The sequence below is a fragment of the Peromyscus eremicus genome, chromosome 3 (genome assembly GCF_949786415.1).
Source record: "Peromyscus eremicus chromosome 3, PerEre_H2_v1, whole genome shotgun sequence".
Classification (NCBI taxonomy): Eukaryota; Metazoa; Chordata; class Mammalia; order Rodentia; family Cricetidae; genus Peromyscus; species Peromyscus eremicus.
Window position 1 is genome coordinate 141,527,466 of NC_081418.1, and position 127,036 is coordinate 141,654,501.

The 127,036-nt window shown below is 37.5% G+C and overlaps 5 protein-coding genes and 1 pseudogene across 5 annotated transcripts; all 6 read right to left on the bottom strand.

Annotated features, from left to right (window-relative positions):
- Positions 1 to 8,637: 8,637 nt before the first annotated feature.
- Positions 8,638 to 9,561, bottom strand: LOC131906553 (taste receptor type 2 member 103-like). The gene has a single exon (XM_059257166.1). It carries the CDS (start codon positions 9,559 to 9,561, stop codon positions 8,638 to 8,640), a length of 924 nt encoding a protein of 307 aa, XP_059113149.1.
- Positions 9,562 to 28,492: 18,931 nt separating this feature from the next.
- Positions 28,493 to 29,374, bottom strand: LOC131906554 (taste receptor type 2 member 140-like). The gene has a single exon (XM_059257167.1). It carries the CDS (start codon positions 29,372 to 29,374, stop codon positions 28,493 to 28,495), a length of 882 nt encoding a protein of 293 aa, XP_059113150.1.
- Positions 29,375 to 57,813: 28,439 nt separating this feature from the next.
- LOC131906555 (taste receptor type 2 member 140-like) lies at positions 57,814 to 58,767 on the bottom strand. Its single transcript, XM_059257168.1, has one exon. It carries the CDS (start codon positions 58,765 to 58,767, stop codon positions 57,814 to 57,816), a length of 954 nt encoding a protein of 317 aa, XP_059113151.1.
- A 966-nt stretch (positions 58,768 to 59,733) lies between these two features.
- Positions 59,734 to 94,486, bottom strand: LOC131906556 (taste receptor type 2 member 140-like; annotated as a pseudogene).
- Positions 94,487 to 112,778: 18,292 nt separating this feature from the next.
- LOC131906557 (taste receptor type 2 member 140-like) lies at positions 112,779 to 113,717 on the bottom strand. Its single transcript, XM_059257169.1, has one exon. It carries the CDS (start codon positions 113,715 to 113,717, stop codon positions 112,779 to 112,781), a length of 939 nt encoding a protein of 312 aa, XP_059113152.1.
- Positions 113,718 to 118,993: 5,276 nt separating this feature from the next.
- On the bottom strand, positions 118,994 to 120,258 carry LOC131906171 (taste receptor type 2 member 140-like). Its single transcript, XM_059256960.1, has one exon. The coding sequence runs from the start codon at positions 120,256 to 120,258 to the stop codon at positions 119,320 to 119,322; it is 939 nt and encodes a 312-aa protein (XP_059112943.1). The 3' UTR covers positions 118,994 to 119,319.
- Positions 120,259 to 127,036: the final 6,778 nt, after the last annotated feature.

Genomic DNA, 127,036 nt, shown 5'->3' on the forward strand with positions numbered 1-127,036 from the left:
ACATTTACTGACGTACCAGCTAGCTTATATGATCCTCGATGATGAATGGATAAAGAAAATGTGACAACATATACAATATGATTTTATTCAACCATAAAATAATAGAACTATTATATTTTCAGGGAAGTGGAAGAATTTGACTGGATTTAAATCTCCACGTGTCTTTTTCTTGCAGACTTTTCGTTTTTTTTTTGTTTGTTTGTTTGTTTTGTTTTGTTTTTGGCTTTTTCCCTATTACTAATCAAGGAGATGGGTCCTTTCCACAAGGGCCTTGTCTATCAAAGAGCCAACAGGTAGGCCTATGATAACACTGTTTTTTTTTTAAACCAGGACAGATAAATGGCTTGAAGATTAAATGGTACCAGTAGCCTGGCAACCTAAGTGGACTGGATCATTTGACATCCTATCAGAGTTCCAATCTGGTACGCAGACACACTAAGTAGATCACAGAGAGCAAGGAAAAGAGAGCATAGTTTGCACAGCCTTCCTGTGGGTCATGGTAATGACATCTAGGGACACTGCCATGCAGCCTCATCTCCCTGGGATGCTTGCTCACATAGTGAGTTAACAATGGGAAATGATCCCATCACTCAGAAGGCAGAACCAGGAAGATCTCTGTGAATTTGAGGCCTGGTCTACAGAGAGAGATCTAGGACAGGCACCAAAACAACACAGAGAAACACTGTCTCGAAACCACACACACACACACACAAAAAAAAGGGGGAAACAAAGAGGGATATAATGGTATGTAGAGTTTCCTAAAATAAATAGTCATTTTTGACCAACTAAAAAAAATGCCCCTCCTCTTAGTCCTCTATGTTACATTTCCTGTAACATATTTATTTACCTATTTTGGTTCATGTAAGTTTCATTGTCTAATAATGCTACCATGGCAACTTCAGAAAACAAAAGCATTGAAGTCCCCATAGCAGCAACAGAATGACACTCATCTCTTCATTTCAGGGGAAAAAATGAGAGACTGGATAATTTGACTATCTTTAGTAGATGAAACTTGCTAAGGCTGGAAATTAAGCAAGTGTATGAAGATTACTGCCATCACAGGCAGTAAAACCTTTCATCTTCTCTTGTCAATGCTATCAACTTCGATGGACTATGTGAACTGGGTGAATACCTGTGTCTTCACTTCTGCAAAGAAACCAGTTTGGGAGACAGCCAGATTAGTGAGAATTCCACCACCTGGTAGAACTTCTTTTTCTTTTCTCTTTCTTTTTCTTTCTTTCTTTTTTTTCTTTTTTGTTGACAAAGTCAGAATAGTTTATGATGCTACAAAAGCATTAACACAACTTCCAAAAGCAAATTCTGTCACTAACCAGGTGAAATATGTGCTCACTAGTAACTTTAAATTGAGAAAAATATGAAGCAAAGCCTACTTCACTGTTTGCAGTTTATAACCTACTGTACTAAAGTTTGAGCAATACCTGGTTTATGGTGGGCAGTAAAGTTCCTGCACTTTTACAGTCTGTAGCTAATGTTAATGGGAAATCAATTTTTAACTAATTCAAAGCACAAGTTCAATGCTGGTTATGTGAAACACTATTTACCCCAGAGTGCAAAATCACTTCAAATCTTGCACTGTACACTCTTACCACAAGCCATAATCTCCAGTTGCTGGTGTTAAAGCCAAGGCCTCATTTGGTAGCATGCAAATAAAGACATACTCTCTTTTACTGTTTTGCAACGTTTTGCCTTCTCTAGTCTCTGTAATGCAAATCACCAAGTACAGTTGTCACTAGTAAAACTTTAAAACCCAGTGGGGGTTACAGGGAATGACGCAAGTAGTGGATGAGCATCAGTCCTCAGAAGATGCCATAAGTATTCCTCAACAAGACATATTAGGAATAGACTTATAGGTTGCTTTTTTCCTAATGTTTCCTTGTTTTCTCTCGGTTCTGCTAGAAAAGTTTATTTTCCCTACAATTATCTGCAGATAGATTGTGCTGTAGTTGTGTTATTTACAAGCATAAACACACACACACACACACACACACACACACACACACACACACACACCGGCAGCAGCCCCAAAACCATCCACATATTTCAGTTGGTTTCTGAAAAAAAAAATCCTAGGGTACTATACAATATGAATGATTATCTATAATTGCAAATACAAATCTTATTAAGCTCTACATACCATGGTAGGCATGTGGAGTTCAGGGGGCAACTTGCAGAAGTTGCCTTTCTCCTGCTCTGTGGTTCTCAGTGTTAGAACTTAGGTCCTCAGAGAATGAGACAAATGTCTTTATCTGTTGAACTATGTTGCCTGTAATTTCTGTGGAGCATGTGACTTGTGATTGGATCTGTAGGATGGTTGCCCTCTTCATATACTTAATAGGTAAATAATAAGTTTTAATTTTTTTTTTTTTAGGAATTTTACACACAGTGATGAAATCCACTCCTGATCTTCCCTGCCTCAGCCTCTAGAGTAGTTGCAAATGGTGGCGTGAGCAACTTTCTCCTGTAGGTGTTTTGCTGAATCTCGAGACAGCTTCCCTCCATGGCAGACATTACTCTCTCTGATGATATCTTCATGCATGAAGGGTACATTTTATCTGAGAAACTCAGCTCTACACATGAGAAACAGTATCACACCTGTGTGGGTACCAAAATGCTATGAGGAACACAAATGACCACCCAATAAACACTATGACAGCCCCCTTTTAGTGGTTACCATTCCACATTTTATTGTAAATCATATATTTTTTTCATCAAATTAACTCAGAAAGATAAATGGAAAATAAGAACAATCATTTTCAATTAATAAAGAAATAAATTAACTATGTTAAAAAATAAAATGTGGGGAGGCTGGAGAAGTGGCTTAGCATTGAAAGCACCCATTGCTCTTGCAAAAGACCTAGTTTTCATTCTCAGTACCCACAAGGCAGCTGACAATCGTCTGTAATTCCAGCTCTAGGTGATCGGATGCCCTTTTCTGGCCCTGTTTCAAATCTAACAGCACTGAACAGGGCATGTGACCACATCACTATGCTCAGCTTTTAAGGCTTCCTTTTCTCAAATTAATTTAAACATTCATCTATTTGAGAAAATTTACACATTTTATTTACTGTTCCCCTACAGGAATTCCTATGCAGAGAAAAGATAGTAACTTAGAATGGATATTTTTTATCTCACAAACAGAGTAAAATATTGAAGACCTATGTAGAAAATATTTCTGAATTGATTCTGAAAGGAAAATTGAGACTTGTCAATTAACAGAAATAGACCCAAGGAAAATTGTAGTGCCTTTTACTAAGGCTGAAATTGCCTCATTATAGGAAGAAAATGAACATTGACAAAGAGCTTCTTGGGAAAGATTAGCAACAAATATCCCCAAGAAAGAGACTTCAGTTTATAAAAATAACTAGTTGGATCCTTCCTCACATTATGTGAGGCAGACCAATTTCTGGAGCCCTACATTTTATACTGATGCAAATAAATCAGAAAAGGCAGGTTATAAGTCAGAAATTTAAGTAATGTGGCTCCAAACCCTTATGATTCTGTTCAAATACAGAATTATATGTTATTCTCATAGTATTATCAAATTTTCGAGAGCGTCTTAATACAGTTACTGACTCTCAATATGCAGAAGGGGTTGTTTTACATATTGAAACTGCTTAACTTATCCAAATGATTCAGAATTAACATTGTTATTTATTCAATTACAAGAAATAATCAGAAATAGAAACCATCCCTTATATATAACACATATCAGATCCCATACTCGTCTACCAGTCCCTCTAGCACAAAGTAATGATGAAATTGATCAGTTATTGTTAGGAAATGAGCTAAAAGCCTCAGTATTTCAAGAGAAACACCGTGTTAATAGCAAGAATTTGAGGAAAGATTTTTCTATTACTTGGCAACACGTAAAGGAAATGTCCTATTTGTTCTTTATATAACCTAACTCCACTATCTGCAGGAAGTAATCCAAAGGGTACTCAGAGAAATGAAATTTGGCAAATGGTTGTGTTTCATTTTGTGGAGCTTGGAAAATTAAAGTATGTGCCTCACACCATATATATATATATATATATATATATATATATATATATATATATATATTCAGAATTTCAATGGGAAACTACTTTGAGTTCTGAAAGGGCTGATTCTGTAATCACACATTTATTAGAAGTTATGGCCATTGTGGAATTACCTGTCCAAATTAAGACTAACAATGCTCCAGCATATGTCTCTAGTAAAATGAAACAGTTTTTTGCATATTACAACATAAAGCATATTACAGGTATACCACACAATCCTACAAGACAAGAAATTATAAAAATATCTAATCACATTTTTAAAAGATATGCTTAATAAACAGAAAAGAATAATAAAACCCCAAAGACAGATGCTTTATTGACTTTAAATTTTTCAATGCTAATAACTAAGGAAAAAGAGCTGCAGAGAGGCATTGGATAGTAGAAAGAAAAAAAACACTGAATTAAATCAGCTTGTATACTTTAAGTATGTGTTGACCTTAGAATGCAAATTAAGATATGTGTTACATTAGTGAAGAGGTTTTGCTTTTGTTTCCACAGGAGAAAAAAAGCTATGGATACCATCAAAAAGATTAGATTGGAATAGGAGAGACTTCTTGGTTAAGAGAGGCAGTAGTTCATCAAACAGTGTGGCCATTCATTGTGCCAAGAAGGGAAATTCCCTAAATTAAGGCTAGTGCAGGGTTTTGTTTTTGTCTTTACAGGACAATAAAAACATCCAACTAAGGAATCTGAAGTCCACTGGACAAATGAGACATCTGAAAAAGAAGGACAAATCATACAGAGAAAATGTCCCAAGAAAAAGAGTAATTGGCCTAATGGTATAGCACACTTCCAACAGGATAATATCTCATAAATCTTCCCAAATGTTTGTTTCTACTGTTCTCTACAGACATATAAAGCAAGTGGTCTTTTTTTAATTCCTGATTCAATTAAAAATTAAAGCCAACTTTGGATTTGGAGCATAGTTCTCTCCTTCTCTAAACACAAGCATGCATGTTAAAGGAAAATCCAAAATCTCTGTCTCATTTCCAAAGAACCACCTGGTATGGAACAAAAAAAAACAAAATTGAGACTATTCTATTGCCACTAATCTCATAATCCTTTGGTTTTATATCGACTCTTTAAAACTTTTTTAATGTATAAATATTATCTCAAATTTTATGAGATATATATGTATACATACATATATATATATGTATAAACTGTTATGATATTAATGGTCATATAGAGTACTAACTAATTCTATAAATAGGCTTTATCTAGTTTCCTGTATGTGATTATGAGCTTGAGTCTGAAGCAGGTAATTAGTAACTAAGTTTTTGTAGCCCAGATGTATTTAATAGACTGTGGTCCTTTAACTTCTCCAATATCTGCTGCATATGACATTTAAAATGTTTAAATTTTCTGCAGTGAACCATGACCATTCCTAGCAGTGACCTTTGAAGTCTCCAAAAGGATGTTGGAGCCCCACAATGACTGTTCCACCTGGATTGTGGTAATGCCACTAGGCTACCCAAATATTAGCTTTGGACTACAGTCTTCTGAGGATAACTTCAAATAAGTTATCTAAGATAATCCAGCCTCTTAAACTCCTCCAGTCAGGACTTCAGATAAGCCTTGCACTCTCCCATCAAACAGAGACTAGACAAAAGCTGACTCTCACAGAACTTGATCTTTATCTCAATTTTTCTCAGAGTCCCCTAAAGATGCTATCACCCCTAGAAAGCAGAAAATAATTTTAAGAACATGACACCCACATCCCCAAGAGGTATAGTGGATGGTTTTTGGTTGTTTAATAGAGGTTTGTCATTATTTAAGGTGGCTGGTTGCAAGCTGTTATTGGTCATGGTTGAGGAAGAAACTAAGCAAAGAAAATTAGATTCTGGCATCTCATTCTGAAAAGAAAAAGGGGAGATATAGAAATGATAGAATAAAAGAGTAGATTATTGAATCCACTTTCAAACTAAAAAAGCAACTACTAGTCAAAAATATTTTACATTGGTATGGATTTTTATATATTGATGTAAATCTAAGGTTATTTTTGTTATACTGTATACATGTTTCTATGTTTGTTTAAGATACTTTTGTATATTAATACAAACATTTTTATTATACTGTATTATATGTTTCTATTCCTGTTTAAGGCATTGTACCTATGTGCTCATTTAAAATTGTAAAGTTCTAGTCCTTGAAAGCTATTTAGGTTAATAAAGAAATACAGGTTAGTAGTTAGTCATCTATAACAATCAAACATATAGTCATGTTAGGTATGCTTTCAAGGTCAATCAGAGACATATTTTAAATAGATTCACGGTCTTCAAATGCTTCAGAGTTCTGGCATTTTAATGTTTTAATAATATAAGACTTTTCATAACAGTGAGACACATGTGCTCCTGGCAGCGCCAATTTACTCCAAAAGAGGATGATGGACATCAAAGAACCTCCATATGGAGTTTGCTTTCATTTGTGGCAAAGTTAGACACTGGGCAAAGAAACTGCCCTTGCCTCAACTGCTGACAGTTGCTGTCCAAATTGGACAAGCAGGACACAAATGAAGGCAGCTGCTGAACTTTGCCAAGATAAGGTAGAACAGTCCTTCAAAATTACTGCTTCATGGAAAAGTCTGTCAGGTACTTTAGGCCTGTAGACTGAAGATGGATGCTCCAACATCACAGAGGGAACCTTGGGTGATTGTCCAGGCAGCCAGAAGTCTCCATCATTTCCTAATTTTAGAAGCTGCTTATTCTGCACTTTCTGTTTACTAGGTTAATATTATGTCCTTCTCAAGCATCTGATAGGGGTTAAAGATGAGGTAATTATAATTACAGTTTTCCTTAGTTATGATACAAAGTAAATTAGGTACAAAACTTTGAACTCACCAAGCTAGGATAGATAATAGGGTATTTTCTCTGATTTTGCCAAATACTAATGAACTGGACATTGTGAATGTATATCTTACTTGATAATTGTTCTTATTGTATGTAGTTTTTCTATTTTAGAATTGAAATATTTTGTTTTTATTTACACAGAAAGTGGGAAATGTTGTGGGAGAATTGTTCATATGGTCATTCCACTGTGTCAATAAAGCCAAGTTGAATCAACAGATGGAGTCAATGATTGGAGGACTGGGATTAGCCATAGAGTTGCTGGAGGACTGAGCTAGTTGGCTAGAGGGGGACAAGAAGAGAGAAGTGGGATTCCCAGGGGATTTCCAGGGCTGGTGGATTGGGGAAAAATGTGGAGAGAGGGTCAGCCATTCAACCCTCTGCTGTTCCTTGGACTTATCAGGTCTTTATCTCAATTTCTAACTCCCAAGTTTGCATTATACTGGAATAATATGGGTAACTTTTAGGTATGAAACTGGAAGAAACTGAAAATGTTTTTCTTTTTTAAGGAAATATTTACTATCAGTGTGTAGTGGATATCCTTCATGGTGGTGTGTGAATGTCAGAGGACAAGACAGTGACATTAGTTGCATCCCCCTAGACATCCTATGGAGAAAGGATCTAACTCAGCAGGTCAAGGCATTTGCTAGGTGGCCCAAAAGTTTTTTGTTTCTTTGTTTTAATTTTCTAAATTGATCTTATACTCAAACATTGGATAAGTTTATCTGATGTCCAAACCTCTATTATATATTCAATTTTTACTTTTTCTAGATTATGAATTCACTCTTTTGTCATAGAATGAAATAATTTTGTATTTTTCATGCCTCACTTGTATGTGTATAGACACATCTCATATATTACTCAATCATTTTTAAATCTTTAAAAATATAATTATTGATACTTAACTTATATCAATATCTGTTTTTAAATTTAAGCGGTCTTTATGTACATCTTTCTATGACAATATACATATTTGAACTATTTCTGCAAACCTGGACTGTGTTTGGATAGTGCTTAATCTACTTAGAATTTTCTAGATTTCATAAAGGTAGATACAATTGAAAAACATTTGATAAATAACGAATTTATACTTATAAACATCCCTTATCATTAGATTCACCCACACCCCTGAAATCTCTCTTCCCTCTAGATACCATCACATCATGGACTTGAACCCCTATTCTGCAGTCTTTCATTTCTCCAGAACTCATGGTACAACAGTACTTCTCACCTCCTGTGACATTTCCAGACAGCAGGACCCCAAAAAGAGAATGACTGAATACAGAAATACTATCCACCTGTTATATTATACACTAAGTAGTCCCTTTGTACTTGCAAAGGCCTCTTACCCAGGACTGTCCATCAACCCTTGGAATCACTCGCTGTAGCCAGACTATCAAAACACATACTGATTCCATCTCTGGTTAGATGATATCAGCTAACATGGGGTCCATTTCCTCATAGTACAACTTCTCCCCACCCCATCACTGTCCCCAAGAGACATTATAAAACAATCTGCTCTCCATGACAAACAGAAGCTTATCCTCATACCCTGCATTGCTACCTGCTCACAGACAGAAATATTCTCTATCTGCCTCTCTAATGAATTCTTTGCCTGAAGGCTTATGACCTCTGAGGTTCATAAACCTGATTCCTATCTAAAATCTACTTATTACAAGCTGAATTTTCTCTGTAATGTGAAAGAGAATACCTGACATATTTTAAGGACCTCAATTCTCTGTATATTTGTATTTACACCTCAGCCACCATAGCATCGAAAGAGAGGCCTGCCTCAGTTTACCATTTCCCAGAATCAAGACACATGAGTGGACTGAGGGAAAGGCTACTCCTGTACTCCGTAAAACCATAACAATAAGTTTTTTTTGTTGAAAGCTAATATTCCAAGTCTGTAAAAAAAGTGACATAACAAAAACGATATATAGTAAAAGGAAGGTGACTACGCTTTGCAGGGACTTTATGTGGGCCGCAGTGCTGACATCTTGGAATCCTTCAACGTTGTACTGCATGTTCCTCAGATGTCTCCACAGGGAGAAGATGAGCAGGAGGAAAGTAATCAGAGTCACAGTGAAAGGGATGAGTGTGAACATGGTATTGGTAAATAAAAAGAGCGCATAAACTTTTAAAGTGTCATTTGAGCTAGACCAGTAAGGTGTGTTTACTTTAGGTCTATCACAGAGTATGTTTATGACTATAATGTTTAAAAACAAGATCATCAGAGACACCACCAGTGTCATTGAAACAACTTTTTTTGCTTTCCGTTTGAGGGCAAGAAAAATGGAGTTTGAGAAATTGGCTATCTTGAGAAAATAAAAGATACTGAGGCATGTAGCAAGCCAGACACTGAAATGATTGGTCACTGTCCAGGAAGTGGTATGCATTATCATTCTCTTTTCCACTGATGCTGGGCTCAGTAATGTTTCTAACAAACTTGTAATTAATATAAACAAAAAAGCAGTTCTGGAGATGGCCAGACCAGTGAGGATTTGATCCACAGGAGAGATCTTTCCTCTCTTCACCCAGTCCACGATGTTCACCACTGCCATGAATGCATTTCCTAAGCTTCCCATGATGAATTCCACACTTACAATAGTTATCAATGTGACCTGTAGGACAGCGCTTGTTATCCCTGCCATAGTGCTGATTTCTTCTGCACAACCAAAGATGCACTAATGCAATCTTCTAGAATGTTGTGTCTGATTCCCAACATACTCACTTTCATGAACTCTCATAGTCAATGTCAATCAAATACCAAAATTCACTAATGAGCTGGTTTGTTTTCTCCACAAAAAAGCTTTTGTTGTTCAATACAGCCAAGCAGAACTTCATCCAGATACTCTGAGCCTGAAGTGTCCTCTGTAGTTGCTACTGAAGGAAACATTGACTTCCTACATGCTGCCATGAAAATAAAATTATAATTATTTGTTTTGTTTTGTCTTATCTACATATTTTAGTCTGGATACTTTTTTCTGAACTATTAACATTATAGAAACATAACTCAGTCAGAAAACAAAAATCTGGACTCACATATAAAATAAGTAGCTCATAGAGTACATTAAAATGCTATCTATAAAGGGCCCTATACATGTTTTCCAAAATCCTTCCTAAACATTGTCAGTTACCTAATAAATGATGGAAACTATTACTCCTAAAATACTTGGCACTGGGGATAGTAATGATTTTACTTTTTATAAGGGCATCATTCACACATATACTTGTACATATAAATATACTCTAATAAATAAACATGTTTATTTCTATCCAAATCTTCATTCTTAATTCAAACATTCATGCTTGACATTTATTGTGCATCTCCTTCATGTTAGATGCCGTGATAGCTGGTGAAGACATTGTGTAAAATGATTTTCAAGTATAACTGATGCAGAAGGAATATAAAAATTTGTAAACTTGTGACTATTGTATTCTATGAGAAAAAGAAATATAGAGATTTTCCTACAGTGCTATAAAATATACAAAGATAAAATTACTTTGTCTCCATAGCAAAAATCTTCATAACTGTTTCCTTTCATTAGCATCTGATCCCTACCAACACCAAGGAGTTTCAGACATTATCTGTTTCCTCCACTTTGCATCAAGAACTATGCCACTGGCCTAACTTGGGTATCATGGCAGATGAAGGATGACTGCCTAGATTGTGCCTAGAAAGTCTGGAAAACCACTCAAGCCATCATACCATTCTCCAAAATACAACAAAAGAATCAATGATAATAGGAAAATGTGTCATAAAGTTTCAGGAAGAGGAAGGATTGTGCACACGGATAAATACAGTCCAGCACCAAAGAAGCTGACATAGGAAGACAAGATCATAGCTAGTCTGGGCTGCATGAAGAGATATTAATAAAAACAACATTTAAAAAAACTATGCAGATTTCAGAAAAGATGTGGTATTCCAGTATGACCACAACCTCAGTTTCCTGGGGCCGGGGAAACTCAAGATTTAGAGGTAAGCCATGCTCAGGAGGTAAATTAGGACACCTATTGAAATATTTTGAGGGAACTTGCTAAGAATACAAAATAATAGAAAATATAACCTTACCATCAATGTAAAAGCAAGAAGGTCCTCCTAGTATGACTCCTTCCATGTGACAAAAATAAGGAAGAAGACAAAGAGAAATGCAAAACCCTCTCAGGGGTGGGGTTGTGTGCAGTGTGTGCTGCTACTGGAACTTCAAGGTCTTTTAAAAAGTGATAGAACTTGTGTCTACTGGGAGAGAGCGACAGAAATCCCAGGTGTTTCCCTGAGCCCACCCCAGCCCTGTACCTGTCACTATACATAGGAAACATTTGAGCTTCTACCTGAACAGCAATTCCTAGGAAAGGTGGTTCTTCCAGAAACAGTGAGAGTGGCCTTGAGAAGAAAACCCACATATTTCATCTACAGAGTAAACTGACACACCATTACCTCAGACGGGAGCTGTCTGTATGAATGTCTTTGTAAACATTGCATTTACATATATTTACAAACTAGTGCATTAATGTTGATTTTTATTTTATTATTGATACTTAATATGCTGTCTCTACAAAATACAAGCAATTTAAAAGGATTTAACTGAACAAAATGCTTTCACTGCATCTCTCTGTTTATATCGTTATATTTTAAGTAATAACCCACTAACTATTCATCTTCAATATTTATATTTAAAAAGAAGAAAACTACATCACATTCTGGATCACCATCACTACAATTTATTTAAAAACTCAAGTGAACAAATTACTGAGTCATGATTCTTAATAATTTTTATTGTTAGTTTAATTTTTTCTTTTATTTTTTTCAGGTCATAATTATATCATTTCCTTCTTCCATTTCCTCCATCCAAACCCTCCCATATATCCCTCCCTGCTGTCTCTCAAATTCATTTTTCCTCCTTTTTCATTAATTATTGTAATATGCATATGTAAATACAGCATGTTCAGTGTGTATACATATGTTTTCAGGGATGGCTATTTAGTATAAGATAACCAGTTGATATGCTCATCCCTGGAAAAGACTATTTTTCTGCTCAGAATTCCTTGGTGGCTACAGTTTATTAGTAGGGTCGAGGCCTCAAGGGGTTTTCTCTGCCCACTTTAGTATGTCTATTGTTGTTATCCTTATTCAACTAATGTATTATATTGCTTTTTAATATAAGCTTTACATTTTAGAAGAAAAGAGTGTTTTCTGTTTATAAGACATATGTAGATACATAGATTGAGAAATGATGATGGTAAGTGATTGATAAGTGGTTAATAGATGGTAGCTATATGATGAGAGATAGATGATTGATAGTTGATAGATGATGGATAGAAAGATACATGAATAGATACATTGATAGTTATATACACAGATATTATTACATGGATGGGTAGAAGATCGATAAATCTGGCCAACCTGGCTTATTCATCTATGGAACTGTATTCCATAAGTTATATTCTCAAAAAGGAGATGGTGTATAGTCTCAAGCAAGGTCAGCATAACTTCCTATAATTTGTAAAACTGAGCCTGTATTTTCCCTGATACTCACTTTTTAGGGAAAATAAGAACCATTAAGAAATTAATTGTTGTGCTCAGTGGACAAAATAATGAACCAGGAAAGGACAGTGTCCTGGAAATGAGTCTCCTTCATTACTGCTGAGAGTCCCTCAGAGTTAAGATTAAACAGAGGCAACATAGACTCACTGATGACCCTTCTATGGTCTGAGTCACGGAAGTAGAGATAGCAGCAGTTTATGGAGTCAGTTCATTAAGTATATAGTCAAAGAGACTTTGTAAGTCTGTAAAACATAAAAATAATGAGGTGGGCAACATGATCAGTTCAAGGACAGCCTCATCCACACTGAGAGTCAGTCTCTAAAAAAGAGTAGAGGTGGAAAAACTAATTCCTAAGGTTACTCTGTAAAGAAATCCAAAAGCCTAACTAACTAGTAGTTACTACTGAACAAATTGAAAGAAGCAGATGCCAGAGGTAGAGGAAGTCTCATTTTCCTTGTTGGAAATTAGTCAAGAATATGTCAGATATGGCTAATAAAATATCATGAAGTATCTGTGCAGTGTTCCCAGAAAGCTAAAGTCATTACCAGAAAGAATTTCCCTAGAGAAAAGATACACGTCCAGATACTATGGGAATTTATCAGGAACTGAGTCCAAAATGAACCTAATATTTGGGAACTGTAAAGATGTCAGGGATTGGAGTATCCATATTACAGATGCTCCTGGAATGTTTCATTCCTGTCCATTCTGATATTATCTAATAGGTTTGTAGTAATTTACCTAGTCATGAATATGTAGTTGAAATTTCACAGGTGTGGGACTAGCTAAAACTCAACATTGATCCCTGACCTGTGGTATGAAGATCATTATTGTTAGCAAGACCAATGGGAGACCTCTAAATCTCTCCACAACTGATAGACAGTGAATAAGTTATACTAAAATTATTCTCTGAAGAATGAAATTCATTATGACAGCAACAAACACCTTGTGTCCATCCTGTATCACATTCTTCAGTGAATATACTTGGGTTCTGCCAGAGCCAGGTGAAATATGGGTAATTGCAGATCATAATACATTAATTTTACACTGGCCAATGATCCCTAGGATCATTACTGGGCAGAATAGCACCTCCTCTGAATATTTTCTAAATGACTTGATATGGTGAAAGTTTTTCAACTCTATTATAGTCATTATCAGGGTAACTCAAATAACTGGACCTTTATTTGTTAAGAAATGTAACATACTTCACACATTCATGTCAGGACTCCATCACTTGCTAGTGGTTCATTAATAATGCCTAAACATTGCACTCATTAAATATAGTACATTAATTAGTAGTATGAAAATTGAAACATAAGAAAGAAGTACAAGTTCTTGAATTAATATAGAGAGCAATAGCATTCTATCATAGGCACACCATAGTTTTGATGGTTCTGATAGTGACTATGAACTCCCTTGAAAGTTCCCATTTTCAGTGAGAGTCTTGCCAGCCACTGAGAAAACAAGCTGGCATGCCTGTGCTTCTTTCCTAAACTAAAACAATCAGTGGTGTAGAATCAAAAGCACCAGTATCCTGACAACAAAATGGGCCAGTTTATTCTGTAACATCACAACTCTGACCTGATATGATTACACAAGAGACTATCTGACAAACAGCAAGAGGAGAAAGACCACAATTTGCAAGGACTTTTGTGAACCATAGTGCTGGGAGCTGGAGACCTTTTTCTATAAAAGAGTCTCTTCTTATTGGAATAGTGCACATGGAATAGGTTAACAGTGAGACACAGACCAGGATGTAATGAAGAGTATAGTTTGCTAGACTTAATGAAATCACATTTGACAAGTTTACAGTGTCTTCCATTTAGCTCTTCCATGTCGTATTTCCCACAGATTGTGATACCTACATTGTCTTATACATGTTCACCATGGGAAGATTGGAAATCACCAAAGTCAGACTAGGAGGATGGTTCAGTGGGCAACATGCTTACTCTGCAAGAATCGGGGCTTGAGTTTGCATCTTCCTATTTACACCCATGTAAATACTAGGTATAACAGTGCACCAACACATCCCTGCTCTCTCAGGTAGAGAAAGTCAAATGCTGAGGTCTTTCTGGCCAGTAATCTTTGGAAATTAATGAGTTTAATTTTCACTGAAACATGAACAAATAAAACATTTTGAAGTTAGTAACACAACAGGTACTGTAAAGATTACTTCCTGAATAGGCAGTAAGAACATTTTCACTCATCATTATACTAACTTGGATGAACTATTAGTTATATACCAGTATATTAACATTCTCAAAGAAAACCAATTCTGAATACAGCCAAGACAGTAAGAATTCCATCATCTTGGGGCATATAACTTCTCTTGCCAAAGTCAGGGCAGATAGACCACAGATTACAAGGAGACACTGGCAAATTTTCATAAAGCAAAAACTGCAATTTAGATGGAAAATACAATGATTACTACTTAAGTGAGGACAAAATAGAAGGCAAACCTAAATGGGTGAGATTTATAATCTTCTAGCAAAAATTTTACCAATACATGGTTTCTAGGTGGAAAGCAAGGTTCTTGCTGCTTTTAGACTCTGACCAATGTTAAAGAGGAAAGAAACATTAATTAAGGCAAAGATAAAGTTCAATGCTAGGTTTATTTATATACTGTAATGCCAAAGCAATGTAAAATAACTCTAACCCATAACTTTACTACAAGCCATAATTTCATGTGTTGATTTTTGAACTTAAAGTTGAATTTTCATTTACTCAAATGCAAATAAATACATATTCTCTTCCACTGCTTTGCAATATTTTGCCTTGTCTAGGCTCTATGTAATTTGAATTGATCAAGTTTAGATGACAGATAGTAAAATTTAAAACCTAGTATATGGTGGATGTGGGGAATGACTAATGAGATGCATAAGCCTCTGTCCTCAGGAGATGGCTTGAATGGTTCTTCAACATCAATAGCATGCAAATACACTGGATGCACGCAGAAGAGTTTAAAGGAACTGCTCTGTGAGGTTTTTTTCTTACTAATGGGTCCCTCTTTTCTCTGCTTTTGCCATGAAAAGCTCATCTTCCATACAATTGTCTGCTGATAATTATTATATATTACATTATATATGAATAATTAATGTGCACACACACACACACAATCCAAAGCTAAACGCAAGACACCATTGAAGACAATGCAACTGTGGGTAATTGAGCTTTAAACTCACTCTCAGTGTCTGTCCACAAACATGGAAGAAGGAGAAGCACTATTGTAAAGGCCCTAAAGAAAACTGCTGTGAGATTACATTGCCTAGAAATAACAGGGAAGCTATACTCAAAGCTTAGATCTTCACACAAAAACCCTGAAAGAAGAGAAGACAATGATGGTCCTGAGGACAAGTTGTTATTTCTTTTTAAATCAAAGACAGACTATTATATCACAGATACATGGAAAAACAGAAAACAATGGACAAAGATTTTTCTCCACATTTATCTATACATTATATAGTTGTAGGAAGGAACATTGAAAAGTAAGGAAACCATAAAAACTCAATCATTATCAGGGGAACCAGTGTTAGGGCACTTTTGAATTTTTAATCATATCCAGGGACCACTTATGAATGTGAGGCAGGCAAATGTTTATATATCATATCTTCATAGAGTTTTATGTCTAATCTTGGCATTCTTTTGTTCCTTGGTCATATGACACCACAGCGGCTCTGCACAAATAACTTTTCTAAGAAAGGTAAAAAAATTCTTTTACCATTTACACAATGAAGTATTTATTACTCAGCTGTTAAAAACAATGGTCATATGACACCACAGTGGCTCTGCACAAATAACTTTCCTAAGAAAGGCAAAAAATTCTTTTACCCTTTTTCTGAATCATTCTTAGCCTATCAATGTGAGCCTCTGTGTAGGCAGAGGTAACGCCAATGAATCTAACTTTATTGCTGTAGCTTCCTCTCCAGGGACATGACATATATATGGCCTTCAATCTTATCTGCCATGTAATTGCCTAAGCATATATTAAGAAGAGGCTGGTAATCTCTTGTCAACTTCTGATCTATTGTCAACTTCTCTAGCTGGACTTTGTTGATCTTTTAAAGTTTACTTTGATTACCTTGAGCAACACTAAACTAATTCATCAGCTTTTCTATATCCATATGTATATTTGTGTGTGTGTGTCTGTGTGTGTGCACTTGTATGAATGAGTAAAAATAATGAATATAGAACACATATTTGAAGAGAGTATGGGAGGTGTTAGAGAGAGGACAGGGAACAGAGAGAAGGGGAAATGACAAATTCTTTTTTTTTTTTTTTTTTTTTTTTTTTGGTTTTTCGAGACAGGGTTTCTCTGTGTAGCTTTGCGTCTTTCCTGGAACTCGCTTTGGAGACCAGGCTGGCCTCGAACTCACAGAGATCTGCCTGGCTCTGCCTCCCGAGTGCTGGGATTAAAGGCGTGCGCCACCACCGCCCGGCTGACAAATTCTTTTTAAAAGACATAAAAATGAACTAAAAATAAGAGCAAACTAAAGTTAGTATAAGGAACTCTAGAGATTGGTTTAGAAACCAAGAAGGATTTGATTATAACTAATGTAAAAAATTCCAATGCAAAATGCATGAGCATATAAGGAGTAATCAATACATGGCATAGGATATCAACACACCATTTTCACAAATTTAGTGAAAAGTAGAAATTGTCAAGATTATGGTGAACAAAGTCTTCTTACTAAAGGCCAATCTGAGAGAACAGTATCAAGTGCATTTGGAAGGCAAACCAGGAATGCAAGAGAATGGATCATTTAATGGATCAGACAAGATAATCAAGTATTGAATCTTGATCAGACTTTAATAGTGGCAGTGATAAAAGATGTATTTCCTAAAAGAGTTAAAGCCCAACCTAATGAATCATTCTGGAAAAGGAGAGGTTGCAAAAGTCTTAGGATTCAAAACAAAATAATTCATTTCAGGACTCTTGTGTCCTTGTTCCTCTACATTGGAAACACCATTGTGGATTCCTTGGCTACTTTTGCTTTAATAACCTTAACTCTATTAATGAGAACAAAATATGTTATACCATATATACCTCACCAGTGTATCTCTGATGAGAGCTACATATCCTCACTCTAAGATAATTTTTGTATCTGGGTAGACTGAACTTGTATTACTGTTTGGTCATGTGGCATCCTGATGCATTGAGCATTACTTAATTGATGAGATTGGTAGTTGAGCAGAAATTAGTTTCTGTCAAAGGAAATTAGCTTATATCTTATATGGAGGGTGTGAACATTATTGTTGGTGGAGAGAGGACTATAGTAATAAAATTACTTAACATGTTCATTTTTCGATACAGCAACAGAGCCATTTACAACCTCACTGTAAGCCTATATCATCACTGCTTGGAAAATACAGTCACACCCCTAAATATAAGCTCACAATACACAGTTACACTTAATTTCGCAGTTATGACAACCAGGAAAGAAATTTAAGTAGTGATGGAATTTAAATTCTTATATTTGTGTCAATTGCTTGGAGAGTGTTCCTTCAATACAGTAACAATATTATTCAAGTGCTGTATCCATTAGAAATACACTGACAACCTCCTCCATACAGTATCATGCTGGATCAAAATCCAAAAGAGAGTGACAGATATGAGGTCAGTGGAGTTGCAAAGCCGTCATTCTTCTGCCACTCATTAAAGGAGATTCCTCTCATTCTCCAGCACACACTTCAGAGAAACTCTAGAGTCTTCTCCAAGATTCTAGTCGTCCTGTTCACGGTGGTCTTGCCGGCCCTGAGCTCACCTCAGAGTGCAGATGAAGGTATGAGAATTTAGATATGGGTGTTTGTGACTGTGTTTGGGGGATAGAAAACAATGCTGCTTAGAGCAAAGGAGAAAGGAGGGAAGCAACTGTGAAGAACAACTAGATTTTGAGTTTGTTGGTTACATCCTCACCTTTTCAGCATTAGTATACATTTGAAACTGTATAAGAAGGACCAAAGCACTAAGGGTAAGAGTTTCATTCCTTAAGAGATCCAGTGATGCTGTCAGGTTGCACAGGAAACGGCAAGGCTGGTGGAAGGAGACCGACTGTGAAGACATTGTTTTATACCAAGCAACATTGCTCAAATGTTTTTCTCTTAGATTCACCTCCTGAGAGAACATGTGGGCAGAAACAAAGGGTTTAATGAAAGAAAGATGTAAACAGATACTAAAATAAACACTGAAATATGTAGAGTAAAACCAGGTATCAGGTGAGTCATGCCTTTAATCCCGTCACTGGTTAGGTGGATGCCGGAGGTCAGGAGTTCAATGTCATCCTCAGCTACAAACTGAGGTTTAAGGCATTCTGAGTTATAGGAGACTGTAGCACAAATGTTAACAGGTCTTATTAAATAAAAACAAACCTGAAGCTGGTTATTGGGGTGAATGCTGGAAGATCAGAGAGACAAAACAGCCCACAGCTAACCTCACCTTGCCAGTTCCTCAGCTGATCCTGTTTCCTCAAACTGGAAGCCTCTGAGTCTTCATCCAAATGTATCTCAGCTGAACTGCTGTTCAAAAGCCTGAAAGCTTAACCAGCTCTAGTTCCTCGTCCTCACGCCTTAAATACCTTTCTGCTCCCTGCCATCACTTCCGGGTATTAAAGGCTCTTGTTACCACACCTAGCTGTTTCCAGTGTGGCTTTGAACTCACAGAGATCCAGATGGATCTCTGCCTCCAGAAGTCTAGGATTAAAGGTGTGAGTGCCACCATTTTCTTGCCTCTATGTCTGTCTAGTGGTTGTTCTGTTCTCTGACCCCAGATAAATTTGTTAGGGTGCACGATACATTGGGGAACACAATATCACCACAGGAGACTGTCTCAAAAGAATAAACAACATGAAGTATATGGATTATTTAGCGAAAATAAGTAGGTAATTTGGGGACTGCCAGGGAGGTAAAAAAAGATGTTTGATTGTTTAATTTCACGTAGGTAGGTGACAGTTAAGAAAGCAAGAACTCACCAAGTCTCTCACATCTTCCCCCTCTTCCAGCAGAGTCAGTCTGACTGACCTCCTTTTTCATAGTACAGTGGGTAGAAATTGGGGGTTACTTTGCCCTGCAAAACATTTGTGATCTCTGGAGATCTGTGATTTAACTTTTCAAGTAATCTTGTGCTTTATTTCTTAGAGCTCCAAAGTGAATAATCCCCTCTGTGACAAAAGGGAAAACCCAATTTTCTCCTCCATCAACTATTTGTTTATTTCTTCAGTCTTTGATTCTCTAGAGCAGTGGTTCTCAAGCATCCTGATGTTTTGATGCTTTAATACAGTTCCTCAGGTTGTGGTGACCCCAACCATAAAGTTTTTTTCATACCTGTAATTTTGCTACTATTATGAACTGTGTTGTAAGTATTTTTGGAGACAGAGGTTTGCCAAATGGGTCACGACCCACAGGTTGAGAATTGCTGCTCAAGTGACTTCTTATCATCATTTTGATGGAAAGAAATGAATGAGTATGGGAGCCCACTAAAACTTCAGCAATCTGCCTCCTTCTTGAGCCTCAAGACTATGAGCCAGGCAATAAACTTCAGTAAGAGTCACAGTTTTGATGACAATTGAAGTTTGCCTGTCCACATTCAGAAAGGACTACTGTGATGAGGCCATGTGGGAAAGGTTTAATGCTAGTTCCTCAGTGACAGTAGAACTTCTATGGCTTCCTTCTTTGGGTCTTTTTCTTTCCAAAACTGTATAGTTTCATGAACAAATGTGCAGAAATAGAGATCTGTGTCTTTTTTTGGTGTATCTATACTCAACTGTGTCCCTCTTGTGATTAAAAAAAATAGGTGACCAGTTTTCTCAGCAAATGCTATCTGGACCAGCACTCTGTTTTTCTTTTCTCCCCTAGGATTCCACTGTGCTACTCTAGCACCTTCAGCCTCCAACTCTTATTTAAACACAGGACTCAAAAGAACTGATGTGAACACACAGGCCGCAAGTCAATACAATGTCCCAAACTATCACTGGCCATACCAACGCTACTAATAGTTTTTCTTCATTTACTTTCTAATTTTTAAACATCTTCTTGCTAAATTAAGGTAATTTAAACCTAATTTTGTCCATTTTAAGGACATACTTGTCCCAGGAACACATGTATGAGATTTTTTGTATTACTAGCTTATGAAAAGAGGAAGTGAGATAGATGTAAGGAAAGTGAGATGGATAGACAGACAGGTCATTAGAGAACAGATTAAGTGTTAAGTGTTAAGGTCAGAGAAAGAATATAAGAAAAGGGTCTTCTATCTGCTCTTTATCCATACAGAGGCTGATGAACAAACCCAAAACCCAGATTCTCAATCTCAGGTGAGCATTCCTGAATCATCTACTAGTTCAGGGAATGAAGGTGACAATTCAAAGCAGGAACAACTACAAGAAGGTGACCAACAGCAATCTTCACCTCCTCCTGGAAACCAACAAGAATATCCTCCATAAGGAAGCCAGCAGAAGGAATGTGTTTCTGCTGAGAACCAAAAACGATCACCTAAGTCTAAAGGTCATTACCCCTACACACACCTTCATTAGATTTCAGTTTTTTAAAACAAATAAAACCTCTCTTTTAGTCCTGAAACATGCAAGGCTATCTCTAAGGCCAACCTTTCTAGTAATATAGATAGCAGTTATGAATTTAATATACTCAACATAAATGACTTTCACTTCATTTCTCAAATAATACTGTAAAAATTAAATTTAAAACCATATTGAAATGACACAATACTAGACTCCAATTTTTATATTTGTATTTAGATATTCTGGGACAGCATAAGAAGACTCTAGTTTCTAACAAGCTCTCCAATGAAATTCTGATTTTGAGGAACATGGGCCTTCCCTCAATTGCCTTTTTTCCTCAATGATTACTACTTGGGTTGAGTTGTTTTTCTGATGTAAAACAGTGACCTCTCTTTGATCATCTGTCTTCTGTATTCAAGCTGACCTCCCACCACATGTCTTGCCTGTTCTTGTCTCACATCTTCTACAGAGATCTAATTTCCATGGTCAATGATACTTCAGCATCCTCTTATTCAACAGTGTATAACACAAATTGCTAAACAGTCTTATTAATAAAAAAAACAGAGCCAGATATTGGGGTAAAAGCTGAAAGATCAGAGAGGCAGAGCAGCAAGCCACTAGTTCTTACCCCTACAAAATCCTCTGCTGAAAGAGATCAAGTTCCTCTCTCCACTCTGCCTTATCACTTCCTCTCTCTGACCAGCTCTATCACTTCCTGTCTGTCTGTACAGACCTCCAGACTTCTATGGTTAACTAGTGGCTAGCTCCTCCTTCTGATTTTCAGGCAATCTTTAATTGTTAGAGCACAAATAAAATATCACCATAACAGTGTCTATATGTTTTATTTTTAAATTTGTCAGTGTTCAAATTATAGCAGAATCTACCTAGCTGGAAAGACACAGAATAGAATTTAAAAATCATGTCTCAATCTGTCTCTCTGATGTTGTCCCTATAACTCACCAACTTTAAGTCTTTTTGGACACCTTTTGAAATAAATAATTAATTTCTCCATGAACAAATCATACTTTATATGCAGATGTATAAAGTACTCATTTCAAAAAACATGTTCCTTGTAAATCTTACACATTACTTCAGAAAGAGATATAGGTCTCAAACATCAAAGTAGCAGCATTCAAAATTAACTTACAAAAATCGATAGCCTTCCTATATGCCCAAAAGAAACATGCTGAGAAAGAAACTAGGGAGTCCTATCATGGACTCACACCTTACTTCAGAGAGAGCCATAGGTCTCAGGTTTCATGCTACTGTTGCTATGGTTTCATTTTATTGACTGTATACTTCAGCCATAACTTTCCTGCTGTTTATATTTTAGAAAGTGACTGAGAAGATAGTGTCCTCAGAAACACACTTGTGGAGAGAACACTGTGATCTTATTGTTACCATTAATACCCCAGTAAAATAGTTAATATGATGCCTGACTCAGTTTCCTTTTCTCATGTGGGTGACACTGAAATTTAAGAACAGTGTGCACAATAAGAACTTTTGGGGGTTAGACAAACCCTTTCACAGGGGCCACATATCAGATATCCTGCATATCAGATATTTACCTTACTATTCAGTACATTAGCAAAATTACCTTTGTGAAGTAGCAAAGAAAATCATTTTACAGATGGGATCTGCACAATATGAGAAAATGTATTAAAGGATCATGGCATTAAGAAGGTTGAGAACACTGCTCTAAAATATGAAGAATTATGACCAGTATATTATATATTAAAACTGAGCATTTCTGTAACTTTGGGCCAGCACCTCAAGCACCACATCACAGAAAGAAAAGTCCATCTCAGCTTACTGTTTCAAGGAGTGAGAACACAGGTGTGGCCTGAGGGAAAAAGCAATCCCAGGGGCTTCAAAAAGCAACACAATTGGATTTTTCAGCCAAATGTCAGAGTCCCAAGACTGTGAAATAAGTGAAAGAGAGAAGACAGTATATAGAAACCATCAGCAGTGTGTTTATGTGGGCTGAGGTGCTGACATCTCTGGACCTTTGGCATTGTACTACATGGTCTTCAGATGTCTCCACAAGGAAAAGATGAGAAGATGAGAAGATAAGGGAATAATCAGGAACACAGTGAAGGATATGAGTAAAATGAAGCTTAGATTATCAGGTATGGTTATTTTAGCAGGGGCATCCATCTAGTCATCAATGTTTAAAAATGAAGTGAGTAAAACACTAGAAGTATCCTTGAAAGTATTTCTTTTTTAATTCTCCACATTAGGTAAAGCAAAAGAGAGTTTGAGAAATTTGCTATCTTGAAAAAAATAAAAGACATTGAGGCATGTAGCAAGCCAGATGTTGAAATGTTTCCTCATTGTCCAGAAAAATAGTAATTATTTTCAAAACTTTCCCAGTAATCATTAAAGCTGAGTACAGTGTAGATATCAATGAAGCTATGAGTAGTGACCACAGAAATTAATTCTGGAGAGGTCCAGAGCAGTAAAGATTTGATCCACTAAAGAGATTTCTTCTCTTGAGCCAGTCCATGGTGTTCATAAATGCATTTCCAAAATTTCCTATGATGAACTGTAATTGGAAATTTCTATGTCCCAATTGCATGGTCCCAAATAAACACACAGAGGCTTATATGAATTGTAAAGTCTTGGCTGGTAGCTCAGGCTTATTACTAACTAGCTCTTACACTTAACCTGTAATTCTTATCTGTGTTTAGCCACATGGCTTGGTACCTTTTCTCAGTAAAGAATTCTCATCTAGCTTCCTTGGCATCTTGCTGGTGGCTCCTGACTCTGCCCTTCTCCTTCCCATTATCCTTAATTTGGTCGCCCCACCTATCCTTCTTGCCTGGCTACTGGCCAATCAGCATTTTATTAAACCAATTTGAGAGACAACTCTTTAGAGTATACAAGAGGATTATTCCACAGCAATGAACTCTACACTTAAATGGTGAATGTGACCTGCAGGACAGCGCTCACTGTCAACAGAGGATGCTCCAGTTTCCACTGAGCTGCTGAAGATTTGCAAATGCAGTCTTCTAAAGTGTTATGTATGTCTACATGATTCTTGAAAATTTATAACATACCCATTTTTATAAACTCTCAGATAAAATGTCAAACATCGAGACTAACTAGTGAGTTGGTTCATAGTTTTATTTACAAACATCTGATATTATCCAAAACAGTCAGGCTGAGTTTAATCCACAAACCCAGGCATTATACATAGCAGCCTGGGGTTCTCTGTAGTTGATCCTGAAGGAGAACATGAGTTCCCTCTGCTGTCATCAGATTTGGGTGTCTATATACTTTTTCTTGACTGTTTGATTTCTAGACAAGTAAAGTAAAAAAAAAATTCTAACTCACACAGAAGGCAATAAAATCTATACTGACATATAGAAGAAGAATTTCATTAAACATAGCAAAATGATACCCTGTGAATGATCTATGCATGTTTTCCAAAGTTCTTCCCCAAAGCTATCAAAGCTAACTAATAATCTCATAGAGACCATCATCCCTCAGAAATTAGCACTGAAATACTAGTGAATTTTCTCTTTCACAGTCATGCACATACACGTGTACATAGACACAAACCAGAAACATACATTTATTTCTGGGAAACCACCCTTCATTTCCTCAACTTAGTAATCCATGTTTATCATTAATTAACATTTAGCATGCATCACACTCTTATTTAGCAATATAGTTGTTAAGATTGTATAAAATCAATCTGAAGTATATTTCACACAGTAGTAATGTAAACATTCCTAAAACTTGTAGCTATTTTACCTATGCAAGCAAAAAATTTCTGTTGTGAGAAAGAGCAGACAGAAGCTTGCATAAATGCATCTACACAAGTGTCTCCTTCATTCCCTATGTTTTGCTTGTTAATATCTCCTAGATCTTCAGATACTATCCATTTTCCTTCACTTTGTTCCAACATCTGCTCTATTATATCACTGTGTGCATCAAGGCAAATAAGGAATGATATACTGTCTAAGTAAGCCTAGAAATGAAGCCTGACATGGTAGGGCACAACTCCTTGTAGGTGGGGACACCTCTGGACTAGTGGTACTCTATTGTATAAGAAAGTATGCTGAGCAAGCCATGAGCAGCAAGCCAGGAAGAAGCAATCATCCATGGTTTCAGCATCAACTCCTACCTCCAGGTTCCTGCCCTGTTTGAATTCATGTCCCTACTTCCTTCAGTGATGGACTACAATGTGGAAGTGTAAGTCAAATAAACCTTTCCTGCTCCAACTTGATTTTGGTCATGGTGTTTCATCATAGCGATTGTTACACTAACACAATTTTTGATGTGACATCTGGGAATTTCAACTCAGGTCCTCATACTTTTTCATCATTTGACTGACTGGCTTCTGAGTTATTTACTTACTTGCTTGCTTACTTACTTACTTACTTACTTACTTACTTACTTACTTACTTACTTACTTACTTACTTACTTTCTAACTTACTTACTGAGGTGTCTTCCTTGGTCCCTCTGTTAGTATTTTAACTATAAGTTGTATGTGCCCTTGCCTTATGGAAATGCAGTGAAGTTCTTGTTTTGTTTTAATTCTATGATGAATTTCAGGCAGAATATCATGAAAGTATACTAGTATAATCATTCAATCATATTTATAGAGACACTATATTTGAACTATTTCACAATTTAGGTTTTCTTCATACAACTGCCTTCTCTGGCACTTCAGGGTATAGGACCTACCTTGTTTGAATTTACTACCTGGAAACATACAAAATAATATTGTGGTCAACTGTATGGAAAGGGAGTTTCCCAATATCAGTGTACTCCCTTACAGATTTGCTTCATGTCCATCTCAGTGTACATCAAATTGATTCATGGGTTGTTGTTTTTGGTTTCTTACAACCTAATCCTGAATATCTGATTGATATAAACCAATGTGGCAGCTAGAAAATTTGCCTACTGATTCTAATCTGAGGAATAAGGACATTATTATATATGAGATTAAAATATCTTGAAGGCTATGAAATATCATGGTACCGTAGCCAACAATATTTAATAGTGCTCCTAAAGGAATGAGACTGATTACCACAACAAATGTCTTAAAAATTATAGAACACAGTTTTGAATTCTTCTCATGTTAACATCACATTAACATTTTGGGCTCTGCCATAACCAGCTGGAATACATCACGTATGTAAATATTAGCATTTACTTTAGACTTGCATTGCTGGAATACATCACGTATGTAAATTAGCATTTACTTTAGACTTGCATTGCTGGAATACATCATGTATGTAAATTAGCATTTACTTTTTAGACTTGCATTGCTGGAATACATCACGTATGTAAATTAGCATTTACTTTAGACTTGCATTGCCCCTGCGATGCTCTCTAGCTAGTAGTATGTTCACTGAGCTGGCATCACCTCTGTCACTTTTTATGTCTATTAGTTGATGAATGTCTCCTGATAAATGTTCATTCCAAAAGACACCAACACAATTACTTTCTGTTTCTAAGATGAAGAAAATGCCTGCTTTGTGTCAGGGCTGTGTGTAGCTGGAGAATTTCTCTCCAGCTCCCTCCAAGTCCCGCCAGTCCCAGAACCCACTTATAAAATGAACACACAGACTCTTACATTATTTAAACTTCTTGGCCATTAGCTCAGGCCTATCATTGTCTAGCTCTTAGTCTTATATTTAGCCCATTTCTATTAATCTTTACTTTGCCACGTGGCTCATGGCTTACCGGTACTTTAAATCTTCCTTGTCCTGGAGGCGGCTCTAGGTGGTCACTCCTTTCCTTCTGCCTTCCTCAATTCTCCTCTCTGTTAGTCCCACCTATACTTCCTGTCTGGCTATTGGCCAATCAGTGTTTATTTATATAGAGTGATATCCACAGCAGCTGTGTTACTTCTGCTCTCTGGTAATTTGTTCATTTGCATTTGTGCAATTTTGTGCATAGGGATTGAAACCAGTACCTCATCCCCACTAAACATGTATTCCAATGGAACTATATCACTACCTCTAACTCTCAGCTTGACATTCTGTAAAATATAGTGCTAATTAGAAATATTAATAATGTGATCATTGTTGCCTATAAGCACAAAAGAAAGATTCACAAATGACAGAAAATATTCCCAACTAAATAAAAAACTTAAATTAATAAAAGTAGACATAAAAGGTAGAAAGATTCTGATGAAACCCAAAAAGATTTTAAGAAATATTTTCAAATCCAATATTTCAAAAAATAGTTGAGGTGTAGCTGAAGTTTTCCTGTGTCCCACCTGGCCCACGGTCAGGACCAAATCTCTCCTACTCACCAGTTCTTCAGCCGCTCAGAACCAAGTAAACACACAGAGGCTCATATTAATTATAACTGCTTGGCCATTAGCTCAGGCTAACTACTGACTAGCTCTTGCACTTAAACTCAGCCCATTTCTGTTCATCTATATGTCACCACATTTTCCATGGCTTTACCTGTGTGCCATTACATGCTGCTCCCTGGATGGCAAGCTGGTGTCTACTGACTCAGTCTTCCTGTTCCCAGAATTCTCCTTGTATGTTTACCCAGCCTATACTTCCTGCCTGGCTACTAGCTAATCAACATTTTATTTATCAACCAATCAGAGCAACACATATTCATAGCGTACAGAAAGACATCCATAGAAATTGAGGTATCTAGAGAAATTGATATTTCACACAGTTTTTATTAATCATTGTAAAATCTTAAAGAGTTAGTAAATGATGTAAAACTGTTACTCATATCAGTTCTTACACTTAGATGGTCCATATTCAAACCTCTCTTCATACAGCAATGTATATATTTGCATCTTTTCTGCCAAATCAGAATTGTTTGGCCAGTGCTTAATGTACATGTAATTTCCCCAGATTCATAAGGTTACATGCAACTGAAAAACATGTGGTGTGTACATGTTTGTACACACAAGATATTTTTATTGTTCTATCCTACAGCCCACAGCAATCTCTCCTCCCAACCTTTTTATATTGCCTCACAGACCTGACCACCGCTGCTGGCAGTCTATCTACCTCTCCTCATAATTATCACAAGAGCCAAACTCCCTCTATCTCTTGGCAACCAGCCTGTATGGATAGCAGAACTCTAAAATGAGAAGGGCTACAGACAGAACAGGTGACCACTATTCCATCACATTCTGACAAGGCCCATTCATCTTGCAGAGGCCCCTTTCAAAGGAATGGCTTTGGGCCATTTTAAACATCTGCTTCATTAAGAAATACAGGCACACGTGATGTCTCTAAGTTAGATAATGTTATCCTGCTTTGGGCTCATTTCATCCTGGCATAACACCTTTCCTCTTTTCCTACTTTCTCACAAGGATCTTACATAAACAAATTCTTCTCTCTCTTGCAGAAATGATATTTACATCCAGGCCCTCTGGGTACTTCCAGGAAGCTTAGTAGAATCCTGTCTGTCTTCATAATAAACTCTGTCTGAAGGCTGACACATTTCTGATTCTTTTCTGTATCTATTTCTCACTAAAAGCTAACACTTATGAACTGAATTTTCTATAAAATTTAGAAGCTGATTTCTGATATGTTTTAGGGACCCAAGCATTCCACATCTTCGAGTCTGCACCTCAGCCACCAGAGCACAGAAAAGGATGCCTGTCTCAGATGAGTGTTTCCCAGAATTAAGACATAGGAGTGGCCTGAGGGAAAAGTAATTGCTATACCTCGTAAAAACAAAATAATCAGATATTTCTGCTGAAAGTCATCATTCCAAAATTGTGAAAGAAGTGACAGGAAGAAAGCTGCATATAATAATAGGAAGATGATCACAGTTTGCAGGGTCTTTATGTGGGCTTTGGAACTGACATCTCTGGAACCTTTGGCATTGTGATGCATGTTCTTCAAATATCTCCATAGTGAGAAGATGAGCAGGAGGAAAGTTATCAGAGAAACAGTGAAAGGGATGAGTGTGAATATAGTGTTAGTGATTAATAGATTAGAAAACTGAGTAGAGTTACTGGAGATAATGCTGTAGGACATATTGGCTTCATATCCGTCAATCCAAACATCAATACATCTGTTTATGACCAAAATGTTTAAAAACAAGGGGAGAAAAGATGCTAGCAGCATCACTAAAACCACTTTTTTAACTCTCCACTTTAGGTATAGGAAAACAAAGTTTGAGAAATTGGCTATCTTGAGTAAATAAAAGATGCTGAGGCATGTAGCAAGCCAGATGCTGAAATGGTTGGTTATTGTCCAGTGTGTACTAGTTATTCTAATAAGATTTTTAGTTTTAATTGGAAATGGGAGCAGCACATATACCAATACATTTGTGACTATTGAGCACAGAAAAGCAAATCTAGAAATGGCAAGAGCCATAAGGATTCGATCCACTGTAGAAATCGTTCTTCTCTTGACCCAGTTCTTGATGTTCACCAGCACTATGAATATATTTCCTAAACTTCCCATTATGAGTTCAACACTTAAAGTTATTATGATTATGGCATATAGGATAACACTCATTGTAACCACTAAGATGCTCTGATTTCTCCTACACACCCGAGGATCTGTTAATGCAATCTTCCAAAATGTTACTTCTATATGGTTCTTGAAAATTCATGGCATCCATCATAAACTCCCATACACAATATGAAGCAAACATTCGATTTACCACTGAGTTGGTTCACACAGTTTTGTTCATAAAACATCTTGTGTTACCCTAGATAGTATAGATGAAGTTCATGAAGATAACAAGTGCCTTCGATACTGCATCCTGACGTCCTTGTAGTTGATGTTGAAGGAAACACTGAATTTTCATGTGCTGTCATCAAAATAAAGATATTTTTATTTGCATTGTTTTCTGTTATGTTTCTCTACATATTAAGTCTGTATACCTTTTTTCTTGACCAGTAATACTGCACACTTCTAACTCAAATAAAAAGCCATAAAAGCAAACAGATACAGAGAATATGAACTTCATTAAACACATCAAAATGATGTCTGTGTAGGGACTTACAGATGTTTTTTACAGTTCTTCTTACCAACTATAAGTTGGTAATAATCTCATTGATACTATTACTCCACCAAGAATACTGAAAATAGCAACCAATTTATTTTACAAGCTCATGCAAAAACACAGTAGTACCCACTAACACAGAAACATACATTTACTTAAATACAAACCCTCCTCACTCTTCATTTCAGTTATTCAAATTGCCATGTACTTATCATTTGTTTTGCACCCAACTCATGCTTAATACTGTTACAATTGACAAAACATTCAATAAAGTTGCTTCAAGAATAGTCAATCAAATATAACCACTTTGTAAAATTGTGATTCTTTTATCCCTCTACATGAACAAAACTGAAAATCACCCTACTGTGTGATAAAACAGACAAGAGCTCAAATTCATTCATCTGCACATCAAGCACCCTCCTCATCCCCTGTGTCTCTCTTGTTAGTACACCTGTCCCCCCTTACAAAGCAACAAGGAGCTTCATATGCTATATAGTTCTCTCTGCATTGCACTGGCATGTGCTCTATTACCTTCACTGTAGGTGTCAAGACAGACACAGGATGATGCAGTGCCTAGACTTGCAAGTAATGAAGCATGACATCAACATTCTCCAGGAGCTAAAGGGTAGTCAAAAGAACAATGACATAAATGCATCAGAGTGACCAAGATAACATAGAAAGCTACAGCAAAAGCTTCAGTGAAATTTATGGGTAGTGTACACTAGTAAACATGCCCAGATTAAGTTGATAATCCATCAAAAGCCAGCTTGAACTACATGATGAGATAGTCTGAAAACAACAACCTTTGAAGATTACAGAGAAAGACATGTAATATTACAATGTGAAGGATGGGCCACAGTCTAGAGCAAAGAATTAAAGAATACACATACTAGGAAACAAAATTAGCCCAGTTATTTAAAGTTTTGAGGGAAATGACTAAGAATAGAAGCATGACAATACCATCATTACAGAGAGCAGCCTGGCATGGCTCCTTCACTACACAACAAAGAAGAAGAAGACAGTAAAAAATGCAAAACACACATCTTGCCCCAGACTTCCCTTCTGGAGTACAGGTGAGTCCCCTAGCTTGCCCCGGACCCCATCCCTGGGCACCAGCCACTCCAGGGAAGACCTGCCCAACTAGGCCCCAGGTTCTGGCCACCGGGCAGGTTCCTTTCTAGCCCCACCGGGAAGGATCCCCTTCTCCAAGACCCCTGGCAGACCCTGCAGTCTCCACGCCCTGCCCCCACGCCCATCCACCGGAGCCCCAAGCCTCTTCCTGAGACTTAGAGGCTGGTCCCCAGCTCCTATCTTGCCCTGGACTTCCCTTCTGGAGCACAGCTCCCATCCTGCCCCAGACTTCCAATTTGGACAAGAGAGCTCCCATCTGCACAAGAGAGAGAGACTTCCTGAATCTGTCAGCTCTGTCTGAACCAAGTGTGCGGATAAGGCCAAGAACGAACCACAAGGAGATGGGCAGACGTCAAGGCAGAAACACATACAACAAAATGAATAGCAATACAGCATCACCAGGCCCTAGCCCTCCTCCAACACCTAGACCTGAACATCAGAAATTGGAAGAAGCAGAAGAAAATAGCCTTATGAATGACATCATGAAGAAGCTAGAGGCTTGTGTAGAGGAAAAGACAAAAAAATGTGAAGAACGCTGTAAACAACTAGAGGAAAGGGCAAACAAATTAGAAGAAATCAATAAAGTCCTGGAAGAAAACAATAAAGTACTGAAAGAAAATCAAGAAAAATAAATGAAACAAATGAAGGACACAGTCCAAGACCTGAAAAGGGAAATAGAAAAAATGAAGAAGACACAAACGGAGGGAATGCTGGAAATAGAAAATCTGAGAAAACGATTGGGAACTTCAGATGCAAGTATAATCAACAGAATGCAAGAGATGGAAGAGAGGATCTCTAGCATTGAAGATACAGTAGAAGAAATAGATTCATCAGTCAAAGAAAACACTAAAGCCAACAAAGTCATGAACCAAAATGTCCAAGAAATTTGAGACACCATGAAAAGACCAAACATAAGAATGATAGGGGTAGAAGAAGGAGAAGAATACCAACTCAAGGGCACAGAAAATATATTCAACAAGATCATAGAAGAAAACTTTCCCAACTTAAAGAAGGAAATGCCTATGAAGATACAAGAAGCCTATAGAACACCAAACAGACTAGACCCCCAAAAAAAGTCTCCTCGCAACATAATAATTAAACAACTAAACATACAGAATAAAGAAAGAATATTAAGAGCAGCAAAGGAAAAAGGCCAAGTGACATATAAAGGCAAACCTATCAGAATAACACCCGATTTCTCAATGGAGACTTTGAAAGCCAGAAGGACCTAGACAGATGTAATGCAGACACTAAGAGAACATGGATGTCAGCCTAGACTAATATACCCAGCAAAACTTTCAATCATCATAGATGGAGTGAACAAGACATTCCATGACAAAGCCAGATTTAAACAATATTTATCCACAAACCCAGCCTTACAGAAAGCCTTAGAAGGAAAATTCCAACCTAAGGAAGTCAGATACACCCTCGAAAACACAGGCAATAGATAAAGCCACAGCAGTAAACCCCAACGAAGAGAAGTACACACACATCACCACCAAAAAATAACAGGAATGAACAATCACTGGTCATTAATATCCCTCAATATCAATGGACTTAATTCACCTATAAAAAGACATAGGCTTACAGAATGGATACGAAAGCAGGACCCATCTTTCTGCTGCATACAAGAAACACATCTCAAATTCAAAGATAGACACTACCTAAAAATAAAAGGCTGGGAAAAGACTTTCCAATCAAACGGTCTTAAGAAACAAGCGGGTGTAGCCATCCTGATATCCAGCAAAATAGACTTCAAACTAAAATCAATCAAAAGAGATCAAGAAGGGCATTACATACTCATCACAGGAAAGATCCACCAAGATGAAGTCTCAATTCTGAACATTTATGCCCCAAACACAAGGGCACCCACATATGTAAAAGAAACATTACTAAAGCTTAAATCACATATAAAACCCCACACATTAATAGTGGGAGACCTCAACACCCCACTTTCACCACTGGACAGATCTTCCAAATTGAAACTTAACAGAGAAATAAAGGACTTAACTGATGTCATGACTCAAATGGACTTAACCGATATCTACAGAACATTCCATCCTAACAAAAAAGAATATACCTTCTTCTCAGCACCCCATGGAACCTTCTCTAAAATTGACCACATACTTGGCCACAAAACAAATCTAAACAGATACAAAACAATTGGAATAACCTCCTGTGTTCTATCAGACCACCATGGTCTAAAGTTGGATTTCAACAACAACAAAAACTACAGAAAACCTACAATCTCATGGAAACTGAACAATACCCAACTGAATCACCAATGGGTTAAGGAAGAAATAAAGAAAGAAATTAAAGACTTCCTAGAGATCAACAAAAATGAAGACACCACATATCCAAACCTATGGGACACTATGAAAGCAGTACTAAGAGGGAAATTCATAGCACTAAATGCCCACATAAATAAGTTGGAGAAATCTCACACTAGTGACTTAACAGCACACCTGAAAGCTCTAGAACAAGAATAAGCAAAGTCTCCCAGAAAAAATAGATGCCAGGAAATTATCAAAGTGAGAGGTGAAATCAATAAAATAGAAACAAAGAGAACAATACAAAAAAATTAATGAAACAAAGACTTGGTTCTTTGAGAAAAATCAACAAGATAGACAAGCCCTTATCCAAACTAACCAAAAGACAGAGAGAGAGCATCCAAATCAACAAAATCAGAAATGAAAAGGGGGACATAACAACAGACATTGAGGAAATCCAGAGAATCATCAGGTCATACTTCAAAAACCTCTATTCCACAAAACTGGAAAACCTAAAAGAAATGGATAATTTTCTGGACAGGTACCACATACCTAAATTAAATCAAGACCAGATAAACTATTTAAATAGTCCAATAACCCCTAACGAAATAGAAACAGTCATTAAAAGTCTCCCAACCAAAAAAAGCCCAGGACCAGATGGTTTCAGTGCAGAATTCTACCAGATCTTCAAAGAAGAGTTAATACCAATACTCTCTAAATTGTTCCACACAATAGAAACAGAAGGAACATTACCAAACTCCTTCTATGAGGCTACAATTACCCTGATTCCTAAACCAAACAAAGATACAACAAAGAAAGAGAACTATAGACCGATCTCCCTCATGAACATTGATGCAAAAATACTCAATAAAATACTGGCAAACAGACTCCAAGAACACATCAAAACAATTATCCACCATGATCAAGTAGGATTCATTCCAGGGATGCAAGGATGGTTCAACATACGAAAGTCTGTCAATGTAATACACCATATAAACAAACTCAAAGAAAAAAAACACATGATCATCTCACTAGATGCTGAAAAGGCATTTGACAAAATCCAACACCCCTTCATGATAAAGGTCTTGGAGCGATCAGGAATACAGGGAACATACCTAAACATAATAAAGGCAATTTACAGCAAGCCAACAGCCAACATCAAATTAAATGGAGAGAAACTCAAAAAATTCCACTAAAATCAGGAACGAGGCAAGGCTGTCCACTCTCCCCATACTTATTCAATATAGTACTTGAAGTTCTAGCCAGAGCAATAAGACAACATAAGGAGATTAAGGGGATACAAATTGGAAAGGAAGAAGTCAAGCTTTCCCTATTTGCAGATGACATGATAGTATACTTGAGCAACCCAAAGATTCCACCAAGGAACTGATACAGCTTATAAACACCTTCAGCAACATAGCAGGATACAAGATCAACTCAAAAAAATTAGTAGCCCTCCTATATACAATAGACAAAGAAGCGGAGAAGGAAATCAGAGATACATCACCCTTTGCTATAGCCACAAATGACATAAAATACCTTGGGGTAACACTAACCAAGCAAGTGAAGGACCTATATGAGAAGAACTTTAAGTCCCTGAGAAAAGAAATTGAAGAAGATGTCAGAAAATGGAAAGATCTCCCATGCTCATGGATAGGCAGGACTAACATAGTAAAAATGACAATCTTACCAAAAGCAATCTACAGATTCAATGCAATCCCCATCAAAATACCAACACAATTCTTCACAGACCTGGAAAGAATAATACTCAACTTCATATGGAAAAACTAAAAACCCAGGATAGCCAAAAGAATCCTGTACAATAACACAACCTCTGGAGGCATCAAGATCCCTGACTTCAAGCTCTACTATAGAGCTACAGTAATAAAAACAGCTTGGTACTGGCATAAAAACCAACATGTGGACCAATGGAATGGAATTGAAGACCCTGACATTAATCCGCACACCTATGAACAAATAATTTTTGACAAAGAAGCCAAAAGTGCACAATGGAAAAAAGAAAGCATCTTCAACAAATGGTGCTGGCAAAACTGGATACCAACATGTAGAAGGCTGCAAATAGATCCATATCTATCACCGTGCACAAAACTTAAGTCCAAGTGGATCAAGGACCTCAACATAAATCCAGCTACTCTGAACCTGCTAGAAGAGAAGGTAGGAAGTAGTCTTGAACGCATTGGCATAGGAGACCACTTCCTAAATAGAAGACCAGTAGCACAGACACTGAGAGAAACAATCAATCAATGGGACCTCTTGAAACTGAGAAGCTTTTGTTGAGCAAAGGATATGGTCAACAAGGCAAAGCGACAGCCTACAGAATGGGAAAAGATCTTCACCAACCCCACATCTGACAGAGGACTGATATCCAGAATATATAAGGAACTCAAGAAATTAGACATCAAAATGCCCAACAGTCCAATTAAGAAATGGGCTATAGAACTAAACAGAGAATTCTCAACAGAGGAAACTCAAATGGCTGAAAGACATTTAAGGAATTGCTCAACATCCCTAATCATCAGGGAAATGTAAATCAAAACAACTCTGAGATACCACCTTATGCCTGTCAGAATGGCTAAGATCAAAAACACTGAACACACCTTATGCTGGAGAGGATGTGGAGCTAGGGGAACTCTCCTCCACTGCTGGTGGGAATGCAAGCTTGTTCAACCACTTTGGAAATCAATATGACACTTTCTTAGAAAATTGGGAATCCATCTCCCCCAAGACCCAGCTATACCACTCTTGGGCATATACCCAAGGAATGCTCAACCACACCACAAGAGCACTTGTTCAGCTATGTTCATATCAGCATTGTTTGTAATAGCCAGAACATGGAAACAACCTAGATGCCCTTCAACTGAAGAATGGATAAACAAAATGTGGTACATATACACAATGGAATACTACTCAGCAGAGAAAAACAATGACATCATGAGGTTTGCAGACAAATGGATGGATCTAGAAAAAATCATCCTGAGTGAGGTAACCCAGACTCAGAAAGACAAACAAGGTATTTACTCACTCATAGCAGGATACTAGATGTGGAACAAGGATGACTGGACTGCTACTTACATCACCAGGGAGGCTACCTGGAAAACAGGACCCTAAGAAAGACACGAGGATCACCCAATGACAGAGAAATGGAATGATATCTACATGAACAGCCTGGACATGAGTGGGGGTAGTGAAGGGCGAGGGTCGAGGGAAAGAGAGCTTGGGGGAGCGGGAGATCCCAGCTGGATCAACAACAGAGAGGGAGAACAAGGAATAGGAGACCATGGTAAATGAAGACCACATGAGAATAGGAAGAAGCAAAGTGCTAGAGAGGCCCACAGAAATCCACAAAGATACCCCCACAACAGACTGCTGGCAATGGTCGAGAGACAGCCCAAACTGACCTACTCTGGTGATGGGATGGCCAAACACCCTAATTGTCGTGCTAGAAACCTCATCCAACTACTGAGGGATCTGGATGCAGAGATCCATGACTAGGCCCCAGGTGGATCTCTGGGAGTCCAATTAGCGAGAATGAGGAGGGTTTATATGAGCGAGAATTGTTGAGACCAAGGTTGGATAAAGCACAGGGACAAATAGCTAAACGAATGGAAACATATGAAATATGAACCAATGGCTGAGGGGTCACCAACTGGATCAGGCCCTCTGAGTGGGTGAGACAGTTGATTGGCCTGATCTGTTTGGGAGGCATCCAGGCAGTGGGACCGGGTCCTGTGCTCATTGCATGAGTCAGCTGTTTGAAACCTGGGGCCTATGCAGGGTCGCTTGGCTCGGCCTGGGAGGAGGGGACTGGACCTACCTGGACTGAGTCTACCAGGTTGATCTCAGTCTGCGGGGAAGGCTTTGCCCTGGAGGAGATGGGAATGGGGGGCGGGCTGGGGGGGGGAAGGTGAGGGGGGCGGGAGGGGGGAGAACAAGGGAATCCGTGGCTGATATGTAGAATTGAATTGTATTGCAAAATAAAAATTTTTTTAAAAATGCAAAACACCCAGGGGTGGGGCTGAGTGGAGTGGGTGCTACTACTGAAACTTGAAGGTCCAGTCTAGAAAATGATAGAATTTGTCATTATCCTTCACTGGCAAAGAACTACACTCAACCCAGGTCCTTCCCTGAGCCCTTCCTCTAACCTAATGCTCTGGATAGGGAATATTTGAGCTTCCACCAGAATAGCAGTTCCTAAGAAACAGGCTTTTCCAGATAGGATGACAATGGCACCAAGAGCAGGTCACATTTATTTTACCTATAGAACACATGACAGATCATTTCCTCAGAAAGGGATGTTCTCTTTAGGAATTTCCTCATAAATCTTGTATGTATGTGTATGATAAATCAATGAACTTTATGCAGATTTTTCTGAATGACAAGTTTTATATGCTGTTTTATATGCAAGAAATTGAAGAAGGTTTAGCAAACCACTATTCTGTCTGTGCATCTCTGTATTGAGATCATTACATTTATGATAATGGTACTTTATTTTTTAATGTACTTTATTTTTAGTTATGTATATTTGTATCAGTGTATGCCCCTGGGTACCAGAGACATCCCCTGGAGTTAAACCTGTAAACTGTCCAATACGGCAGTTGTGAACTGAACTCAGATTTTCTGGTCTCCTCATTTTCAAGAGGCATATGGCTCTTAAACACTGAGTTGTCTCTCCAGCCTCCTATATTATTTTGATGTAAATTAGACAAGATTCTGGATCACCACTACTCTGATTTTTCAAAACTTCAAGCAACATATTGTGAAATTCCATTTACTTTGTTATTGTAGTTATTATATTTTTATCATTAAAATATTTTTATTACTATTTGGAGAATACCATACAATATTTGTATCATATACACCCTCCTCTCCCAAACTCCTCTTGGATTCACCTTCATCTCCCTATCCATGCCATTTTCTATCTATCTATCTATCTATCTATCTATCTATCTATCTATCTATCTAACTAACTAATTATAAGCTATTCCTGTCTCTCTATTTCACTCTCTTTCTTTCTGTCTCTGTCTCTCTTTCTCTCTGTCTCTGTCTCTCTGTCTCTGTCTCTCTGTCTCTCTCTCTCTCTCTCTCTCTCTCTCTCTCTCTCTCTCTCTCTCTCTCTCTCTCTCTGTTTTTTCTTAACCCATGAAGTCCATTTTGTGTTGCCCAATATTTTGGGGTAGAAGACCTCAGGTCTGTGGTTGACCTACCAGGGGTTACATCATTAAAGAAAACAGACTTTTCCCTCTCCTAGAAGATATCAGTTGCCCAAACTCCTCTGTTTGGAGTAGGACTTCATGCCCACTCTCTTAGTTAAGGGTTTCTATGGCTGTAATAAAAACACTGGCTAAAACCAACTTGGGGAGCAAAGAGTTTAGTTCACCTTACAACTCTAAGATTACATTTTATCACTGACAGAAGTCAGTGTAGGAACTGAAGACAAGGCCATGGGGAAACACTGTTTAGTGGTGTAGCATACTCTTTATAGCTTGTTCAGCCTGCTTTCTTATATAACTCATGACCTCCTGCCCAGAGTTGACATAACTCAGACTGTACTGGGTCCTCACACATAAATTATGAATTAAAAAACTTCCTGATAGACTTTTCTATAGACCAATCTTATAGCACTATGAGTTAATATGTGCAAACACCCATTGTTTCCAGAATATATTTTTCCTCTGTAGCTGGAGAATTTCTCTCCAGCTCCCGCCACCAAGTCCCGCCAGTCCCAGAGCCCACTTATAAAATAAACACACAGACTCTTGCATTATTTAAACTGCTTGGCCATTAGCTCAGGCCTGTCATTGTCTAGCTCTTACTCTTATATTTAGCCCATTTCTATTAATCTTTACTTTGCCACATGGCTCATGGCTTACTGGTACCTTACATCTTCCTTGTCCTGGCGGTGGCTCCAGGCAGTCTCTCTCTTCCCATCCTGTTCCCTCAATTCTCTTCTCTGTTAGTCCCGCCTATACTTCCTGTCTGGCTATTGGCCAATCAGAGTTTATTTACATATAGCGATATCCACAGCACTTCCCCTTTTCTTCTTTTTTTTTAAAAAGGAAGGTTTTAACTTTAACATAGTAAAATTACATATAACAAAACAATTATCAAGCAAGAATTACAGTTACAATATTAAAGAAGAGATTCTATCTATCTTATATTTGTGAGTTTAAGGTTTTATATCTAACTTATCTTTTATTATAACTAAGGAAAATTGTAAGTATCTAGTCTTTAACCACATCAAAGACCTCAGAAGGATATAATACTGTCTGAGAAATGGGAGAAGGATGCAAGCAACTTTTGGGAGTTTTGCAGGGTAGACAGAGACAGCTGAGCCTGGACAGTCATCCAAAGTTTTCTTGTAAAGTTGGGGCATCTGTCTTCAGCCCACAGGCCTAGAGTCTCTTATTCACTTTTTTCTGTGTTTTGTAGAATGTCTGGCAGTTTTCTCTGCAAAGCAGGAACCTGAAGGACCATTTTGTCAAGCAAAGTTCAGTGGTCACCTTTCTATGGGTCCTGCATGTCCAGTTGATCAAGCAGTCCAGGCAAGAACAGTTTCTTGCCCAAATGGCTATTTTTGTCAAGGTGAAGATAAACTCCATATGGAGTATCTTCGATGCCCATCCTCCTCTCTGAAGTAAATCGGTGCTGTCAGGAGCAGACATGTCTCACTGTCCAAAAAGTCTAAATTTTTAAAACATTTTAAATGCCATATTCTGTAGGTCTTTGAAGTGTTTGAAGACTACCTATCTATCTGAAATATATCTATGTATACCTAGAAGACTTAACTAACATGGCTACAAATATTATCATAGATGACTACTATTAATCTATTTTTTAATTATCCATTACAATTTTAAATGAGTTACATAAACATAATACCTCAAACAAGAATAGAAATATATATACAGTATAACAAAATTAAGTTTAAATTTGTATCAATAAACTAAAATCTATAGCAATGTAAAACATTTTAAACAAGTTGTTACTCTTTAAAAGTAGGTTCATTAATCTACCCTTTCATCCTATCATATCTAAACTATCCCCCTTTTTTTTTTAGAAAGAGATTGTATTTATAATCAACCTGCTTTAAATAAAAATATTGGTTTTTCTCTGTCCCACACCAGAGGGCTCTTTTGATTTGGGACACAAGAATCTCTTAACCATTTTTTTTTTGAGCAATATGTCTGGGTTTAGAGGGGGAGTGAGCCAATTCCATCTCTAAAGCCAGCTTTGTATATTTGGGAATTTGGGCGTAGCTTCTCTTACTACTTCCTGCTGGAGGGGGCCGCTGTATCTTATGGGGACACAAAGAAAATTTTACGATCATGGAGTAGTCCATGAGGCTGTATCGTCTGAGCCAGTTGCCTTGAAACCATTCTGGATGTTGAATCATCTGGGCCATGGTGTCACTGGAGACTTTTCAGGGGGTCTTGGCTGGTCAAACCTGATGTATCTTAATCTGAAACAAATCCATAGTCTCTGGCTTTCTAGGGAAACAAAAGCAGAGACTCTTTTCCAAAGCAACATATCCTTATATCAAAATTTTGAAGTCAAAATACCTTTAAAATATACATTTTGGCATAACTCAACAGCTTTTACAATCAAATGTTTTTCTGCAGTTACGAATATCAAAGAGAACATAATCCAGATTCTCTGTGTGGTAGCCATCTTTACGTGGCTTATTTTTTTATATTAGCTTGAGCCTATTCCTTTTAAACTGCAGCCTTCTAAGCCTGAAATGGCGCAGTGGCTGCTGGCTCCGCCCACTTCAGCTTCCCAACATGGCGGTGGTCCGCTTTCCGCCAGCTCTGGGAGCCGTAACTCTCAGAAATAGTGGGTCTACACTTTTACCAAAGTAGCGTGTAGCCCAGAAACCTCTTTTTTTGTTTTGTACTAGCAAAGGCTAAATCCACCACACAGCTTAATGTGCCACTTGCAGAGGCTTCATTCCCACCATACTGCAGGTCAAGAGCGCATGCTAGGAACCCGCCAGTAGCTCAAACCGGCAGCTGCCGCTCATTTGAGAGAGACAATTAGGAAGCTGTTTTTAGCTCCGTTTTAGAAGCTTTTTTCTAAGTTTTTAGGTGGAAACTCTTGCGCCACGTTGGGCGCCATTTGTAGCTGGAGAATTTCTCTCCAGCTTCCGCTACCAAGTCCCGCCAGTCCCAGAGCCCACTTATAAAATAAACACACAGACTCTTACATTATTTAAACTGCTTGGCCATTAGCTCAGGCCTGTCATTGTCTAGCTCTTACTCTTATATTTAGCCCATTTCTATGAATCTTTACTTTGCCACATGGCTCATGGCTTACTGGTACCTTACATCTTCCTTGTCCTGGCAGCGGCTCCAGGCAGTCTCTCTCTTCCCTTCCTGTTCCCTCAATTCTCTTATCTGTTAGTCCCACCTATACTTCCTGTCTGGCTATTGGCCAATCAGAGTTTATTTACATATAGCGATATCCACAGCATTCCTCTGCTTTTACAACCTTTCTGTACTCTTTTTCTCAAAGGCACCTCAGCATGGATTGAAGGGGTGTGATACAAGTGTCCCATTTAAGGCTAAGTACTCTGGAGATAGTCTCATTGATGCAAATGTGATATGGGTATTAAAAAGTATCCAATCACTTTATGATATAATTGAAGACCTAATCTACAATATGATGCCCATATAAGATTGTATTTTAATATAACTTTCACATTTTGAAGAAGAAAACAGTGTTTGTCCAATGTAACAGAGACAGATAGATAGATTTGATAGATGGTGATGACAGATGATAAATAAATAGATATTGAATATATTAATGAAAAGTAGACAGATGGTAGGTGATATATAGATTGATATGTAGATGATAATTATGACAATGATGATGAAGATATATAGATGATAGATAGGTAGATGATAGATAGATAGATAGATAGATAGATAGATAGATAGATAGATAGATAGATAGATAGATGTTAGATAGACATACAGATAGATGATAGGCAAATGATAGATGAGTTTGAAAGATTTGAACAGTAATTCTTATTCTTCTATAGAAATTGTTACAGTCTCCATAAGGGAACTGTAAAATGTCCCCAGAAAAGTCAACATAACCCCTTACAATTTGTTAAATACAGCTTTTGTTCTCCCTGATATTTTTTGTTTTAGGGAAAAGAAGTGTCAGAAAGAATTGAATGTTGTGCTTAGTGTACAAAGACTCAAACCAGGAGAGGACAGTATCCTTGAAAGAAGTCTCGATCTGGACAAGAGGTGAGTGCCTGGGCCAGGGACAAACAGCCAAACGAATGGAAACACATGAACTATGAGCTGAGGAGCCCCCAACTGGATCAGGCCCTCTGGATAAGTGAGACAGTTGATTAGCTTGATCTGTTTGGGAGGCATCCAGGTGTAGATGTAACCAACCTTCTTATTAAATAAGAAACACAGAACCAATGCAAAGAAGAAAGCCAAGAGGTCAGAGCTAAGAGCTAAAAACCTTACCCTTCCTCCTGCAGTGGTCCTACCTCTCAGAAGTCACTACCCCTGTGTTAATGTCTTTATATAGTGTTCCTGTTCTGCCTTCTCATTGGTTGTAAACCCAACCACATGACTGCCTCGTCACGGCCGGTCTGTATAGGCCTCCAGGTTTTCCTTGCTTGGTATTGAGATTAAAGGCATGTGTGTCCAATAATGGCTGTATCCCTGAACACACAGAGACTTACCCAGCTCTGCATACCAAGTGCTGGGATTACAAGTATACGCCACCACTGCCCTGCTTTCCTATGGCTTGCTAATAGCTCTGACCCCCAGGCAACTTTATTTATTAACATACAAATAACATTTTAATACAAATAAAATATCACCATATTTCCCCTTTTCTATTTTAATAAAAAGGAAAAAAGAAAAAGCTTATAACTAACATAAGAAAAACTATATACAAAAGTACAATAACTATATACAATATATACAAGTAATAAATACCTAAACAATGTCTAGTTCATTTGTATTTGACAAATTCAGAGAAAATAATTCCATTATCTATTCTATTGTATCTAATTCACTTTCTATCCTAATTAATCATCAACTATAACTAACTAATCTTCAACTCCCTCAGAGACCCAAGAAGGAAATAGTATTAGCTAACAAAAAAATAAAAACAGGAAGTATATGCAAGCAACTTCCAAAAACTTGTGAGTTGACAGAAACAGCCAGCTGCCTGGACAATCATCTGAGGTTTCTCCGCAGTGTTGGGGCATCATCTTCAGCCTATAGGCTTAGCGTATCTGACAGACTCATTTGTAAAGTAGGATGTACACAAGGTCAACAGTTCAACCTCACATTGGGTGAGAGCAGTCTATATACCAGAAATACCTGAATTCCACTAGTTTCATGTCGTGATTCAGGATTTTAAATTCTGGAAATTGTTGATGTTTTTTGAATTCAGCTGTCCATTCTTCTTGGCTATGTATTATGTGGCTTCATTTCAGCATCCCGTTCTTCTCCACATCCCTCTATTAAATGCCATTCTTCTGTTGAGAGGTGTGAGCTTAATTACTCTTCAAGAATAACTGTTTCAGCTACCTCCCCATTACACATCAGAAGCCATTGGCCCACTGCCTGTTCAGCTGCCTTCGAAGAAAAGGGCACTGTACCTTTCCCGGATTATGAAGGCCACTTCAGGGATGGTGCCATATTGTCCTGGCCTCAGAAGATGCCTTTTAATAAAGCCATAACCACACTTGTTTTGACAAGAATCAGTAGTCCTTTGTTTCGTGTCTTGTCTGTCCTGTTCGTCAGCAGTTGATTCGAGGATACTTTGTTGTCCAGTGGCTAACTTTTGCTACAATGAAAGTTAACTCCAATTACAGTTTTTTCAATGCCCATATTTTCTCTGAAGTAGATTGGTACTGTCAGGAGCCGACATGTCTCATAGTCATAACAAAAAAGAAAATTTTTCTAAGTTATTAAAACATTTTAAATGCCATATTCTGTAGATCTCTGAAGGGTTTGAAGATAACCTGTCTATCTAAAATATATCTACTCAATCTTGAAAACATACCTAATATAACTACAAGTTCTATTATAATGTCTAACTACTAACTTTCATTTCTTTATATCCTAATAGTTGGTAATAACAACATTCAAGGATTAGAAAATTGCATTACATTGTTAAATGAATGGTACAATTAGAAATATACATATAGCATTTTCTAATAATATCAATTTCAATATATATAATTTATATACACTATAAAACAATCCAATCCAATGTAAAGTATTTACATTTTTTTCTTTCTTTCTTTCTCTCTTTTTTTTAATAAGAACCTTAAATCTAATCTCCTTTGCTTAGCCCTTTTCCTCACCCTTTACAACAACTTATAACCAACCCCCCTATTCAATGAAAATTATCCCAGACCCAAAACCCATTAAAAGACCTAAAAGACCAAAAAAACCAACCACCCCACACCACCTCTTTAGGAATGTGGGCGTCGTATTCTTGAAATTGCTTCCTGCTGGGTATGGGCGAAGTTATCTTTATCCTGAAAGAAAAATTTTAGGTTAATTGTCAAATTCTAGGAAAGGTAACTATATCCTTCATTATCCAGTCTGTGTATAATGCCAAAGTTCATGGTTTATCTCAAATCCTTATTCAAGTAGTCTTTGAGACTGGATCATCTCAGCTAGCACTCTCAAAATTGCTCTGAGCACTTTGTAGTTCAAAGCTGATCTGTAGATGATGTTTGTCAGCTTAGTGATGTTATTATTGTCCATGTGGAATTGTTGTTGTTGTGGGGCCCCATCTTCTTCCTGGAGACTTCAGTTGATGTTAGGCCTGACCGTGATTTCCTGCAAAAAACTGATAAGAGACTCGAACACAAAGACTATATGTGTGGCTTTTTAGAATTAGTTAGTACTCTATATGACCATTTATATCTTAACAAAGTTTAAAATGTATATATATCTATATATATTAATCTTGTAAATTTTGATATAAATTTCATACTTTAAGAAAAGTTTAAAGAATCAGAATAGAATCAAAGAGTTGAGATTAGTAATAGAATAGTCCCTTAATTAATTTGACTTTTCTCCTGTCCCATAGCAGAAGATGGCTCTTTTCCTCTGGCATGATACAGAGAGTCTGTATTTTCCTTTTAACAACATGCTTGAGTTTAAAGAAGGAGCGAGCCATTCTCCAACTCCAAAGTCAGCTTTAAATTTTAATTGAACTGGGACTATTAAAAGTTAAATAGTGTTAAATCTTTAAAGAAAAGCAGAAACAAACATTTAGGAAGACATAAAATTTTTTAGATAACATACCCATACGCCATTTCACTCTGTTTCTTAGGATAGACGATTTGTCCCTTTTCTTCAGTTGTCTCATTTGTCCAGTGTTCTTCAAATTCCTTAACCTTCATTCTCCTAAAAGACAAAAACAAAAATCTTTCCCCAAGGTTTTTTTTGGGGATGTTCCTTTTTGGCAAGTTACTATCTGATTAAATGAAAAGATATATGTTACTGGTGTAAGTTAGTTTAAATTGGATGTTCATGATAGTTGATGAACTATCACCTCCTCTAATTAAGAGTCTCTCTTGTTCAAATCGAACCTTTATCAATTTTGATGGTACCCACAGCTTATCTTCTCCTGTAGAAATAAAAGCAAAACCTCGTCCCCAATGTAATACATATCCTGGTTTCCATTCTGAGGTCAGCACATCCTTAAAGTATATAGGTTGATTTAATTCTGTAGTTTTTTCTATTATCCAATGTCTCTCTGCAGCTGTTGTTCCTTTCTCATTGGCATTGAGAAAATTCAAAGTTAATAGAGCATTATGTAGTCTATTTCTGGGGGTTTTTGTTACTCCTTTCTGTTTATTTAGCATATCCTTTAGAGTTCTGTTTGATCTTTCTATAACTGCTTGACCTGTAGGATTATGTGGTATACCTGTAATATGGTTTATATTATAATAAGCAAAAAACTGTTTCATTTTAACAGAGACATATGATGGAGCATTATCAGTTTTGATTTGTGCAGGTATACCCATAATGGCCATAACTTCTAGCAAATGAGTGATTACAGAATCAGCTTTTTCAGAACTCAAAGCAGTTGCCCATTGAAATCCTGAATAAGTATCAATAGTGTGGTGTACGTATTTCAATTTTCCAAATTCTGCAAAGTGAAACACGTCCATCTGCCAGATTTCATTCCTCTGAGTACCCTTTGGGTTACATCCTGCTGGTAATGGTGTTTGATTGTAGAAGGAAAAAGTAGGACATTTCTTTACTATTTCTTTGGCTTGTTGCCAGGTTATGGAAAAATCCTTTTTTAAACCTTTACTATTTACATGATGTTTTTTATGAAATTCTGAGGCCTCCAACACATTTCCTATCAATAATTTATCAATCTCATCATTGCCTTGTGCTAGAGGGCCTGGCAGACCAGTATGGGATCGGATGTGAGTTATATATAAAGGATGACTCCTTTTTCTGATTGTATCTTGTAATTGAATAAATAATGTAGTTAATTCTGAAGTATCGTGGATAAATTCTGCAGTCTCAATATGTAATACTACTCTTTCAGCATACTGAGAGTCAGTTACTACATTGAGAGGTTCTGAAAAATCCATTAATACCAACAGAATAGCATACAATTCTGATTTTTGAACTGAATTATAAGGACTTTGAATCACTTTACTTAAATTTTCTGATTTGTAACCTGCCTTTCCTTGTTTGTTGGCATCTGTATAAAATGTACGAACTCCAGATATGGGTTTTTTCCTCACAATTCGAGGCAAGATCCAATAAGCTCTCTTTATAAGATCAATTCTATTGCTTTTGGGATATTTGCTGTTAATTTCTCCCAAAAAATTACTACAAGCTTTTTGCCAAGCTTCATTTTCTATCCATAATTTTTCAATATCCTCCTTAGTTAAAGGTACAACAATTTCTGCTGGGTCTATTCCTGCTAACTGACGAAGTCTCAATTTTCCTTTCCAAATCAAGTCAGAGATTTTTTCTACATAAGTTTTTAATTTTTTATTTGGTTTATTTGGTAAAAATATCCATTCTAATATAATATCTTCCCTTTGCATTAATATTCCTGTTGGAGAATGCCTAGAAGGTAAAATAACCAAAATGCAATCCAGCTTTGGATCAATACGATCTACGTGCCCTTCATGTACTTTCTTTTCTACCAAGGCCAATTCTTTTTCAGCTTCAGGTGATAATTCTCTTGGACTGTTCAAGTCTTTATCACCTTCTAAGGTTTTAAACAAATTATTCAGTTCATCATTTTTTACCCCAACAATAGTTCTTAGATGAGAAATGTCTCCAAATAATCTTTGAAAGTCATTAAGAGTCTGTAGTCTATCTCTCCTAATTTGCACCTTTTGAGGTCTAATTTTTTGAAGTTCTATTTTATATCCTAAATAATTAATAGAATCTCCTCTTTGTATCTTTTCGGGGGCAATTTGTAAACCCCAGCAAGGCAAAATTTTCTTTACTTCTTCAAACATTCTTTCTAAAGTATCTGCATTTGAGTCAGATAATAAAATATCATCCATATAATGATAAATTATAGATTTAGGAAATTTTTTACGTATCACTTCTAATGGCTGTTTTACAAAATATTGGCACAAAGTTGGGCTATTCAACATTCCCTGTGGGAGAACCCTCCATTGAAATCTTTTAACCGGTTGAGAATTATTATAAGTAGGCACTGTGAAAGCAAATCTTTCTCTGTCTTTTTCTTGTAACGGTATTGAAAAGAAACAGTCTTTTAAATCAATAACTATGAGAGGCCATCCTTTTGGTAACAGAGTAGGCAAAGGAATTCCAGATTGTAAAGAGCCCATTGGCTGAATTACTTGGTTAATTGCTCTAAGGTCTGTTACCATTCTCCATTTACCAGATTTCTTTTTAACAACAAATACAGGAGAATTCCAAGGGCTGGTTGATTCTTCAATATGATGAGCATTTAACTGTTCTTCCACCAGCTCTTGTAAAGCCTGGAGTTTCTCTGTTGTTAAAGGCCATTGCTGAACCCATACAGGCTTATCTGTTGACCATTTTAAAGGTAGAGCTGTTGGTGTTTTTGGAAAATTATCAGTTGTGCCCTGTTCTTGTATGACGTGGATGGCTGGTGAGCACTCATTAGAATAATATCTTTTAATATTTCTCTCAGAAACATGTACTAATTTATGATTTGTTTCTGAGATTGGAGGGATATTAATCTGAGTATTCCATTGTTATAACAAATCTCGACCCCACAGGTTCATAGCTATGTTAGTCATATATGGTTTTAATTTTCCTTTCTGTCCTTCTGGACCTATACATTCAAGCCATCTTGCACTTTGTTTCACTCGAGATAATGTCCCAATTCCTAACAGTTGAACGTTTACCTCCTGAAGAGGCCAAGTTGGATGCCAAAATTCTGGTGCAATTATGGTAATGTCAGCACCTGTGTCTACCAGACCAGACAACAAAACACCATTTATTTTTATTGTTAGTTTTGGTCTTTATTCATTAATAGAAGTTTGCCAAAAAATTTTCTTTATGTTTTTTCCTGAATTCCCTATTTTCTCTGTTTCATCATCTCGACTAACATGATTTATTCCTATAGACATTTGGTTATTTAGTTGCTTTGAGTAGGGGTTTCCTCTACAACTGCAGGAAAGGTTTGAACTGGATTTACTATGGGGGCCTGCCTGAGGCCCCTCTGGGAGTTTCCCGAGGCTCGAGGCAGAGGATTACCCTGTCTGTCCCTTGTTGATCTACATTCGTTGGTCCAGTGTTTTCCCTTACCACACCTTCTGCATACTCCAGAAGGAAGGGGCATTCTGTTGCCAGTGTTCCTTGAAGAAACATTATTTCTAGGAATGACCTGTTTACAGTCCCTTTTCAAATGTCCTTGCTTTCCACATCCAAAACATCTAACATTGCTCAAACCTTTTGAAATTGCTTTTCCTACCCACATATCATCATGGTCATAAGCCTCAACATTAACTGTATCTCTAATCCAATCTTCCAAAGGTGCAGATCTTGCCTTTAACGGCCTGATTATCCTTTTGCATGCTGCATTTGCATTCTCAAAGGCCAAAGATTCAATTATTATCTGACTAGCCTCTGAATTCGGGACCATTTTCTGTACTGCTGAAGTCAATCTTTGTAAGAAATCTGTGAAAGATTCTTTTGGGCCCTGTATAACCTTTGTAAATGACTCAGTTTTTTTTTCCTGGTTCTTCAACTTTGTCCCATGCATTCAAAGCTGCCGTTCGACATAGAACTAGGGTTTGGACATCATATAAACTTTGTGTTTCTACTGAAGCATATTGGCCTTCTCCAATAAGCTGATCCTGACAGACTTGTATTCCGCTATCCCTCCATTGTTTTTCTATATTTTTAGCCTCATTATTGAACCACATTTTCCACTGGAGATGTTGTCCAGGTTCAAGAACAGCCTGTGCCAATTCCCGCCAGTCCTTTGGTATAATCCTATTACTAGTTGACCAGTTGTTTAACATTTGCTTTACATATGGGGAGTGCATGCCATAAGATGCTATTGCCTCCTTAAATCTTCGTAAGTCTAACATTTTAATTGGAGCCCAAGTATTTTGTTCATTCTCTTCATCAGGTAGCTGCTGTACCGCTACCGGATAAATTAAGGGTGATTGTGTGAAAACTGGCTTTCTTTCTGTAACCTTATGATCCAATTTTGAAACAGCTTCACTGTTTATTTCTTCTGTCTGAGTTTGAATTTCTCTATAATTCATTTTTACTAGTTTAATAGGTTTTTCTAAGACTGTTATCCTGGTACTTAAATTGACTATCTTTTTAAATAGTAAAATGAGGATAAGAAAAGTAATAAACTGAATAATTCGATCAATATTAACCTTTTCATATAGTTGTTCCATTGTCAGAGTGCCTAAAATTTCAAACAAAGTCCAATTTTCTTCCAATGCACACATAAAGCCCATTTTTTTAATGTAGAAAAAAAAATTTCTTTTAAATAGATATGTTAATTGACTTACCAAGTCTGGGTAGAACAGTAGAATCCCAGGGAATTTCAAAACAGCTTCCTGGTGTTCGAGGTGTGAATCCAGAGAGAGAGAGAGAGAGAGAGAGAGAGAGAGAGAAAGAGTAGCGGCTTGAGCCGAGTCAAGCCTTGGCTTTACGGGTATGGGCCCTATTCAGCAGGGCAGGCCTGAGTTGTTTGTAGCAGTTGCAAGTAGCTCCAGCTGCTGGTCAGTCAGGCCTGGGCCCGAGCTAGGCAGCCGGGCTGCCCAGGCCGGAAACCGGACCTGCCGCCAAGCCAAGCGGTTTTTAATGGATTCTTGTCACGTTGGGCGCCAAATGTAGATGTAACCAACCTTCTTATTAAATAAGAAACACAGAACCAATGCAAAGAAGAAAGCCAAGAGGTCAGAGCTAAGAGCTAAAAACCTTACCCTTCCTCCTGCAGTGGTCCTACCTCTCAGAAGTCACTACCCCTGTGTTAATGTCTTTATATAGTGTTCCTGTTCTGCCTTCTCATTAGTTGTAAACCCAACCACATGACTGCCTCGTCACGGCCTGTCTGTATAGGCCTCCAGGTTTTCCTTGCTTGGTATTGAGATTAAAGGCATGTGTGTCCAATAATGGCTGTATCCCTGAACACACAGAGACTTACCCAGCTCTGCATACCAAGTGCTGGGATTACAAGTATATGCCACCACTGCACTGCTTTCCTATGGCTTGCTAATAGCTCTGACCCCCGGGCAACTTTATTTATTAACATACAAATAACATTTTAATACAAATAAAATATCACCATATCCAGGCAGTGGGATCGGGTCATGTACTCAGTGCATGAGTTGGCTGTTTGAAACCTGGGGCTTATACAGGGATACTTGGCTTAGCCTGGGAAGAAGGGACTGGACCTGCCTGGACTAAATCTACCAGGCTGAACTCAATCCTCAGGGGAGTCTTTGCCCTGGAGGATATGGGGATGGGGGGTGGGCTGGGGGGAAGGCAGGAGAGCAGAGGGGGTAGAACAAGGGAATCCGTGGTTGATATGTAAAATTAAATTATAAAATTTAAAAAAAAGAAGTCTCTTTCAGTACTGCTGAGTAAATCGGGAAGAAGACTCACCAATGGCTCTGTCAAAGTCAGGATTGGGAATGTGGTGACAGCCAAGTTATGGAGTCCTATTAAAAACAAGTAGTCAAAGAGGCTTTGAAGTCTGAAAAATAAAATAATGTGATAGGCAATATTATGAGTTCAAGGACAAACATGTCTACAGAGTTAGAATCTGAGAGAGAGAGAGAGAGAGAGAGAGAGAGAGAGAGAGAGAAAGAGAGAGAGAGAGAGTTAATCTCTGTGGTTACTCTGAATAAAAACCCCAAAGTCTCTCACATAGTTATTAGGATAGAGGTAATTGAAGAGACTGAGGAAATCTAAGTCTGCCCCAAAAAATGAAAATGAGAACATTTAGGACACAGTTAATGAAAATTGGTTAAGTATTAATATTCTTAAAAATATATAGCTTTAGACCACAAACAATTTCTCTAAGGAGAGAAGTACATGGCAAGATTTTTTGGGACTTTCAGGAATAGGATTTGAAATGAATCTAGTATTTGGTGACTCAAGAGATTCCATGGTCAGTAGCTAGAGTTTCCAAAAGCAACATGGTTCTAAGAGATTTGACTCCATCTCAAGCTGATCTACTAGATTTGCAGTTATTTACTTAATCCTAAATATGTAAATGATATTTGCTGGTGTGGTAACTTGTCAACAGCTCACATTGCTTCCTGACTTGTGGAGTGTGGAGCATTATTCTAAGAAGGACCGGGGAAGCCTATCAATCTCTCTGCCCCTGGCAGGCAATGAATAAGAGGTTATAGGCACATTCTCCAAGAAATGAAAATGATTATGAAAGCATAAATATCTTATGTCTTTTCATATCACTAGTAACTGTATTTGAGTTCTGTCTTAATGAGATGGAATAGAGGGTGAACACAGATTGCCATGGGTTTCACTTTCTATTGTCAGATGCTCCTCAGAAAATGATGTCATTACTGAGCAGAAGAATAACACTTCTCAGACTTTGGTATGTGGCTCTTGACATGGTAAATGCTTTTCAATTATGTTATAGTCATGATTGGGTAAATCAAATAATTTAATCTCTGTTTCTTAAGAACTATAGCATACTTTACACTCTTACAACAGAACTGTAACACTTTCTGTCCTCTTTCATTAATCTTTTTCAAACACTGTTTTCATTGAATATAGGGTACAAATGATATTTGCCCAATTGGAATCTACAAGTAACAAATAGCAAAAAAAAATTTCTGAAAAATTATAACAAAAAAGCATTCTGAAAGAGAATATTATTTAAGAAAAGAAAGATCCTGAAGAGACAGATGAACCATACACGTACACTCTTCACAATGTTGTAGGGGCCAGTAAATGGATATACATGGGGAAACATCTTTTCTAGAGTAAATTTCATGTTGTCTCATATATCTTAAAGCTAAAAAAGTGTCACAGAATTTGGGGAACCAACATCAAAATTTTAGCTAAGAATTGGGGTTATAGTAACATTTTCCAGCACTTGGAGAGTATCAGTCAATTGTCTTAGCATATAATTTTTTCCAATTTCTCTTGTAGCTCATATTGATTAGTTCATATCCAGATATTGCTTGTTATTGCTTTGGACATACTTCCTAAATTTGACTTTGACTATAATGGTACCCAAATTTGTTACAATATACTCTGTCATATAACTTTTCTCGGGAAATATGAACAAATTACTATTTATTACAAGGAATGTATAAAAAAATGAAGAAAGGATTCAATCCAAGTCTACTGTGGTAAAACAATGAGTTTACTGAACTAATAATATCTAAGAAAGGGAGCCTTAGTCTTTCTCATGGATGAGCCCACTTGATTAGTTAGCCAACAACAAATCATATACATACAAAAAACACCAAATAAACCAATCAAGTTTTATTCATATATTTGTTTGTGTGTATATCAGTAGTCATTAAAGAAAAAGAGGCCATGAATGTGAGTGAGAACAGGGTATAGGGGAACAGGGACATGGAAGGGGTTAGAGCAAGGAAAGGGAAGAAGGGTGTGAAAATTTGAGTGTAATTGGCCCCCATAAGTTCATAGGGAATGGCACTATTAGGAGGTATGACCTTGTGGAGTAGGTGTGGTCTTGTAGGAGGAAGTATGTCATTGTAGAAGTGGGCTTTGAGGTCTCATATATGCTCAACATACAACTAAGTGTGTCAGGCCACTTCCTGTTTCCTGCAAGATGTAGGACTCTCAGCTACTACTCAGCACCATGTTTGCCGACATGCCACATGTACTATCATGATGATAATGGATTTAACATCTGAACCATAAGCAAGCTACTCTAATCAAATGTTTTCCTTTATAAGAGTTATAGTGGTCATGGTGTCTCTTCACAGCAGTAGAAACCCTTACTATGAAATGGGGAATGATGTAATTATATTTTAACGTCAAAAAAGGATATCTAAAAAATAAAAACAAATACAGAAGAACTGCCATCAGCATGATTTTGCATTTGTGGGCACAAGAACAAAATGGATTGCACTACATATGTAAAAACTACATAAAAAAATACAACATGTTTCCCAATGATAAATAAGTTAAAAGAATTCCTAATTTTCAAAATAAGTAATATAGACAGGAAGATTGGAACACACTCAAAATTTTCTTTAAAAGTTTCTAAATTGATAATAGATTTGAAACAATAGAAAATGTACATCCGATGTTTAATTATATATGTCATTCTTCCACATGTTTTAAACTATGAAGTTATACTTACTTGAATATAGTTAAATGTTATTACCTTTTCAATGTCACATACACATACATATACACATTTACCATACTATTCATTAATGACATTAAGATCTTCTAAAGTCTATTTTATGATATAAAATTACATTACATTGATACTAAGAGTTCCTCTATTTATATGGACCATGTTTACATCATTCTTTGTATAGTAACATGAATCCTTTCATATTTTGGACAGTGCTTGATTCATATAGAATTGTGTAAAATTTCATGGGACTGGACTAGGCCCTCTTCATAGGTGAGATAATTGTTTAGCTTGACCTGCTTAAGGGGCTCCAGGCAATAGAATCAGGATCTATCCCTGCTGCATGAGCAGGCTTTTTGGTGCTATAGCTAGAATTTTTCTGCATCCTGTCAGTCCTGCAGCCACTCAGGCCCAAGTAAACACACAGAAGCTTATATCAGTTACAAACTATATGGACTATGGCTCAAGCTTCTTGCTATCTAGCTCTTATATCTTAAATTAACCTATTTCTCTTAATCTATAAGTTGTCATGTGGCCATGGCTTACTGGTATTTTCACATTTTGCTTCTCCTGCCAATGGCTCACAGTGTCTCCTTCCTCTCCTTTCTCTTACCACTATCTTGTATTTTCCTGCCTGGCTCCATCCGGCCCTGCCATAAGCCAATGCAGCTTATTTATCAACCAATCAGAGGAACACATATTCACAGCATACAGAAAGACATCCCACAGCACTTCCTCTTTTCTGTATAATCAAAAAGGAAGGTTTTAACTTTAACCTAATAAAATTATATATAACAAAACCATTATCAAGCAAGAATCACAGTTACAATATCTAGTCTATTTATATTGGGCAAATTCAAAGAAAATATTCTATTTATCCTATATTTGCGAATCTAAGGTTTCATAACTAACTTATCTTTTATTATAACCAAGGGAAGTTATAATTATAACTATCTAGTCTTCAACTACATCAAAGAACCCAGAAAAATATATTACCTAAGTAAAAAGGAAATGTATTGTAAGCAACTTCCAAAATTCTGGAAATGACAGAAACAGCTGCCTGCCTGGACAGTCACCCAAACTTCATCTGTAACACTGGGGCATCCATCTTCAGCCAATAGGCCTAGAGTTTTTAGTCACTACTCCCTGTGTCCTGTAGAATATTTGGCAGTATCTTCTGCAAAGCAGGAACCTAAAAAACCATATCACCTTGCACAGTTCAGTGGTCACCTTCCTCTGGGTCCTGCATGTACAGTTTATATAACATATTATCAGCAGTTCAGGCAAGAGCACTTTCTTGCCCAAATGGCTATTTTTGCCAAGAAGAAGATAAACTCCATATAGAGTGTCTTCGATGCCCATCTTTCTCTTTGAAGTAAATTGGTGGTGCCAGGAGCCGACATGTCTCTCTGTCCAGAAAGTCTAAGTTTTTAAAAAATTTCAAATGCCATATTCTGTAGGTCTTTGAAGTGTTTAAAGATTGCCTACCTAATTGAAATATATCTATGTATACCTAGAAAACTTAATTAACATGACTATAAGTTTGATTATCATGGATGACTAATTATTAATCTGTATTTCTTAATTATCCATTACAATTTAAATGAGTTACATAAACTAAATACCTTAAATGAGAGTAGAAATATATATATATACATATATATATAATACCAAAATTAACTTTAAATTTGTAATAAACAAATCTATAGCAATGTAAAAAATTTTAAGCAAGTTGTTGCTCTTTAAAAGTAGATTCAATAATTTACCCTTCTATCATTTCATATCTATATTTATCCCCTTTTCTTTTTTAGAAAGAGATTGTATTTATAATCAACCCCCTTTAAAAAATAAATATTTATAAACAATATTTGTGGAATTGGAGCAGAGCTTCTCATACTACTTCCTGCTGAATGGGGCTGCTGGCAATATTATGGAGATCCTGAGAAAATTAAGAATTATGGTCAAGTCCTGACTGGAATAGTCTGTGAGGCTACATTGTCTGAGCCAGTTGCCTTGAAGCCTATCTGGGCCATGGTGTCATTGGAGACCTTTTAGGGGGTCTTGGATGATCAAATCATATGAGCCTGGAAGCAATCCACAGGGTCTCATCTTCTGTGGAAACAAAAGTAGAACCTCTTTTTCAAAGCAACATATCCTTAGACACAAACTTTGAAGTCAAAATACTTTTAAAATATATATATATTGGCTTAACTCAGCAGCCTTTACAATCAAATGTCTTTCTGCAGTTAAAAACCCCAAAGACAATATAATCCAGACTCTGTGTGATTTCCATCTTTACATGGCTTATTTTTTATATTACTTTTTATATCTCTTTAAAAGACTTTATTTTTTAAAAACTCTTTATATAACTGACTATCCTCCTTTTCCTCTCTCTTCCAAGCCTATGTACATTTTTACACACACTATAAACCATTTAGAGTTTTATTCCATCTGAATCTATCTCATTGTGAATCTATAAATCTTCTCTGACAAGAAGAGATTTTAAACTGCTAAACTACATGGCTAGGACCATTGCTGCAGCCTTGGCTGCTGACTCCACCCATCTCAGCTTCTCAACATGGCAGAAATATGCCTACCACCAACTCCAGGAAGCAGTGTGTATATATCTCCAAGAAGCATTGTATTGCCCAGAAACTTCTTTTTTTGTTGTTGTTGTTTTTTGTTTTTTGGATTAGCAAAAGGTAAATCCACTATGCAGCTCCCTGGCGGCTTGGAGACACCACTGTGTGCAGTTGCTGGAATCTGCCATACTGCTTAGCTTATGGTGGTTGGCAGCCAGCTCCATCTCACAAGCAGCTGTTAGAGAAGAGACTGTGCTGCTGATGGCATGAGACTGGGAGACCAGGAAGCCCAGTGTGGCTCTGTTTCTTTGGTCTATGTAGATCAATGCCCAGTGGTGATTGCCAAATGCAACTAGAACTTTTTTCGTGTCCCACTCAGTCCTGCAGCTGCTCAGACCCAAGTAAACACAGAGCCTTATATTAATTATGAACTGGATGCTCTATGGCTCAAGCTTCTTGCTAGTTAGCTCTTACATCTTAAATTAACCCATTTCTATTAATCTATAAGTCACCACATGACCATGGCTTATGGGTATTTTGACATCTTGCTTCTCCTGCCAATGGCTTGCAGCATCTTTTTCCTCTCCTTTCTCTTCCCACTATCTCTCTTGGATTTTGCTACCTGGCTCCATTCTGCCCTGCCATAGGCCAATGCAGCTTTATTTATCAGCCAATCAGACCAACACATATTCACAGCATACAGAAAGGCATCCCACAGCACAGTGACTATGGTGGGACACCTTACACAGCCTTGGTTCAGGGGGAGAGGCTTGAACCTGCCTCAACTGAATATACCAGGCTCTGCTGACTCTCCATGGGAGTCTTTGCCTTTGAGGAGGTGGGAATGGGGGAGGGTTAGGGGGAAGGCTGGGGGTGGGAAGAAGGAGGAGAGGGGCATCTATGCTTGGTATGTAAAATGAACAGAAAATTTCTTAATAATAATAAAAAAGGAAAAACAGAAAAAAAGAATTTTGTAAAATTCACAAAGCTACAACTGAAGAATAAACTATAAGTACAAATGTAAGCATATAGAATCTCTTAAGAACAGGTCCTCCTCTAGAAAATTGGAGATCACTCCCTACATAGTCTAAAGATTGGAGGTTCCACAGCATTGAGCCTGCACCTCAACCACCACATCATGGACAGAAAAGCCTGTCTGAGCTTAGTGTTTCCCAGAATTAGGACATAGGAGTGACCTGAGGGAAAAACAAATGCTATATTATCCAAAAGTAAGTTAAACAAATTTTTATGCTGAATTTCATTTTTCCAAGACTGTATAACAAGTACCAGAAAGAAAATGGTATATAGAAACAGGAAGGTGACCACCATTTTCAGGGCCTTTATGTGGGCTGCAGTACTAGTGTCTCTGGAGCCTTTGACATTGAGCTGCATGTTCTTTAGATGTCTCCACAGGGAGAAGATGAGCAAGAGAAAAGTTGTCAGGGACACAGTGAAGGGTATTAATGTGAACATAGTGTTAGTGAGTAAAGGAAACCTAGAAAACACTACATAGTCATTTGAACTAGAACTGTAGGATATATTTGCTTTATATCCATCAATCCTGATAACAACATATGAGTTTATGACTATAATATTTGTAAACAAGAAGAGAAGAGACACCAGCAGTGTCACTGAAACAACTTTTCTTACTCTCCATTTTAGGGAAAGGAAAATAGAATTTGAAAAGTTGGCTATCTTAAGGAAATAAAAGATGCTGAGACATGTAGCAAGCCAGATGCTGAAATGATTGGTCAGTGTCCAGAAAATATTAGTTATTCTCAACACTTTTCCAGTTATCATTAAGGATGGGTACAGTTCAGATATCAATGAAATTATAAATAGTGACCATAAAAATGCAAGTCTGGAGATGGCCAGAGCAGTGAAGATCTTATCCAATGAAGAGGTCTTTCTTCTCTTGTCCAAGTCCAAGATGTTCACCAGTATTATGAATCCATTTCCTAAAATCCCTATAATGATTTCTATACCTAAAATAATTAATAATATGTACTCTACAATAGCCTTCATTGTCGCCAGAAGATGCTCCAAGTACTACTGTACTGCTGAGGGTTTAGTAATGTGATCTAAAAGACCATGTCTATGTGATTCTTGAAAATTTAAAACATAATTATTATGGACTTTCATACACAATGTCAATCAAACATCAATAATCATTGATGACTTTGCTTATAGTTTTCTTCACAAGAAATAATATATTGTCCAAAATAGCTAAGATGAATTTCATCTAGGTCCTAAGTACTTTACACATGGCAGCTGGAAGTTCTCTGTAGTTGATGCTAGAAGAAACATTGAATTTTCAAGTGTGTCATCAAAACAAAGTTACTTTTATTTGCATTGTTTTATGAGTCCACTTATTAAAATTTAGCTACTTAATTTCTAGGCAAGCTAAAATTCAAGCCAGCAAAAAAATAAGAATGACACTAAATACATTGAAATAAAAATTCTGTGTGGGAACATATTCTTATTTTCAATATTCTTCCCTTAAGTTATTAGAGTCACCTACTTATGTAATAGAATGAATTACCCCCATAAATGCCTTGTACTGAGAACAATGATCATTTTTCTTCAACAAGGTCATAAATTATCTCTTTTACATGAATACACAAATGTACACTAATGCATAAATATAAAGTTAGATACACATCCCTTCATTTGTCACTTCAGTAATTTCTCTTTACCATTATTGAATAATTTCTATGCATTCAACTCATTCTGAGTACTGTGGTAGCAGTTTAGACATTGTATATATTGCTTTCAGGTGTAATTGATGCAGTAAATATTCTGCAAATGTGTCTACTTTATCTTTGCACAAAAAATCTTTAGAGATATTCCTCTTGTGCTACAGAACACACAATGAGGTTATATAAATTAATCTACACAACAAGATTCCTCCTCACTCTCTGTATCTCTCTTTGTAGTACATCCCACTTCCCTCATCAGTACCAAGGAGCTTCAGATAGTATCCATTTCCCTTCATTTGGCTCCAATATCTTCTTCATTACTATCATTGTAGGCGTCGAGGCAGATGAGTGATGATGCAATGCCTAGGAAAGCTGGAAAATGAAGCATGACATGATAACATTCTTCAAAAGCTAAAATATAGTCAAAGAAGCAGTGACACAAACAGAAGACAGGAGAACACTACATTTCACTTCTGTGGTATGGCTGGTACACACTTCCCAACATGTAAAAAGTTGAATCAGGAGGATAATAAGTCTGAAACCAGCCTGGACTACACGATCAGACCCTGTCTCAAAACAACAGCAACAACAACAGAAATCTATAGAGACTGCAGAGAAAGACACAGAATGTTGCTTGTTGAAGATAGACCACAAACCTAGTCACATGGAGAAACGCTGTGTAAAGAAAGTGATATTTCTTATGGTCACCCAACATTGGAGGAACAAACATACTAGAAAGTAAATTTGCTTGGCTATTGAAATTTTAAGAGAAGCTGCTAAGGATAGAAGTATAATCATACCATCACTGCAGAGATATGACAGTCCTCTTGGCATGGCTTCTTCCTTACAACAACGCTAAGAGAGAGAGATGCAAAACACCCTGGAGTGGGTGTGTAGTGAGTGTTGTTACTGGAACTGCAAGGTCTTTTAGAAAAGTGACCGAACTTGTGTCCACTGGGAGAATAGCAACCACTCAGGGGAGCTTCTCCAAGCTCCTCCCCTGCATCTCCCACTCTGGGTGGAAAAAAAGAGAAAGTTCCACCTGAACAGCAGCTGCTAGGAAAGAGTGTTTTCAAACAAGGAGAGTAGCACTGAGAATAGTTCCCACATAATTCATCTATAGAGAAAAATGACAGGCCACTTCCTAAGAAGCATGAATGTCCCTGTAAATTTTATATTTATATCTATTATATATATATATATATATATATATATATATATATATATATATATATATTTACAAATCAGTGTATTTCATATTTTTATTAGGTACAAGTTTTATTGTCTCACTAAATACAAGTAATTGAAAAGATGATTTAGCAAACTTAAATTCTCCTTATGTACCCCTTTATTTATATTACTATTATAATCTTCTAACTATGAATTCAATGCCTATACATTTCTTTTAAATAAAAATAGATTAGACTCTCAAATACAACACTCAAATTTACCAGAAATTTGAGAAAATGTATTGAAACTCCTTTCTCCCTATTTTTTAAATTAGTGTTGCTTTTAGTGTAAAATTTCAAATTTCAAGGGAAAAATTATGATTTCCAGTGTACCAAAAATATGTACATATGTGTTATATATTGATAGATGATGGTACATGATTGATGACAGACAATATATAGATAGATATTTGATAGATTATATAAATCAAACTTACATATATATATTGGTGAAATTATTAAGGCCACTCCACGTAGTAAAAAGGAGATTTATTTAATGGCATAACTTACAAATTAAGGGATAGGTAGGTTGCGGGGTCTGGGGAAGGTGTATCGCAGTCCAGCGGTGTTCTCTGGAGCTCTGCTTGGCCCACCTCCACCGTCCAGGGTCCAAGACCAGAGTGATCACTGGTCCATCCAGATCTCTGGTCTCCAGGCGCCTCCCTTGGCCCTGCCTTGTAGGCGTGACAGTTGCCAAAGTCTCAATGGGGATGGAACTTCCAGATCAAAGCTGGAATGGCTACCCTCTACATCTCCCCCTTTTTGTCTAAATAAGAAAGTTTTAACCTAATACAAGACTATATACAAAGGAATGGTTATCAAATATTGTCCAGGAATAATGAGGGATAATAACCTAGATAAGATGGAACTACAACCAAGGCAAACAATATCAAGCAAGAAACACATACTAAAATCCAGAGAAGTATAGAGCATAGGTAAATGGCATGTTACAAAGATCATTTCAAAAGGTGTCCCATCTTAAAGAACCTGAATATAATATTTAATATGTTCTATCTACTAAGTTGTAACTATAACTGTTAGTCTTCAATCCCATCAAAGACCTGAGAAGGAATATAATGGTACCTGAGAAATGGTAGATGGATGCAAACAACTTTTGGGAATCTTGCAAGAGTAGACCTAGACAGCTGGCAGCCTGGACAGTCACCTAATGTTTTTCAGTATTGTTGGTGCATTCAAATTGGCTACAGGCCTAGAGTATCTGACAGACCATTTTCAGAAGCAGGAATTCTCAAAGACCATCTTACCCTGTCTTGGCAGAGTACAGTGGTCGCTTTCCTTGTGTCCCGCTTGTCCAGAAAGGACAGCATTGTATTTGTACTGTCAGCAGTCAAGGCAAGGGCAGTTCTTTGCCCAGTAGGCCATTTTGTGCCAAGAAGACAAATTTCCAAATGGAAATGTCTAGAAGCCCAACATTCTCTCGGGATCAAATCGATGCAGCCAGGAGCAATTGTGTCTCACGTCAACAGAATTCTAACTTATTTAAATGCCATATTCTCTAGGTCTATGAAGTGTTTGAAGATTACCTGTCCATCTGACCTATGTATCTGTAAATCTGGATAACCTAACTAACGTTAGGGTCTCCAGGCACCTCCCTTGGCCCCGCCTTGTAGATGTGACAGTTGCTGAAGTCTCAGTGGGGGTTGGAACTTCCAGATCAAAGCTGGAATAGCTACCCACTACATATATACATACAGAGAGAGATGACAGAGAGATTTGAAGAGTCAGCTTTGTTCATCTCCACAGAACATTATTCTCAGTAAGGAGACTGTGCTACCTTTCCAGCAAGGTCACCATAACTGCTTATAATTTGTTGGTCTGTTTAGCTTTTCTTGCATGCCCAGACACTGAGGGTTGACCACTTGATACTGGATAACCTCTGTGGAAGCTTGTTCCTGGAGAAGACTGATTCTCCTCTCCCACCAGATATATACCACACATAATTCTTTCATCTAGTGAGTGAGACCATGTGGAAATTTCCTGTTCATGTTGCCATGTAAACTGGTGTTGTCATGTCAATCTTGTTCAGAAAATAATATTGTTGAGAATTCATGGGTTCAGCTTCCTGTCGTGTATCAAAGATACTGTCTTACAGAAGGCATCATGGTCTTTTGAACCTCATAATCTTTCTGTCTCCTCTTCTGTGACTTCCCCTAAACTTTATTGGATAGAACAAACCACAGACCCTTATTATCTGCATCTGAAATCTTCTCCATCTGTTGCAAAAAAAAAAAACTCCTGATGAAGGATGAGAGCTATTCTAATGTGTGGGTATAAGGATATATATTTTACAAATATTTATAAATTACATCTGTTTAGGAACATGGCAGTTCCTAAACTCCTCTCAGAGTGCCTCTCCTCACTCCCTTCAATCCACCACTTCCCCCTCCCTCCCTGGACCATTGTGCTGGTTAGTTCTGATGTAAACTTGACACAAGATATAGTCACTGTGAAGGAGGAAATGTCAATTGAGAAAATGGCCCCATAATCAAGTAGGGCAGGAACCTGGAGGCAGGAGCTGATGCTGATGCTCCTGCCTCCAGGTTCCTGCCCTGCTTAATTTTCTTCCAACTGCTTTAGTGACAGACTACAATGTGGAACTATAAGCCAAATAAACCCTTTCCTCCCAAACTTGCTTTTGGTAATGGTGTTTCCCTATAACATTAGTAAGCCTAACTAAAACTTCCATAATCTATTCTTAATTTTTATTTTACACAAACACACACATACACACATACACAAATGTATACATACAAAACAAACATATATACACACAAAGACACAAACATAAACTATATACATACACTTGCACATATGTACGAAAAATACATACACACACACACACACACATACAAACACACATATACATACACAAACATACATATATACCAATATATACAGGTACATACACATACACAAAAACACCCATATATACACACACAAACCCACATACATATGCACACAAACACACAAACACTGTGGAATAATCTTTGAACACTGTAAATATGTATTTCTCACATTGTTAATAAAAAGTTCATTGGCTAATGGTTAGGCAGGATTTCGGGGGCAGAGACAATGCTGGGAAGGAGGGCAGATTCAAAGTAGTCACCAGCCAGACATGGAAAGGAAACAGGAGATGCAAGATGGAAGAAAGGTATTGACATGGCAAAATGTAGATTAATATAAATGAGTTAATTTAAGTTGTAAGAGCTAGTTAGAAAAGCCTGAAGTATTGGCCAAGCATTTATAATTAATATTGAGTTTCTGTGTGGTTATTTGGGAGCAGCTGCTGAAACACAGAGAAAATCTGTCTACACACAAATACAAACATACATACATATATGCAAACACAAACACATTATACACATACATACACACAAACACACACAAGCCCCACATGTAAACATATACTAACACACACATCACAAAAACACAAACACACACACACATCAGCTTGCACACACACATACACAGCACACACAAGCACACAAATACACAAATACACATATACATAAACACACATATACACAAATACACATGCATAAACACACACAAGCACACACACACATGCACAAACACACATACATACACACAAATACATAATCATACTCACATACACAAACACATACATACAAATACACAAACATACATACACAAATGCATACCACAAACAACCTACATGCACATACACACACATAGAATTTTGTTTCTTAATCTGTTCAACTAGTTTGTGCCTTTTGATGAGTTGGTACATTAAATTATGGTTATTATTGAAAGGTCTTATTGATAGCTGCCATCTCTGTCTGTGATAATAATCCTATTTTGTGTTTCAGTAACCACTGCTTTCTTTTCTGGAGAGTCTTGCTTTTATGTAAATCCCTGTCTTCAGTCTGAAGTATTGTATCCAGTATTCTCCAAAGGGCTGGTTTGATGGACATGAAGGCTTAGATACCACAAATATCGTGGAAAGTTTTTCTTTCTCCTTCAGCTGTGGAAGATAGATTCTCTGTGTAAAGAATCTGAATAAGCATCATTAATCTTTTAGAATTTTGAGCACATTATTCCAGTGTAGTGGGTAGCCATTCCAGCTTTGATCTGGAAGTTCCAACCCCCATTGAGACTTTGGCAACAGTCACACCTACAAGGCGGGGCCAAGGGAGGCACCTGGAGACCCGAGATCTGGATGGGCCAGCACTCTTTCTGTTCCAGGACCCTGAATGATGGAGGTGGACCAAGCAGAGCTCCAGAGAACACCGCTGGACTGCGATACACCTTCCCCAGACCCCGAGACCTACCTATCCCTTAATTTGTAAGTTACGCCATTAAATAAATCTCCTTTTAACTACGTGGAGTGGCCTTAATAATTTCACCAATATCTGGCGCCCAACGTGGGGCAAATTCCAAAGCCCTGACAACTCTACCCAATCCAGAATTATGCCATGGTAATCATCATCATACTACACTTCTTGTCAGAATTTCAGACAATCTTACCCATTACTCTAAGACTTGCTGTAGAACCTACAGTTAGTCTAACTGAGATTTAGCTATCTGAGCTTTCTCACAGATCCCAACAGAGATAACATCACCCCCTAAACAACAGGAAACAATTCTAAGAAAATGATGCCCCTTCTCCCTTAGGTTTCATAATTCTCAGAGTTATGGATGATGGTTATAAGGTTGGGGGTGGAAGAAAATATTAGACTCAGTATTCTAAAAAAAATAAATAAATAAAAGGGAAAAGAAGAAATGGACTGGATAGGTATAAGATATTATGGTAGATTATTGTATATACTAGTAAACAAATTTAGTAAAATAGCAGCTGCTGTGGGATGGTCTGTATGTCAAATGTGTTGCTGATTGGTCAATAAATAAATCACTGATTGGCCAGTGGCCAGGCAGGAAGTATAGGCGGGACAAGGGGGAGAATAAAGCTGGGAAGTAGAAGGCTGAGTCAGAGAGACACTGCCAGCCGCCACGATGACAAACAGCATGTGAATGCCGGTAAGCCACAAGCCATGTGGCAAGGTATAGATTAATAGAAATGGATTAATTTAAGCTCTAAGAACAGTTAGCAAGAAGCCTGCCATAGCCATACAGTTTGTAACCAATATAAGTCTCTGTGTTTACTTGGTCGGGTCTGAGGGGCTGTGGGACTGGCAGGTGAGAGAGATTTGTCCTGACTGTGGGCCAGGCAGGAAAACTCTAGCTACAAGCAGCCTTAGATAATTTGCACTGTAATTTGCACTGTTATAAATTCTTATATGTTGATACAAATGTAAACTATTTTTATATTCCTGTTTAAGATAATTTGTATATTGATACAAATACAGAACTATACTTGTTATAATGTACATATATTTCTACTCTTATTTGAAATATTTGTATATTGATACAAATGTGAATTTATATCTGTTATACTTTATGTATGTTCTACTTCTGTTTAGGATATTCGGTATATTGATATATATTTAAGATTATTGTCATATTGCATATCACACTATATATTCCTACCTCTGTTATAAATATCTTGTGTATTGTCACAATTTTGAAGTCATCATTCTTTACCATACATTTGCTTATAGACTGTTTACCTCGTTTATGTGAAGCCTTAGTCCTTAGGTTATTTTGGTAGATAAGACTTATAGATTTATAGTCACCTATGCTTGTCATCTCTATAGTTACATTAGTTAGGTTATCCAGATTTACAGATACATAGGTCAGATGGACAGGTAATCTTCAAACACTTCATAGACCTAGAGAATATGGCATTTAAATAAGTTAGAATTCTGTTGACGTGAGACACAATTGCTCCTGGCTGCATCGATTTGATCCCGAGAGAATGTTGGGCTTCTAGACATTTCCATTTGGAAATTTGTCTTCTTGGCACAAAATGGCCTACTGGGCAAAGAACTGCCCTTGCCTTGACTGCTGACAATACAAATGCAATGCTGTCCTTTCTGGACAAGCAGAACACAAGGAAAGCGACCACTGTACTCTGCCAAGACAGGGTAAGATGGTCTTTGAGAATTCCTGCTTCTGAAAATGGTCTGTCAGATACTCTAGGCCTGTAGCCAATTTGAATGCACCAACAATGCTGAAAAACATTAGGTGACTGTCCAGGCTGCCAGCTGTCTAGGTCTACTCTTGCAAGGTTCCCAAAAGTTATTTGCAAAAGTTATCTACCATTTCTCAGGTACCATTATACTCCTTCTCAGGTCTTTGATGGGAATGAAGACTAGCAGTTATAGTTACAAAGATCATTCCAAAAGGTGTCCTATCCTAAAGAACCTGAATCTAATACTTGATATGTTCATCTAAGATAATATATATATACCATTTACCTATGCTCTATACTTCTCTGGATTTTAGTGTGTGTTTCTTGCTTGATATTGTTTGCCTTGGTTGTAGTTCCATCTTATTTAGGTCATTATCCCTCATTATTTCTGGACAATATTTGATAACCATTCCTTTGTATATAGTCTTGTATTAGGTTAGAACCTTCTTATTTAGACAAAAAGGGGGAGATGTAGTGGGTAGCCATTCCAGCTTTGATCTGGAAGTTCTAACCCCCATTGAGACTTTGGCAACTGTCACGCCTACAAGGCGGGGCCAAGGGAGGCGCCTGGAGACCCGAGATCTGGATGGGCCAGCACTCTCTCTGTTCTGGGACCCTGAACAGTGGAGGTGGACCAAGCAGAGCTCCAGAGAACACCGCTGGGCTGCGATACACCTTCCCCAGACCCTGCCACCTACCTATCCCTTAATTTGTAAGTTATGCCATTAAATAAATCTCCTTTTAACTATGTGGAGTGGCCTTAACAATTTCACCAATATTCCAGGATCTTCTGCCATATAAAGTTTGCATTGAGAAATAAGCTGTTGTTGTGATAGGTTTTCCTTCATATATGATTATGGCATTTCCTTAGAAGCTTGCAATACTCTTTCTTGTTCTGTGTATTTAGTGTTTTAATTATCTTGTATTATGGGGAGTTTCTTTTCTGTCTTATTTTATGTTCTGTATGCTTCTTATATCTATATGGGTATATCATTTTTTTTCTTTTATTAAAAGTAGATTTTTTTCTCATATAATATATCCTGATTACACTTTGTTGATGTGTTAACCTGATTAATCTATATCAATAAAAAAATCAGGAGTCAAGTATGGGGTAAGAACCTGAAAGGTCAGAAAACCAGGAACAGCTGCCAGTAGCTTCCTATCTCCACCTTTCCTCCATGTAAAAGGGTTGAGATTCTGTCTCAGCCCCACCATACCACTTCCTGTCTTCTCTCTACAGTCCTCCAAACCTCTATTGTCAGCCAATGGGGGCTCCACATTCTGACTCCAAGCAAGCTTTATTTGTCAGAACACAATCAAAATATCACACAATATTTCCTCCTTTTTGTCTAAATAAAAAAGTAACACTGTCTTGGAAGTCCCCAAGACAGCACTCAGAACTCAAAGGGAAATCCACAGCATGGCAAAGCTATGACTTTTCTATCTGAGACATTAGGGAAAGTAAGTCCACTCACAAACTCTCTTGATGGTTTCTTTTCTTTATTCTTTTGTGGTGATATATTGTGCTCCCTAATAAACTTGCTTGAGGATCACAGAACAGAGCAGCCACTAGATTAAATGTGGTGGCCAAGTGGTGGTGGCACACACACCTTTAATTCTATCACTTGGGAGGCAGAGATCCGTCTGGATCTCTGTGAGTTCAAGACCACACTGGAAACGGAGCCAGGCAAAGTGGCACATGTCTTTAATCCCAGTATTTGAGATCTCACGCCTTTGCTTGGGAAGCACACATGCCCTTAATCCCAGGCAGTGATGGCAAGGCAGAGAAAGGCATATAAGGCATGAGGAAACAAGAATTCTCTCTCTCCTAAGGATGAGGGTTTCATAAAAGTAAGAATTTGTGGCTGGCTTGTTCTGCTTCTCTGATCTTTCAGCTTTCACCTCAATATCTGGCTCTGGGTTTTTTTTTATTAATAAGGCTGTTTTAAAAATTCATGTTACATTCTTTCATGTTGTTCTCTCTTATCGCTCAATCCTCTCATGTCTTTTTACAGTGTATATATCCAAACAAACTCATACAGGCAACACAGGAGTCATAAAAAGGTCATGTACCATTTATCAAGTGAGTGATTATAGATAAAAACATGTTCCAGGCAGGGGAAAGGCAAACCAAACTAACCCATGACTATGTAAACATTTTTAACTAACACTCTGTAATCAGGAATCATATATTCCAAAAATTCTCTTTAGGTCTCTGAGATGCCTGGTAAGTGCTGGGTTTAGGACGAAAAGAAGCTAAGGGTGTCATATAATCTCTAGTTCAGGATCAATATATCTATTAGTATAAGCTCAGCTGGTACTTTTTATAATACTGTGACCATAACACCTAAAACTTAAAATGTACTTTCTGCCCTGTGTATAACTCCTGACTATCCAAGAAAATCTACAGCACTCACTTGGGGCTACAGAATCAAATTATTTTCTATAGCTCTGAATAATCAGAATTTATTTTCAAAAATTGAGGTCAGGAATGGGTACAAGAAATTAATCATTTGCCAGATAGCGATAATTGGGCTGTTTTGTACTTACAACCTAGCCAGACAGCTCAGCCACATGTCCTTGTGAACTAAATATTGGGAGTGTTTATCTTAAAAACCATTAGCAAGGCATCTAATCTAAAGCTGTTTTTGAAGCTTTGTATTAGCTCGTGGTGCTCAGCAACAACATTAAAGGAATTTGAGCCATTCTGGCTCCCAGTTAATCATTAATTTGAGGATGAGATCAGAAGCAGCTTCTGGAGGGAATTCATGGGCCTTGACAATGTAGCATATCCTTGTATTCATTTTATTCATCAAAATTACACAGTTTAAGGAGGAATCATTTTCTTGACAATCCATAGATATAAATGCCCAGTAGATCAGGATGTTTTTGTGAGATAAACACACTACAATACAGGTATTGGGGAACTCCCCACATTTATATACATCATAACAGATACCAGGGAAAATCATGAAAAGCCACAACAGAAGCAAAAGATATTCTGGAGTCTAGAGTCTCACAAGGCTTGCTGAAACAAGGAGAGTTTTTCTTTTACTGGACTGACATCATGAACCCTAATTGCCACCTGCTGTTCCTCAGACATGGCTACTGGATCTGGGAAAAAAAGCAAAGGTTTTAACTAACATAGAAAAACTATGTACAATAAGCACAATAACTATATATGAATATATACAGGCAAGAAATGCATTAACAATGTCTAGTCCATTTGCATTTGACAAATTCAGAGAAAATATTTCATTATCTATCCTATCTTGGTGAGTCCAAAGTGTTATAACTAATTTACTTTCTATATTAACTTGTATTACCAATCCAAAACCATCTTTTCATGTCTCTCAACCTTATACACTTTATACCTCTTTTTTTAGTTTCTTTTCTGAATTTGGTAACAAGGAAAATTATAATTATAACTATCTAGTCTTCAACTCTATCAGAGACCTGAGAACAAAATATTACCTGAGTAAATAGGAAGTGCAGAGCAAATAACTTCCAAAACTCAGAAATCACAGAAACAGCTGGCTGCCTGGACAGTCACCCAAGGTTCCTGTGTAACATCGGGATATCCATCTTCAGCCTACAGGCCTAGAATATCTGACAGACTTTTCTGTGAAGCAGGATTTTTGAAGGACTATCCTGCCTTGTCTTGGTAAAGTTTGGCAGTCACTTTCTTTTGTGTCCTGCTTGTCCAATTTGGACAGCATACTGTCAAGCAGTTGAGGCAAGGGCATTTTCTTGCCCAGTGCCCAGTAGCTAACTTTTGAAACAAAGAATGAAAACTCCATATGGAGTTTCTTTGATGTCCATAATCATCTCTGAAGTAAATTGGTGCATGCCAAACATGTCTCATTGTCATTAAAAAAAAGCCTTATATTATTAAAACATCCTAAATACCATATTCTGAAGATCTCTGAAATTTTTGAAGACCACCTGTCTATCCAAAATTTATCTCTGTTTGACCTTGAAAACAGACATAACAAGACTACAAGTTTGATTGTAATAGGTGACTAATAACCTGCATTTATTATCCTAAATAGTAATAATAACCTTCAAAGACTAGAAATTTACAATACATTGTTAAATGAGCTGCATAGATAAAATACCTTAAACAAGAGTAGGAAGTTAAGTATAATATATTTTAACAAAAAATAATCTTAAATTTGTATCAATATACAAAATCCATACAATTTAAGATATTTAAGACTAGTAGTTGCTTTTTTTTTTTGTTTCAAAGTATATTCAATAATCTACTCTTTTATCTCATTTCTATATCCTCCTTTTTTTAATCAGAACAAGATCCCTGAATCTAATCTCCTTTGTTCAGCTTTTTGCCTGACCATTACTAATAACAACTTGTAATCAACCCCCCTGATGACAAATATCTAGAACCCACTGAACTACCAAAAACATCTACCCCACCTATTGGGAATATGGGTGTCATGTTCTTAAAACTGCTTCCTGGGGTCTGGGTCAATGACATCTTTAGGCAACCCTGAAAAAAAATTGAGGTAATTGTCAAGGCCTAGGAGAGCTAGGTGTATCATTTGTTGTCCAGGCTATATGTAATGAGAACGTGCAGGGCTTATCTCAAGTTCTAGATAGAGTAGTCTGTGAGGCTGGATCATCTCAGATTGTAGCCAGAGTTTTCCTGTGTCCTGCCTGGTCCACAGCTGATCAGACCCAGTAAACACAAAGAGGCTTATATTAATTAAAACTGTTTGGCCATTAGCTCAGGCTTTCTACTGACTACCTCTTATATTTAAACTCAGGCCATTTCTGTTAGTCTATATGTTGCCACATGTTCTGTGGCTTTACCTGTGTGCCATTACATGCTGCTCCCTGGACAGTGGGCTAGCTTCTCCTCTTTTGCCTTCCTCTTCCCAGAATTCTCCCCGTCTGCTTATCCCACCTACACTACCTGCCTGGCTACTGGCCAGTCAGCATTTTATTAAACTAGTGCATAAAAGCATTATCCCACAGCCACCTTGAAATTGGTCTGAGCAGTTTGTGGTCCAAAGCCAATCTTAGGTGGTGTTTGTCAGCTTAGTGACATTACCACAATCCAGGTGTAATCATCATTGTGAGGCTACACCCTCCTTTTGGAGACTTCAAAGATCACTTTTAGGCATGGTCATGGTTCACTGCAGAAAACTTAAACATTTTAAATATCGTATGCAGCAGATCTCAAAGAGGTCAAAGAACCATAATTTGTTATATACATCCAGACTACAAAATCTTAATTCCAAGCTACCTGATAGAGACTCAAACCTGAAATCATGTACAGGAAACTAGACTAAGCCTTTTTCTAGAATTAGTTAATACTCTATTTGACCATTAATATCATGACAAAAAGTTTAATATATATATATTAATTTTATAAATTTTGATATATTTATACCTTAAGAAAGTTTTAAAGAGTCAAAATAAAACCAAAGAATTGTGAGATTAGTGGCAACAGAATAGTTCCTTAATTTTGGTTTTTCTTCCATCCCATATCAGGTGGCTCCTCTGACATGAGACGGAGATTTTTGATTTTCTGTTAACAAGCGTACTTGGGTTTAAAGAAGGAGAGAGCCATGCTCCCACTCCAAAGCCAGCTTTAATTTTTAATTGAACTGGGTCTATAAAAAGGCCATTGTATTATGTCTGTAGATGACAGTAGAAACAAGCATTTGGGAAGATTTATGAAATGTTATCCTGTTGGAGATGTGATATGCCAATAAGCCTATTTATTCTTTTTCTTGTAACATTTTCTCTGGCTGATTTGTCCTTTTTCTTCAGATGTCTCATTTGTCCAGTGGTCTTTAGATTCCTTAGTTGGATGCCTTCTTTCTCCTGAAAAGACAAAACAAAACCCTGTCCTAACCTCACCTTTTGGGAGTTTCCCTTTTGGCAAGTTATATCTGATCAAATGAAAAGCATTTGTTAGTTTTGTAAGTTAGTTTAGATTGAATGGTCACACTGTTTGATGATATATCGTCTCTTCTAATCAAGAGGTCTCTCTTGTTTGAATCTAATCTTTATCAATCTTGATGGTATCCGTAGCTTTTCTTCTTCAGTGGAAAGAAAAGCAAAGCCTCTTCTCCAATGGAACACATATCCTGGTTTCCATTCTAAGGTCAACACATTTTTAAAGTATACAGGCTGATTAAATTCAGCAGTTTTTTCTATTATCCAAAGTTCTCTGCAGCTGTTGTTCCTTTCTCATTAGCATTTAGAAAAATTTAAATTAATAAAGCATTGTGTAATCCATCTCTGGGAGTCATTATTATTCCTTTCTGTTTATTAAGCATGTCAAAATATTTGCTTTATGGTTTCTCCTGACATTTTTGTTTTATTTTCTAAAGCTGTTCTATCATCCAGAGCAGTATAGCTTTTTACAATAGGCATTGCTCTGTTGAGGAGTTTCCCCCATGGGTACAAGGAATGACAGAACCAAAGTTGACACGTTTCCTGATGGCAAAGGTTTATCTTGTCTGTCCCTTGTTGATCTGTATTCATTGGTACAATGTCAGCCTTTGCCACACCTTCTGCATACTCCAGAAGGCAGGGCACTTCTTTTTGGATTATTAGAAATCTGGTGATGATGATGATGATGAAGTGTGAGGCTTGCTGTGGGCAAAGAACACAGATAGTGCCCAGCTTGGCTAAGAGCAGCTGCAGCTGCTCATGTGCAGCTGTAAGCTGAGTGTGTGGAAGTTTCAACAACAATGTAAGCCCAAGAGGGTATCAGAACAGCTACCTAGTGTGGCAGCAGCCCAAGGAAGGAGTTCTGGCTAAGCCCATAACCAATGGGGAAAGGGAGGCACCTGTCTGAAAAAAACACACACAGAGGATCATACAGAAGAAGTATATGTGGCAGGAGCTGCCTGAAGACAGAGCAGACTGGTGGTGAGGGGCTAACTATGGGGATGTTTGGAGCCCAAGTGCCTGTGTAGTTTGGGATTGTGGAGATTGCTGTAGAGAGGTTTCAATAAGAAAATCTCAGACTCACTCAGAGGACTTGGAGAAAGAAAGGAAAAACCAGCCAGTGAAGCCTGCAGCTCCCATGTTTCTATTGTTTGGAACAATTTCAGAAGTATTGGTATTAGCTCTTCCTTGAAATTCTGGTAGAAATCTGTGCTGAAACCATCTGGTCCTGGGCTTTCTTTGGTTGGGAGACTTTTAATGACTGCTTCTATTTCCTTAAAAATAAGTCTATTTAAATTGTTTATCTGATCTTGATTTAATTTTGGTATGTGGTACCTATCCAGAAAATTGTCCATTTCTTTTACATTTTCCAATTTTGTGAAGTACAGGTTTTTGAAGTACGACCTAATGATTCTCAGAATTTCCTCAGTGTCTGTTATTATGTCCCCCTTTTCATTTCTGATATTCTCTCTCTGCTTTTTGGTTAGTTTGGATAAGGGTTTGTCTATCTTGTTGATTTTCTCAAAGAACCAACTCTTCGTTTCACTGCTTCTTTGTATTTCTCTCCTTGTTTCTATTTTATTTGTGGCTGTCAATTTGATTATTTCCTGTCATCTACTCCTCCTGGGTGAGTTTGCTTCTTTTTGTTCTAGAGCTTTCAAGTATGCTGTTAAGTTGCTAGTGTGAGATTTTTCTACTTTCTTTATGTAGGAACTTAGTGCTATGAACTTTCCTCTTAGCACTGCGTTCATAGTGTCCCATAAATTTGGGTATGTTGTGCATTCATTTTCATTGAATTCTAGGAAATCTTTTATTTATTTCTTCCTTGACCCAGTGATGATTCAGTTGAGCATTGTTTAGTTTCCAAGAGTTTGTAGGCTTTCTGCAATTGTGTTGGTGTTGAATTCTAACCTTAAGCCACGGTTAAGATAAGATAAAGGGGGTTATTCCAATCTTTTTTGTAGCTGTTGAGATTTGCTCTGTTATAGAGTATGTGGTCAGTTTTGGAGAAGGTTCCATGAGGTGCGGAGAAGAAGGTATATTCTTTTGTGTTTGGGTGAAATGTTCTGTAAATGTCTGTTAGGTCCACTTGAGTCATAACATCTGTTCCCTTATTTCTCTGTTTATTTTCTGTCTAGCAGACCTATCCATTGATGAGAGTGGGGTTTTGAAGTCTCCCACTGGTAGTGTGTGGGATTTAATGTGTGATTTAAGCTTTAGTGATGTTTCTTTTGCAAATGTAGGTGCCCTTGTGTTTCAGGCATAAATGTTCAGAATTGAGACTTCATCTTGTAGGATTTTTCCTGTAATGAAAATGAAATGTTCTTCTCTGTCTCTTTGATTAATTTTAGTTTAAAGTCTGTTTTGTTAGATATTAGGATAGCTACACCAGCTTGTTTTGTAAAATTGGAAATCTTTTCCCAATCCTTTACTCTGAGTTAATGTCTGTCTTTGAGTATGTTTCCTACATACAACAGAAGGATGGATCCTGATTTGTACCCATTCTGTTAGCTTTTGTCTTTTTATAGGTGAATTGGGTCCATTGATATTAAAAGGTATTAATGATCAGTGATTTTTAATTCTTGTTATTTTTTGTTTTGGTGGTGGTGGTGGTGGTGGTGATGTATGTGTGTTTCCCTTCTTTGGGATTTGCTGCTGTGAGGTTATCTATTGCCTGTATTTTGGTTGTTGCAGCTAACTTTCTTTGGTTGCAATGTTTCCTGAACCTTTGGTATAAAGGTTGTACTGTAGATGTATCTATTGCAAATTAGCACCCAATGATTAGCTGTTCCCTGGGGTTTTCTTTTAATTTATGTTGCTTTGTCCTACAGAATAGGTACATATATATTAGAGATTGATGAATGAGGATGATACAAGTCTATTCATATAGATAGATGGCAGATATTGATGATAGGTAGGTAGATAGATGATAGATAGATAAATGATAGATAGGTAGGTAGATAGATAGGTACATAGATAGATAGATAGATAGATAGATAGATAGATAGATGCATATATACATGCCTACAGACAGACAGATACGCTCATTGAACTCATGGAACTATTTAGCTATGTTCTCAGGGAACTTGTGTGAGATACCCAGCAAGATCAGAATAACACAACTCCTATAATTTATGAAATTGAACCTTTTGTTCCCCTAGTGTTTATATTTTAGGGGAAGGGTAAAACTAGTAAAAGATGGAGTATTATACTCAGTGGACAAGGATGTAAACCAGAAGAGAATACTGTCCTGGAAATGAGTCCCCTCCAGTTCTGCTGAGTAAAGCATAATGAACATGAGCAAAGACTGTACAGATTCTCCAATTATCCCATCAAGGTCAAAGTCATTAAGTGGTGAGAGCAAGAGCCTAAGAACTTGTTTCATGAGCAAATAGCCAAATACCATTTCATGTCTGAAAAATAAGTAAATAGATGGAATATAGAGTGAAATCAAGGTCAGCCTCATCTACAATGAGAACCTGCCTCAAAAATGCAAGAACAGAGGAGAGAGAGAGAGAGAGAGAGAGAGAGAGAGAGAGAGAGACTCAGAAAGATAGACAGACAGACAGACAGACTAGGAGACAGAAAGACAGAAAGAGGGAGAAGCTGGGAGTTATTCCTGTGTTGCTCCTTGAAAAAAAGTGTTCAAGTCCCTTATCCTGCTAATTAAATGATCCAGAGATTAAGAATGTCTAAATCCCCTTGATAAAAGACCAAGAAAATGACCCCTTGATAAAAGACCTTGAATATCCAAGGTATTATAAATTAAGCCTGGTGAAGTATTTGTGCAGTGTTCTTAAGAAACTATATAGAAGAAAATATTTCACTAAGGAAAGTGAAAGCCCACACTCTAGAACTACAGGAATGTGCATTCAAGTTACACATATTTGTGACTTAAGAAAAATTTATGGATTAAGTGAGAGTTTTGACTCATGTCTAGCCCACAGTGATATATCATGTTTGGCATTATTTATATAATGATGAATATATCATTCAAAGGCACAGATGTGACTGCTGGCTAAAGTCTCATTGTGGTGAGTGAATGAAATGAATGAATGAAAATGCCCCCCATAAACTTATAGGGAGTGGAATTATTGGAAACGTGGCCCAGTTGGACTAGGTGTGACTTTGTTGGAAGGAGTATGTCACAGGAGGTGAGCTTTGAGATTTTAATGCTGAAGCCAGGCCTACTGTCATTCTCTCTCCCTGCGGCCTATGGATCCAGCTGTAGAACTCTCTATTCCTTTTCCAGCACCATGTCTGCTTGCATGCCACCATGCTTCCTGAAATGATAACAGACTAAACTGCTGATCTGTAAGCCTGTTACAATTAAATGTTTTTCCTTACAAGAATTGCCATGGTCAGGATGTCTCTTCACAGCAATAGAAACCCTAACTAAGACAAAATTGGTACCAGGAACTGTGGTAGTGCTGTGACAGGCCAGACCATGTTTAGTTTGGAGGAATATGGAACACTTTGGGACTTTGGTCTAGAAAAGCAATTGGACACCTCAAGTGGAGTTTTATGGGCTATGCTAGTAGGAACATGGAAGACAGTGGTGCTGAGGGAGATTTATACAGTGGGGACCTGACTCAAGAGGCTTCAGAGAAGAAGAATATTAATATGTGGATTAGATACTGGTCTTGTGATATTTTGGTAAATGACATGGCTACTTTTTGTCCTTGTCCAAAGTAATCTGCCTGAGGTTAAGTTGAAGAATTATGGATTAACAGCTATAACAGAAGACATTTCAAAACAACATAGTATTGACTATGCTCTTTGGCTGTTAGTGGCCAGTATTATGCAGATATATAATGAAAAGAACGAGGCTGAACAAGGAAAAATACAAAATGTACAATTGGAAGAGGAAAGGAGCAGTAAACAGATTAAAGAAAAACCTGATGCTAAGTGGAATAAAGGGAGGGAGTGGTGACTTCAGAGCAAGACCCCACCCAGCTAAACTTCCAACTTGTGAAATGGAATTTAAAAAAATCTTATGGCTAGACATGGTGGTCCTTTATTCCCAGCACCTTTAATCCCAGCACTCAGAAGGCAGAAGCTGGTGGATCTCAGAGTTAAAGTCTAGCCTGGTCTACAGAGCAAGATTCAGAATAGCCAAGCTTAGGCATTGAAGGAAACCATTGAAAACAGAAAGCTAGTGAAGATGTGATTGAATGATGGAGGCCATGTTCCAGCTCTAGCTAGCAGAAGAACTTGGCAGCTTTGGTCATACAGTTCTGGTTTTGGAGTCAAGAATAGAATAAAGAGGCTATGACATCTCCTGCTGTCACTAATTAAAGCTTCTGAGGCCAGATGTGTCATAGGGCTGTCCCTATATAGAGGACTAAATAGGCCATTGTGTGAAGCTGTGAAGATGAAGTCTGGATTACTTTGGAGAATTCAAAATGTTGGAGATTCCAAGTCATGGAATACCTGCAGATGAAAGCTGCTAACAGGAAGTAGAACCAGCCTAAGAAAAAAAAGTGTGTTGCAGTTAACAGAGTTGAAAGGAGCTGGAGACCTGTAGAGTGTTTTGACATCAGATATAGAGATACAGATTTTGGAGTTTGCCAGCCAATTTTCAGTCTTGTTTCTGTTCAGTATTTCATCACTGTGCTCCCTTTCCTCCTTTTTGGAACAGTAGTGCATATTCTATGCCATTGTATGTTGGAAGTATGTGATCTGCTTTTTTATTATGATTTTACATGGCTTAAACTTAAGAGATTGCCATGAGTCTCTGAAGAGAGTTTGGACTTTAAAACAGGGTTGAGATTGATGAAAGCTATGGGGACTTTTGAAGTTGGACAAATGCATTCTTCGTTATGACATGGCTACAAGCCTATGGTGGACAGGGAGTGGAATGTGGGGGGTTGAACAAAAATGTCCCCCATAGAGTCATTGGGAGTGGCATTATTGGAGGTGTGGCCTTACTGAAGTAGGTGTGACCTTGTTGGAAGCAGTGTGTCACAGGGAGTGGGCTTTGGAGTTTCAGATGCTCAAGCTAGTCCCAATGTCATTCTTTCTTCCTGCGGCCTGAGGATCCAGATGTTTAACTCTCTGCTCCTTCTCCAGGACCATGTCTGCCTGTGTGCTTCCATGTTTCCTGCCATGATGACAATGAAGTAAATCTCTGAACTATAATCCAGCCCCAATGATATGTTTTCCTTTATAAGAGTTACAATGGTCATGGTGCCATTTCACTGCAATAGAAACCCTAACTAAGATAAGCATAATGTTTCCTAGCCTATGGCATGAGAGACATTAGCACAAGCAATGAAAAAGAAGACTCTATATTATCCTACTCTTGATAATGAATAAGCTGTAATAATCTAATTCTCCAAAGAATGGAGTAGATGACAACCATATTCGACTTGTGTCATTCCTATAACCACTATTACATCAAAATACCTGAGCTATCATAGCAAGATGGAAGAGAATGAGTGCTAATCACTGTAGATTTACTTTGCACTGTTAGATAATTCCTTGAGAGGGGTAGCTTTCCTATCAGAAGGGCTTTCTCTCTGGAACTCGTTATGTAGCTGTTGATGTGGTGAATGATTTTCACTTATTTTCTAGCCATTGTTGGAGTAAATTAAGTAATTTAACTTTTATTTCTAAAAACTACATGGCTGTGAGCCTAGCCTTTAATGGCTGAGCCAGATATGTAGAACTGAATTGTATTGCAAAATAAAAATAAAAATAAAACATTAAAAAAAACTACATGGCACACACTTCACACACTTATGGCAGGACTATGTCACTTTTTATATTTGGTTTCATTAACCTTTCATAACATATTGAATATAGATTATTAATCATGCTATATGAATAGGTGTCAGTGGCCATGTCAGAGGAACAAAAGATGGCAGTTGACTTCAGGGTATCAGCTCACCAGGAGGAGAATCCCTGATAGGTAAATATTGGATAGACAAGGCCCTGAGATCACAGACTCCAGAATGTTTTTTGCTTCTTCTATGTCTTTACATGTTTGCCGCAGCTATCTTTCTCTGGTATCTGGCATGGTGTGAATGGGTGTGGGGAGATCCCCACTGCCTGTAATGTAGTGTGCCTACCTCATGGAAGCATCCCATTCTACTGGGCATTTTTATCTGTGGATTATTATGAAGATGATTCCTTCCTAAACTGTACTGTCTAATTGATAATAATAATTGTTTAAATAGAGTTTTGATGGTAAAAAATATAAAACAAGGAAGTGTCACACTGCTACAACACATGAGTTTCTATTGAGGAGTCATATAGACTGTAGCTTAGGTTAATGATTAAGGAAAACACTGGGTCCCAGAAACCCAGATGTTTAAATTCTTCTAACCTTAATGTTGAGAGATGTGTTCACAGGTTTCAGAGTGCATCACAGTTAAAACAAAGCTTTGAAAATTACTTAAAGTTAGACTAAGATGTTTTTGTCAAATATCTTTGAGGTGAAAAACCCAAGAAGATAATATCTTCTAAAGTTTTAGAAAGGCACATAGTTGAGTGAGATACTTGTTAAGGTCAGCAAACAAGAACAAAGCAACCCAATTATCGTTAGCTGATATGTCTTTCTTGCTAGGATTGGTTGTTGACCAAAGGTGATGCTTAACTCCTTATACCCATTTCTGCCTTCAATCTCCTGACATAAGGAACTATTGCACTCTAAATATTTAAAGTAGAGCTGACCAATTCTTTTTCACATATAAAAGTTTAGGTTTGTGAGTCCTTTAAGATCCCTTATAAGATTACTTTTCAAGATAAGTAATAAAGTGATTGGTCCTTTCTTTGTAACTGCAAGATGCAGCCTGCCAATAAAAGAACTGCTTGCTTACACTGTTAATCTATAACAAATTGCTTAGGTGTGAATGTATGTGGGTTCTTAGGATAATTTTGTTTTCACCTGTAAAACATAAAATGTTTAATTATGTAAGGGATATGAAAAACATGCTGTTTTTTACTTGTACTCATTTTAATCATCCACTTGATAAACAGAATATAACTACATTGTAATTTTTATATTGACTGAAAGATTGTGCTGAGGTATATAAGCTAGAAGTGAAAGAATAAAAACAGAGTTAAAATAAATTAGAAGGAAAGCATCAAGAATGAGAGAGTTAGAAGGAAGATGTCAAAGAGAAAGTCAGAAGAAATTAGAAGAAAAAACATTAAGAATGACAGAAGGAAATCACCAAGAAAATGGAGAATGAAAAAGAATAAAGAATGTGTGAGTGTGTGAGTGTCTTTTTCCCTAACACGCTCAGATAGAAAAGTCATAGTAAGTACTGACTCTGTGGATTTCCCTTTGAGACCTGTGCTGCTGGAGGCTGGCTCCCTAGGCATTGATAAATCAGGATCTACAAGCAGGATATAGCGCATTCCTGAAACAGAGAAAAGGCAAGTATTGCAAGATCAGAGCTGATCCTGAAAGAACTCAAATGTCTCAACTGTGTTACCCATATGATCACAATGGCAGCATTTTAAAGATCTATTGGGGCAACAAACATGTAAAACACCCCTTGTAAAGTAAGTGGGATATTGCTCTTTTATTTCATAAAACTAAATCAGTGTCACAGAGATTTTGAGCCTGTTTCAACCCAAGTCCTAACATACACTACGTTTAGGGACATTGATCAGATTCATCTTGGGAGTGTCTGTAAGGTTTCCAGTGGACTCCAGAGAATGAGAGGGCTCTATAACAGCACAATGTGTTGTCCCATGTGTTCTGTTCAGATTCAAACCAGCTGTAGCGCCATTTGTTGTGACAAGATCACTGCAGGTGTCTCTGAAATATTCATATGCAAAATGACCCCCAGACTAACTGAGTTTTACAGAGCCAACCCTTCAGAAGAGGGGTGGCCTGTGCCTAAGAAACAAAGTAGCAGGAACAAAACTGTAAATCAAAACTGGTCCTCAATATCTTCCTTGAAACATGTCATTCAATGATTTTATGAGTCATGTATTTATACATGCAGTCACTATTTAAGTGACATAACACATTGACTATATTGGACTCAAATCTTGGTGAGTGCTCATATATTCTAGTTCATATTCTCTTGTATGACCCAGATCATTACTCCATTTTAAACTAGTGTGAAATTATACACTGCAAACATGTAATCTGATTTCATAAAGGATCAGAAAAAGGCTGGGTGAGATAAGGCCACAAGGCATACATATTGGTTCTACTTAAGTAGACTCTAGTCAAGAGATGAAAAAAAAAAAAGAGATCTGAGAACACAGATTGCTACTGTTTCTCTCTTCCAGGACCTATTTCTAGATGTGGTTCCATCCAGGGCTCCACTATAAAAATCCAGAAAGCTCTGAACCTTCCTCAGATGACCTCACTGCACTTCTAAGTTCACTGTGAAGTGGTCACCGGAAGAATTCTCTTCCTTCACATTGTTCCACATATTTGACTCAGTCTCCTATCTTCCACCCACTTCCTACCTGGTGTGCGTGTGTGTGTGTGTGTGTGTGTGTGTGTGTGTGTGTGTGTGTGTGCTCCAAATTTTGGTTTTACATGCATTGTCTCATACATGTCTATTATGGCAAGATTAGAAAATATGAAAGTTAGGCTTCTCTTCACAAGGAAATGGTATTACATTATTCCCACAGCTTAGATCTGGTTTTAAAAAATCCAAGCTAGGATAGCCATTGGACTGCACAGCCTTAATTGTCCAGTTTTCAATTGGCTTATAGAATGGACGTTTGAAAGGAGTTTAGAAAGGGTGTTAGAAGCTCAGTGGTAGAATATTAGTCTACCTTGATAAAGGGCCAATATTTGATCCTTAGAACCACAAAAAAGAAAAAAACAAGCAAAGGAAGTCACTAACTAGATTTTATAGCATCAAATGCCATTTTAAGCATAAAACAGGCAATAAGAAAATGTAATGGCACTAATATTATTCACAGTAGAAGAAATATATACTACTGAATCAAATCTTTTAAAGAAGTTTTAAGAAATGTCATATTAACATAAGTGCCATCTGTTTTGCCTTTTCAACAGAACTGCATTTCATACTCCTGACACAGCCACACATGGCTCTAATCTGCCAACATTCTCCTTCAAATTGGGGGAGAGGCATATTTTCTATGAGAAATATTTCTACTTGGAAAAGCTTGTAACTTTAAAATAACAGACCTACAAATTTTATGCCACATGCAGATTTCATGATGTGTTTTAATTTTGTTGGCTTCAGCCCTTACATAGTTCATTCATTCATTCATTCAGTAAAATATCTTTGACAACTATTTCATGTTGGCTTCAAGCAGCAAACAAAACAGATGTGATTGCCTGTGTGGTGATGCTTTTGATGAGCTGAGAGAGATGGATGGCAAGCATGAACAATTCAGGTCCTGAAACAATCTGCCTTCACTTCTGTATGGCAATGATAAAATTTCACACCACCCCAATGTAAAAAAAAAAAAAAAAAAAAAAAAAAACAGGTCACAGTTTGCAACACCTTCCTATGGATCACAGTGCTAGGATCGTGCATCCTTTGTCAAAGTTGAGTCTTCCTGGGATGTTTACACACAAAGTAGATGAACAGCAGAGAACAGATCAGGAATGCAGAGCAGAGTGTCGTGTCAAGAGTGACAACAGTCACATATGAAAAGCTGTCATGCCCTTCATTTTGGTGTTTCCAGTCACACAGACTCACCTGAACAAACATGTCTGTGTTCAACACAAAAACTAAACCCAAAACTAGAAATCAAATTCTCTAAAAATAACATTCTTAAGTTTCTTCTTTGGGTGAAAACTAAAATGTTATTTTTAAAATCATATAAGGAACAAATGAAATAATCCTGAGTGTTGTCAAAAGCCAGGTACTAAAATGACTGGTTATCCCCAGGCAATCTGACCATCAATTCTTTCCTACCTGGTGTGTGCGTGCGTGTGTGTGTGCGCGCGCGTGCGCGCGCTCCAAATTTTCATTTTACATGCATTGTCTCACACATGTCTATCATGGCAAGATTAGAAAATATGAAAGTTGGGCTGTGGGGTGGCTCAGTGGGATCAAGTGCTTGCTGTAAAAGCATGAAGACCTGCATTTATATCTCAGGCCCCAAGGTAAAGAAAAGAACAGTGAATGTCTTTAATCCATCCCTGTGAAGCTGAACAAGAGGTTCTGGAAGCTTGATGTTCATGCAGTCTAGTCAGTTAGTGAGTTCAAGTTTCAGTGAAAGACACTGTTTCAAAAATTAATGTGTGAGGCTAGATGAAAACATTCAAAGTCAAACTCAAACATACACATGTGTACCCATAGGCATGTTTCTGTATACACAAACCCATATACCACACACACACACACACACACACACACACACACACACACACACACACACTAAAATGAAGAGGCAAATTTCACCAGAGGACACTTTCATTTCTCTTTTCAGATGAAAAAAAAAAACTTGAGACTTCAGAATTTGAACAAATAAAACAGGTTGAGGTTAGTAGCAAACATTCCTATAAAGGTCCCTTCCATCACAAGCAGCAAGAACATTCATCTTCACTTTCCATAATATCAACCTGGATGGACTGCAGTTGAATATTAGTGTATGAGGTCCCCCAAAGTAAACCCATTCTGAAAAGAGACAAAGCAGTAAAAATAGCATCACCTAGGAGCACATATTTTTTTCTTCTGACAATTTCCAAATGTTATGGAGATAAGAAAAAATTTTCCAAACCCAAAATCTGCCATTAACTGCATGGAAAACATGTTCAGTAGTAACATTAAGTCTATAAAATATAAGGCAAAGCCCTACATCACTGGTTGTAATTTACTATCTCCTGACCAACAAGTTCTACCATTATCTGGTTTGGAAGGAATATAAAGATCCTGCCACTGTTACAGTCTTCAGCCAAGAATAAGGGGGAAAGGAACACCAACATAAACAAAAGACAAGTTCAGTGTTAGCTATAAAAACACATTTTATCTCAAAACAGTACAAAATAACTCCAAACCATGCACTGTATGCTCTTACTACAAATGATAATCTTCCATTGCTGGTGTTGAAGTTGAAGCTTAATTCTCATTTCCTAGTATTCAAATAAAGACATATTCTCTTTCACACTATTTTGCAAGGTTTTGCCTAGCCTAGCCTCTTTTTTATTTGAATTTATAGCTTAGAAGTTAGCTAGTAAAATTTTAAAACCTAGCATATGGAGGATACAGGAAATAACTAAAGTGATGGATAAGCCTTGGTCCTCAGGAGATGACATGAGTGGTTCTTTAAAATCTATAGTTTATTCCAGCAAATACATTGCTCCTATTGAGATAAATTTGAAGGAACTATATCATTTTCATTGCTAATGCCACTTTGTTTTATTTGAGATTCCCCCTGGATATTTCATTCTCCCTACTGAGATCTGCAGATGTGTTATAGCTTTACTATTTACAGTCAAGAAACACACACATATATACACATACCAGTCCAAGACACCAAAGCCTGTGGATCACTGAGACAGAGATCTATTCTCTAAGTCTGACCACAAATTCTGCTGTGGGCTGGTGAGCACTGCTCAAAGACATATGTCCTGTCGGAGTGTTCCTTGTAGATTATGTAAGACCCACTAAAACAAAGTCCACCGAGTATAAGTTCTCTGGTTGGTCCACCAAGACCTTAAGAGCTAGGCATCGAAAAGCTGAACACATTCTCATTCTAGACACCAAAACTGTACAGTATAATCTGAGTTTTATACCTTTTGTTGAAGTCATGCTTATGTACTTCTATTTTTATTTCCCCATAGACTACATTGTGCCCTTAACGTCATTTCAACTTTAACTTTCATCTGTATTTGGCTGTTTTTTTAATCTATTTACTAACTTTCATCAAGGCTATAAAACATTTAAAATCATTACTGCATATTGATTATCAATTTCAAAAATTATAAAGATTATCAGTTTCAAGAATCAGATGAAGAAATTATGATCCTAATTGTAGTGTCTTGTTATTCATTTCATTCATTAGCACAATTTCTCTAATGCATTTATCATTTTGTGCATGCACTGCCAAGAAGACTCAGACAAACTATGCTGCAAAGAAAACTCTTAGATAAGCCAAGCTGCAAAACAAACTCTGATACCAGATCAGCTGCCTGGAAGAAGCACAAACCTGTCTCTGTCCCTTGAGAAGCTGGAACTATGTCCCTGCACCACTGGACTCAGCTTATTTTCATACAACTTTGTTCATCTACTTTCAACTATTTTTCATTTCTTTCTTTTCCATAGGACATCTCTATATATGACATAGTAAATGAGCTTCATAACTATATACATATATATGCATATATAGCTTTATATATAATTTGTTTATATAATTCATATATTTATAATTTGTATAGTTATATAACATATATGTATAGTAATGGTGGGAGCCCAGCTTAGAGACCAGCTCCCACCTTTTATGGCAGGGTACACTTGAGGAGTAAGGGATAAGAGATTTAGATAGAAGGATAGAGGGGAAAGAAACAGACAGAAACACAGGATAGCCTCAGAAGGGCCTGGATCCTTATCCACCAGCCCCTTCTGTCTCCTCTAAAATGCTTTTTATAGGAATGCCAAGGGGTGGAGCAAAAGACCTCCCCCAGCACAGCCAAGTGCAGACCCTTTCCAATCACCCGGTAACCACACACGTGGTCAAGCAATCTTGCAATCTTCTAATGAAGCCTTGCTAGGTAAAGCAAGCTCAGATCTTACTAGGAAACCTTTGTGGGCCTCCACAAATTATATATATAATTTCAAAAATGTGTAAAATATGCAATTTTGTTCAATATAACATGTTATTTATTACACAAATGCAAGGCTTAGTAAATATGTACTAGTCTATAGTTGTAATGTGAGCTTTGTCTTGACTTAAGGAAACTCATTTATGAACTTCTGTTGTGTTTGAGCAAGTTCTGTGAATTATCAGAGGTTCTAAGTTGTGCTTTCTTTTTTATCTGAGAATTTTCTTTTTCAGCCCTGTGCTAGACTGATACAATTTTTTGTAGCCTTTTATCATACTAAGAATTCTGAGAGCCATTTTATTATTCTATAAATAAGAAACAATAGCACATATCCAACAGACATTATAGGTATTGTATTTTACTCAGAAACTTTATAGAATCCATCTGTACTTTTTTGTATATTAATAGACTCAACAAAGTTACCCTATGCTTTTTATCCAATACTAAATGGTCATACATGAAAACATATGCAAAACAAAGTAACATTATATAGACTGGATAGATTATATTAATATATTTAGGAATGTGTATATGTGTGTGTGTGCAACAACAATTAAAGTAAAGGAAGTAACTAATTTGAAAGAGAACAAAGAGGTGTGTGGGAGGGTTTGGAAAGGGAAGGAGATTATGTAATTATAATATCTCAAAAGACAAGAAATTATTTCAAACATCAACTTTAATACTGCTGACCAAGCTAATACTTATATATTTTTCAACTTAATCATATTATGTTAAATAAACATCATTCTGTTCCTCCTGATTCTCTCAGTCTCCTACTTAAAAACAACTATAGGTGAGTTTTAGAACAGCCTGGTCTACACAGAAAAATCTTGTGTCAGAAAAACAGAAAGAAAAGAGAAAAGAATATAGACAAAAGAAAGCAAGCAAGCAGAGAAAGGCCATGTAGCAGAAAAAGAATCACCCCAAGAAATAAAGGAAAATGTCCAGACTGCTTGCCCAAAGTGTCATAGGGATGGAAGATTATCTGATTGGTTTGAAAAGAGCAGTTATGTAGAATGTTTAGAAACTGGAAGCAAAGTGTGAGACAGTGGTTGGCAGTCTGAGAGGTAATGTTTGTGGGTGAAAAAAGCAGAGAAAAGCAACATCATGAGAGACTAGAAAACAAGGTGGAAGAGATGAACTTTTAGGAAGCCACGAGCAGGAAGAAAAATTTTGAAATGCATGAAACAAAAAGGAAATTCATGTTTCTTCAATAAGGAAAAGGGGTAGGCACTGCTTTCCAAGAAGCACATGGGAGAGTTTTGATCCACTGGTTAAAGAAACCTCAGGACCATGTGCTCACTGCTAAGAGTTGGTATTTGTCAGTGCATGCCGACAGTCAGCTGGGGAGCTGTGTAGAAACATGCAGATTGAAGAGACAATGAAAATGATAGAAAAGAGTCGAGAGGTCTGCTGGTCAATGCCGGACAGCCCTGAGTTTATTTTGCAGCCAGTTTATATACAGTTTTGAAGGACAGAAGTAAAACAATGCACAGCACAGGCATTCAGCCACTATCTATCCTGCCCTGCGTCAAGGAGCAGGCAGTTTCATTTTCTATCTCAGTGTACCTCCAGCTGGCATCAGCAGCCTACATCCAGCTAGATAGTGTGTTCCTTCCTGTGGGCTAATCAGGACCTTCTCACAGCCCTTCAAGGAGGCTCTGTGGGCTAATCAGGACTTCCTCACAGCCCTGGAGCAAGCAAGCCTGAACTCTATTGAATCAGAACAGACTTCAGATTCAAACTGGGAAAATGAGTCAGTTGTGGGCTCCCACAGTTCCACCCTTTTTATTTATTTTAAGACTCCACTGAGTCTTTCAGATGACCATGCCTGTCTTAGGTGTTTCCTTACAACACTCCAATCTTACTCATCATGGGAGCATGAATCCTCTGGACTTTTGAACAATGTTGGAATGAGTAAGACTGGGTTTCTTAAAGTGGGACACAAAGCAGTGATGAGCCTTTAGAGGCAGAAGTGGATGGTTACAGATGAATCTGAGACGTCCCCTAAGGGCTCACATTTTGAACCTCATTTCCTAGCTGGTTTATGAATTTTGAGAGACTATTCAATATTTAGGAGGGAGGACCTCACTGGCAGAAGGAGGTCAGTGTGGTGGATCCTTGAGATATTGCATCCCTACCAGTGACTCTTTTTGCCTCCTCATTTGTCAAAATCTGAACAGGTTCTGTGTAGGTTCCCACTGTCACAGAAAGAGCAACCTCAGCAACTGTAACTTCTGCACGAAGATGGACTTTTGGACCCTTAAACTGTGAGGCCGAACAAATCACCTTGTATTAAAAAATAAAATTAAAAACTAAATAATAAAAACAACTGTATACTAGATGTGTTAAAGGACAGAGAGATTTCCTCAGAGCTCTGGTGGCTGACGTCCAAGTTTAGGTGTCGAGCATGTTGAATTTCAGTGAGGTCTCTCCTGCCAGATTGTGAAGAGCATGCTGTCACAGACTTTACTCTGTGAGCTCTTGTGGGCTTCCCCTCTATATACAGATTCCTTGTGTTACCCTTTTCCCGTATTGTCATTGGTCCCATTAGATTACAGTTCCACACTGTCACCTCGTTTACCCTTGCACATTAGCAAAAGCCCTGTGGTATCATTGGAATTTCAGAATAAGCCACTGAGTCCTTCATATTCTTAATGTGATTGGTACATGGTGGAACTAATGATGAGAAGGTACAAATGAAATAATATCAGAAGTTTTAAATATGGGATTCAGTATCAGTAGTACCTCAGCGGTAATATTCTCTAATAATTGGAGTTATAGTCAGCTTCTTCAGTGCTTTGAGAGTGTGAGTCAGTTACCTTCTGTAATCTTGCTTTTGAAAAGATATTTCAAGTGACTCAAATTGATTATTTCACCCCTAGAATACATGTTCTACAAATTCATCATTTTGTAGATACTTTCTGAATTTGACTTTGATTCTGGTGGTCTCAGTTTGTTGTAATATATACTCTTCCCTTATTTTTCCTAGGGAGAAGTCAACAGATACCTGTTTACTCCAGGGAAGGCACCCACAACAGAATGAATGAATATACTTGGGTCTAGTTTGGTGAACTATCTTAGAGTTTCTATTCCTGTGAAGAGACACCATGACCACAGCAACTCTTATAAAGGAAAACATTTAATTGATGTGGCAGCTTACAGTTCAGAGGTTTAGTTCATTATCATCATGGTGGGGAGCATGGCAGCTGGGAGTATGGTTGAGGGCAGGCAGACATGGTGCTAAGGTAGAAGCTGAGAGTACTACATCTTGACCCACAGGCAATAGGAAGTGGTCTGAAACACTGGATGTGGCTTGAGCATATATGAGATCTCAAAGCCCACCCCCACAGTGACACACTTCCTCCAACAATTCCATACCCACTCCAACAAGCCACACCTCCTAATAGTGCCACTCCCTATGAGCTTATGGGGGCCAATTATATTCAAACTACCATATGAACCAGTGAGTTTATTGGTGTTGCTTGCTGGGACATGGATAAGGATTACTTAGAAAAGCATGGAGACAAAAAGGCAGCTTCATCCTTGAATGCCTGTCTCCCAGCAAGGGTGACAACTCATAAAAATTGTATCACTACAGCTCCCTACACATCCTGAAGACATCTCAAGCAATTCCCCCTCAGCAACTGTTTACAAGTACTTAACATTTGCATGTTTAAGCCATTTCATAGCATCAACCAAACAAAAAGGTTAAAAAGAGTATTACTTAGCTAAATAATTCCCATAAGTAATTATTTGCAAGTAGTATAAGTTGGTGTCTGCAAAAGACAAGAGAATGAGCTTTAGGCACAAAAGTCCTTTCATACTTTTCTAAACAGGTGTTTTTGTAAAGGTTGATGTTGACTGTCATCTTGATAGTATCTAGAATTACCTAGAAGACAAACATATAGGCATGTCTAAGAGAGACATTCTAGATTAGGGTAATTAAGGTAGAGATACTCATCCTGTAAGTCACACCATTCAGTCAGTAAAGATTGAAGATATTGAGAGAGAGACAGAGAATAAAAACTAGCTCAGTATCAGAATTCATTTATTTCTGCTTTCATGATTATAGATGCAATATGTATACATGTGCATTATGTATGTGTGCACATAACAACTCATTGCCTGCACCTCCTGCTGCCATCCTTTCCCTTCCATGGCAGACCCTCAAAGTGTGGGAAAATATTCTTCATTCCTCAAATTGTTTTCTTAGGCATTTCGTCACATAAACTAATAAAGCAATCATTTCAGCTTCTAGTAATTCAAACAAATAAAAACAACACTTACACATTCTTGTGTACACATTACCCAGGTATCAAACGTAATAAGAAATGTGTACATTTTCTCATAAACATTTCATACACTTTTAGGTGTTCTCTCCACCAGGCTGTGTGTGTAGTTTCTTCTGATTGTTTCATCTGAATTTGGTGGAAAGTATCTCTCTTGTAGGTCTTATGAGCCTGGCTACCATACCACAGTCTCCGATCATGCACATATGAAATAACATCACACCTGTGAGAGTTGTGAGGGGCACAGATGATCTTCTATAAACACAACATAGCATTTTCATTGTACCACAGATTCTGTTCCTGCATATAGGAAATAGTATCACACGTATAAGAGCTGTGAAGTATACACATGCTCTTCTGTAAACACAGTATAACACCTTCCTCTCATGACAGCCTACTACACATGCCCACTTATAGCATTCATTTCTCATCAAATTACCACTAAAAAACGTACAAAGAATATCTTCAACATTTATATTTTCAATGAATAAACTTAAACCCAGCAGTCTGAAGGGGCTTATTTGTCAAAAATAACTATGAAGAAAGAATCTGACTTTTCAAAACATTCACAATTGTTTGGTCTCACTAAAGATTTAGCAATACTGAACACAGGGTATGCAACCACTCAGATACTGTGGGATGTCTTTCTGTACACTGTGAATACATGTTGCTCTGACTGGTTGATAAATAAAGTCGTTTGGCCTATGGCAAGTCAGGTTATAGCTAGACGGGAAATTGAAGAGAGAGACAGGAAGAAGAAAGGCAGAGGGGAGAGAGACACCAGCACCACCAGGAGAAGCAACATGTGAAAGTACTGGTAAGCCATGGCCATGTGGCAACGTATAGATTAATAGAAATGGGTCAAGTTATAAGAGCTAGCTAGTAAGAAGCCTGAGCCATAGGCCAAATAATTTACAATTAATATTAAACCTCTGAGTGATTATTTTATAAATGGCTGAGGGACCATGGGGCCAGCCACAACTGGAGGAATGCAGACCATGGGGCCAGGAGGGACCTGAGAAACATTTTGGCTACACTCAGTCATGCTCAGCTCTCCACCCTTCTCATCTTCAACCCAGTTTATTTTAAACTGGTAATTTATTTGATTAAATTTATGTATTTTACTTTTATTCTAATATTAATAATATATGTGAACAATATTAATCACATGTTAGTTATTTCTCAGTTACTCTAAATTTTTATTTCTGTGGTATTTGTTTGTTTTCCACCTTAGAAAAATTGAAAAGTCATGGTTACACAAAGGAAAATAGAAACATCACCTCTCCACTGTAATGTTTAATTAAGACACTATCTTCTACATGATTTGACATTGATTAGCATAAAAATTACACTTCATACATTAAAAACTCCACAAAACAATATAATGTATTTCCTAGTGATAAATATGTTTCATAGATTCTTGAATCTCACATTTAATAATGTAGGTAGAAAATGTAAAATTAACAAAATTATTGTATTTTTTAATTTTATTTCATATTATTATGTATATGTGTAAGTGTGTGTGTGTGTGTGTGTGTGTGTGTGTGTGTGTGTGTCCCTCTCGTAAAGGGGATGTAAAAATCAGAGGACAAGTTTTATGAAACTGTTTTCATCTTCAGAAACATCATGAAGGAAGAAGGAGAGAGCTCAGTGGAGTAAAGCAATTACTCACTAATCCAAAAATTTTTTTTAACATTTTCCTAAATTGATCATACTGAAATGGCAAATTAGCTTCTAAGTCTACATTTTATACATCTTTTCTTATCAGTGTTTTTTTTTTTTCTGCTGGAGAGATGGCTCAGCAGTTAAGAGCACTGGCTACTCTCCCAGAGGACCGTGGTCAAAATCCCAGCACCCACATGGCAGCTCACAACTGCCTGTAGCTCCAGTTGCAGAGGATCTGGCACCTTCACACAGACACACATGCAGGCAAAACACCATTGTACATAAAAAGCATTGTTCTTCATTATAAAATTATTCTTATGCTGATATGTAACTCTTAAATTTCACATGCTTGTATACAGATATGTATCTCATATTACTCATCAATCATTTTTAAATTCTTAAATCATTAAGAATTGATACAAAATTAAACTGATATTAAGTTGTCAATATTCACATTGTTCTCTGTATAGCAATACACATTTCTTCATCTTTTCTGCCAAAACAATATATGTTTGGGGAGTGATTAATTATACATATAATTTTATAAAATTAATAAAGTCACATATAAGCAAAAAGCATTCGGAAATCACAAATATATACATACAGGAATTTCTTACTGCTAGACATGTCCCTGCAGTCTCCATCTTGTTCAGGTGTGCTTCCTCATAGACTGGGGACTCAGGCCTGCAGTCTCTCCCTCCCACCTCACAGCACTCAGAAGAGCCCAGTTCTCCCCACCTCCTGAGAACAGGCCTTCCCAAAGAAGGAGACCTTAGAAGGAGATTGCTTCAGACAGAAAAAGGAACCACTTCCTCACTAAGCCCATTGTTCTTGCAGAGACCCCTTATCCAGCTGTGTCATTGTGTCCTTTCAAAACCCTGTTTCAGGCAGAAATAAATGCAAGTATAATATCTCTAAACCCTGTTAGATGATATTGGCTAATAGTAGACCCATTAAATTCTGGCCAAACACTTTCTCTATCCCCCCTGCCTCCCACAAATAGAAAATAAAACTTTAAAATAGAAAACCTGCTCTCCCTGGGAGACTGGTACTTTTGACCTTGTCTCTACAGCCTGTCATGTTAACAAACCCCACTGTTCTGCCTGACTCTAATAAACTCTTTGCCTGAAAAATGACCCACCTCCTCCCCTCTTTCTCCATTCCTGGAGTCACCTCTAAAATGTAATACTTATGACCTGCGTACTCCATAGAATCAAAATACATCTTAGAGAGCAGCCTGTTTCTCATATTTGAACCTATACCTTAGGCCGAACAGTACAGAAAAGAAGACCTGTCTCACGTTCCTGTTCTCTAGAATCAGGACCCATGGACGGGCTGAGGGAAAAGCAAATCCCAGGGCTAGTAAAAAAACAAAATTATTGGACTTTTCTGCTTAAAGTTACTGTTACAAAATAGTAGGAAAAACGACAGAAAGAAAGTGGTATACAGTAACAGGAAGGTGACCACCATTTTCAGGGCCTTTTTGTGGGCTGTGGTACTGACATCTCTGGAGCCTTTGGCAATGAGCTGTGTGTTTTTCAGATGTCTCCACAGGAGGAAGATGAGCAAGAGGAAAGCAATCAGGGTCACGGTGAAGGAGATGAATGTGAACATAATGTTGATGAATAAAATAAGCCTAGAAAATTGACTAAAGTTGGTTGAATAGCACTATAGGACATATTTGCTTCATGTCCATCAATCCAGACACAAATATGCTCATTTATGACTAAAATGTTCAAAGGCAAGAGAAGCAGAGATGCCAGCAATGTCATTGAAACAACTTTTTTAACTCTCCACTTTAGGTGAAGAAAACTAGAGTTTGAAAAATTGGCTATCATGAGAAAATAAAAGATGCCAGGCATGCAGAAAGCCAGATGCTGAAATGATTGGTCACCATCCAGAAAATATTGATTATTCTCACCACTTTTCTAATTATCAGTAAGGATGGGTAAAGACTGAGTAGTGTGGCCAGAGCAGAGAAATTCTAGAGATGGCCAGAACAGTGAGGATCTGATCCACTTTAGAGATCTTTCTTCTCTTGATCCAGTCTTCACTAGAGCCACAAATGCATTTCTCAACTTTACTCTTATTGATTCTATGCTTAAAATGACAGTCAACATGAACTGTAGGAAGTCACACATTGTCAACGTGATGTTCCAGTTTCCTTTTACACTACTGTAGATATGTTAATATAATCTTTTAAAGTCTAGATGTTTCTGATTCTTGAAAATCCATAGCATATTCACTTTTAAGAACTTCCAGAGATCCACCCGGGGCCAAGTCATGGATCTCTGCATCCAGATCCCTCAGTAGTTGGATGAGGTTTCTAGCTCGACAATTAGGGTGTTTGGCCATCCCATCACCAGAGTAGGTCAGTTTGGGCTGTCTCTCGACCATTGCCAGCAGTCTGTTGTGGGGGTATCTTTGTGGATTTCTGTGGGCCCCTCTAGCACTTTGCTTCTTCCTATTCTCATGTGGTCTTCATTTACCATGGTCTCCTATTCCTTGTTCTCCCTCTCTGTTGTTGATCCAGCTGGGATCTCCCGCTCCCCCAAGCTCTCTTTCCCTCGACCCTCGCCCTTCACTACCCCCACTCATGTCCAGGCTGTTCATGTAGATCTCATTCCATTTCTCTGTCATTGGGCGATCCCCGTGTCTTTCTTAGGGTCCTGTTTTCCAGGAGTCCAATTAGCGAGAATGAGGAGGGTTTATATGATCGAGAATTGTTGAGACCAAGGTTGGATAAAGCACAGGGACAAATAGCCAAACGAATGGAAACACATGAAATATGAACCAATTGCTGAGGGGTTACCAACTGGATCAGGCCCTCTGAGTGGGTGAGACAGTTGATTGGCCTGATCTGTTTGGGAGGCATCCAGGCAGTGGGACCGGGTCCTGTGCTCATTGCATGAGTTGGCTGTTTGAAACCTGGGGCCTATGCAGGGTCGCTTAGCTCGGCCTGGGAGGAGGGGACTGGACCTACCTGGACTGAGTCTACCAGGTTGATCTCAGTCTTCAGGGAAGGCTTTGCCCTGGAGAAGATGTGAATGGAGGGCGGGCTGGGGGGAAGGTGAGGGGGGCGGGAGGGGGGAGAACAAGGGAATCCGTGGCTGATATGTAGAACTGAATTGTATTGCAAAATAAAAATTTAAAAAAAAAAAAGAACTTCCATATACAATGTCAACCAAACACCAAGATTCACTAGTGAAATGGTTTGTGTATTTCTCCATGAATATCTTTCATAGGCTAAAGCAGGCCAGTTGAAGTTCATGCAGATGCTGTGTGCATTACATGTTAGCTGAAGTCTTTTTTAATTGTTGAGGAAAAACCATAGGATTCTAATGTGCTGTCATCAAAATAAAGATGCATATACCTGTATTGTTTTTCTACTTTTGTCTTTTACATATTTTCATCTGGCTTCTGGACAAGTAACACTTGGAAGTTGTAACTCAGCAAACAAAATGTAGAAGAAGAACTTCATTAAATACATCAAAATTAGTTCTGTATAGGGAGTTTGTATGCTATTCAAAGATCTTCCAACAAACTACCTAATAATATCCTAGACATCTTCATTTCTCAAATACTTGCTACTAAGAATTCTAATCATCTTACTTTTTACATGTCCCTGCATACACATACCCAAATATCCACCAACACAGAAATAAACATTTATTTAGATTGAAATCCTCTTCACTATTCACCTCAAATAACATAGGTTTGTTTTTTACTCAGCATTTATTCTGCATCTAACTCATGTGATAGCTGTCATGACACTGTATAAAATTACATTAAAACATAAGTGATTGTGGTGATATTTTGTTGTACTCTAATAAAATTTACTGAAGCTCAGAGGACAGAGCCACCCACTAGATTAAACACAGGGGTCAGGCAGTGGTGGCAAATATCTTTAATCCTGGCACTCAGGAGGCAGAAATCAGTCTGGATCTCTGTGAGTTCAAGGCCACACTGGGCTACATGAGATTGAGCCAGTCTAGAAGAGAAACAGAGCCAGGCAGTGGTGGTACACACCTTTAACCCCAGTATTTGGGAAGCACACACACCATTAATCCCTGCACTAGGAAGGTTAAGATGAGAAGTGAAATGGCTTGGCAGAGAAAGGTATATAAGGCGTGAAGAGACAGGAATTAGAAGCCCTTTCGCTTAAGGACTCAGAGGAATTCAGTCTCAGGATTTGCCGAGACAGGATCAGCTGAGGAGTTGGTGAGGTGAGAAGTGGCTGTGGTTTGTTTCCTCTGATCTTTCAGCATTTACCCCAATATTTAGCTCCAGATTTTTATTATACGACCTTTTAAAATCCATGCAACACTAGATACAGTGGTGGTACATGTATTATATAAACCTATGATTCTGTAATCCATGTATGTAAACAACTTTGAAGTCTTTTTATTGTGCTATAAAACAAAAGGCTTAAATGAATTCATCTACACACCAAGAATCCTTTCCATTCTCTATGTCTTTTTGCTTGAACATGTACTTCCCATTTCAGCACCAAGAGCTGAAGGTATTGACTATTTCCTATCACTTTGCACCAACATCGGCTCCATTTACATTCACTACAGGCATCAAGGCAGGTAAAGGATAATGCATTACCTAAACAAGTAGGGAATAAAATATGACATTAGCATTGTTCAAGAGCTAAGGGTCATCAGAAAATCAAAGACACAAGTGTAACAAAAGTAACAAACAGAACATAAAAATAGTTATCAAAGACTTCAGTAAAATTGGTATGGTGGTACACACTGGTAAACCAAGCCCATCAGTGAAGAGGTGGACACAGGATATTAAGCATCCAAAGCCAGCCTGTGATATAAGTGAGATATTATCTAAAAGCACAAATTTTTAGATACAGTGGAAAAAGACATGGAATATTTCAGTGTGAAGAAGGGAACACAGCCTCATAATCCTGGAGGAAATGCTCAGCATTGAGGGGACAGATACAGTGGAAAGGTAAATTAGTCCACCTGTTAAGAATTAAGGGAATTATAACCATAACATCATTGCAGAGACAGGAAGGTCCTCCTGACATGGCTCCTTCCTTAATGGGAAAAAAAAAACTAGGGAGACAGGGAGGAACGCAAAACACCCTGGAGAGAGGCTGTGTGGAATGTGTGCTGTGGCAGGAACATCAGGTCTTTCTGGGAAATGACAAACTTTAACCAATGAGATGCACCCTGAGGAGATTCCCTGTATCCTATCTCTGCACCTTAGGCTCCTTATAGAAACTGTTAAGTTTCACCTCAACAGTGATTCCAGAACAGACACAATTCCACTCCTACCTTTGTAGCTATTGGCTGACTGCCAGCTTCCAAGAGAAAGAGACCGTTTTCTCTAAGAGTGTAGCTCCTGGTAATTTAACCATGATCCAGTGCAAAACCATACATCTGAGACTATTCGGATGGTACAAATTAGTCTTGAAGGAGATTTTTTAAAAAGATAAAAGGGAAATAAAGGGTGGTAGGGAAGAGGGGTAGATCTGGGAAAGAGTTGGAGGAAGAAACGAATATGATCAAAACATGGTATGTTTTGTTCTTAAAGAACTAATTTTTCAAAAATTTACAAAGAGTTCAGCTGCTGTACTAGGAACAGTAGTTTTGTATGCAGGATATAGCCCAAGGGATCTGCTGACACCAAAATATACCACACACAGGGAACAGTCAACTCGGTAATTTTCCTGCTTTTCTGTATGACAGTTTCTACATTTTTATTTAACACTCCAAATGGTATTATTTTCTCAGCATTTTTACAATAAGAAATATTTTGGATATATTGTGGTGTTGAAAAAAAGCATTAAAATATATAAACAACATATAAACCCTCAAATAATGTTTAAGTCAACTGAAATTTAAATTTTCAGTGAAATTCATTTCTGTCACTGATAGCTTCCTGACATTACTCTCTGTCTCAGAGCAACAAAATGGTAACTGAACATATCCATCTCCACATCCAAACAAATCAACTCCCTTACCCTAATTGTTGTGTTTTAATATTTAAATGCTTTATCCTCAACCACAAAGAAATCTTTGTCTAAAGTCTCCAACTGTGCTTACTTACACAAGTCTCTGATAAGATGCACATCATCAATTCTGTGCCTCTTACATGTGCCTACCTATTTAGTGTAGATATTGGTTGGAATAGTGTGTAATTTTAATTCAATATGACAGTTGATTTAAGATTATGCAAAGGGATCTGCATTTTGCCACCTCCAGCAATAATAAATGTCTCTTGTCTGAAAGAGGTGTTTCTTAAATATTAGATATAATCATACCTGACTCTGCATGGCAAATTGTGAAATAAATTTAAAGTATAAAATACATAAATAATATTCTAATGTAATTCATGTATTTCTTATTTTCTTCACAGTAGGCAATGAAACATTAAATTATATTGTTAAAAAAAAAAGAGTTCAGATCCTCAGGAATCCTAAACCTCCTTGGTGAAAATGAACCACAGGAATATTCCAAATGTGGTGAATGAATGAATGTTCATGAATTTATCTTGTGATGTTCTAAAGATCTGTATCTAGATATATACAAGAAACATTTCCCTGGGAAGGTAAATGGTCACACTCTCTTAGACTTCTAGGAACGGAGTCTAAAATTATATGATGGAGACTCAAAAGAGCTTGTGCTTCTTGGAGGAATTCAATTTCTGTATGCCAATGCTCTTGAGAATTTTGGCTCATGTAAATCACCGAAAATCTAGTGGATTTGTGTTAATCTACTACTGAATACATAATGGAAATTCATAAATGTAGCAGTTGACCAAACACAATCATGTTTCTTCTCCCTGTCCTGTGGAATGAGGGACATTATTGCAAGCAAGACTAAGGGCAGGCTTCTAGATCTCTTCTTACTCCCAGTAGACAATGGCTAAATTGTAATACCCACATTCTCCTGCAAAGAAAGTAATTACTATGGCAATTTACAAATACCTTGTGTCCTTTCCTCATCACTATTAAATAAATATATTTTGATTCCACCATAGACAGGTGGACTAGAGGGTGAATGGAGATTGCTGCATACTTACTCTGAACCAGAAGGTGCTTCTTGAGACACAGAATCTTTACTTGGAATGAAAGTATCACCTCTAAATCATTTTTCATGTGGTTATAATTTTCAGTTGTATTACAATATTATTGAGGAATATCAAATAGTTGAACTTTTATTTAATAATAACTGTAGCTCACCTCACAGTTGCATGTTAGGGTCTTCCAAGCTAGCAGTTTGATATTTTGTAATATTTTAATTCACCATATTAATTTTATAATAACTATTATTGATAAATGGTAAATTATAAGTTTTTAAATAATAGAAAAGGAAGCAGTCAATCAAGTGAGCAGGAAGCCCACAGAGTAGCAGAGAATCTTTGCCAACTATATGTCTAATAGAGGATTAGTATCTAGTAAATATAATGAACTCAAAAAGAACAAAGAATCAAGAAAATAAGTGACCCAATTTAAAAATGAGCTATGTATCTGAACAGAAAATTCTCAGAAGACATAAAATGACTAAGAAATATCTCAAAATGTTCAACAACCCTAGTAATTAGGGAAATGCAAATTAAAACTACTTTGAGATTTCCTCTAACCCCAGTCAGAATAGCTGAGATCAAGAAAACAACAGATAACAATTGCTGGCATGCAATTGACAGGGCTGCGCAGTAGTATAGCTACTGTAGAAACCATTGTGAAGAATTCTCAAAAGCTAAAATAGATACACCCTATGACCAAGTTATACAACTCCTCTGCATATGTCCAAAGTACTAAACATCCTACACAACAAATACTTGCTCAACAATGTTTATTCATAATTGTTGGGATACTGGAAACAACTTATCCTAGAATGAATGGGGAGTAAAAATGTGGTGCATACAGATAGTGAAAATGTGGTGCATATACACAATGGAATACTATTCAGCCATAGAAAAAAATAAAACCATGAAATATGCATGAAAAAGAATAAACCTAGAAGGCATTTTACTCAGTGAGGCAACCCAGACCCAGAAAGAAAAATACCATATGCCAATCAACTTGTGGTTCCTATCACCAAATATTTAAATATGAATATATAATCTGGGGCAGCCTCAAAATCAAGGAAAGTAAAAAGGGATGATGAGTATCACTGCCCAGAGGTCCAGCCTTCAGGAAGCACTCAAGGTATGCTAAAAATAAATCTACTTTTCTATCTAAGGGATACTAAAAAAGGAAACACACGCTTTCTGTTGGTAACTTTCTCTTTTCTTCATCTTAAAAAAAAATCTTCTCTGCTGATCTCTGTCTCCACATAGCTTGATTTCTTTACACAACTACATTTACTCTACACAGCTCTCTCTCCATAGCTCTCTCACACAGCTCTCTCACACAGCTCTCTCATACATTTGTCTCTACACAACTCTCTCATACAGCTCTTTCTGCATAGCTACACATCTTTTTTCCACAAGGCTCTCTTCTGCATACACATCTCTCTTCTACATAGCTCTCTACATCTCTCTATTCACACATCTTGAAAAATCTCACTCCCAACAGAAAACTCTAGACAATATATGAATTACATATTCAGGGTCACAAAGCATTTCTTGAATAAACAATAAGAAACAGAGCCATTCTGATCACACAGTTCCTTTCAGGCTGGGGAAGTCACACTGCTGACTGGAAGTGATTAATCATGGCAACACTTGGTCATGCAGATGGGAGGCACATAGCCTCAGAGACATCACAGAGAGTGATATTGAATTTCACTACCTAATCATTAAACAGTTAGTTGACTCAACCTTGAGCTTTGTGTCATAAAAGTGAGGTTAGGAGTATGTGCAGAAAGTCAGTTGCTGAAAGAATTATGTCTACTAAAGCTGCATCATGCCTGACCTTTGTTCTGAAAGCAGACACCTGGGAATCTGTCCCTGAGCATTTCATTTGCAGAAGCAACTAGTCTGTTTTGAATTTGTTTTGAGGTCTCAAATCAGCTAAATGTGCAAAAAGCTATCTTTGTAGCTGAGAGCACTGCCACTTTTCCATGTCAGTCAGATCTAGGAAAAATATCCCAGTATTACTTTTATTCATCAAAAGCATAGCTTAAGAAGAAATCATCTCCCTGACCATCCACAGATATATGTGCCCAAAGAGTACAAAAAAAAAAAACCCACACCACTAATGGGCCGTGGAAAGAACCCCACAGCTGTTCTTTTTAGGGAAGAATTGTGACAGCAGATGAGAAAAATTACAGACAGAAGCAACCGGTTTTCATAGTCTGTGGTCCTGAAAGCCTTGCCGCTGTGGGATGTTCTGTATGGCAAATGTGTTGCTCTGATTGGTTGGTAAATAAAACATGATTGGCCAGTAGTCAGGCAGGAGGAAGTATAGGCGGGACAAGGAGGAGAATAAAGCTGGGAAGTGGAAGGCTGAGTCAGAGAGAGACACTGCCAGCCACCACAATGACAAACAGCATGTGAAGATGCCGGTAAGCCACGAGCCACATGGCAAGGTATAGATTTATAGAAATGGATTAATTTAAGCTGTAAGAACAGTTAGCAAGAAGCCTGCCATGGCCATACAGTTTGTAAGCAATATAAGTCTCTGTGTTTACTTGGTTGGGTCTGAGCGGCTGTGGGACTGGCAGGTGAGAGAGATTTGTCCTGACTGTGGGACAGGCAGGAAAACTCTAGCTACACCTTGCTTAATGAGATTCCTCCATCAGAGAGTTATTCATCTGGCAGGTAAATGCCTGAATTATTAATTGCCATCTGTTGTATTTATGTCATGGCCTGTGACAATGGGGCTTGGGAAGAAGCTCTAGAAGGAGTTCTGTGGAGTGGTAGATGGGATAAAACAAGGTGGGAGGGACTTTAACAAGGAGGTAGAGTGAGGACAATACAGAGGGAGAGGGAGTGGAGAGAAATCACACTAAGGCTGTTCAAAAAGCTATAGGGAATTATTGGTTTATGTTTACTTAAAATTACATATACTAATATAAGGGTATGTGCAGATATACACTACATAGGCATAAGTTATAAGTATACACACACATCATATATATACACACACATCATATACATGTATGTATGTATGAAAAGCCCCAGTGCCAGGAATGGGAAACCTCCTCTCAGATTGTTGGTTAGGGAAATCTACAAAACCCCCCTTTAAAAAATGTAGGATATTGCCATTGCCCTTGGTCTCCTCTCAGAAATTGAAGGTAAGACCCTATTGCTGCAGCTGTAGATGTCCACAGAATATGGAGGAAATTAGCTGGATCTGACCTGGGAGCCTCATAGTACAGAAGGAGCTCTGAAAGCTGCCAAGAGAGAAAAGTAATCAGTAGTCCTATCCAGCTATCACACTAGTGAAAAACAAGAACAAGAACAAAATAATACCCCAAAGCCATCTAATTGGACTTAAGGAATGATGAGCAAGAGTGAAATAATCCTTTGTACTGGAAACCAGCAGCTACCCATGTGTGAGAAAACCATGGACCTAGAGGACAACCTACCACTGCCACTTTCCCAAATCAGTATGATTTCTAACTGCGTACTAAATATTTATGCTTATACCCACAGATAAGTGTGGCTCCTCCCTCTAGCTAGAGTTTTCTTGCCTGACCCACAGTCAGGACAAATCTCTCTCACCTGCCAATCCCACAGCCTCTCCGACCCAACCAAGTAAACACAGAGACTTATATTACTTATAAACTGTATGGCTGTGGCAGGCTTTTTGCTAACTGTTCTTACAGCTTAAATTAATACATTTCCATGAATCTATACCTTGCCACGTGGCTTGTGGCTTACTGGCATCTTCACATACTGTTTGTCATCATGGCGGTTGGCAGTGTCTCTCTGACTCAGCCTTCCACTTCCCAGCTTTATTCTCCTCCTTGTCCCGCCTATACTTCCTGCCTAGCCACTGGCCAATCAGTGATTTATTTATTGACCAATCAGCAACACGCTTGACATACAGACCATCCCACAGCACTTCCCCCTTTTTTTTTTCAAAAAGGAAGGTTTTAACCTTAAAAAAGTAAAATTATATATAATTTGGGAATTTGGGCATAGCTTCTCTTACTACTTCCTGCTGGAGGGGGGCGCTGTATCTTATAGGGACACAAAGAAAATTTTAGGATTATGGAGTAGTCCACGAGGGTGTATCATCTGAGCCAGTCACCTTGAAATGGTTCTGGATGTTGGATCATCTGGGCCATGGTGTCATCGGAGACCTTTCAGGGGGTCTTGGCTGGTCAAACCTGATGTATCTTAATTTGGAACAAATCCATAGCCTTTGGCTTTCTGTGGGAACAAAAGCAGAGACTCTTTTCCAAAGCAATATATCCTTATATCCAAATTTTGAAGTCAAGGTATCTTTAAAATATACATATTGGCATAACTCAACAGCTTTTACAATCAAATGTTTTTCTACAGTTAAAAATCCCAAAGACAACACAATCCAGATTCTCTGTGTAATATTCATCTTCACGTGGCTTATTTTTTATATTACCTTTACTGTCTCTTTAAAGACTTTATTTTTAAAAACTATGTATTTCTTTATATAACTGTATATATTCCTTTTTCTCTCTCTTCCAAGCCTATGTATCTTTTACACACATTGTAAACTATTACATCTGAATCTGTCTTATTGTGAATCTATTGCTTTAAACTGCAGCAGCTGTGGCTGCTGGCTCCGCCCACCTCAGCTTCCCAACATGGCGGTGGTAATTTACCGCCAGCTCTGGGAGCTATCGTGGGTCTCTATGCTTTTATCCAAGCAGCATATACCCCAGAAACATCTTTTTTTGTTTTGTACTAGCAAAGGCTAAATCCACCATGCAGCTTAATGTGCCACTTGCAGAGGCCTCATTCCTGCCATATGGCAGCAGGTCTAGCGCACATGCTAGGAACCCACCAGTAGCTCAAACAGGCAGCTGCCGCTCATTTGAGAGAGACAATTAGGAACTATTTTTAGCTCCGTTTTAGAATCTTTTTTCTCAGTTTTTAGGGGGAAACTCTTGCCCCACGTTGGGCGCCATTTGTAGCTAGAGTTTTCCTGCCTGACCCACAGTCAGGACAAATCTCTCTCACCTGCCAGTCCCACAGCCACTCAGACCCAACCAAGTAAACACAGAGACTTATATTACTTATAAACTGTATGACCGTGGCAGGCTTTTTGCTAACTGTTCTTACAGCTTAAATTAATACATTTCCATGAATCTATACCTTGCCACGTGGCTTGTGGCTTACCGGCGTCTTCACATGCTGTTTGTCATCATGGCAGATGGCAGTGTCTCTCTGACTCAGCCTTCTACTTCCCAGCTTTATTCTCCTCCTTGTCCCGCCTATACTTCCTGCCTAGCCACTGGCCAATCAATGATTTATTTATTGACCAATCAGCAACACACTTGACATACAGACCATCCCACAGCACCTCCCTCATCAAAGAAGCTTCTTTTTGCAGCCGATAGAGATAATCAAAAAAAAACTATAACTGGCCAAAGTGCAGAAAACAAGCACCCATGTGGTAAACAATGCTATTTGATACATCTACAGCACAACCTTTACACCTAATACTCCAAGAACTTCATGGAAAAGGGAGCAGATAGATTGTATGATCTGTGACCAGGACATCTGCTGCATGATAATGTCTTCTGTATATGACAGGAGAAGTAGCACCCATGAAATCTTGGCAATGTGATATCCTAAACAAGGCCTGAAAAATGACACCAAGTGACATGCTGTTTTGAGTGGGAGAAAATCTCACAAGCCACAGCCATAGGTGAAGAGCTCTAGGTAATTAATGGTTTTCTGAGTGACAGACAATTGGCTTTCCCTTTCATAGGTTATCCAATTCCCAGTGGTCAGCCCTAAATACGTATACACACAAACAACATTAATGAACTCATCAGATTGTATTTATAAATTTAAATGTGTGTATATGTGTAGCAATAATAATTAAAGAATAAGAGGCAATGAATTTGAAAGGGAGTGGAGGCCATGGGGGGAGTTGGAGCAAAGACAGTGAGAAAATGATTTAAATATTACTCACGTGAAATTCTCAAAAGTGTAAAATTTATTTTGTTTTTTAAAAAATGATTAATTCCATGATTGACAGTAAGAACATTCAACTTCACTTGCCCACTGGATGAACTTGAGTGAACTACGGTTGAATACCAGAACACTGCCTTTCCCAAACCAAACTAATTTTAAAAGAGCCAGAGCAGTGAGATTCCATCACCTGGGGTCATAAAATTTCTCCTGGAAAAAAAAAGTCAGAGCAGTTTTCAAATGATATAGAGACACTGGCAAATTTACTTAAAGTGAATCCTTCAACCATTTTGGTAGAAAGTGTATCCAGTGTTAGCCTTAAATCAGGGGGAAATGTAAAGAAAAGCCCAGTGAACAGGAGATGGGTAGGGGAATGAAGTCCTGGCTAGAGTTAAGGAAGAATGCAACATAAAGTAGGACAATGAACAAGTGCATTGTTGGTAATGGAAAACATCATTCCCAAAAAAAGTGCAAAATAACTCTAAACAGGTACTGTGTGCTCTTACCACAAGCCCCAGTCTTCAGTTGCTGGATTCCCATTTGCTAGCATGCAAAGAAAGACATATTCCCTTTCATTGTTTTGCAAAGTTTTGCCTTGCATAGCTCCTGTGCAATTTGAATTCATCAGGCTTAAATGTTAGCTGGTAAAACTTTAAAAATCATGTGTGGGGGTGCAGGGAATAACTAAAGTAAGAGAGTGACTAATAACTAAAGTCCTCAGATGACAAAAGTGATCCTCAACATTGTTAGCTTCTTCAGCTAACACATTGCAGCCGTGCAGGCAAATGAAAGAGAATAGTTCCCTTTTCAAGACCTCCTTGTTTTCTATGGGAAGTCCATCTTCCCTACAGAGATCCACAGATAATCAGTATGTGTTATAGCACTATTATTCACAACCAAATATCTCTCTCTCTCTCTCTCTCTCTCTCTCTCTCTCTCTCTCTCTCTCTCTCTCTCTCTCTCTCACACACACACACACACACACACACACACACACACACACACACACACACATATATTCCAAGGCTAAGAACAACATCATTCAAGATCCAGCTGAGGGTTCTAGAGATTGAAATCCAGGTTAGAGGTTCAGCTCCCACCCCACTTCTGTGTTATTGAACACTGTACACAACAGATGTCTTGTCAGAGGTGATCTATGTAAAATATCACAAGGAACTTCTTTAAAACTAAGTCTGCATAGTGTTGTGCTCCACTAGCACCTTGGAAGTCCTGAGGAAGAAGCTGGGCAAGCTCTGAATCTAGATACCAGGCTGTTCAGTTTATCTGTGATTTCTATTGAAAATCTGTACCTACAAGTTCTCTTTACTCCCCAGCGGACCATGCTGTGTTTGTAATGTTATCACTTTATATTTTTACTTTTTGCCTGTTTACAGATTTCACCAAACCTTGTGAAATATTTAAAATTCTTACTGTGTATTAGTTATCAGTTTATCAATTTGAAGGAGATATTATAAATTTAATTATTATGCCTTATTATTCATTTACTACATTAATATAATCTTTGTCTAAATACACTTCATAGTTTTAATTTTTACTTACTACTCTAACTACAATTGTTTGTGGGACGTGTGTGTGTGTGTGCACATGCGTGTGTGTGTGTGTGTGTGTGTGTGTATGTGTGTGTGTGTGTGTGTGTGTGTGATTGCAGGCACTTGTATGCCACAGTGGAGGTCAGAGAACAACTTTTGTGAGATGATACTCTCCTTCCATCTTGTTCTGAGGCAAGTTTTCTCTTGTAGTTTCCTCCACTACACTGGTTGTCTGGGCTGGCTGGCTTATGAACATCCAGGTAACTCTCCTGTATCCTCATCTTACGTCTCCTAAGTAATGCTAGGATTAAATACGCATGCCACAGCATCCATGACTTGCATGTAAGTGCTTCCAACTGTCTCAATTGGCTCCATATTTTTTATATTTGAGAGTATTTCATCTGATATTACTATTCCATAAACTTTTGGTTCATTGTTATAGTAGTTCAGAACTCATCTTCATTAAGAAGCTAAATAGGACCTGTACAGTGACAACACAAACCGACACATTATGCTGGTGGTAGATATCTCACAAGGCTCCATCCTTAGATGAAGAGCTATAGGCAATTAATGGCTGCTGAGAGAGAGAATGAATCTTCTCCAGGAACATCTCAATGCAAGGCTATCCAATTTCAAATGTTCATTCTGAAAGACATATGCATATGAGCAAATGAATGAAGCAGAATATATAATATATATTCATATACGTATGAATGATAACTATTAAAAGAAAATAAAGTTATTTTTTAAAAGTCAGAAATTTAAGATGGACAGGAGACATGGGGGGAGTAGGAAAAGGATGGTGTAAATTATGTAAATGTCGTATTATGAAATTGTCAAAATACTAATTAAAATTTAAAAGAAGCTTAAACACTATTAAAGCCTCAGTAAATTTGTTCTATGAAAATTTTATGCCTCTACTACGACAAAAGGATCCTAAATGTTGTAGTGTGGTCACCAACATCCCCGTAGTTCTGTCATTAACCAAGAAAGGAAGCGTGGATATTGAAGTGCTGTGGGATGTCTTTCTGTATGCTGTGAATATGTGCAGCTCCCATTGGATAATAAATAAAGCTGTTTTGGCCTATGGCAAGAAAGCTTACAGCCAGGCAGGAAATCCATATAGTTTGTAATTAATATAAGCCTCTTAGTGATTATTTCATAAACAGTTGCAGGACCTCAGGTGAGAGAGATTTGTCAGAACTGCTGGGCAAGGCAGGACCAGAGAAATTTCTGTTCACATTGGACCGTGTCTGGCAGTCATTTGGCCATTTATGTCTGTTTTTACCTTTATCCCACACCTATTTTTAGAGAGCCTCTAAGTTGACCAAGTAGGCTTTGAAGTCTGTAGCTTCCTGCTTCTTTCTCCTAAGAAACTGGAACTTCTGCATCACCAGACTCAGCTTGTATTCTTCATTCTTGAACAACTTTATTCACCAATTTTCAACTATTGTCGTGTTTTTGTCTGTTATAGGACACTTCTATATAATGCATAGTATGTGAAATAAAATGGAAAATACATATTTTGGGATTAGAGAGTTGGCTCAGTGGTTAAGAAGACATGTTGCTCTTTCAGAGGACCTGTGTTCAATACCTAGCACCCACATGTCGGCTAGCAACCATCTCTAACTCCACTCCGAGAGAAGTCAATGGCCTCTTATGACCTCCTTAGATAGCAGGCACGAATTCATACATGCTGAAAAATACTCATATATATAAAATAGATAAATCTAAAAATTAAAAAAAAGAAATTAGAGTCAGAAAATGTGAGCTAAAAATGTAATTTGTATGAACTGTTACTTGCAACACATGAAAGCTTAATAAATCTGTATTGATCTAAACTCATGGTGTGTCTGCTTTTCACTGTCTAATATAACACATTTATGAATTTCTGATATGTTGGACAATTTCTGTAACTTATAAGAGGTGATAAGTTGCACTTCATTTTTTCTTTAGTATCAACTTTATTCTTAAACAAAATTAAGACTTATTTTCTCAGAATGTTAATGTTCTATTAAATGGATATTGCACTTTCCCTTTTGCTTTTCTTAAGCATCCACTTAAAAACCACTACATAGATTTGTTAAATGACAGACATTTATTTCCTCGAAGTTCAGGTGCCTGAAAGGCCAGGTTAAGTGTCCATGGGTGTTGCATTTTGGCAATGACTATCTTGCTGGGGTGTGCAAATCATCTTCTTACAGGGCCTTCCTCTGTGAGTTAACACACCTTCCTCTATGTCTATAGATTTCTCATGTCTGTTGCCTTCTTATATGGACATTGGTCCCATTAGATTACAGTTTCACCCTATGATATCATTTATACTTGATTTATACTTGAGGATATCAATAAATTTTGTCTGAGTACCTTGAACAGTATAGCATCAACGATGGCAGTTTTGGGACAAGAAAACTGGTCCCTCATATTCTTTCTGTGCTTGGCCCACTAATAGCATTCACAAGTAGAAGGTACATATTACATAATACTGGTTTTGTTTTGTGTTTTAATATGGAATGACACTACTTAACTGAATGCATAAGACCAAATTTTTGTCTACAAATTGGGTTTATAGCTACCTTCTTCAGCACTTTAGGAGTATCTGTCAGTTACCTTCCAGTATGCAACTTTCTAAAAATACTTCTCATGAGAATATACTTTCTACAACCACAAGTTTGTAGACATTTTGTGAATTTGACTTTGATTCTGGTGGTCTTAGTGTCTTGCAATATAACCTCTTCTCTGACTTTTCCTAGGGAGATGTCAACAGATGCCTATTTACTCCAGGTAAACCACCCACAACAGAACAAAGAAATGACTCCACTCAAGTCTAGTTCAGTGAACCAATTCATTTATTAGGATTACTTGCAGGGACACGGGTGAGAGCTTCTTACAAGAGCATGGAGACATAAGGGCAGTTTCATCCCTGAAAGCCCACCCTGCACCCAGCCTGGTGACAACTCATAAATTGCATCACTGAAGCTCCACACACATCCTGCAGACAGCTCAAGCAGTTCTTGCTCTTAGCAACTGTTTACAAGTACTTAACATTTTGCATGTTTAAGTCGCTTTGTAACATAAACCAAACAACAGAGATAAATACGTAAGGGTATTATTTAGCTGAACAATTGATATAAGTAATTATATGCAGGTGGTACAATTTTGTATCAGCAGAAGACAAGATGGTGAACTTTAGGCACAAAACTCCTTTCATATTTTACTACACAGGTGTTTCTGTGAAGGTTAGTGTTGACTGTCATCTTGACAGGATCTAGAATTACCCAGAAGACAAACCTTTGGGCCTGTGTAAGAGAGACATTCTACATTAGGTTAACTGAGGTAGGGATCTCACTCTTCTTGTGAATCAGGACATCCATCATTTGAGTTCTTGACCTAAAAAATGAGAAGGCAAGCAGAGCACCAGCATTTATCTCTGCTTCCTGAATTCAGGACACAGTCCTGTGATCATTCCTTCCCTGCCATGATAAGGCGTACCCTCAAGCTGTCAAAAAAAAAATCCTGACTTCTTCCCTAAGTTGTCCTTTCCAGGTATTTTGTCACAGAAACAAGAAAACATGAGCAACACAGCTACTGATGTATCAAACAGAAGCAATCCCTGTGCTTCCTGTGCAAATTAGTTATCAAGTATCATAGAAACGAGAAGGCTTAAATTAAGCATGAAGACTTCCCATTCTTTTCTGTGTTATCCCACCAGAGTTCAAGTGTGACTGTGAGCAGCTTCTTCCCCTGAATACCTCACCTGAATTTTGGTAAGAGAGCCTCCCTCTGTAGAGATTATTGCTCAAATTAACTTCAAGGAATGTTGGTTTCCATACGTAAGAAACAGCGTCCTACCATTATGAGTGGACAAAAGACCTACAAATTAATAACATAACATCTTCCTTTGGTGGATTCTTATTTCTCAATTCCCATTTGAAAGCATCTGTTTCTCATAAAATTATCTCTAAAAAACCTACAGAAAATACACTCAATTTTTTTTAATTTACATGTTTAAAAAGCTTTATTGAAGATAAAATCTAGGCAAAACATAAACCCAGCAGTCTGAAGAGATTTATTTGTGAAAATAAGCATTGAATAAGAAATCTTACATTTTGTAAACATTCTCAGTGGTCTCTTACTAAGAGTTAAGCAGCACTGAGCGTAGGACATGTGACCGACCACTCAGTCATGCTAAGCTCTCTAAGCTTCCCATCTTTGACTCAGTTTATTTTAAATAATTCATTTATTTGATTAAGTTTGTGTGTGTTTTACCTACTTTCTATACTAATAATATGTACATTTCTATACTAATAACATGTACAACAAAATTTGTGTTAATTAAATGTTAGTGACTTCTACATTAGTCTAAATTTTCATGCCTATGCTAAAATGATTTTTTGTCACCTTAGAAAAATTCAGGTACATGATTACATAAAATAAAATACTACCACCAAATTCTTACTGTGGCATTTAACCTAGACACTATCATAGGCACATTTGGCATTTATGAGCATAAAAACAAAAATGTATTATACTACATACAGAAGAACTAAATAAAAAATTCAATGCATCCCCATTGACAAACATGTTTCAAGAATTCTTGATTCCCAAGTTAAATAATATACATAGGAAACTTGGGATAAACTGAAAATATATTTACTTTTTAACTGTAGTGTGTGTGTGTGTGTGTGTGTGTGTGTGTGTGTGTGTGTGTGTGTAGCTTGCAACTCTCCCACTACATGTGTATAAAGATGACAGGAAAATTTTGGAATCAATCCCATCCCCAGAACCACCTAAAAGTGGAAGAAACTGGATCAAAAGGTAAAAGAAATCACTCACTGGCTCAGAATTTCTGAAGTTTTCTAAACTGATCTTACAAATGAAAAAAATGGATTAAGTATATCTTATGTCCTAGTCTGTATTTTATACTTTATGACATTTTTAGAGAAAACAAAATAATTTTTATATTGACACAACTACAGGTTTCCCTTTTCAGTGTCTCACTTGAATGCATGCAGATACATATCTCACGTGTTATTCATTGATCATTTTAAAGTCTTTAAAAGATTAATGATGATAAAAAGTGATGCCAGTTCTTATATTTAAGTGGTTCACATTCTCATCTTTGTATAATAATAAACATGCTTGTATCTTGTCTGCAGAGCTGTAATGTGATTGAGTGGTGCTTAATCTACATATAATCTTCTAAATCCATAGTTACATATACCTGAATAATTTAGAAATTACAAACATACATAAAAGGCTTATTTATTTTTTATCCCACACCCATTGCAAACTCTGTTTCCTTTGGGCACTGGTGACTAACACATGTGGGGACTACAGCCTGCAGGTTTTCTTTCTCTCCTCACAGCTCTCATAAGACTTCAGTTCACTCCATTTCCTGGGACGAGTCCCTTAGTAACACCCTAGAAGAGGGGCAGGCCAAATGAGTAGCCACTGTTGCATCATATCCTAATATTCTTAGGGAAGTCCTTTTTCCAGGAATGTTATTCCTACTTACCTAAAAATACAGGAAAGCACAATGTCTCTGTCTAGTTAGTTAGATGGTGTCAGCTAATCTCAGGTCCACAGAGGCATGGTACAATACTTTTCCCATTCCCTACTTGCTTAGAAGAGGGAAAAAAATCTCTGTTCTTCTGACAGAGATGGTACCCACATTTTGACCTTGCTTGTGCTGTCTCCCATATTAATAGAAACCTTTACACTGTCTGCATCTCTAACAGACCCCTTTCCTGAAAGAGGACCTCCACCCTGGTCATCCCTAACAAATGAAAACTATGAACTGATTTTTCTCTGGAATACGGAAGTTGATCCCCAATATGCTTTAGGGAATAGAGCATTTTGTATCTTTGAGCCTGTACCTCATCCACCGAAGCATGGAAAGCAAGGATTGACTCAGCTTCCTGTTCTCTAGAATCAGGACACATGAATGCGCTGAGGGAAAAGCAATTCCCATTGCCTGTAAAAACAAAACTAAGAGACTTTTCTGCTTGAATTCAACAAGCCAACACAGTGAAAGAAGAGACAGAAAGAAAACCGTATACAGTAACAGGAAGGCGACCACAGTTTGCAAGGCCTTTACGTGGGCTGTGGTGCTGACATCTCTGGAGCCTTCCGCATTGTGCCGCAAGTTCTTCAGATGTCTCAACAGGGAGAAGATGAGCAGGAGAAACATTGTCGAGGACACAGTGAATGGTATGAGTGTGAACATAGTGTTGACAAGTAAAACAAGTCTAGAAAATTGAGCAGACTTACTTGAGATAGCACTGTAGGACATATTTGCTTCGTGTCCATCAATCCAGACATCAATATATCTGCTTATGACTAAAATGTTTAAAAACAAAATGAGCAAAGACACCAGCAATGTCACTGATACCACTTTTTTTACTCTCCACTTCAGATAAAGAAAAATACAGTTTGAAAAATTGGTTATCTTGAGAAAATAAAAGATACTGAGGCATGTAGAAAGCCAGATGCTGAGATGATTGGTCACTGTCCAGAAAATTTTGATAATTCTCATCATTTTTCCAGTTATCATTAAAGCTGTGTAGATGTATGAAACCAATAAACTTGCAATTAATGACCAGAGCAGAGTTATTCTGGAGATGGCCAGAGCAGTGAGAATCTGATCCACTGAAGAGATCTTTCTTCTCTTGACCAAGTCCATGATGTTCACCAGTGCCATGAATCCATTTCCTAAACTTCCTATTATGAATTCCACACTTAAAATAAATGTTAATGTGACATGTAGGATATGACTCATTGTCACTAGAAAGATTCTTTAGTTCCTTGTACACTGATGAAAATATGTTAATCAGTCTTCTAAAATGCTATGGAATTCTGGAACTCTCATAGCATTGACTGTCATGAATACGTATAGACAGAGCCAAATATAGATTCACCAATGGTTTGGTCCATAGTTTTTTGCACAAAATTTTTCAATTTCCAAGGCAGCAATGTTAGACTTTATCCAGATATTATGTGCCTTACAGAGGGCACCCTGAAGTCTTTTTTGTTGATGTGGAAGAAACACTGAATTCTCATGTGCTGTCATCAAAATAAAGATATGCTTACATGTGTTGTTTTTACTAGTTTTTCTTTATACATATTTTAGTCTGGATATTTGATTTCTAGACAAGCAACATTAGGGAATTATAACTCAGAGCCAGCAACAAAATCTAGACTGACATATAAAAGAAAAACAACATTAAACACATCAAAATGATGTTTGTACAGGGAACTGTTCATGCTTCAGAAAGTTCTTACAGAAAGCTATCAGAGTTGCCTAAAAGTTTCATAGATATCAATGTTCCTCAGATATTCTCTTCTAGGAATAATATTCATCTTACTTTTTGCAGGGTCATGCATGCACACACTGCTACCCATTAGTAGAGAAACACAAATGCCACTGACTCATCATTTTAATAAAACTTTTTAACATTAGTGTTTTTGTGCATCTAACTCATGCTTATACTGATATAGTTATCAAGATGTTGTATAAAATAGTTTTCAAGTAAAAAAATAGTTTTCAAGTAAAATTGATGTAATAAGAATATAAATATTCTCTAAAGTTGTAGTTCTTTCATCTCTGTATATTAGCAAATTTGAAGATTGTCCCATCATGGTATCAAGCAAAGAATTTAAATGAATTTATATGCACACCAAGGATCTTTCCCATTCTCTGTATCTCCCTTTGTTAGTACATATGCCACCTTTTAGCACCTAGGACCTTCAGATACAACCATCTCTCTTCACTTTGCACCAATAGCTGTTCCATTACCAACATCACACACAATAAGGATGATGTACGACCTAGACAAGCAGGAAATGAAGCATGGCATTAAAATTCCTAAGGAGCTAAGTGCAGTCAAAGAACCATGAATGAAAGCCAATAGAACTAACAAAGAGAGAAAAATAGATGTCAAAGACCGCAATAAAATTGGTGTGGTGGTGCACACTGGTACCTTAGTCTAGCAGTGGAGAGATGGATGCAGGAGGATGACTAATCCAAAACAAGCTTGAGAGGTAAATAAGACACTGTTTAAAATAAAACCATTAGAGATTACAGGCAAAACATGAAGTATTCCAGTGTAGAGATTGGAACACAGCCTCAGCCCCCTGCAGCAAAGGCCCAACAATTACATGTCAGCTATACTGGGAAGATAAAGTACATCAGCATGTGAAAAGTTTTAGAAGTTGCTAAGAATAGAAGCATGAGCATACATACCATCACTGCAGAGACAGAAATGTCCTCCTGACATGGCTCCTTCCAAACAACAAAAAAGAGAAAGGAAACAAAGAGAAATGCAAAACACTCCACTCCAGTGGTGGGCAGTGTGGAATGTGTGCTACTACTGGAACTGCGAGGTCTTTTTAAAAGTGACAAAACTTGTGTCCACCAGGAGAGAGCAACACATATCACCCTGACAAGCACTCCTGAGCTCTTCCTCTGCATCTTCTGCTCTGCACAAGATGGCACCAAGAACAGTTCCCACATATTTCATGATAAATCATTTCCTCAGAAAGGAGGAAGAATATATACTTGGGGGAACAGAGGGTATAAGGGGGAGTTGAGAACAATTGGAGAGAGGTAAATATGATCAAAATATCTTGTATTAAACTTTGAAAAAACTACCAAATAAATTTAAAGACTCCTAGTGACTTGTTACTATATCTATAGATCATATTTCAACCCCCATCAGCGAAGCTTCTCCTTGCAGTAAATGACAATGAATACAGAGACCTTCACCTTCCAGTACATATAGGACAAAAGACTGTGGTGTTCTCAACTTTAAACTGAACATTCATAACACACTCTTCATCTCAAGCCTCAGGGATTTTCATGGAAGAGAACAAGGAAAGATTGTAAGAGATAGAAATAGTAAGTAAAAGCAAGGAAACTGGATTTTTGTTTTGTGTTGTTTTTTGATAAAACGGCATTCGCACAGGTAAACTCGGCAATTGTAACAACATGTACAAAACCTGAAAAAGCTCAAGCCAGACAAAATCCCAACACTGAGGGAGGAAGGTGGACACAAAATCCTACCTCTAGCTGAGAAGCTACAGGCATTGATAGCTGCTGGGAGGAGAGTCAATAGTTTTCTTTAATTGTATGACCCCTGGTGGGTCAACCACACACTGGGACAGGCCCCACCTCAAGACAAGTTTAGCAACAGAAAGTGGACTCTGTGTGTAGGTGAAGAGAAATGAAGAGGACTCAACGTTTGGGTGTGAAAATAGAGGAGCATGGAGGGAATGGTTATGGGAGCAGTTGAGGTAGTGAGCTCACATGTTCATTGCGCATATATTGCACGAAATCTTCAAAGAATTAATACAAACATTCGTAAAATAAAAGACTCAAAGAAAAGACAAAGCCAAAATCCCCTGTACATCAACAGAACAAATTCTTCTCTCATATTTTTAGGTAGAGAAATGCAGGACTAGAGAACTTAGTTATCTTGAACAAACAAAACAAGCTGAGGCTATTGGTACACCAGGTGCTACAAGGATCAATTCCAACACAGGCTATAAGGACACCCTTCTACACTTGTCCATTATTTGAACCCAGATTAACTACAGTTGAATACAGTGTGTTAACTTTCCCTAAGGAGACAATTTTGGAGACAGCCCAAAAAGTAAGAATTCTATCACCAGGAAGATCTTTTTCTTCCAGTAATACCTGAACCATTTTCAAATGCTATAAAGACATTGGCAGATTTTCCAAAACCAAATTTTCTCACTAACTGGATGGAAAATATGCTCAGGAATAACCTTGAGTGAGGAAAAATATAAACTTATAGCAGGGTCCTTGCTGTTGTTCCCTTTGGGGTTGGGGGCCAAGTAGGCGCAGAGTCAAACCACACAGACTCAGGCAGAATGTTGAAACAACTTGCTCAGTTTATTCAGGAAGAGGCAAGCCTTATATACCCTCCATCCCACCCTGGGGGGAGGTCTGATGAATATGCATCAGCTGGTGTGACATGGCTGTCTCTCATTGGTCCAGGTCATCTCCAGATTATGTTTCAGCTGTTGTTGCTAAGACCATCAGGCAGACCCAGGCTGTCTCTCAGAAAGTATCTTTTTTACTTGTTTGGGCCGTCTGGCCCTCAAACCCGTTAGGGATGAGTCATCCCACATAAACTAAGCCTATATTACTGTCTATAATTGACAATATCCTGACAAAAAGTCCTAACAATACCTGGTTTCTGGGTGAGCAGTGAAGTCCTATTGCCTTTTTAATTTTTTTCATTTGCCTTTGAGATTTTAGTATATTTACATCATTTCTCTTTCCCTTTACATCCCTCTGAACTCTTCAATATACTTCTCTTTGCTCCCTTTCAAATGCATGACCTTTTTTCCCATAATTTTGTTACACACACACACACACACACACACACACACACACACTACATATAAAACCCTTCAGTCTGAATAATGTTCTATTGACTTTTACATTCGGTGGACAATGTTAAGGAGAAAAGTAACATTAACTAAGACAAACCCCAAGTTTCATAGAAAAAGCTATCATCCTAAAACAACTGTAACCATGCACTGTACACCTTCACCACAAGCCCTGGTCTTCAACTGCTGGTGCTGAAATTAAAGCTGAATTCTCATTTACTAATATGCAAATAAGGGTATATTCTCTTTCACTGTTTTGCAAACATTTCCCCTTGTCTAGCCTCTATGAAATTTGAGCTTACAAAGTATGGATGTCAGGCAGCAAAGCTTTAAAAGTTTTCAAGTTACAAAGTTTAAAAGAAAAAAAAGAAAGAATCAATGGTGAATGCAGATGTGTGAGCTTCAATCCTCAGGAAATATCATGAATGGCCCTTCAACATTCAGAGTTTATTTCAGCCGATAAATTGGATACACATAGAAGAGTTTTTTCTTTATAAGGGGTCTTGTTGTCTATGGGACCTCCTTGGAAAATTCCTCTTCTCTACAATTATCTGCTGGTAATTATGTCTTATAGCTTCATTATATACAGCTAAGAAGCATACACACACACACACACACACACACACACACACACACACACCAATCCAAGGCTGACAACAAAACACCATTCAAGCAAACATAGCTGTGATCACTGTCTAGGTGTGGCAGTAATCTAGTGTGTTGGTGAAATGAAAGCTACTAACAGGCCTCTTGCTGGAAGTGTTCTGTATAAAGTTATTTGAAGCAGTGCTTAAAAAAAAAAAAAAAAGCCTGCTGAATGCTGTATTCTGTGCTCCACCAGTACCTTGGCAGCATAGTAGAGGGTAAGTTGTCAGGCTTCTATCTTGATACTAAAAATGTTTAGTATCAAGTTTCTCTGAGATTTGTTCTTGTAGTAAAAATTCTGCTGTGTACTTCTATTTTTATTGCCTTGTGGATTGTATTGTGTTTGAAATGTTACCATCATGTAATTTGTATTTAACCTTTTATTGATATTTACTCTGTCTATTTACTTATTTTCACCAAGAAATCTATACTTTGACCCTTAGCTATTTTTATTTTATCCTGAACTTCATCTTTAACTGTTAGTATTTCACATTCATAGGTTATATCTCTAAGAATTCATTCAACTGCAGAATTTTTACAAATCAGAGTCATTTCTCTCAGCACTGAATATATATCCATATTTTCTTTTGTTATTGTTTTCTGTGCAACAGAATAACAGACAACTACTCATCGCACAATTTTCCTGTTTTCCCATTCAGTCATTTAATATCTTTTCAATAAATGAATTCATTCACACAATATTCAAAAATAGGCTGAAAATTTCAGATATCAATGAGTCATATGTAAGTACTATGACATCCTCCTTCAAGTAGCAACCTAATGCACATGTCCACCTTTTATAAAATGTTTGGCCCTATCTAATTGTCTCTGAAAGACATACAGATCACATACTCAACATTTTCCAATGAATAAATAAATAATGTTAGAAAAGAAAAATATTGACAAAGCAAACTGAGTAATCTGAAGGGTTTATTTCTAACGATACACAGGATCCTTACTACAGATTTAACAGCACTTAACACAGGCCACATGAATACATACACACATGTATTTTACATATTAACATAAATCATTTAAAAATGTTAAAGAGATTAATTTTATACAGGAAATTATACTTTACTAATATTATGTTTTCATATATTTATTTAGTTCATATTCATATCTATCCTTGTAGAACAATCTAGAGAATTCCATATTTTCTGCCAGGGCTGTAATAGTTTGGATAGTACCTAATCTACACAAAATTTTGCTAAATTTACAATGCTACAAGTGAAGTATAGAAGGTACAGATTTATACAAAAATAATTTCTTAGAAACTGATGTTCCTCTGAAAGACAAAAGATGATCCACTATAAGTTTTAGGAAGCTGAGGGCTCTGCACCATTGAGCCTGCACCTCAGCCACCACACCATGGAAAGAAATGCCTGTCTAAGCTTGGCATTTCCCAGAATCAAGACATATGAGTGGCCTGAATGGAAAGCAACTTCAGTAGTCCAGAAGAGCAGAGCAACTGAATTTTTCTGTTGAAATTCCATGTTAAAAACCTGCATGAGAAGTGACAGGAAAAAAACGGTATACAGTAACAGGAAGGTGACCACCATTTGCAGGGCTTTTATGTGGGCTGTGGTGCTGACATCTCTGGAGCCTTCGGCGTTGCGCTGCATGTTCTTCAGATGTCTCCACAGGGAGAAGATGAGCGGGAAAAACATGGTCAGGCTCACAGTGAAGGGGATGAGTGTGAACATAGTGTTGGTGAGTAAAACAAGCCTAGAAACTTGAGTATAGTTACTTGAGAAAGCACTGTAGAACATATTTGCTTGAATTCCATCAATTAAGACATCAATACGTGTGTTTATGACTAGAATGTTTAAAAACAAGAGGAGCAGAGATGCCAATAGTGTCACTGAAACCACTTTTTTTACTCTGCACTTTAGGTGAAGAAAAATAGAGTTTGAAAAATTGGATATCTTGAGAAAATAAAAGATGCTGAGACACGTAGCAAGCCAGATGCTGAAATGATTGGTTACCGCCCAGGAAATATTAATTTGTCTCACACGTCTTCTAGTTAATATTTTATCTGAATACCATTCAGACACAAATAAACTTTCAATTAGTGAAAGGAGCAAACCAATTCTGGAAATTGCCAGAGCAGTGAAGATCTGATCTATGAAAGATATCTTTCTCCTCTTTACCCACTCCATAATGTTCACTAGTACTATGAATGCATTGCCTAAATATCCCATTATAAATTCCACATTTAAAGTTGTTAATAATATGTACCGTATGAAACCATTCATCTTTCCAAGATGTTCCAAATTCCACTAGAGTGCTAAGTATTTGTTAATGCAGTCTTCTGATGTATGTCTAGCTGATTCTTGAGAATTCATAACATACTAATTTAATGAACTCTTATGTACAATGTCAAGTAAATATCAAGATTTACTGAGCTGGTTTATAGTTTTCTTCACAAAAATTTTACACTTTGCAAGAGAGCCCAGCTGAGCTTCAACCAAATGCTGCCTACCTTACACGCAATGGTCTGGAGTCCTCATAGTTGATGCTGAAAAAAACAGAATTCTCATGTGCTGTCATCAAAATAAATATATGTATTTGCATTGTTTTGACTGTTTATATATTAAATTGAAACCATTTAATTTCTGACAAGCAAAATTATAAAATTCTAGCTCACATAAAAGGCACCAGTATATCAGCTTTTATGTAACATAAGAATTTCACCAAATATTTCCAAATGATGCCAGTATAGGCACCTATATGCATTTTCCAAAGTTCTTCCTATACGCAAACAATTATCTAATAATCTTGTGTTGTTAGTTATTCTTCAAATACTTGGGACTGAGAAGACTCATAATTTTACTTTTTATAAAATCATATATATATACACATGCATATACTAATACATACTAGTTCATAAATATGCATTTATTTATACCATAATCTCTTTTATTTATGACTTCAATAATTCAGGTTTATCATTACTTATAATTTATTATGCATTTCGCTTAAGATTAGCAACATGATAGTTGTTAGGAGATGTTATAAAATTGCTTTCATTTGTAATTGATTCAGTGGTCGTGTAAATATTCTAAAGAGTTGGTACTATCTTATTCATACATGTAAACAAATTTAGAAAAATTCCTGTACTGTTACAGAGCAGACAATGAGCTTACATAGATTCATTTGCACAACAAGAATCCTCTCCATTGTCGAGGTTTCCTGCCTTTGTTAATGCATCTGACTCCTTCACCAGGATGGGCGCTAGACACCACTCATTTCCCTCCAATTTGCACCAAAATCTGCTCCTGTAATGTCATAGGCATTGAGGCATATAAAGAACAATACACAGCCTGGGCAAGCCAGAGAATGGAGCAATGGGCCATAACGTCGTTCACCAGCTGAAGGGTAGTCAGAGAAGCAGTAACACAGAAAGGAAGTATCAAAATAAGGCAGCAGAAAAACATTCATCAAAAACTTTAGTGAACTTTGCATAGTGGCGCACACCGGTGTACGTGGCCCAGCACTGAAGGAAACTGAGCTAGTTGGTGAGACCCTGTATCAACATAACACCAAGAAAAATGTTCAGATTGAAAGAAAAGCCACGAGTGAAAGATGACTTACAACTGGAACTTAGAGCAATACTGAACAAAGAAGGTAACACAAAATATCTTGAATAAATGCCCTACACTTATGGGGGAAACATACTGGGAAGATAAATTCAAACAGCATATGAAAAGTTTTTGGCAAAATTTCTAAGAACAGAAACATTAACATACCTGAACACAGAAAAGAAAGGTCCTCATGGGATGGCTCTTTCCCTATTTTAAAACAGACAGAAGACGAGGACAAATGCAAAACACATTGGAGGAGGGGCTGTGTGGAGCATGTGCTAGTACAAGAGCTTCAAGGCCTTTAGAAAAAGTAACAGAACTTGTATGGTGAGAAGGAGTAATGCCACCGGAGGACCTTCCCTGAGCTCCTCTTCTCCACCTTCCACTCTGGATAGGAAACGTGGAGGTTCCACTTGAATAGCCACAGCTGCTGCACTCGGTTGTCTGAGTTGCTTTGTTCAAATTCAAAACTTCAACTATATTGAAAGTGGCAAGATTTCTGTGCAAGTCCCTGACAAAGCTGTAGGAAAAGAAGAGCTCAAACTCCTTCACAAGAGGAGTTATCCACATCCAAGAAACAAAGTAGCAAAAGCAGCTACAGAGGAAGCCTAGGCTCCCACCCCCAACACAGGGCACTCAGCAAAGGCATCATAAGTCATGTATTTATAAATTCTGTCACTGTTTGAGTGGCACAGTCCATTGAATATTTTGGACATGAATCTGTGTGAGCCCTCAAATATCTTGTTTTCTGTTTTCTAAACTGTATCATCAAGGATATCCTTCCATTTTTGAACTATAATGGAACACTGTGAGCATGAGATCTGATTTTACAAATGATCATCAAGGGGCTATAATGGTGGCAGGGGAAATATCCACTGAATTACAGATTTTGTTACTTGGCTTCCATGAGCTTATGATATGCACACCTGAAAACAGTTTAGAAATGTTAGGGGGGGAAATGTACAAAAGTAACAATTGAGAAAGGATGCTTGTAGCCACTTACATAGCCATTCAATAATCTATCTTTTTATCTTATCCTATCTATATCCTCCCCTTTTTCTTTTTAGAGTAGATTCAATAATCTACCTTTTTATTCTATCATTTCTATATCTTTTTTAAAGAGTATATTCAATAATCTATCTCTTATCTATATCCTCTTTTTTCTTTTTCGTTTTTTTTTTTGATGGGGGGGGGGTGAAAGCTGAAAGATCAGAGAAGCAGAACAGCCAGCCACTAACTTACCTCTACAAAATCCTCAGCCTCAAGAGACAGGTCCCTGTTTCCTCATACCTTATATACTTTTCTGTGTCCTGCCATATTACTTCCTGGGATTAAAGGTGTGTGTCACCACTGCCTGGTTCTGTTTCTCTCATGTAGCTCAGTATGGCCTTGAACTCACAGAGATCCAGACGGATCTCTGCCTCCCAAGTGATAGGATTAAAGGTGTGTGTCACCACTGCCTGACCTCTATGTCTAATTTAGTGGCTGGCCCTGTCCTCTGATCCCCAGGTAAGCTTTATTGGGGTACACAATATATCACTACTGAAGGTAGGCCTTCAGTATAGCTCAGTTGAAGAATACTTGTCAGTCATGTATGAGACCCTGGGTTTAATTCAACCGCCATAAAAATACAAAAAAAATAAGGAAAGGAATCTGCTTACTAGCTAGATTTTATAATGTTAAATGGCATTTTGCATATAAAATAAATAATAAGAAAATAGAATGATAGTAACATCTCTCACAGTTCAAAAATATATTAGATTTTATTAAAATCTTTTACATCATTTTCAAAAACTACCATATTATCACAAATGCCATCTACTTTGGTATTCCAACATGCTGCAGTTCATAATTCTGACAATTTAATAATCTACTAATGTTTCACTTAAAATTGTACAATAGCCATTCTATTGCTCTGAGAAATGTTTCTGTCTGTATAAGCTTGCAACCTAAAAATAAAAACAGAATCAAAAAATTTATTCTACATGCAGATTTCATAATGTGTTTTATTTGTTGTCATCTTAACAGCCTCCACATAATTCACTCATTCATTCATCCATTTATTAATTCTGTAAAATATTTTGACAACTATTTTGTTTTGATTTTTAGGTGCTAAGAGTAATCAGCAAACAACTGACATGACTTCCCCTCCCAAGATGCTTTTTATGTATTTGAGGAGATAAATGGTGAACATGAATAATTCTGTTTCTGAGATCATCTGCCTTTATTTTTACATAATAATGATAAGATTTCATAGCACTCCTATTCAAAGAGACAGGAGCTCATAGTTTTTAGCCCCTTCATGTGGACTATGATGCTTGGATCTTGTCATCCTTTGTGTGGAGTCACATCTTCCTGGGCTTCTTGCACAGGAAGTAGTTAACCCCAGAGCACAGAGCAGGGATGCAGTGCAGAGTGTGAAGTGTTTACAGTGAGGACAGTTGTGGGGAAATCTGTGGGGGGACCAGTCTTGACCTTTCAAAGAGTTCTTAGGTGGAGGAGAGAGGAATGAGGAAATATCAGATAGAAAGATATACCTAGAAGAAAGACAGAGGCACGGGATAGCTTCAGGAGTGCCCTGGGTCAATATCCAGCTCTCTTTGTTTATCCAAAAGGGCTTTTAAACAATGCTAAGAAGAGAGGCGAAAGACTTTCCCTTTGCAAGATCAAAGCACAATGTACAGCCAAGTGTAGTCCAAACACCTGGCAACCACACCTGTGACCAAATCATCCCATTATGCAGCCCTGCTGGGTAAAGCAAGCTCAGATTCTCTGACCCTGAGTAAGGCCTCACTAGAGAACTTCTGTGGACCCCCACAATAGTCACATGTGAAAAGCTGTTATGCCCTTCATTTTGGTCTTTCAAGTCATACTGCTCTCATACTCACTCACCAGAGCAGTCTTTTCTATGTTCACAACCATAAAAATAAAATCAAAACTAGCAAAATTTGTGTATGGCTGATGTATGTGTGTGGTCTATACATACTTGTGTGTGATTATGTACATGCCCCACAAAGCAAAGACTGGAAGAGGATATCAGGTGTCTTCATCTATCATTCTGTTCTATTTCCTTGAGCTAAGATCTCTCACTGAGCCCGGAGAAGAACTGGTGGCCAGCAAGCTTCAGTAATCCTCCCTTCTCCACTTCCCATCCACTCAGCACTGGTATTACAGACACACATGATCGTGCCTTGCTTTTTATCAGTTCTGTGGATTTGAACTTAGATCCCCATGGTTGTGCAGATGCTCTTATCAGCTAAGTCATCTTCCCTGCCTCCCTTTAATATATCTACTTTATATATGCCCCTGGATTGTTGATGCATAGTGAAGTTATTCTTTATAATTCCATGACCAATGTCAAGCAAACAGCACCACAGTGTGTTAGTAGGTGAACTCAATTTTGTCTTTCTACAAACAGTACATCCGCATAACTGCTCAAATGAACTCTTGTTCATGTATTCTATGTTCCTCCTATAAACCAATGGACATCACAGTTGACTTTGGATTGAAGCTGCATTCTTATTTGCTATCATGAAAGTAGGTACATACTCTGTTTCAACATTTGTAATCACTTTTGTTTAATTTCCCCATTATTTGTGTTAAACAATTTTAGTTTTCTGTTAATAAAATGCTAGCTTCAATACATAGATTATTCAGTTTTCTTGGGCACCCAGGAAAACTAATACTCCTTCAAGAGCTAGTTACTATGTGTACATGAGTACACACATTTAAACAAAGTTACACATAGTAACTAGCTCTTGAAGGAGTATTAGTTATACACAGGTGCACACGTCTCATAGGAAAATTATTGTTCTATCACCTCAAATGTGTGTCTGTAGCTAGAGTTTTCCTGCCTGGCCCACAGTCAGGACAAATCTCTATCACCTGCCAGTCCCACAGCCTCAGACCCGACCAAGTAAACACAGAGACTTATATTGGTTACAAACTGTATGGCCATGGCAGGCTTCTTGCTAGCTGTTCTTACAGCTTAAATTAATCCATTTCCATTAATCTATACCTTGCCACATGGCTCGTGGCTTACCAGCATCTTCACATGCTGTTTCTCATCTTGGCAGCTGGCAGTGTCTCTCTGACTCAGCCTTCCACTTCCCAGCTTTATTCTCCTCCTTGTCCCACCTACACTTCCTGCCTAGCCAATTCAGTTTTAAAATAATTAATTTTTTAAAATAATCTGCAATTCACAGCATCAAGATTTAAACTTTTCCTGTGGTTTCAACACTGTAGAAACACAGTAGCTAAACTTGCTTATACAAATGAACCAAGAAATAGAATAAAGTATCTAGTGACACGTTCACTTATGCACTCCACACAATTTCAAGGAAAACACCAAACATATTAAATTGAAAACAAAATTTTATTCAATAAATCACACTGGAAAAACTAAATCACAATAAGGAAAAATGAACTTCAACTCAAATTCCAGACAAAACAAAATGTTAATTTGAGTTGGTCACAAACCTACATACAAAAGAGTAATAATTCTAGACAAGTGAGAAAATATCCTTATATAACTTTATAACAACTTTCTAATAGGCAAAGATTGCTAACCCAAACTTGTGGCAATCCTCCTGCCTCTGCCTCCCAAGCGCTGTGGTTACAGGTGTGTACTACTGTGCCTGGCTTGTATAATAATAATATATTTATGTTCTTCTCACTTTAGCATCTTGACCAGCATTATGTTGATGTAATTTATCCACATTGCTACATGCACAGGTGCTTCCTTCCTTTGCAATTCTCTCCAGGCCTGTTCTCTCCAAGACTGTTATCATGAAGATATGTTGGATTTTGTCAAGGACCTTTTCTGTATCTATTGGGAGGATTTTATGGTTGTCTTTATGTCCACTGATATGATTTATTACATTATTGACATATATATATATATATATATATATATATATATATATATATCCATGCATCTCCAGAATATACCCAACTTGGTTGTGGTAGATGGTCTTTTTGATATATGAAACCTTGTTGTAAGTATTATAGCATCTATATTCATCGTGGATAATTTTCTTTTTTTGATATATCTTTATCTGGTTTTGTATTAGAATACTGGCTTTGTAGAGAAAGTTTGAAAGTGTTACTGTGTTTATTTTTCTCTCTTTTTCTTAACAATTTAAGAAGTATTGGTTATAAGATATAGTGAGAACAGCAATAGTTACAGAGAGTAAGTAGATGGAGGGAGGGAAGAGCCAGGAGATGGGCATGTGGGCTTTGAAATGCATAGCAATTACTGTGAGTAGGGACTGGGGATTCTAGAGGCTAAGGACCCTGATATGCTGATAGGGCCCACAAGTATGTGTTAACAAGAGAGCCATATGTCCTATTGGCCAGAAGTAAGGGCAATAACACCTTTTGGCAGAAAGGAACCCACTTCACAAGTTTCTGAAGGAATGCTGGCTTTTATCAAACAGCCAGAAATCCT

Excerpts from the sequence above, each read along its gene's own strand:
- LOC131906171 (XM_059256960.1), bottom strand. The coding sequence starts at position 120,258 with ATGAATGGTTTCATACGGTACATATTATTAACAACTTTAAATGTGGAA.
- LOC131906553 (XM_059257166.1), bottom strand. The coding sequence starts at position 9,561 with ATGGCAGGGATAACAAGCGCTGTCCTACAGGTCACATTGATAACTATT.
- LOC131906557 (XM_059257169.1), bottom strand. The coding sequence starts at position 113,717 with ATGAGTCATATCCTACATGTCACATTAACATTTATTTTAAGTGTGGAA.
- LOC131906555 (XM_059257168.1), bottom strand. The coding sequence starts at position 58,767 with ATGAAGGCTATTGTAGAGTACATATTATTAATTATTTTAGGTATAGAA.
- LOC131906554 (XM_059257167.1), bottom strand. The coding sequence starts at position 29,374 with ATGGGAAGTTTAGGAAATATATTCATAGTGCTGGTGAACATCAAGAAC.